The sequence below is a fragment of the Callithrix jacchus genome, chromosome 16 (genome assembly GCF_049354715.1).
Source record: "Callithrix jacchus isolate 240 chromosome 16, calJac240_pri, whole genome shotgun sequence".
Classification (NCBI taxonomy): domain Eukaryota; kingdom Metazoa; phylum Chordata; class Mammalia; order Primates; family Cebidae; genus Callithrix; species Callithrix jacchus.
In genome coordinates, this window is record NC_133517.1 from 54,826,341 (window position 1) to 54,964,726 (window position 138,386).

A 138,386-nucleotide genomic window follows, 5' to 3' on the forward strand; every position below is an offset into this window, starting at 1 on the left:
CGCCAGGCCCCGTGTACCCAGGACGCTCTGGCCTAGCCCTGCCTTGCCCCTTGCAGCAGTGCAGGAGGCACTTGTGGGTCCCTCTGCTCCAGGCACCATCCTTCCCTACGTAGGCCCATGAATGGCTGCACTGTGGGGCAGGGCGGGGCTCCCTTTTGCCCATCCATCCTCACCTTGAGGTCAGAGCTGGGTCAGACTGCTAATGCCACTCCCTCCCTCTGCCTAGCCTGGAGCCCAGCAGAGGGGTGTCAATAACTGGGGGGCCCTGCAGGTGAAGGGGGGTGGGTCAGGCTGGTCAAGAGGCCCCTCCAGCTGGAAGAGGGCAGCCCAGCCTGCCATCTCTGCACAGCCCCCAGACCCAGGATGATGGCTGGGGCAGGCAGGGTGTGAAGGTGGCAATCACTGGTCTTTGGTGACATCACTGAGCCCACTCTCCATTCGGAGCAGCTGGCTGCTGGCCTCGTTGTAGGAGATCCAGTGCTGCAGGTCCGCCGGCAGCTCAGGGGGCTCCACCTGCAAGGGACAGAAAGGGAGACCCAGCCAAGCTGCTGCCTTTCCACCTCTGGGCTGTTGGCCACATTGCTCCCCAGCCCGTGACCTTCCAGGAGTCCCCGCCCCACCACCTGCCAGGCTGTGCCCATGCCTCCCCAGGCCCTGCATGCTTGTGCTACCCTCGAATACCCACCTTGACACAGCCCCGCCTGTGCCAGGCCCATCTCCCCTAGGGGCCATCCCCAGAACCCAGACAGAAGCCCAAGAAGTTGGCACATTGGGAAGGACAGACAGGAAATCCAGAGGCCTCACGGTGACAGCAGACAGAGGAACGGAGAGCCAGCATGGAGCCCTCCTCTGGGAAGGCACCAGACAGGGCACCCAGAGGACAGCACTTCATCTCCAAGGGCAACCTGGGCCTGAGCCCTCCACTCTCAACCCTCTCTGTACACAGGGCCACCATGTGGCAATGGGAGCTGGGCTCCAGGCCTCTCCTGAGGGGTCCACAGCCTTGCAGATGGGCGTTGGGAGCTCCCAGGATGAGGGGAGAGGCCAAGCACACGCCCACCCCTGCTTCAGGGTGAGTAGCACACAGAGACAGAGCCCAGACCTTCCCTGCAGATGACCTGGGCCCCCTGCAAGTCCCAGCAGAGCTGGGCCTGGACTCTCCCCTGGACCACTCCCCTCCCTGCCTAGTTTCAACCGCTCGACCAAGACTCACTCCTGCCCTTCCTCTCTGGTCACATCACCCCCGCCAGCCTCTCAGCATGCAGGTCCCCAACCTGGCTCAGCCTGCTCCAAGCTACACCCATGGCTCTTCCACCTCATCACAGGGTCTCTGCTGTTCTGGGTCCCAGCCTTCACCTCACACATGGACCTCACCAACCAGCCATGCCTGATTTCATCACGCCCTCCCTCTCAGAAAAGCAACCCTGCTCCCCATCTCCTCGGCCTCCGCACCCGGCTCTCAGCCTTGGCAGCCTCCTCCCTGCCCCCACACTCTAGATGCATGAGAGACACACAGAGCCCAGCACCTGGGGGCAGAGAGACATCCAGGCCCTCTAGGGGATTCCTGACGATAACCCAAAAATAACATCGGAAGGTACCCGCAACCATCTGAATGAACTTCCTCCAACAGGCCAGGGCCCTCCAAACTTAACCTGCAACACTAGCTCAGGCCACGATGGAAGAGGGTGTGCGCCAGACCTCTAATGCCTCCGACATCAACAACACAGACCTTAAGTCTGACAGGAAACGTTCACCATCTGTTCCCTCGGAAGCCTGCTGCCTGGAGGCTTCGCCTGCATAATGAAACCTGGGTCTCCACGACCCCATCTTAACCCAGACTCACCTTCCTACTGACGACAGCTCTCAACCAACTGCCAACCAGAAAACTTCAAATCTACCTGTGACCTGGAAGTCCTCTTCCAGATGGGGTCAATGTGACTCTAACATGTATTGATTGTATTGCGCCTCCTTGAAATGTATAAAAGCAAGCTGTACCCCGAGCACCTTGGGCATGTCACCAGGACTGGTGCGTCCTTCTCCCTGGCAAAATAAACTTTCTAAACCGACTGAGACCTATCTCGGATGCTTTTTGGTTCACATGACTCAACAGAAACAGAAGCCGAGGGAGCTGTGCCCTGCCGCCTGCTGTGCAGCTTTGGACAGAGCCACTGCTCCTCCGAGCCCGTCTCCCCAGCCCTGACATGACCTCTCAATGTCAGAGGCGTTTCAATCAGAGACTCCATTTTGAGTGAGGGGTAGGAAAATCAGGCTGGGCCTTACTGGGCTGCATTCTCAGAAAACCAGGCTTCCTGGCCTCGAAATGTTTATGGTTAAGGAGACAAATTGATAATATTTACTGAACAGACCAGACTTGGGAGGGTCCAGATATACCACTATCTGGAGAACAAAGGCGCTCCTAATTTCGCTTTAAAAGATAGTAATATCGACTCTTGCAAAATAGAGTAATTAAGAAAATTGATCCTTTATCACACACCCTTGTAGCAGAGCACACGTCCCCACATATGCAAGCAGTGCACCTGGGGTGGAACGTCCTGCTGTGTCTCTAGAGCACAATGCTTTCACCACTGTACTTTCTTAACAAACCTGCTTTCACTTTGCACTGCGGACTTGCCCTGAATGCTCTCTAATGCGAGATCCAAGAACCCTCTGTTGAGGTCTGGATCGGGGCCCCTTTCCTATAACACCAGGACTGAGGTGACACTTTGACCCTCCTCTGCTCGGGAGGCACCTGTGGGAGACCGGGGAGGGCAGTGCTCCGCCTAAAGGCACACGAGGGGTGGGCAGGCCCTGGCTTCCTGCCTGGATGCTCCTGGCAGCTTTTCAGGCATCTGCTCTGGCGACGTCGGTCCGGTGGCCGTCCCCAGGGCCCCAGTTCCGTGCTGCAGGGGCGGTTCTGCCCTGCCGAAAGGAGCGAGCCCTGGTGAGGCGCCAGGCCCACCCCTCTCCAACTGCAGAAAGGTCAAAAGGCTTGCAGCTCCCCGGCTCAGCCCTTCAACCCCAACGCAGGTGTCCAGGACCCAGCCCTAAGCTGTGTGAAAGGGGACCTCAGGTCCTCGGGAACTCCCAAAAACCTAACCTAACTGGTAACCCCTCCAGCGTATGTTCAGGATCAAGGACCAGAGAGGAAGGTCAGCACTCCAGACACAGCACAGCATCCGGACTTAGGGTCTCAGGAGCGAGCGGAGGGGTCGACAGTAAACCATGAGGGGCCAGGGTGAGAAAGGACAGGAGGGAAGCACGGTAAGCCCGAAGGAAGAGCTGATTCAGGGACCCCAGGAACCCCCAGGAAGAAAGGCATCAGCGAGGAACGCACCCGGTAGAGAGGGAGGGGCGGGAGCGGCGAGGGGCAGGATGGTAGCAGGACCCGAAAGAGGTGCAAGAGCGGGCCGGGGACCAGGAGCTCCCAGGGGTCCCGCAAAGGCCGTGCGCCGGGGCCGGGGGTCGCTCACCCTGCGCTGGCACAGCTGCTGCACGACGCGCTCGGGCGAGGTCCCCAGCAGGTGCTGCCGGAAGCGCAGCAGCGCGCACACGAAGCCGTCGCGCAGGCTGACGAAGCGCGCCTCCAGGTAGAACGCGCGGTCGTCCCAGCCCAGCAGGCGCGTGCGCACCTCGAAGGGCTCCAGCAGGCGCAGCGAGCGGCGGTAGCGCGCGCACGAGGCCGCCAGCACGGTGTGCGCCCGCAGCCCCCGCAGCGCCCCGAGCACCCCGCAGCGGGTCAAGTGCGCGACGCGCGCGAAGTCGGCCTCGCGCAGGTAGCGCGCGTTGTTCATGTGCAGCAGCAGGTCCAGGTCCGAGGGCAGCACGCGGCCCGCGAAGCACTGCTCCGCCAGCAGGTCACGGACGCGCGGCTGCAGGAGGCGCGCGCACAGCACGGCGCCTGGGAAGCGCACCAGGTACCAGCCGTCCAGCAGCGCGAAGACCGCGAGCCCCAGGGCCAGCAGCGCCACCAGCAGCCCCAGCATCGCAGCGGCGGCGGCGGGCGCTGGGTGCGGCTGCGGGGCCCGCCAGGCCTCCTAGGAACTCGCGAGCGCGGCGCGGCCGGAACCACTGCGCGCGGCCGACCAAGGGGGAGGTGCCCGAGCTCTGCCCACGCCTGCCGCCCCCGCCCCGCGCCCTGCGTGGTCCGACCCGCAGCCCCGGCCAGCGCCTCTGACGCGTTTGGGGCGGGGCGCGCGCTGGGCGTCACAGCGGCACCTGGCGGCCGTGCGCGGCGCTGCAGGCACGAGGGTGCCCGGGCGCCCCGGCGTCTCCACCTCCCCAGCAGCGCGCGCCCCTCGCCAGCCCCGCACCAAAGACGGGCCCGGCCCTGGCATCCGGCCCCTCATCTGAGCGCAAAGCCTCCAGCACCTCCGCAGCCGAAGCCGCGGGACTTTCCTTGGAAAATGGGCCCCAGCCCGGTCGCCAGCGGCGCTGCAGCGGACTCTACGGGAGCCCAGCTCCTGCTGCAGGACCGCAGCCACCCCAGCCCGCAGGGCGCCCGCAGCGCTCAGGGGGCGTCACGCTCTGGTCCCCACGCCCATTTTCAGCCCAGCCAGTACCTCCTTTCTCGCCCTAAACTTTCGTTCTACACCTCAAACGTCCCGCCGGCCCCAGGCTCCTCCCGAGCGTTCCCGCCCTTCGTCCCTTTTGAAACCCGAGCAACTCAGGGCTGGGCGGGAGGGGAGGAGCCCGGGTGAGCGTAAATGACTCAGCAGCGGACTCCGAGTGTCGCCAGGCACTGGGGCGCGGGCCCAGCGGGCTGTTGGGCAGCTTGGCCACCCTGTGCTCTACGAGGCTGGGGAGGAAACGCGGCCCATAGAAGGGGTGGGGGGCAGCTCCCTGCCAGCCGCAGGTTCTAAATGACAGCGGATGCCAGTGACGGGGGATGGGGTCCCGGAGTTGCTGGGTTAAACAAGCTCCTGAGTCAGGCCTGGGCCTGGGCTCGGGTTCCTGGGTTCTGTACCTCCCTCGAAGGAGGAGCTCCTGGGGGAGCACCTGGCTCTCTGCTCGGTAGCCCCAGGAACAGGAAGCTCACTGCTTATCAGGGTGGCTCCCCCAGCATGGTTCCCCCAGCGTGGCTCACACTGTCCCTGTCGTGTCACCTTGTCGTGGCTCGACTCTGAGCCGTCTGGCCCAGGGAGGGGCGGCCCCTTGGGAATCAAGGGACTGAGATCACAGCCGTTGAGACTGTTGGCCATTGCTCAAAGAATGCAGCCTCCCGGTCACCTACGTTGTCCCCGGCCAAGAAAAAGGCTGAAACACTGTGCAATGTTTGAAGAGATGTTTTCTGAGCCAAACAGAAGTGACTGTGGCCTCAGACTGCCTCAGAAGGTGGGGTCTCAGAAGACCCCAAGAACATGTATCAAGTGGTCTGGCTATGACTCGGTTCTACACATTTTAGGGAGAGAATGCTTGTAGGCTGCACATTGGTTTGGTCCCAACTGGTGTTTCAGGTGAACTCTGGAATGTCCTTGGTCAAGAGGAGGGGCCCATTCCGATGGTTGGGGGCTGGGAGTTTCATTTGGGTTAACCACGATGTCCTTCCAGCTCTGCAGCATCAGTGAAGGTTGCTGAATGAGAGACCAGTGGAGCTTCCAAGGCCTCCCCCACCCTTCAGGCCTCCTTGGCCCCTGTCCCTGCCCCCACCCTGCACATTCATTCCCAGCTTCTGCCCTCCCAGCTCCCCTCCCACACACATGCTGTTCCCTCCTCTTCCATCTTCCCCTTCCTGGGCCTGGAGACTGGGCGAGATCCCCAGGGCTCTCCTTGCGCAGGGAACCTCTCCCAGGGCGCAGTGACCTTGCCAAAGTCTCACACAGGGAATACATGAGCAGGGAATACTTTTGTCCATGTGGGACCCTGAAGCCAGGGGGCCAGGGCCTGGTTGGCCTCCTAACTGCCAAGTCTCAGGGCCAGAGCAGTGCCAGGCACCCAGTGGTCTTAGTACCCACAAAAGCCGGAGGGACCCACAACTTCCCTATCACTCTAACGCAATGGGTTTGGGCAGCTTGGGATGGGTCACTGGCAGTTTATTGGGGGACTTGAAGTTGCCAGACCTGGCCCTTCCTTGCCTGGGCTTGGGGTGTCCAAGGCTGCAGTGCCGTGCAGGGGGAAGGAGCGAGGCAAGCAGGTGGTGGTGCTCCTGGCTCCCATGGCTCCTCAGGGATCCCGTGTATTACTTCCAGAGACAGGCCTGCAGCCTCAGTTCTTGTGGCCACCACCTGGGTTCCAGGCTCCAGGTGAGGAGGAGCAAAGGCTCAGGGCACTGCCCGGGGGAACACTGCAAGAGACAGCGAGTGTGGGACCCGCCCCACCCCTTGGCCTCACCTCCCTCCCTGCAGGGTGAGTTCTGCAGGTCCTCCTGGCAGCAGCTTCCCTGAAATGCTCACAGATATTACACTACAGTTTGGGGATATGAGCACTGCACTTTCTTTTTCTGTTTTGTTTCTGTCATTTCTAAAGATGGGCCACTGGGTTGCATTGCTTTGAAAAGTAACCACTGGCCATTGTAGGACTCCAGCTTCTGAATTAGGACATCCAGGCTTTGCCCAAGCCTGTCATATACAGATAGAAAGAGAGGCTCCTGCAAATCTGGGAGTCCTAGGGCAGGGGCCCCCATTACTCAGATTTTAGGGTTTCATATGCTTGCTGACAGGTTTCTGCCCAGTGCGTTGGTTGTTTTTCTCCACACTTAAGTGAGTTTAACTATGAGGCCAAAGCTTAGGATCTAAACCCGGCAGAAGCCAGCCATCCGCAGATATCCGCACAGCTGTCTTCTCCCACCAGGGACTGAGTGAAGCAACGGCCTGCTTTCAGTCTGGGGCAAGCATCCTGGCTTCTCGCGTAAGCCTGTACCCTGGGTATTGAAGCTGTGTCTGGGAGATCTGGGGCTTTAAGGGGAAGACCTTATATCCCCATTCAGCCAAGAAATTTAAGGTTTTAATAGTATTTTCTTGAAAACTATGGAAGCCCTCACTAGCAATAAGCAAGTCATCCACATACTGCAGTATGTTTCCACTCGCAAGTTTAAGATGTCTGAAGTATTTTTCCAGGGCCTGCCCAGAGAGGTAGGAGCTATCCTGAAACCCCTGGGGTAGTCCTGTACATTGGGAAGTTTCCTGGGTCTCTGGGTCTTTCCATTCAAAGGCAAAAATATAGGAGAATTTGGGATGCAATGGGATACAAAAGAAGGTGTCCTCTGGATCCGGCACTGCATGGAACTGAGTGCACAGGATCTGAGAGAGGAGTGTGGGTAGACTGGAAACTACCCACCCTACCCAGTAGGATGACTGGGAACGACTGAGTCATTCCCTGCCCTAAGGTCCTGAGCAAATCGGCATTCCCCACTGGGTTTCTCCACGGGCAGGACTGGGGTATTACGAAGTGATTGACAGGGCTGAATAAGCCTGTGCTGTGGGAGTTTTTCCAGGAGGAGCTGTATCCCCTGTAGGGCTTCTGGCCTCACAGGGTATTTGGGGCTTGCATGGGTGGGGTATGCTTGGCTTGAATTTTATCTTAATAGGCTCTGAATTGATGGCTTGTTCCAGAGTACCGGCATCCCATATAAACTTTGCCACTTGAGCCAATATCTCTTCCAGGACAGGAGGCAGCTTCTGATGTTTGGGAGCCAAAAAGGCCAAAAACCGGATTCCCTTCTACAGAGGTACTGAGACTTAATTGCATTCCCCTGGAGGGAAACTGAGGCTCCCAGGTTGGATAATAAATCATGACCTATTAACGGAAGGGGACAGTCACAGACATATAGGAAATAATGAGTAATAGCCTTGCATCCAATTTCACAAGTCAAAGGAAAGGCAAATCATTTTACCTTCTCCTGGCTGTCTGTTCCCATCACCATACAGTGGGCATTGCAGACGTCCCACAGGTTGGGTCATGGCCGTCTGTTCCTATCACCATACAGTGGGCATTGCAGAAGTCCCACAGGTTGGGTTGGACAGAGTAGGTGGTCCCAGTGTCGAATAGTTAATTCAGGTTTCCTGCTTGCCATGTTGAAAGTGACCTGAGGCTTTGGAGCAGTGATGCCAATAGAAATCTTCAGGACTGCAGGCAGCCAAGCACGTGGAGCTGGAGCACTCCATCCAGCAGAGAGGGTGGCCTTTTCATCCAAGAGTCTAGCATCGAGAGGACCGGGTTGGGGAGATTCATTCTGTCATGACTTCCCAGGATAGAACGAACATTGCCTTTCCCAGTGCCCCTCCTTCTTATGATAAGAACACTGGTTGTGCCTCAGTCCTATTGCTGCTGGTTGAGGCCCTGTCACCCCTTGTCTGGAGTGTTTCTGTTGCCTAGGGTCGCCTTGAGACAGACCTGTAATTGTGGCAGCCAAAATGTGTGCCTTCTTCATTCTCTCACCCCTTTCTTCCTCCTCTGCCTGGTCCTTGCTGTTAAACCCTAAAGGCCCCCACTCTCCATGTCAGCTGAGGTGTCCTGGGTGCGCTTCCAGTTTCTGAAGCGTTCTCCAGATGTCTGGTGGAGCGTGAGTTATGAAACTCATGGTAGTGGTTGTTCATTTTTATAAGAAACTGTCAAACTGTCTTCCATAGTGGCTGTTTTACGTTCTCACCCGCTGTGTGTTGGGGATGCAGCTACTCTGCCTCCTTTTCAGCATTCTCACTGTTTTTTATTCCGGCCATTCTCATAGGTAAGTAGCGGTATCTCACTGTGGCTTAGATCTGCATTTTATGAAGGATAAGGATGTTGAATATTTTTAATGTGCTTATTTGCCACCCATATCTGCTTGCTGATGAAACGTCTGTTTATATGCCTGGCCCATGTTCTCACTGATGTAATTTTTTCCTGTTGAGTTTTAAGAGTTCTTTGTGTGTTTTGGATAAAACTTCTTTGTCAGATCTGTAAATACTTTCTCCTAGTATGTAGCTTGTCTTTTCATCCTATTAACAGAGTCGATAGCAAAGCTGAGGTTTTAATGTTGCTGAAGTCCAGTCAATCAGTTGCTCCTCCTGTGGATCACTCCACCTGGCCCTTGATGTACCTCTTTATGTTTTTAATCTGGAGGCTTCATCTTTTTTATTCCTGATATTGATCATTTGTGCCTCTGTCTTAGTCATGATCAGTCTTTCTAGGGATTTATAAGTTTTATTCGATTTTTCAGATAAACAACCTTTTATTTTGATTTTTGGTGAATTTTCTTTTAGTGTGAATTCTGTCTTTCTGTGGATATATTTGCTCTCCTCTTTCTAATTTCTTGACGTAGATACTCAGATGTCTGTCCCTCAGACTCTTCCCCATTAGTATATGATTTTTAGATCACAAATTTCTCTTAAGCATGTCTTTATCACTATACCACAAGTAGTAATAGGTCTTATAAATAGTATAATTTTTTTGGAGAAAGGGTCTCACTATGGCACCCAGGCTGGAGTGCAGTGGCATGACCATGGCTCAGCAGCCTTGACCCCCCAGGCTCATATGATCCTCCCACCTCCACAGCAGCTGGGACTACAGGTATGTGCCACCACAGCTGGCCAGTTTTAACATTTTTTGTAGAGATGGGCTCTCACTATGTTGCCCAGCCTGCTAATTCATGGGCTCAAGCAGTCCTCTTACCTCACCCTCCCAAAGTACTGAAATTACTGGCATGAGTCACTGTACCCTGCCTCAGCATAATTTAATACAAATATTTCCCAACTTCCTTTGTGACTGTCTTCTGAGACTTAGGATATTCGTGAATTTATTTCTTACCTTACAAACCTGTGGGGATATTTTCATTTTTGGTGTAAGTTTTTTATTTAATTGCACTATGGTCAAAAACATGCCACATGATTTCAAGTCATTGGCATTGCTGAGATTTGCTTTATTCCCAGCATGTGGACAAAAATCGATAGACGTTCCATGTACATCTAAAAACGTTGTGACTTTTCAGCTGTTTGGTGCAGTGCTCTGTATATGTTAGTGGGCCAAGGTTGTTAACAGTGTTCAAATATCTTTTTTTTTTTTTTTTTTGAGACAGAGTTTCGCTCTTGTTACCCAGGCTGGAGTGCAATGGCACAATCTCAGCTCACCACAACCTCCGCCCCCTGGGTTCAGGCAATTCTCCTGCCTCAGCCTCCTGAGTAGCTGGGATTACAGGCACGTGCCACCGTGCCCAGCTAATTTTTTTATATTTTAAGTAGAGACGGGGTTTCACCATGTTGACCAGGATGGTCTCGATCTCCCGACCTTGTGATCCCCCCGCCTTGGCCTCCCAAAGTGCTGGGATTACAGGCGTGAGCCACCGCGCCCGGCCCCCAAATATCTTTATTACTTTGCTGAATCGTTCCGTCACACGCTGAAAGAAGTCTGTGGGAAGTTACCGTTTCGTCTTTTGTATCCGTTAATGTTTATTTATCTATTTTGGGGCTATGCTAATATATACATACACACTTAGAATTACTGTAGCTGCCTGTTGGAGTCATGCTGTTGCAATTGTGAAAAGCCCTCCCTTATAGTAACGTTTCTTGTGCCCACATCACTTTTGTCTGGCAGCAGAAACTCTGCCAGAGTCTTTTGCTTGGCGTTTGCGTGGTGTTGAATCAGTTTGTCAGCGTTGACCCGGCTCCACACCAGCCATCCCCACTCCACCTCTGTGGCTGGCCCTAGGCGGCAAACCCATTTCTGCTGGGCCAGCTGGTGTCGAGCTAAATTCTCCCACTAGGGGCACCAGAGAAAGCTCAGGAGGCCTGGAAGGATGGGGGATGTGCTCCTTCCAGTTGGCTTCCGGTTTCTTTCCCAGGCTTCTGGTCTACCTGCCACTGGGGTCATGTGTCCTCTGGATGCTGCTGGTTCACCCAGCAGGGGCACTTCCCTCTCTTGCTGCTAAAACTGGGTTGCAGGTTCCCCCGTTCACAGAACCAGCTCCGTCTCCCCACTAGGGACCTCAGACCACTGCCAGGGACGCCCCACCTTGGCGCCTGGCTGGCCACAGGCCCTTCCGGCTCAGACCCCGGCAGCAGCTGTCATCCATCTTCAGAGGCCACGTCCCAGTGTGGAAGCCACTCTGGGGCACCTGGGGAGTGCCTCAGTTTCATGAATTCCAGCTTATTAGTTTTGTGAACTCTCCCCTTTGTACCCAGAACAGGTGGTGGTAGCTGCCTTGGATGGTTGCTATTTCCCTGATACGTAGGCTGGCAGAGCAAACCTGAGACCGCAGCCAGCTGCAGTCCCGTGGTTGTACAGCCTGTGAGCTGAGACTGTGCTTTATTTAATAAGGAGACTAATAAGTACGTAATAAGCAATAACTACTATAGTATCTAAGTATGAATTTTTTTTCCCTTAAAGCGTCTTCCATGGGTATGTGTGAAATTCAAATACGTTTTAATGGGACACAACTATTTTAATTCATTTTCATGCTTATTGCCTCAGCACAATGATGGAGGCTTGGAATGCGTTAACTGCTTTGGTCCCTCTGCCACCTTCTGTTGACTGTGGTGGCATGCAATTCTTCACACCATTTCTGTTCATTGTATTAAATTGCTGTACAACCCTTTACTTCTATGTATTACATCCCTAAAGACCTTGTTATTATTGTCCTATCCAACAGATTTTCATTCATATTAACTAATATTCTTTCCATTGCTCGTGGTTGAGATTGTTTCATCCACCGCCTTTCACTGCTCTGACTGTGAGAAATTCCGTTAGAGGGTGTGGCTTTCACTTTGTCTTTGCTTTGACTTTTGAAGGGTATTTTGTTCTGTAGAACGCTCTAGATTAGCAGTGATTTTCTTCCGGCAGTTTCACAGTGTCCTTCCGTTGTCTTCTCTCATTGCTTGCTTTCTCTTTTTGGAACTCTGGTATTAGTCTTATTCTTGCTCCACCTCCTGTCAGATGAGCAGTGGCATCAGATTCTCATAGGAGCACAAACCCTGTCGTGACCTGGGCACGTGAGGGATCTGGGTTGCATGCTCCTTAGGAGAATCTGATGATCTGAGGTGGAGCTGTTTCATCCTGACACCATCCTCCTATCTCATCCATGGAAACATTGTCTTCCATGAAACAGGTCCCTGGTACTGAAAATGCTGGGACTGCTGTCGTATAGGGCAGGGTGAAGAAATGGAGTCAATGATTACATACGCTTATATACAACTACGCCAGAATTTGTCTGCACGTCCCAGATACCAAGGCTTTTTCTGTATTTTCCATTCTCTTTTTAAAGGTGATCTTCAGTCTGACGGTGCCTACCTGCCACCCTTCTGTTTACTCTTCCTTTCTCTGATTGTCCAATATGCTGTTGAATTCACCTCTTGGCCTTTCCGTCATACCCTTGGTTTCTATTTCATTGACTCCTGCCACTTTGTTATGTTCTTAATACCTACTTTCTAACTTTTGAAACTTGATTTTATGTTGTTTGTTTTTGAAGTAGGGTCTTGCTCTGTCGCCCTGCTGGGGTGCAGTGGGGTGATTAGGGTCTCGCTCTGTTGCCCTGCTGGGGTGCAGCGGGGTGATTAGAGTCTCTCTCTGTCCCCCTGCTGGGGTACAGTGGGGTGATTAGGGTCTCGCTCTGTCCCCCTGCTGGGGTACAGTGGGGTGATTAGAGTCTCTCTCTGTCACCCTGCTGGGGTGCAGCGGGGTGATTAGGTTCTCGCTCTGTCGCCCTGCTGGGGTGCAGTGGGGAGGGTCTCGCTCTGTCGCCCTGCTGGGGTGCAGTGGGGTGATTTGGGTCTCGCTCTGTCCCCCTGCTGGGGTGCAGTGGGGTGATTAGGGTCTCGCTCTGTCGCCCTGCTGGGGTGCAGCGGGGTGACTAGGGTCTCGCTCTGTCGCCCTGCTGGGGTGCAGCGGGGTGACTAGGGTCTCGCTCTGTCGCCCTGCTGGGGTGCAGCGGGGTGACTAGGGTCTCGCTCTGTCGCCCTGCTGGGGTGCAGTGGGGTGACTAGGGTCTCGCTCTGTTGCCCTGCTGGGGTGCAGTGGGGTGATTAGGGTCTCGCTCTGTTGCCCTGCTGGGGTGCAGTGGGGTGATTAGGGTCTTGCTCTGTTGCCCTGCTGGGGTGCAGTGGATGGTCATGGCTCACTGCAGCTTTGACCTGAGCTCAAGGCATCCTCCCATTTCAGCCTCCTGAATAGCTGGGACTACAGGTGTACACCATCATGCCCATCTAATTTTTGTATTTTTTTGTAAAGATGGGGGTCTCCCTTTGTTTCCCAGACTGGTCTCAAACTCCTGGGCTCAAGCAATTTGCCCGACTTGGCCTTCCAGAGTGCTGGGATTACAGGCGTGAGCTCACACACTTGGCCCAATTGAATGCTGAGTGTATTAATTTTCCAATTTTCTTCTCTCCTATTATAAACATTTAAACTTCTAACTGCTTATACAGTTCTCCTTGGGTACTATTTTAGCATTGTCCTGAAGTTTTTTCTTTTTTTTTCTTTTCTGTGTAGACTTTTAACTGTTCAAATTAAATTATTTTAAAATTTTCAGTTTGATTCTCCCCTCCATTACTTTAGAGACAGACTCTTGCCTTGTTGCCCAGGCTGGAGTGCAGTGGCACAGTCACACGTCACTGTAACTGGAACGTCTGGGCTCAGTCAACCCTCCTGCCTCAGCATCCCAGAGAGCTAGTACCATATGCAGGCAATGCCACACTCAGCTTTTTAAAATTTTTTGTAGCGATGACGTCTCATCATCTTGCCCTTGCTGGTCTTGAACTCCTTGGCTCAAGCAATCCTCCGACCTCAGCCTCCCAAAGCTCTGGGTGGTTTTCCATCTTTGAGAAGAATGCCTGTTGTCATTGTGGAGTGCCGGGTCCCATATACGTGGATTAAGTCAGTCTTGTCAGTTACCTTGTTTCAGTGATTTCACAACACTTTGCATTCCAGATCTATCAATTATGGGATGATGTGTGTTAAAATGTTTCACTGGATTGCTGGCTTGTCAATTTTCCCTGTGTTTGCATCTTTTACTTCCTTATATTGAAGCACCTCTGGAAGACATATAATTTTAAATTGTTCACATATTTTTATAGTGAATTGAATATTTTGTCATTTATGCCTATTAATGCTTTTTTCCTTGAAGTCTATTTATCTCATGTTAATAGTATAAGTCCACTATATCTTCTGTCATCTTTTGTATGATTAACTTTTCTGTGGTCTTATGTTTTGGGTGGTGTTTTTTAATGGATTAAAACAAAAATTCAATATAATAATTAGCTTTGAACTGGTGATTTTTTGTTTTCTTTTTTTGAGGTGAGCTCTGACTGTTGCCCAGGCTTGAACACAGTGGCATGATTGTGGCTCCCTGCAGCCTACGACTCCCAGGCTCAACCCGTCCTCCCACCTCAGCCTCCCAAGTAGCTGGGACTACAGGTGCACACCACAATGCCTGGTTAACTTTTGTATTTTTTTGTAGGGACAAGGCGCTGCCATGTTGCCCAGGCAAGGACTGCTAATTTCATTTGTTGTTGCTAAGGCATAAGGATATATTTCTACCATCTTTTTAATTTCTTTTACGCTTTTTGCCATTCAATATTGATCTCTTATTTTTCTATACATACATAGTTTAAAACTCAAATTCTATCATTTTGGAATTTACTCTTTATATCTAATTTTTTCATTGTAGCTGAACCTCCTTGTGAACGCTGCAAAAACTACAGAACAACTGTCACCTCCCTCTTTGCTTTCATGCCATGTGTGTCCAGTATTATCACTCTTATGTATTTAAGCCCCCATAAATTAGAAATTCTTACTGTGCATCTAGTCAGTGACAGCTTTGATTTCTCTATATGTCTTAGTCTCCTCTAGCTGCCATAATACATTTTCACAGACTGGGAGGCTTGAACCACAGACATTTATTTGTCACAGTTCTGGGGGCTGGGAAGTCCAGGACCCAGGTGCAGGCAGATTCAGCATCTTGTGAGGGCTCACTCTCAGGTTCATAGATGGCGACTTACCATGATGTCCTCACATGGTGGAGAGAGGAGGTCTCTGGTGGCTCTTCATCCAGGAGACTAATCTGACCAGATTAGAGGCTGACACCTATGACCTCGCTTACCCTTAATCACTTACTCCAAATGCAGCCATTTTGGAGGTTAGGGCTTCAATATGTGGAATTGCAGGGTGGGTAGGAAAAGCAACACAATTCAGTCCATAGCACCACACATTAATATATCTTTTTCTATGATTCCTTCTTTCATTCCATCTGCTGTCTGTGATTATTTTCACTCTCTTTAAAGAATATTAGTAACGACTGAGCAGTGGTAAACAATTTTAGTTTTGTATTTATTAGAAAATGCCTTCATTCAGATGTTCAATTCTACCTTTATTTCTTGTCATTTTCTTTCAACACTTTGGAGACACTAGTGCGGCAAGTTCTAACTTCCGCGTTCAAGTTGAGAAGTCAGTACAAGTGGAATTGTTGTTACTTTTTAGATGTGTGTCTTTCTCTCTGGAAGGTTTTAGATTTCCTCTGGATGTGCCTCAATGTGATTACCTTATGAGTGCGCGTGTCTTTAATCACTTTTGGAAAAGCCTCTCATTTCTTTGGATATCGTCTGTGCTCTCTTCTGAAATCTGCTTATTTCTGTATCAGACTGTCGGATTCTCTTCTCGCTGTCTTTTAGTTTCTTCTTAGTATTTTCCAACTCTTACTATATCTGGGTTGCATTTGAGTAGTTTCTTCAGCTCACATTCCAGTTCCTCATTTTCTCGCCGTCTGTGTCTCATCTGTCATTTAACTTATCCACTGAGTTTAACATGTGATGGGTTTTGTTGTTGTTGTTTTGCTGCTAGATGTTCTCTTTAGATTTTTGTTATTTTGCAGGGGCTCAAGTCTGCCCTATGTTTTTCTGATGGCATTGTATTCTTTCCTGATGCTTTCTATGATCTTTTCTTTCTTTAAAGTCATTTTAATTTTATAAAAAGAGGTGGGCTCTTCCTGTGTTGCCCAGGATGGTCTCGAACTCCTGGGCTCATGCAATCTTCCCACCTCAGCCTCGCAAAATGCTGAAATCACAAGTACGAGCCACCACGCCCAGCAGGTCTTTTCATGCTTTAAGGCGACTCACTTTGTATTTGATGTCTGTTATTTCCAATGTTTAAAACCTCTTGTGCTCTACTTCTACTCACTTGTTGCTTCTCGTTTTTATTTTTCTTTTGTAAATTTTGATTTATAGCAGATTTATGCAGATAGTATCTATGAGAATTCTATGATTTCTGGACTCAGAGTCTATCCTAGCCTTTCAGAGGGAATTTTCATTTGATTTCCAGGCATCTGTAGAGTGAAACCAGTCCATTATTACCTTACATTCATTTCTTGATTTAGAGTTTAGTGTATTTAGCTAGTAGCAGAGATACAAACCCTGTACTCTGGAAGTTTCTGGATTCTCAGGTGAAACTTTTCTCCCCATTTTTACCTTCATGCAGAGCCAGTAGTGAGGCAGGTAGGGTTGTTCAGAGTGTGTCTTTCTTCCTAGTTTAGTGTTTAATTTAAGGTATATCCCTTCCTAAGCTCCTAATTTGTATGGTTCTTTTATTTTAACTTCCTATCTTATGGAGATCTGGCGCCTTGTCTCCCATCCCCTACAGGTGGCACAAAATAATTAGAGAAAAGCAAACATCCTCAAGGCAGTTTTCAGCAAACAGACTCAATGACGATGTCGAATTATGATCCAGTTTGTTCCATTTTATTTTTGACCTCTGAAATGTTCGTGTTAACTTGACATAGAGTTGAAAAGGATTTAAGATCTTTTTTCATTCAGGATTTAAAGGTGATTTTTAAATCTTTTTTAATCTGAGCAGCTACAGAATCAGATGAGGTATTTTGTAATGGAAGAGTTTTATGTTATTGCTATAGCATGTCCCCCAGAACACTGAAGCCTGATCTCCATTGTGTCGGTGTTAAGAGGCGGGGCCCTTTGGGAAGTAATTAGATCATGAAAGTTCCATCCTCATAAATGGGATGAAGCCTGTTATAAAAGAGATGGAAAGGAGCATTCTAGCTCCTTCTGTCACATGAGGACACACAGAAGGTGTCGTCTATGAGGAACAGGCTCTAATCAAACACTGGTGATTCTGTGATGGCTCAGAAGAGGAGGAGAGCTGTAGAGGAAGCCTCAGTGTTCTTGGAGATTGCCCAAGTACTTGGTTATGATCAAAACCTGGGTAGAAACGTGGGCAGTAAAGGCCATTCTTAGGAAGTCCCAGATGGAAATGAGGGACATATTATCAGAAACTGAAGGAGAGGCAATCCTTGGTGCTCAGTGGCACATAACTTGGCTGAATTGTGTTTATGTTCTAGCCCTTTGGGAAGGAAGAACTTAGAAGCAATGAGATAGAGTGTTTGGCAGAATAAATCTCTAAGCAAAGTGTTGAGGGTGTGACATGGCTTCTCTTGACTGCTTACAGTGCAATGCAAGAAGAGTCATGAATTAAAGACGGAATTTATAACCAAGAGGGAAGCAGAACTTGAATGTTGGGAAAATTCGCAGCCCAACCGTACTGTGAAGAATGTGAAAGTGTGTCCAGGAGAGACGCCGAAGGTACGGCCAAGCAAATGTTTGATAAGGAGGTTAGTGTGGACAGAGGGAGACTGGGAGACCGTATGCTCCTCATCAAGACAGCGGAGGAATGATCGGGAGGGCATTGCTGAGACTTTCATGGATGTCTCATCCACCACAAGTCCAGAATGCCAGGGTCTTGGGAGCAGAATGATTTCAAGGCTTTGCTCCCTGCATTTCTTTTTTTTTTTTTTTAATTTTTTATTGGATTTTAGGTTTTGGGGTACATGAGCAGAGCATGCAAGACAGTTGCATAGGTACACACATGGCAGTGTGCTTTGCTTTTCTTCTCCCCTTCACCCACATTTGGCATTTCTCCCTGCATTTCTGCTGTGACAGCTGTGGCTCGTGCGGGCCCGGGACCAGCTCAGAGTGCCTCCTGGAGGGCATATGTGGTAAACCTGGGCAGCATCTGTACGGGAACATTGCCACACGAGCTTTGGAGGCATGGTTGCCTCCACCTGGATTTCAAAAGATGCCTCAGACAGACTTAGGGCACAGGCAGAGAACAGCCACAGGGGTGGCAGGAGTCACTGGAGAGAGCAATACCCAGTGACATCATAAAAGCAGGGCTGCCCCGAAGACCCCAGGCCGGTAAAGCCACCAGCATGCAAACTCAGCCTGTGAGAGGGTCACCTCGCAAAGCCAGGAGGGCAGGGCTGCAGGGCTGCCAGAAACCTTGGGGGTTCAAGCCCCACCCCAGTGTGTCCAGAAGGTGGAGCATGGATTAAAAAATATTTTGGAGACTTCAAATATGTTTGCCCTGTTTGGTTTTGGACTTGATCAGGGCCTGTGATTCTGTCCTTCCTCTTCCTCCATGCTGAAATAAGCATGCTTATCCTATACTTGTCCCTCCAGTGTATTTTGGAAGCATGTAACTTGTTTCATTTGCACGTTCATGGCTGGAGAGAAATTTGCCTCATAATAAATCTTACTTGAGTCTTATCCATATCTGTTTCAAGTGATATTTGGGTAAGACTTTGGATTTTAGACTTTCGAGTTGATGCTGGAACTATGTTAAGACTTAACTGTGGTGGCTCACTCCTGTAGTCCCAGCACTTTGGGAGGCTGAGGCGGGCAGATCACCTGGGGTCAGGAGTTCGAGACCAGCCTGGCTAACATGGCAAATTCTGTCTCTACCAAAAGTACAAAAATGAGCAGGGTGTGGTGGCGGGCGGCTGTAATCCCAGCTGCTCAGGAGGCTGATGCAAGAGAATAGCTTGAACCCAGGAGGCAGAGGTTGCAGTGAGCAGAGATCTTGCCACTGCACTCTAGCCTGGGTGACAAGAGCAAAACTCCACCTCAAAAAAAAAAAAAGAAAAGAAAAAGAAGAGGTGCCACCTTTTGGGCGGCAGCCCTCATGAATGTGATTCACGCCTTTGTGTAAGATACTGCAGGGAGTGTCTTTGCCACTTTAGGTATCTACAGTGACACACAGAGATGCCGTCTATGAGGAGCAGGCCTTCACCAGACACCAAGTCTGTTGGCATCTCGGAGTTCCCTGCCTCCAGAACTGTGAGCAATTCTGTTCTTTACAAATTAATCAGTCTAAGGTCTTCTGTTAGAGGTGGCTGTCTAATGGGGCAGATTATTGCGGGCAAGTTTCCATACTTTTCTCATACTGCGTGGCTAAACTCTCCACTTCAATGTTTTGTTGCAGTGGTAACTGTGTAGGCTTATCACGTTTCTGCATTTAGATAGAACACTTCCAATGCTTCACCACTGAGTATGGCATTGGCTTTAGGTTTCTGGTAAGTCACTTTTTTTCAAACTATTGAAACTGCCTTCTATTATTAGGTATCTGGGATTTTTTAAATGTCGTAACTGAATGTTGATTATCGTCTGGTTATTATTCCCTATTCTCTTGCCATGGTGAGTGATATCTTCTCCTAGGAGTGAACTATTTTCGCATTTCTGTGATAAACTGTACTTACCATAATGCATTAGTGTGTTCATACGCTTCGATCTGATCGGCCAGTGTTTATTTGTTTTTGTTCACAGTGACGATGGCTTCTAATTTCCTTTCTTGTGCTGTTTGTTTTGTAGTATCAGTTTTGTGTTTGCCCGTAGAAGAATTGAGTCAGTAATAGATTTTTAGTGCTTGAGATAGAAAGGCATGTCAGAGACATGGACGTGTTTGTTTGATGAAGCAGAGGCTTCAGCAAGTCTGGGAGTTCCGGAATTTATCAATTATTCCACGTGTGTTAGAGGAGGGTCATTTTCTGTTTTCAGAGCCCAAGACATGAAATCCATGTTCAAAATCCTTCCCAGTGTCTCTTCACGTGACCCTCCAAGTCTGGCCCTCAGGCCACCAGCAGCTCTTGGAAATCCTGACATACTCGTTCTTAGAAGACTGCTTTCTAGACTCCATGTGGAACCTCAGATTTTCCATTTTCTTTGTTTTACACATAGGTGATGAGATATATCCATGCATATCTATTTTGGAGAATTTATAATTCTGAAAACAGTGCTGGTCTCTTGGAACCCATACATTCCGCTTTCCCCGTGTGTGCTCCGAGCTGTGGTGGCAGGTGACAAGGGGTCCTTCCAGTGGTGGCACACAGCCCTGGGCTGCTTACCTGCTCACCCTGTTTACAAGAGCAAGAAATGCACATTCTTGTGTTTTGAAGCCATTATTTGGGGATTTCCATCACTCACACACCTGATCACAGTAGCCTATTTTCGCAATGGCTTGTGCTCAGTAATCCACCCTCTCCCGGTTGGTTTGGAGCCTTCATTTACTTATTGTATACTAAGTTCTGTTATCTTCAGTGGTCGTGATCCCCGTCTTTCCTACTCTCTTAATCCTGGGATTGCCGACATCCGCTGTGTTTCTGTACCGCATGCAGCCTCTGGCCTTGGTACTGTTCTTCCAAATGATATTTCTAACCTTACTGTGACTTCTCCACTCAGTCAAGCTCGCACAGTTCATCACTCAACTGCTCTCTTTCCATTGTGACCTTCTGAACTAGCTCACACCCAGATATGCTTTTGTCATCTGCCTTCCCCCTCATAAACATGGGCTGCTGCTGGGGAAACTCCGCCACCAAACTTGTGCAGGTCTCTGCAAATGCGTAATGGCCCGTCTTAGCCGTGACCTCCACCATGCTGGGCTATCCTGTGGCACGTCCCCAAGGTCTCTGCAAATGCGTAATGGCCCGTCTTAGCTGTGACCTCCACGATGCTGGTCTATCCTGTGTCACGTCCCCAAGGTCTCTGCAAATGCGTAATGGCCTGTCTTAGCCGTGACCTCCACGATGCTGGGCTATCCTGTGTGACGTCCCCAAGGTCTCTGCAAATGCTTAATGGCCTGTCTTAGCTGTGACCTCCACGATGCTGGGCTATCCTGTGTGACATCCCCAAGGTCTCTGCAAATGCGTAATGGCCCGTCTTAGCCGTGACCTCCACCATGCTGGGCTATCCTGTGGCACGTCCCCAAGGTCTCTGCAAATGCGTAATGGCCCGTCTTAGCCGTGACCTCCACAATGCTGGGCTATCCTGTGTCACGTCCCCAAGGTCTCTGCAAATGCATAATGGCCCGTCTTAGCCGTGACCTCCACCATGCTGGGCTATCCTGTGTCACGTCCCCAAGGTCTCTGCAAATGCGTAATGGCCTGTCTTAGCCGTGACCTCCACAATGCTGGGCTATCCTGTGTCACGTCCCCAAGGTCTCTGCAAATGCTTAATGGCCTGTCTTAGCTGTGACCTCCACAATGCTGGGCTATCCTGTGTCACATCCCCAAGACATCCCTTCTCTCTTGTCTTTGGGGATAGTCCTAAGCTTCTGCCCTGGCACTCAAAGTCCAGCCTTATTTGTACCCTCATCCTCTGAGCAGACACCACTGTCTTCTGTCTCACAGAGAAAATATGACTGCTGGGATGAATTCTTTTGACCTCCTGGCCCCTTCCCATACCTGATCTTTCTCCGTATTCTTGCCTGTTGCTCTTTCAGGTTGATAGAAGTGTCTGTTCTCCTTGTCAGCGTCCCGGCCTTGGATCTGTCCCCTGTTCTGTTCTGCCTGTGCCGGGACCTTCCCTAACCAACCGAGCCACCATCTCCTGCTGCTCCAATCCCTCACTCTGGATGGACTCCTAACCTTTGGTCAACAAAGTCAAGCTTTTACATTCATAATGGAGCATGTATGTTGAACCCTGTTCTTTTCTAGACACTACCCTCTGTTCTGCCTTCCATCCATGGTGATTCTTCCAGAGAGAGCATCTATCACTGGAGACAGCAAAGTCCTTGATCCATTCTAACTCCTAATCCTGTAATCATTTTGTATCTCCCCTACTCAAGTGATTGAGGGTGCTCCTAGTGTTACCAGAGACCAGACCATTCCCGATTTAGGACTTTTCCGTATTCAAATTTCTTGGCTTCCTGTTATTTTACATTGCAGATTGCATCCTTCATTTGAAGACGTTAACGGAAGGAGGTTAGGGAAACTCTCTCACAGGGCTGACCTCCTACCACACTTGCTCTTTCTGAATGAAGTTCCCAATTATGCCTGCCTTAACAAAAGTATTGCTCCCCAAACTCCAGCCCAGGGCTGTGAATTGGAAGCAGCTGGGGCTGTTGTTTCTGGGTGCTGGGATGAAGGGAGGATGTGAACACAAAGCCTGTGAGGGGCAGAAAGATGTGCACACACGCAGAGCCTGACAGCTGCCGGTGGTCCTACCCAGTCCTGAGTCGCTGGGGCCCTCCCTGCCCACTGCCCCCAGAATGGACTTTGGCCTCAGGTTTGAAGTGTTCAGATGTGACTGAGATGGGCCTGTCCCCCATGCCTCAGGAATAGTGAAGAAACTCTATCTGGAAGGTTCCCTACCCAGCAGCCTCTGGTATTAGACCAGGTAGTGGCTGGCCAGGATGATGGGGACAGAAGGGAGACAAAGGTGGGCAGTGGGTGGGGTCACATCCTCCCTGACACTGAATAGACAACTTTGGGAGAAAGGATGAGCGATCTTTAGAATGTTCACAGAAAATGCATATCGGGAAAAAGAATGCATGGATTTCACATTTTTTTGCAACAAAATAAACTTGTACTAACTTGTGAAACATGTCTGAACAGAATCTAGTTTGACGCCCTAAGAAGTATAAGACAATAGTTTGAAAAGAGCTCCTATCAGGCAACATGAATCCTGTGAAAATTGAAGCCAGAACAAACATGCAGTTGATGGTGAAGCTTGGCTGCAAAAATGGTGAAATCATTGATGCTTTATTGAAAGTTTATAGGGACAATGCCCCAAAGAAATCAGCAGTTTAAATAAGTGGGCAACTCACTGGAAGACGGGATGAGATGATGTTGGAGAGGAAGCCACATCAGTCTGTGAGGAGCCATTGGTCTTGCTTGTGCCGATTGAAGCGGCCTGATTAATAGCAGTAGAAACAGTAGGTGTCCGTACTATTAGAAGGTGTAGCATCCCCGGGTGTTCAGATTACACAGTCCTGACCAGAGTTAAAGTTGAGTGAACTTTCCACTCCATGGGTGATGAAACTGTTTATCCCAGCTTAGCTGCACAGAAGAGAAAAGCTTTCTACAGCGATTTTAACAAGTGGAATCAAGATCCCGAAGCATTTCTTCAAAGAATTATAGCAGGAGATGAAACGTGGCTTAAGCAGTACAACCCTGAAGACAAAGCAGAAGCAGAGGCGTGACACCGAGAGGCGGACGCGGCCCCGTTGGAGCAAAAGCAAACATGTCAAGAGCGAAGGTCATGGCAGCAGTTTTGTGGATGCTCAAGGCATCTTGCTTACTGACTTTCTGGAGGGCCACAGAATAGTAACATCTCGTTATGAGAGTGCATTGAGAAAGTTAACCAATGATTTGGCAGGAAAATACCCCGGAGAGCTTCACCCCAGAGAGCTTCACCAGAGAGCCCTCGTTCACTGTGACAGGGCTCCTGCTCCTGCCTCCACCACGGCAGGGCTCCTCATTCTGCTCATCAAACAAGGGGAGTTTTGTGAGCGTTTTAGTGGGAAGTTATTAGGCATCCACCTCGCAGGCCTGATGTGGTTATTTCTGTTTTCTAATTTTGAAGAGTCTTTAAAGGGCATCCACTTTTTTTCAGTTAATAACAGAACAAAGACTGAATTGACATGGTTAAATTCCCAGGATGCTCAGTTCATTAGGGCTGAACTAAATGGCTGAACCGTTACTCACAAAGGTGTCTTGACCTGGATGGAGCTCATGCTGAGAAATAAACATATTTTTAAATGTTTATCTTTTAATTCAATTTTTCCATGAACTTTTGAGTTCCGTGAGCTCCCCTTGTATTTGTTTTGGGTGGAACTTTGAGTCTGGTTTCTCAGCTCTCTGGGGATGGCTGCATCTTGGAATGAAAGCCACGTCGCTCTCTACCTGGCCCAAGTTTCAGATGTTGAACACACACGTGGGCGAAGTTATGAATCTGTGCACCTGTGCCAGCTGGTGGGCGAAGTCTAAGTTTCTTCAACAGAATTAGTAATCTTCTGCCTCCTGGAATGTGGTAGGAAAGGCTGAGGAAAGGCAGCCATCTGTAGTGCCTCCGCCACTGGAATGGGGGCACCCCTGTGTGTATCCCACCGCCCCCTGTGCTAAGGAGTCCTTCACTCCAGGGATGTCTTCACCCCGGTCATTCAGATTCCTGCATCACCTGAAAGGTCAGAAGCATCTGAACACACGCTCTCCGTGAGTGGTTAGGCTTCCCTCCCTATCAGTACTGAAGCCCTCAGGGGCAGAGGGGAGTCAAGGAAAACAGTGGCCATCAGCCATCAATGAGTTACAAGGTTTGATTTCAAAGAGAAAAACTTGTCGCCAGAATCACTACCAGGAGATCTTGCTCTGAATGTGAGCTGAAGAGCCCTTGAGGGTTAAGAGCGAGCTGTACCTGATCCCACCCTCCCATCCCAAGACCCTGGCAAGTCAAACCAAGAGGTAATCAACAGAAAACAAGTTTAATGCAACAGGTTACAATGGTGTGGAGTGAGCCCATGCTCCAGAAGGCTCAGTTCATGCAGTCCTGGGTCAAGGCAGGCTGAGGCCAGCTGCGGTGGCGGCCGGCAGCAGGAGGGCGGCCAGCCCGAGCCCGCCACAGCTCCTGGTACTGGAGCCCTCGGCATAGTCTTTGAACACTGATTCGTTCACAGATGGCCCGTTTAAATTACAATAGCGAAGTTTACAACACTTGAGGTAAAAGAAGGGCATGGGCGCTTCCAGGAGAAACGGCTTCTGCTCCGGCTTGGGTCTCTCAATTACTGCACAGTGAGCAGAGCACTGCTTCGAAATCATGAAAAAACGCGGAAATATTTCTGACAGGAAATAAAAAACGAGAGAAGGAAATCACACAGTTCCAGTGCTGACACCAAGGCCTTTCTGTCTTCATCAGACCCTCTCCCCCGCAGCCCTGCTTAGAGGTACAGGGGTGTCAAGGGGAGGTCAGGAGCATGAGAGCCAGGCCCATGTGTTGAATGCTGCTTCGGGCAGGGGCTGGCTTCTGCGTGGTGTGGCCTGTCCACATGCACTGGGAATGTGGGTCTAGGGGTCGCTGCTTGGGACACACAGGTCTCAACTTCTCAAACATAGGGTTGGCTCAGGCCTTAGTGACCACAGACAGACACATGACTCGCAGCCATCCTGGCCATCACCCAAGGCATGGAGCTGGCCTCTCAGTGGCCTGGCTCAGCTCTGAGCTGGGGGTCTTGTGTCATGACCACACTTCATCTTACACATCATTGTACTAATCATTTTACCATATTAAGTTAGAAAGTCAATGTTGGCTACACTGAGTCTGAAGCATCGCCTCAGTGCCCCACCCGCTCCATGGATGCCGAAGGGCTGGAGAGCAAATGCTGGGTGGAATCCGAATTCAGGAGCCCTGAAGATGGCCCTGTGGGCAGAATGTGCTGGGAGTCCAGATGCCCCTTGGGGGGGCTTCACGTACCCATAGGTTTTCAGGGGACTCACAGATGACAGAGCAGCAGTCTCCACAGTTGTTAAGGCACGCTGCCTCCTCTAGAACACACCTGAAGGCTGTACACCTGAGTTCTGTGCATCTCTTGGGAAAGTGACACAGGCACTGCTCTCAGTGGGGCATTTAACATTATTAAAGCTTTTTTCATTTAAAAATGGATGACATGAAATCCAGATCTTCTTCCTGCCTCCCAGTGTTTTGTCCGGACCCACATGGTGGGCGCTGCTGTACACTGGCACAGTTCTTAGGGACTGAGCCCCACCCTGCTCTCCCTCGCCTCTTCCCAGCCTCTCAGGACTTTGTGCTTCACATTTTATTGGGGGAAAAAGGCTACTTTCTATTAGTTATTCCCTATTGAGGGGAACTAGCCCTGATTCCTGAAAGCCCCCTATTCATGTGCCTCTGGGCCCCCAGCGAGAGCGAGGATACTCACTCACGGCCGCTACAACGCAGTATGACTCTTCCGATTTGCACATCCTTGGATTCTCACAATCGAAAGTGTTTTCTCTCTCACAAACGTGACACCAGATTCTATCGTCACCTGTGTCTGAAAGGAGACATAGAAAAGCAGAATGTAGGCCGGGTGCGGTGGCTAAAGCCTGTAATCCCAGCACTTTGGAAGGCCGAGGCGGGTGGATCACGAGGTCAAGAGATAGAGACCATCCTGGTCAACATGGTGAAACCCCATCTCTACTAAACAAAAAATGAGCTGGGCATGGTGGCGCGTGCCTGTAATCCCAGCTACTCAGGAGGCTGAGGCAGGAGAATTGCCTGAGCCCAGGAGGCGGAGGTTGCGGTGAGCTGAGATGGCGCCATTGCACTCCAGCCTGGGTAACAAGAGCGAAACTGTCTCAAAAAAAGAAAAAGAAAAGCAGAATGTTCTAGTTCTCCATGCCTATCTCATGAACACAGCTGGCATCCAAGGCAGCACAAACTCGGGGGTCCCCATCTTTCCCCCGCTGAGCAGTGGCTGGGGCTGCATCCTCCCTGACTGGGAGTGAACCGCAAAGGGAGAAAGCAGGAGGGGTCTCAGGCCACGGAAGAGATGCCTGCTTCGCCTTCGCCTTCCTCCATGACTAGAAGCATCCCAAGGCCCCCCTAAAAGCCAGCACCACGCTTCGTGGACAGCCTGTGGAACTCTGAAGCGATTAGATCCTCTTTTCTTTATAAATCGCCCAGCCTCTGGCCTTCTCTACAGCCTGAGTGATTTCTTTCCTGGGGGCTCCCCACCCTCCCACAAAGTGTCTCCCTCAGGCTGCACATCCAAGCACAGCATGAGCACACGGTGCACCCCCACTCGGCCGTGGCACCCTGATTTTAGGCCCCCGGCATCTCCCGGCCAACAGCTGCGGAAGAGACCCGGGGGCTTGGTCTGATCCCACGTGCGTCGCGCCGCGCCCCGCCCCACCCCGCCCCACCTTCCGGGTCCACCGACCTCCCAGGCCCCACAACCTGGCTTCTTCAAACAAGTCTTCCCTTGGGTCTGGGTTGGGCCTGGCCTAGTTCTGCCGGGGGAGTCGGTCCTCCTCCCGCGGCTTGAAGGGTTCTCAGCCCGTGAAGCCCCAGAAGGCCAGGCTGGGGGTCGGGGGCGAGGGGGGGCGCCTCCAACCCAAGTGCTCCCAGGGAGGCTCGGCCAGGAGCAGGGCAAGGGCTGGGGAAGGGCCGGGCTCAGGCTGTACCGCTGCCTTGGGGGGGAAGCTGCAGGAGGCGAGGCTCCCCGGAGACTTCCAGGCGCCATTGGCCCTCTGCGCTCCCTGTTCTCGCGGCCTAGCGGGGGCAGCGGCCACGGGGTGCTGGGCAGATGCCGCCTGGCCCGTCTCCCCTCGGTCCGTGTCCCCTCGGCTCATCCCCTCGGCCCGTGTCCCCTCAGCCTGTCCCCTCAACCCGTGTCCCCTCGGCCCGTGTCCCCTCGGCCCGTCCCCTCGGCCCGTGTCCCCTCGGCTCGTGTCCCCTCGGCCCGTCCCCTCGGCCCGTGTCCCCTCGGCCCGTCCCCTCCGCCCGTGTCCCCTCGGCCCGTCCTCCCTCGGCCCGTGTCCCCTCGGCCCATCCCCTCGGCCTGTCCCCTCGGCCTGTCCTCTCAGCCCGCGGCTGCTCGGGGCCTGACCGGGCTCACCCTTCTGCGGCGTGTCCTCCGGATCTCGTTGTCTCGCAGTCAGGTTGGCGTCTGTCCACACCCGCGGCAGGGCCATGGCCAGGAGGAGCAAAGCGAGCAGCGTCATTGTCCCCAGCGGCGCCCTGTGAGGGTCAGCGCGCGACGCCACCTCCCGGCCCTTCTGGAACCTCGGCAGCCTCCGCGTCGTGCCCGGGTCTGGCCGGTAGGGGGAGCTCCGCCTTCCCAGGGCGCCCCTCCCTCCCGCCCGCGGGGCCTGTCCTCGGAGCCCCCTGCGCCCCGCCCTGCCTGTCCTCCGAGCCCCCCCGCGCCCCGCCCTGCCTGTCCTCGGAGCCCCCCCCGCGCCCCGCCCTGCCTGTCCTCGGAGCCCCCCCGTGCCCCGCCCTGCCTGTCCTCGGAGCCCCCCCGGCGCCCCCGCCCTGCCTGTCCTTGGAGCCCCCACCCCCCCGTGCCCAGGCCCTGCCTGTCCTCGGAGCCCCCCCACCCCCCCACCAGTGCCCAGGCCCTGCCCCTGTCCGCCGGTTCTGAGCCCCCGTGTGCTGGTGTTGGAGCCGCGGCAGCCAGGCCAGAGGGGCACGGGAGCCCTGGGAAAGTGTGTTCAGAAACGCAGTCCCTGAGCCCAAGGGCATCTCTTTGGGGACCCCACAGCCCATGGAAAGTGCGCAGTGGCCAGGGCAGGGATTTTCCCTGCCGGAGAGCACGTGTGCGGTTCCAACTCGCCCCTTAATAGCTTTTAGCTCATTATAATGCCAAAAACACACACCCAGGGGGGAGATTTTAGATGCCATTGAAACACCCGTGCACACTCGCGTGTGAGGTCACGGTGCACGCGTGCCCAGAGGACTTCCCAAATGGGCTCACCAGTCAGGCCCCTGCATGGCCCTTCATGAATAATCCTGTCAGACGCTCATCTAGAGGGTCTCCCAGCGTGGGTGGGGGATATACTGTTTCCTTAACCAAAAGCTCCAGGGAAAGAAAGCTCTAGTCTCTGTCTCCTGGGTGGCAGATTCTGTCTTGTCTCTCTGAGCTCCTATCTCTTTAAATAAAGGTTTCTCAGCCCTTTACCTCTTGCTGTACATCTCCTATCTGAAATATTTCCTCCAAGAAGACTGAGAACTGGAGGCTCTCCATGCCTCTCACAGTAACGGTGCTACCCAAACATCAGGGGTTGTTCTCTAGGTCCGCTGCCCTGCACAGAAGGCCAGTCACCAAGAGCAATGCCAGGGACGAAGGCCTCGTTCCAGTGCTACAGCTCAGAGGTGGGTACCCACTCACAAATCCCTCTCCTCAACCCACTAAAATTAGGAGTTTCTAGACCAGGGAAGAAATGTCACCCTGTGTGGGAAAACGGGAATTAGAGAGAGTGAGGAGGCAGCTAGGCGGTCATGAGTAGTCTGGCCTGGAGGGCCTGGCAAGTTTCAGTGCCTTGATACTGTCTGGGGGGCCTGATGGTTGGCTTCCTGAGAAAGGAACTCAGATAAGACAAATGTAACTTTCCCAGGTTTTAAGATAGGGTGAGTTAATTTCTGTTTATTCAAAAGAAACCCTAAATACTAGTTTTACAGCAGATTGGGCCAGTCTGAGTAAGCCCCCAAAGACAATCCATAGATGCTCCACCCCGCTTTCTCCCCTCAACCCTCTGTGTAGAGGTGCTCTGTTAATGCAGGCAGGAGCAGGACCTTCACACTCTTTTACTCTTTTCCTTTCTTTCTTCTTCTTCTTCTTTTTTTTTTTTTTACAGTTGTGATATGGTTTGGATCTGTGTCCCCACCCAAATCTCATGTTGAATTGAAATCTACAGTGTTGGGGTGGGGCCTGGTGGGGTGACTGGCTCATGGGGGTTACCCATTCAGGAAGGATCACAAAAACACCCTTTGGTCCTGTTATTGTGATAGAGTTCTTACAAGATCTGGTTTTTTAAAAGTGTGTGGGCAACTCCCTCTCTTCCTCCTGCTCTCAGACCGTGTAAGTGGTTCCTGCTTCCCCTTTACTTTCTGCCATATTGTAAGCTTCCTGAGGCCTCCCCAAAAGCCATCCTATGCTTCCTGTACAGCCTGTGGAACTGTGAGACACTTACACCTCTTTTCTTTATAAATTGCCCAGCCTCAGGTATTTCTCTATAGCAGTGGGAGAAAGGACTAATGCAAGTTGCAACATATTTCATGGCCTGGATGTACCAGAGTTTATTTAAATGGCCTCCTTGAATAGATATTTGTGTTTTTCAATCTCACATGTCAAAGTCAAAAATACATTGTGGGGTTGAAATCTAAACGTTTTATTCAGGAATCACAGAATTATAATTCAGGCACACACAGACCACAAATGTCTCTGGTGTGTCTGAAGGTGGAAAAAAGAGAAGGTGGAAATTTTTATTTAAGAAATGTTACCTATTATTTAGCTTTTTTTTTTTAATGGTCTCGATCTCTAGACCTCGTGATCCACCCGCCTTACCTATTATTTAGGAAGAAAAGTTGTGAGCACTGGTAGAGGTTTGGAGAGCTGGCAGGCTCTGATGGGTGAGTGACACAGTAGGTAGACTTTGCCTTTGAGTCACAGAAGGTTGTTCCAGCAGCTGTTAGATACACCTGGTTGTAAAGTTGCAGCAGGCTGTTTCAGGATCTGGGCTTGCAGATGGTTCTTGGAGCAGGTAACGTCGGCCGGAGCCATTTTCCTCCAGCTCTTGGCTTTGATTGAATTGGGTATGCCAAGCATAACTCAATTTATGAAATCAACTTTCATATACACAACATTGCAGTTGTCCCTAATGTCATTCCTTACCTATACCATCATACCACAACTTCCCAGAAATGACATCAAAGGACGAGTGTTAAATGTATTTGCACGAGTATTACCCAGTTGTGCTCTGTGGTCTCTGGACAGTTTTGTCATTGAGGAGTGAGTGCTTGCTTTTATGGCGGTGTCAGAAAGGGTGTCCCCTTTTTCACTCCGGATTTTCACAGTCTCACAGATGAAAATAGAAATAGCATCTGGGTGTATTTTTAATTTGCATTTTTAAATTATGAGTGAGGTTGGGCACAGTTGGCTGTGGCTAGCGGATATGTGCATTTTCCTGCGCTCTCTCTGTTTCTGTCTGTTGTCCATTTTCCTGTTTAACAGACATTGCTTAACAGAAGGCATTATTCGAGTTGCTGACCAATCTCTAAATAGTTGTGAGGTAGGATATCAGCACGACTTGTTTCCCAAGGCTTGATCATGACCCTGTGATCACAGCAGGATATAACAAAGAAACTGGCCCAAGCCAGCTAGGACCACGATGGTGACAAAGGTGACTTGAGTTGCTCTCATTGCTCAACATATGTTTATTGCAATACATTCTCATAAGACACTCTCACCAACACCCTGACAATTGACAAATGCCATGACAATGACCCGGAAGTTATATGGTCCTGGGAACTCCCTGCCCCTTTTCCAGAAAGTTTGTGAATAACCTGCCCTTTAATTTGCATATAATTAAGAATGAGTGTAAATAGAGCCAGTCAGCAACCATGAGTGCTGCTCTGGGCCCCTGTGCCTGTGGGGCAGCCCTGGTCTGACTACACAGCAGCCATTTTGCTGTGCACTGTTCCTCTAACAAACTTTCCTTCACTGTCAGCTTACTCTTGAGAACACCCTCCCAAGCTAAGCCCCAGTGTAGGGGTTCACTGGCATCAGCTGCCAGCTGTTTGGAGTGATCCTTCAAGGCGACATGATGACTGCTTGTTGCATGGGGCCCACGGCTGGCCCTGCACCACATCCTGGTAACCACTGAGTGGAACAACCCCCAGAAGCACTGGCCCCCACCCAACTGTGGGAGTCCACGGTCAGGTTTACGATGACCAAGTCAGTGCCCTTGGTCCAGATGGTGGCAGATATGCATGGCTGGAGGCTCCCGGTCAGTCACCACTGGCAGTCAGACAGCCACCAACTGTGTGCATGGGACCAGATGATGGGAGAAAGCTTCCCACCTCCAGATGAAGGTGGAGCTACAGGGGAATAAGGAGACAGGAGAGGGCAACTCATCTAACTGGGTGAGGAGGCCGTTGACAGGGCTCCTGAAGGAGATGGAAATGGGAGATGTGCCACGGGGCCCAGCACCCCCCTCTGCAGGGTAGGGGGCCTCTTCAGCCTCAATGCAGGCTTCAAAGTGTCAGATCTGTCAGGCTTCCATGTGCAAGCCTGGACCCACAGAATCTGAAGTCCTGCCTGCCTTGGCTGATCACCTGCCACCTCCTGCCTGCATTCACCATTCTCCCTGATAGCCCAGCAGAGCTTCCTCCAATTAAGATGGCTTACCCCACCCTACCATCTTAATTGTTACAATGATAATGTGAATTCTCCTCACCCCACCCTGCCATCCTAACTACTCTCACCCCACCCGCCATTGTAACTGATCTTATGGTAATGTGTACTTCCTGCCCCACCCCCACCACTGTAACTGATCTTCCTCTAACTTTCCACTGCCCACCCCAAACCTATGAAAACAACTCATTCCACCCTTTGCTAACGCCCATTTTGGGCTTAGCCCACCTGCACCCAGGTGAATAAACAGCCATGTTGCTCACACAAATCGTGTTTGTCGGGGGGGGGGGTCTCTTCATTCAAAGCATGCATTTTAGCAAGATCTTTACTATATGTGGCAGCCTGGAGGAACTAAGCTGCATGTATGGATTGTAATTTCCAATGGGGAATGCTCCAAGTGCGGCTGCAGTGGGGTGCTGAATGGGTCTTGGTTAAAGGTATTGAACCTGAAGGAAATTCCTGCAGGACCAGGATCTGTTCCTCAACTCCTGGTACAGGACTCTAAGGCTTTTGCCACCGTGAGGGTGAGTGAAATAGGCTGACAGTAGAATGTAGAACTTTTTAGGATTGCAGGGCATAGATGATCCTGGGTAAGTAACTGAATGGGGTCTGTCTGGGTAGAGGTCAAATTAACACGGAGCCCGTCTAACTGAATTGGGTCTGTCTGGGTAGAGGGGAAGTTAACACGGAGCCTGTCTAACTGAATGGGATCTGTCTGGGTAGAGGGAAAGTTAACACACAGCCGGTCTAACTGAATGGGGTCTGTCTGGGTAGAGGGAAAGTTAACACACAGCCGGTCTAACTGAATGGGGTCTGTCTGGGTAGAGGTCAAGTTAACACGCAGCCCGTCTAACTGAATGGGGTCTGTCTGGGTAGAGGGGAAGTTAACACGGAGCCCGTCTAACTGAATGGGGTCTGTCTGGGTAGAGGGGAAGTTAACACGCAGCCCGTCTAACTGAATGGGGTCTGTCTGGGTAGAGGGAAAGTTAACACGGAGCCGGTCTAACTGAATGGGGTCTGTCTGGGTAGAGGGGAAGTTAACACGCAGCCCGTCTAACTGAATGGGGTCTGTCTGGGTAGAGGGGAAGTTAACACGCAGCCCGTCTAACTGAATGGGGTCTGTCTGGGTAGAGGGGAAGTTAACACGCAGCCCGTCTAACTGAATGGGGTCTGTCTCGGTAGAGGGAAAGTTAACATGAAGCCCGTCCTAGCTTCTCCTTACCATTACAGCACTCAGTGAGCATGAAACTTGTGGCATTCTTTTTTTTGCTTAACTTTTTTTTTGGTGTTTCTGTTTTTCTTCTTTCAGTCTTTGGCCCACTGGGTTTCATTCACTCTATCAACTTCATCAGATACTAAGGAAAGTTCCAAATTATGGGGAACAGGACCTCTGAAGTGACTAAATCTTGCCCCCGCCCGCCACAAAAGGTGGTATCGTTGGGGAAGAAAAATAGCCAGCAAAAGGACTAAAAAAGGAAAGATTTTTAATTTTGATTACTGAAGGTGTTTTGTTTACAGAACAAGGCCACCTCTTCCTAGCCAGGCCAAACTGAAATCAATGGCTGCTGCCTCACGCTGCAGTTCCATGGCTGAGGCTCTGCCTTCTTTCTCACCATGAGAGCCTGGGTTTGGTGAGTTTGGTCCGTAAATCAAGCCCTTTCTGGTTTGATACTGGGTACTTCTGAAATAGCAGCAATTTGTTCTAGCCAAAATGTGGTGATTAGATTTAAAAGGGCTTTTTTTTTTGAAGGAGCTCAATGCTTAAAAGTCAGCTTAATTAAAAGGCTAACATCCAAGACGTCTGCATGTGTGCACGTGTGTACGTGTGTGCATACGTGTGTGCGTGTACGTGTGTACGTGTACGTGTGTGCATGTGTGTGCATACGTGTGCGTGCGTGTGTGCATACATGTGTGTGCGTGTGGGTGCATACGTGTGTGCGTGCGTGTGCCTGTGTGCATACGTGTGTGCATGTACGTGCGTGTGGGTACGTGTGTGCATACGTGTGTGCACGCACACACGTGCGTGTTTGTATTTGAAAGGCCTTCATGTGTTTGTTTTTATGTTTGTTTCTCTAGCCTAGGACCTTGACTTTTCTTTTTTGAGCAACAGTTTTTTTCTGTTCAGTTGACTGAGTTCTGTTATTACCTGATTGACTACAATAGCGATTGCAGCAGAGCCTCCTCTAGGGTTTTTAAGGAAGAGTGTAGTTTAGGCACTTAGAAATATCTTTGTTTACAACTGTTTTTTAAGTGCACTGTAAAAGCATCATGTTGTCTAGCCTAGAAACAATTCCCCTTTTTTGGAGACCCAGGATTCAGTGTGGGCTCTACCCAGAACTCAGAGATCTGGTTAAAAGAAGAAAAACAGGGAGTCTCTAAATAAAACTGTCCTTCTTACATAATCCAGTAGTAAATTTCCATAATTTTACAGTTGAGTTGGCGTCCGTCTTCACTCTCCCTTCAGCACCATCAGACATTTTCTCTCTGTCCCTTGTGATGTAAATTTTGCTGTTTGACTTTCACCTGACTTGTTTCCTTTAATATGCAAATTTAAGGCTATTTAGCTGACAACTGCCTAGGGTTGTGAAACAGGTTATCAAGAATCTGAAAGTCTAAGACAGGAAAAAAGAAGGTTTTATGAATCTGTAAGATGTACTTCTATCAACATGCCTAATATGTCTGTGTATTTATGTGTTGTGTACACAATGTTTCACTACCAAAAATATAAAAGAGCTCTATCTAATTAACTCAAAGACAAATAAAAGCACTTAAGTCAAATACTTTATTGGAAAAAAGGAAAGACTAGTGAAATACTCTTTCAAATTGACATAAGTAAAATCTTTAATAAATTATCTACCTTTACAATTCTTGGTAAAGTAATATTAGAAATTTCTTAAGAATTGCCAGCATGTATTTTTGATTTGCAATTATTAATCAAGCAATTTCATACTTACCCCTGCCAAATACTGTAAGTTGTCAAAATTTGGCAGAGGGTTTATAAGACTATAAACCCAGCCCAAAACAGAATGATCTTTGCTTGTGTAATCTTTAATAAATAAGACATTGGTATTGGTTTAATGAATATGGCTGCACCTTGATTTAGAAATATTATCATAACTTCTAATCTTATGGCTTTAGGCAGTCTAGTGCACAAGAATAAGGATGTTTGTTTTAGGAAAGACTATTTATTGTCTTTGTTTCAAAGATAAACTATAAACTAAGTTTCTCCCAAAGTTCAGGAATGAACAAGGACAGCCTGGAGGTTAGAAGCAGGATGGAGTTAGTTAGATCCATTCTTTTTCACTGTCTCAGCTATAATTTTGCAATGATGGTTTTATAACTTTAAATCATGACTATTGCAGTATTCATAAATAATCTAGGTAAACAAGATAATTAGGTAAATGTAATGGATAAATACTTCTAGAAAATTTTGTCAAAATTCAGAATAAAAAGTTATATTAAATAATAGATACTTCAATATTAGAGATTTTTCAATTAAAGTATATTGTAGAAAAATATTCTTGCAAAAAAAAAAGTGTATCCTTTTTTAAAAAAAAATGGTGAACAAGTTTTACCTAATTTAAAGTTTATTTAAAGGTTATATTAAAAACAAAGCAAAGGAACCAGGAAATAAGAGAGATGTAAAGAAAGTTATAAAAATAAAGAGGTATTTTTGTGGTAAGAAAGCTTAAAGAGAAATAATTTCATGTGATAAAGAATCTTGTAAGATAATTTTAGTCCTAAAATACAATGACTGGTTGTTTAGGACAAAAGAGAAAGTCCAGGCATGTCATGAATGGTCTGTGTAAGTCACAACAAGGGGATTTATTTAAAAGAAAAAACAAAAATTTTTATATGATCAAGTTGTTTATAAGCAATGGGTAATTATAATGGTCTTTCTAGAGATTAAGCTTCATGTAAAGAAACCACTTATACACTAAATTATTGGTAAGAACAATTAAATTTTCTTAAGGGGTTGATTTACTCTTAACAAACTACAACAGATTTCAATTTTTTTAACCAAAACTTCAACTTTTATTGCATCTCACCAGTTTTTGGCTTTTAAAGGGCACATTTTCTCAAAGGTCTAACGAAATATTTTCTTCCAACAACAATGCAGAAGGTCTTTCTCTTGCCTTTCAGTAAATGACCTAACAGATTTAACGTTTTATTGAAATAATTCCTATGCCATTATTATTAAGTTTGGTTTGCTTAGGAAAAGGATGATGTTTACGTTTTTTACTTGAAGTTATTACATTTGTGTGTCTTCCTGATGTGCTTTTAAAGTTCTGTGACGTTGAGTTACAGGGCTTTGACTCCTGGTCTAAAAAGACGCTGAGTCCTGCCAAATTTTCAAACACTGACAGCAATTAAAGCCCCATCTTTGGGCCCAGTAGAAGATGCCAGTAAAAACCATCTGCACTCCTGAGACTGAGTGATGGAAATTAAAGTTATTCAACTCCTCAAGGCCCAGGGACTATCTCAGTAGAGATGGGTGCATGGATTGCAAGGGCTGATTTTAAAGATAAAATAAGTGCGGTTTCTCTGTAAATTCATCATTAATATTGAAGACATACTGAAGCAAGGCCAGCATATGGGCCCCTGAGTCAAATTAATAAGGTTTTCTTGAAGCATTAACTCCTAAATTAAGATTGCAAAGGTTGTGAAAGGCTTATGGAAGGTACATCTTATGTCCTCACAGGCCCTCAGCTCAGAGGTGCTGTGACCTGAGGGACAGCTCAGGGGGTCAAAGGGACCACAGTTTTCAGGCTGGTCCTGGCATGGAGAGCCCAGTGAGGCCTCCCTCATCCTTGCCCTTCCTCCCTTCACCTGGCCAAAGGCATTCCAACATGAGGAAGTCTGGGGAACAGGGTGTGAGGGCCCTGTGCTCTGTCCTGGACACCTCCAACCTGCCCGAGGCCAATGGGCCCCCGCCCTGGGGGACGCTGCCTTGTGACTCTGAACCTAAGTCCCAGGGAGAAGGACCCCTTCCGACCAGGGGGTAGGGGCTGCTGTGCGGGCACCAGGGTGGGCTGAGTCCTGAGGATGCTGCTCTAATCACTGAGGCGTCTCCTGCACTGCAGACCTCCAGAGGCCCTCCCTGGCCATTCCGGCCTTCTGGATCCTCTTTCCTGGCTTTATTTTTTCTCCTAGTTTTTTGTCACCAGGGTGACCAGGAGGACCTGGAACGGCTCGTGGAACACAGCAGGGGCTCAATAGCTGTGTGCTGAGTGGATGGAGCCCGGCAGGGCACCGCCTCCCTCACCCAGCTCCTGGACACTCCCAGAGCAGGTCAGCAAGCCCAGGCCACAACGTCAGGAGATGCAGTGCGGCCAGCGGCACATGCCCGAGCCCCAGCTCCTGCAGCTGAGCCTGAGGGGTGCAGAGTGCTGTGTGGGGATCCCTGGTCTGCAGGGCCCTCCCAGAATACAAAGGCCTAGCCCTGGACTCTGGACTGAGGCAGGTCTGAGTGTGTCTTGAGCCCTGGACAGTGGGTGGGTGTCAGGCAGGCTGAAGCTGGGGAGGGAGCATCCAGTGCTCAGGGTCACTCAGATGCTGGCCTAGGGACCTGCACCCTCCTGATACTGCCAGGAGGGAGGTCTCCCAGTGAAGCCACACATCAGACAGGAGGCCTGGCTCTTTCTCAACACAGCCCTGCCCACCACCTGCTCCATGACCTACCCCCAGAGCTCCAGGCCGGGGTTCCAGTTCTGGTTCAGGATGGGATGTGGGCCGCAGACCTCTTCTCTTCCCTGAGCCTGCACCCCCACTCTGAGCCCCAACCTAACAGCCTTGGAAGCCTCACCCTGAGCAGGTCCCTCCAGCCCTAGGGCAGGAGGCAGGCTCTGTGCCAAAGGCTTCCCTGCCAAGGGCAGGAGGCAAGTGTGGGTGGAGTCCTCCCTTGGGCCCAGGAACCCAGGTGCCTGTAGATGCTGGTGGGGCACAGTTTGTCCCAGAAAGAAGCCCCAGGAGGTGTGATGGACACCCCAGAGGGGGAAGGGGCTGAGGTTCAGGGTTGGGGGAGGCCACCTTTCCCCAGGCACCCTGCTGTGGTGTTTGAATGCTGTACAGTGGGTGTGCAGCTCTAAAACAAATGTTGAAACATGCGGGTGCTCAAATCAGGCCAAAAGGAGGGGTGGGAACTTGGATGGTAGCAGCCCCTAGCCCTGGAACCCGCTCCTTCCTGTGAGCTTTCTGGGTCCGCAGCAGGGAGGGGTCATGGATGACCCCTCTAAGCAAGACGGCTCAGAGAAGTCTGGCCACAGCTCCAGACCTCACAGTAAGTGCCTGTTCTGGGAACCGCCCTCCCACCCTCTGCAGGGATGCCCTCCTTCCAGGTGCCAGGTGTTTGCTCCAGTCACGGAGGGGGCTGCAGCCCCCATGACCAGGGCCCATTCACAGTCACAGACCTGGTTCAGACACAGCTCGGATCCCATCCCACCTGGGCTGCGCAAGGACAGAGGTTCTCTCTGGCTTATCAGCAGGTGTTTATTAAGGGCCTATGCTGTGCTGGGGATGCCATTGAGGGAGCCCCACGAAATGTGAGGGCTGGCCCCTCCCTCCAGGCCACCAGGCCCCATCTCTGGAGACTCCCAGGACCTCACACCAACCCCTGTCCTCCAGCTCCGTCTGCTCCATCTACTTCATCTCAGCTTTTGCCGGCCCCCCCTGCTGGAGGGCCCGGGTTATGACCAGACCTGGCTCTGGTCATAGACGGGGTGGGCAGGGAAGGCTTCCTGGAGGAAGAGGTGCCTGAGCACAGGGTTAAGGGTGGGGAACACTGGGGCATGGAGACAGCAGCAGTGGAAATTGGAGGGGCTGTCTGCAGGCTGAACTGTGTCGCTAGAGCCAGCCTGCCAGGTGGTAGTCCTGGAAAGGGCCATGGGAGGGTCAGGGTGGGGGGTGGGGGTGGGAGGCAGAGCAACATGGCCAGACCTGTGTTAGGACACGCCCTCAGGTACCAGGACAAGCTCCCATTGGGCAGAGTGTGTGAGGAGTGGCACAGGGGCCTGGGGCACCACACCCAGTGGGGGCTGCAGCGGGGCCTCCAGGAGCCTACAGCTGGCTGAGACCCCAGAGCAGCAGGCTGAGTATGGTGAGTGGCGCCAGGGTGGCGGCAGCCGGCTTCAGGGCCCAGGCCCCGCTGGCGTTGCACAAGTTGGTGTCACAGCACGTGATGTTCTTTTTGCCCACGTAGTAGTCCTGAGAGTCATCCTCGCAGTGTGAGCTGCAGCCTTTGCTGATGACGGTCAGGAGGCCTATGGCACCTGGGAAGCGGCAGACCAGGGGCTGGCACTGTCCTGCGTGCTCACCACGCCTCCTCCTGTCCCCACCCTGCCTGAAGCTCTGGAGTCTCCCTGGGCTGGCCTCAGGATCACAAGCAGTGCCAGGGCCTGGTCTCGGACCCATCCCCATCCAGGGCAGGTGGACCACCCGCTGAGCACCAGAAATGGTGTGAGTGAGCCAGCCAGGCACAGGGATGGGGGAGGGACAGACGGTGGAGGAGTGGCAGATGGAGGAGGGTGGATGGCGGAGGGGGCTGGAGGGACAGATGCTGGGTGATAGGTGGGGGACAGGTGCGGGACGGGTGGGGGATGACTGGAAGGAAAACAGCACGTAGGTGTGGGGAGATGGCCAGAAGGATGAATAGTTCGGTGGCAGAGACCTAAGCTCGGGGCTCTCGTCCCTCACTCACGGATGCGCTTGGTCCAGCACTGCGTCTCCGACTCGGTGCAGTTTTGCACCTTCAGGCAGTTCTCGTTGCTCACTTGGTCCCTGCAGGTGTAGCACTGCAGGGCAGAGCCTGTGGGGTGGGTGGGAGAGGCCTCAGAAGCTGCCTGGAGGGGGACTCCCAGCAGGGGCCTGCCAGCCTCATCTTCTCTGCAGGGCGGAGGGCGAGGCTGACAGCAGGGTCTGGGCCCTTCTGGAGAGCGCACACTGTGTGCTCCGACAGGCCTTTGCAGGGCACGAACTTCACACCCCTCCCAGGGTGCCCGGCAGCTGCCATCTATGCCCCAGGCCCCTGCCTGCCAGGGTAAAGCTTTGTAAAAACACCTGTGCTCCTGAGAGAGAAGGGCTCACCCCATTTGCCAGTGGCCTGGCTGGACACTTGCAGACAGGGGATGCATGAAGCTTTTCTGTGACTTCCTCAGGCCTCTGCCATGGAGGCCCACCTGGCCTTGTCACCAGCAGCCTGTCTAGGCTAAGCCCGACCTCTCAGCCTCTCTCAGGCCTCCCGGGTCAGGTCTTGCTCTGCCCCTGGGGTGGCCCTGCTGTGAGGTGGTCACGGCCACGGTCTCCGCCTATGCAAGCAGGTGCCCCCACAGTCCTTGGCGACCCCTCCTCACCCTCAATTCCCCCTCACCATCTTCAGGGCCCTCCTCAGCACCTCTGAAATATTGCCCTGTTTAGCCCCTCGGTGGCTGTGTTGGTGACCCTGCTTTCCAGAAGAGGAAGCTGCGGCCATGGGGGTGACTGACCCCGGGACCCTGGGCTGGGAGGGACCCACACTGAGCAAAGCAGTGCAGGCCAGTAGCCCCCTGGGACCCTTGGAGGCTGCAGTGCTGGGACTGGGCTGGGCGTGGGTCCTCTCACGACACCCCCAGCACCTCCTCATCATGCCCTCAAAGGGACTTCATAGCCTGAGGCTTCCTGCCCCTGTGCCTCCCGGCTTTTTATTAGCATCTCTGCCCATCCATCTGTCAGTCTCTCTGTGCCCCCAGGAGCCAGGCCCTGCCCCACTGCATTGAAGGATGCGACTCCATGCTGTCCCTGTAAGCCCCGGTCACTGGGGATGGCGGGGAGCACAGGTCACTGCCTGGTTGTACCAAGAGCTGCCCTGGAGGAGCAGAGGCTGGAGTGGGAGCCTCACCCTCTCCTCTCCCTTCCTCTTTCCTCTCTCTCCTCTCTGAGTGCCTCCCTGACTCACCCCTGCTCCCTTCCCTGCTGGGGACCAGTCAAGGCCTCACCTGGCTTCAGGGCCAAGCCGGTGACCAACAGGGCAAGCAGCGCAGCCTTCATGGTCACAGGTGGGCAGCAGTGGAGCAGGCCTCGGGCAGCTTTATATGCCTCAGCTGGGGAGAGGCTGGACTGCTCAGGGTCAACACCCGTGGGCTCCCTGGAGCCAGTGAGGGCCCTGGGGCTGGGCATATCCTGTCTCCTCCCTGAACCTGCGCCTCCCTCTCCCTTTGTCCTTCTTTCCACCTCCGGAGGGCAGAGCCTGCCCAGGGCCATGGCTCAGCAGGCCCAGGCCATGGGCTGAAACCTCCTCAGATCCCAGACTACACCCCTCCCGCCTCCCCGACCTCAGAGCAGGGCCAGATCAGGGAGACCCTTTCTCCAGGCTCCTGCAGGCCTCAGCCTTCCAGCTAAGGACGAGGCACCTCCCTGGGCCCTGTGTCCCGCAGACGCTGTGCTGCCCTCCTGGGGCCCATGGCCCATGGGGTGATGAGCCTTGGTCACAGCGTCACAGACAGATCAGCAGCAGGTGCTACAAGGGAGAGGGAAAGGGGCTGTTGCAGGTGTGAACCAAAGGCAACCTTCGAAGGGCTGCCATCTGATTGGACCCCTCCTCACGGCCAGGGCTTTCCAAAGTGAACCTGAAAAGCTGGTTCAGGACATGACAGCAAAGTGCTGGACGGCTGCATTACCCCCTCCCTTCATAACTCTGGAAGAGCCAGCGTTAACAGCGGGGACCTGCAGTCCCATGAGAGCCACTGTCCATCTATTTTCTCGGAGGCCTGCTACCTGGAGGCTTCATCTGATGCCAAAACCTTGGTCTCCGCAACCCCTTATAACCCAGACACTCCTTTCTGTTGATAACTCTTGCAACCAGTTGCCAACCAGAAAGTGTTAAATTCACCTGGAACCTGGAAGCCCCCGTTCGAGCAGTCCTGCCTATCTGAGCCGAACCAGTGTAGATCTTAAGTGTACGTGATTCCTGTCTCATGTTTTCCTAAAATGTATCAAATCCAGCTGTCAAGCTGTGCCCTGACCACCTCAGGCACCTGTTCTCAGGTCTCCTGGGGGCTGTGTCATATTTGGCTCAGAATAAATGTCTTCAAATATTCTACAGAGTTTGGCTCTTTGTTGACACAGGGGACACTGTTGGACAGGCTCTCATTTATGGGGCATTGGATGTGGGACCTGGGCTAGGTGCTCTACACTCAGGACCTTGAGTGATCCTCAGCTTGGAACGTTAGCTGCAAGGGAGTCGGGGAAGTGCAGCTTTCAGCAGCCTCTGCAATAGCGGTAGCAGGGGCTGGGCCCCAGGCTGGATGGCCTCTGTCTGCGCCAGATCCCCTTTCCCTCCTGCTCCATGTCCCGGGAGGCTGGTCTGGCTGCCACAGGCAGGAGATGAGAGGGTGGAAGAGACAGGGTCAGGCTGGCTCTCCTGCCAGCTGGCTGGGGAGTGGTGGCAGTGCCTACAGCCCTCTAGAGTAAGCCCAGGTCCTGTCAGCCAGGCTTCTCCGTCCCCTGGGCTCTGGCCAGCCTCTGGTCACTGTGCTCGCCCCCTCATTCCTCCAAGCCTGGAGTGCCAGTGCCTTCCTGCTGCTGCTGGCTTTGAGGGGCATTCATGGCCCCTGTTGTCTCCTTCAACCTGACCCCTGGCTTTGTACATGGGCCCTGAGTTAGACGACTCTGCCTGGCAACCCTCTTCAGATGCTGGCGGGTCCACCATGGCCATGGTCCTGCCTGCTGAGTGTCTGTCTGGAGGGAGGCAGGCCCCTCCTCCCTTGACACCCCCCCATCCCCACGATGGGGTGTCTTGGGGGAGAGAGGCCCCTCCTCCCTTGACACCCCCCCATCCCCACTGATGGGGTGTCTGGGGGGAGACAGGTCCCTCCTCCCCTGACCCTCCCCCATCCCCACTGATGGGGTGTCTGGGGGAGATAGGCCCCTCCTTCCCTGATACCCCCCATCCCCACTGATGGGGTGTCTGGCGGGAGACAGGCTCCTATTCCCCTGACCCCCCTGTCCCCGCTAATGGGGTGTCTGGGGGGAGACATGCCCCTCCTCCCCTGACGCCCCACTGTCCCCACTGATGGGGTGTCTGGAGGGAGGCAGGCCCCTTCTCCCCTGATGCTCTCCTGTCCCCTCTGATGGGTTGTCTGGCCTTCATTCCTACCTCCTCTCTCGATTTTGCCCCCAAAAAGGGCTCTGGCACATTTTAGGAGGTGGTGAGGATGTCGTAGGAAGGAAAAGTCTTAGGGAATTGGCCCCTCTCCCAGCAGGTCTGGACTGTCCCAGAAGGCTGGCAGATGTTTATGGGTGTTTGTGGGACATCAGCTCCCACTGTCTCACCTTGAGTCTGGGATCCAGGTAACACTTCTGATGGGGGCAGGGACGATGTGAGACCCGACCTCCCTGGGACTCAGTGGCACCAGGAATCTCCCTTTGGGCTTCCCCTGGGACCCAGGTCAGCCCCTGTCCCTCTGGGGTCGCTCCTGCCCAGCTCCCTGGCACCTGTGGGATTGGGCTCTTTTCCGTGGAAACTGTCTCTTCTCTGGCAAGTGAAGAGTCCAGGCCTAAGAGGGACAGGCCTTACTGGAGGCCATGCAGGGTGACTGAGGCCTCTGCAAGGCCCCTTCCTTGCTCAGTCTGCCCACCCAGAGCTTTCCCTCTGGACATGCCCTCCAGCCCATGTCCTGTGAGCTCAGGATAAGGGCCTCACCTGGTAATTAACTGCTTCCATGTGTGGCTGACTGCCTCTGTCCCATGCTTCCTCTGCCCCCAGCCCCCAGCTCACCGGGACCCTGTCCACTCCTGCACAAGAGGTTTTCTTATCTGTCTCTGTATTCAAGGTGCCAGCCTGGAACTTTCCGTCCTCAAATATTTACAGGTGTGTAGGTGTTTGCTGATCTGATTTGATATATGGTGATTTCTGTAAGGCAGTGGTTCTCACGTGGGTGACTCTGCACCCCCAGGGAATGTTTGGTGATGTCAGCAGGCATCTCTGCTTGTTCCAGCTCAGGGGTGCTGCTGGCCTGTAGTGGGTGCAGGCCAAGGAGGGGGCAGCACACAGGACCCCCACCACAGAATCCGCCAGCCCAGACATCAGCCACGCTGAGGGTGAGGCTGGTCTCAGGATGGCCTCATGGCCATGGTTCACATACGGAAGACCACGGCTGACATTCCTAGAGCCCCACCCCTGACCACAGGTTGGGATCTGAACTCAGCCCCAAACTGAGCCCTCACTGTGGTCAGTCTGAACTCTAACCCTGGTTACCTAACAAGGCCTGGTTATGGTCCCACCCTGTGTCCTAAGACTAGTCACACCCTGAGCCCTGGCCTGGGCCACTGACTGAGCCCTGATCCTGATCACACTCAATCCCTGGCTCTGGCCACTGACTGAGCCCCGATCCTGATCACACTCAATCCCTGGTTCTGGCCACTGACTGAGCCCCGATCCTGATCACACTCAATCCCTGGCTCTGGCCACTGACTGAGCCCTGATCCTGATCACATTCAATCCCTGGTTCTGGCCACTGACTGAGCCCTGATCCTGGTCACAGAATGAACCCTGACTGTGGTCACACATTGAGCCCTGATCTTGATCACACTCAATCCCTGGATCTGGCCACTGACTGAGCCCTGATCCTGATCACACTCAATCCCTGAATCTGGCCACTGACTGAGCCCTGATCCTGATCACACTCAATCCCTGGTTCTGGCCACTGACTGAGCCCTGATCCCGGTCACAGAATGAACCCTGACTGTGGTCACCCTCTGATTTTTGACCCTGGTCACAGGCTAATCCCTGTCTCCTGTTGTTCACACTTTGGCTGTACACTGAATGCAGCCCTGGAGCCTAAACCGAGCCTGGATCTTCCGGCATTTGTCCTGTCTGGGAAGTTCTGCCACAAGGGGCATGGCTCCCCACAGACCCCCATGCAGTGGACACGTTGATGTGAGTCATAACTCCGGTCTCCAGTTCAGATGGCTCTGTGTGAGTTAAACTCTTTCTCTATTGCAATTCCCCTGACTTGATAAATCGGCTCCGTTTGGACAGGGGTTGAAATGAACCCAGTGGGCAATGACACACTAGCATATTTTATTCCTTCTCTTCTGCTCTTTCTGACTCTCCCAAGGGCCACAATGGACTTGGTCCTTGAGAAGAGGCACAAGGCTCCCTGAGTAATGGTAGATGCAGCTGGGGGAGCCCCATGCATCTTGGGAATCAGGCCCCAAGATGCATGGAGTTCCCTCCAGACAGGCCAATCCCCACTGCCCACGAGCACTGTCCAAGTCCTGGGAGACCATGTGACCCCAGGTCCCTGAGGTGGTAGCAGGGTCACACACCAGGGATGGAACCAGCCTTCCTGGGGGGACTTTGCTGTCCCAGGTGACCCTGCCACGGGAGCTCCACTCCCATCCAGTGGCCCTGGGTTCTAGTCCTGCTATGCGCATGGCATGCTCAGTGACTCGGTCTCCTCCTCTGTGAAACATCTGACTTTGGCAGGCCCGAATTCCCGCCCCACAGAATCATGTGCAATAAAAACGGTTAGTGCGGCTTCTGTGTGACTCACCCTTGGCCTCCTTCCTCTGCTCTGCAGGTTGCCTCTCGGGACTCCAGATTTTCCTGTTCACTCTTGACCTTCCACCCACCCATCCCATCACCACGGGCCCAAAGCAGCTGGGTTCCCCAGAGATCTTGCCTCCCACCCAGTGCAGGGGTGAGGCCGGGGCTAGGGCAGCCGAACCCGGCTCTGGGGCTTCTGGGAGCCAACTCACCTGCGGGGAGTCCCACCACCACCTCCTGGGGCCCCACACAGTCCCATGCAGTAACACACATCCCTGTGTGTGAATGTTTTTATTTCATGCAGCGTTAATTAAACAAAATAAAGTTAGCATTATCACTGGCAAAGCCATGCTGGGGTCAGCTTCCAGCATCTTTCCTTTGGAAAAACGCCCTTGCAGATCAGGAGGAAAACCCACTAGAGCTCAGATCACGGGGTGGCGGGGGGCACTGAGTGCCAGGCTCAGATCACAGGGTGGTGGGGGGCATTGAATGCCAGGGTCAGATCACGGGGTGGCGGAGGGCACTGAGTGCCAGGCTCAGATCATGGGGTGGTGGGGGGCACTGAGTGCCAGGCTCAGATCATGGGGTGGCGGGGGGCACTGAGTGTGAGGCTCAGATCACGGGGTGGTGGGGGCACAGAGTGCCAGGGTCAGATCACGGGGTGGTGGGGGGCACTGAATGCCAGGGTCAGATCATGGGGTGGCAGAGGGCACTGAGTACCAGGCTCTGATCATGGGGTGGCAGGGGGCACTGAATGCCAGGGTCAGATCATGGGGTGGCAGAGGGCACTGAGTGCCAGGCTCAGATCACAGGGTGGTGGAGGGCACTGAGTGCCAGGCTCAGATCACAGGGTGGTGGGGGGCACTGAGTGCCAGGGTCAGATCATGGGGTGACGGAGGGCACTGAATGCCAGGGTCAGATCACAGGGTGGCAGAGGGCACTGAGTGCCAGGCTCAAATCACGGGGTGGCGGAGGGCACTGAATGCCAGGGTCAGATCACAGGGTGGTGGAGGGCACTGAGTGCCAGGCTCAGATCTTGGGGTGGCAGGGGGCACTGAATGCCAGGGTCAGATCACGGGGTGGCAGAGGGCACTGAATGCCAGGGTCAGATCATGGGGTGGTGGAGGGCACTGAGTGCCAGGCTCAGATCACAGGGTGGCAGGGGGCACTGAGTGCCAGGGTCAGATCACAGGGTGGAGGAAGGCACTGAGTGCCAGGCTCAGATCATGGGGTGGTGGGGGGCACTGAGTGCCAGGGTCAGATCATGGGGTGGCAGAGGGCACTAAGTGCCAGGCTCAGATCATGGGGTGGTGGGGGGCACTGAGTGCCAGGCTCAGATCACAAGGTGGTGGGGGCACAGAGTGCCAAGCCCCCATTTGGGTTCTGGAAACTAAGGCCATGACTTCCAGGCTGTGTCTGACATGTGACTATGAGGGTTTGTATGTGCAAACTATGTGAGCGTGGGTGTGTGCCCTGTGAGAGACGATGCATGTCTGTTGCATGCGTGTAAATGTGAGTGTGGGTGTGTGCACAGGTTGTGTGTTGTGTGAGCAAAAGCATGTGTGTAAATGTGAGTGTGTTTTGAGGCCACCAAGTCCCGAGGCTGGGCAGCTTGGAACCCCTCAGAGCGGTTTCCCCCAAGCCCACCCAGGTGGGGTCCACAGGCCCTCCCCATTTCTAACTCCCCCAGGGCCCTGGGTTCCCAGAGGAGGTGCCTCTTCCTGGCTGTCACAAAGGTGCTATTAGGGCCTGGCCCCAAACCACCTCCCCTCCTGCCTGGGCACCCAGGTGGAGATAGGCACTGCCCCAGCCCCTGCCCCACCAGCCATGCCCCGTGTCCTCCAGTGCCTCTCAGAACTGCCCCCCTCTCTGCAACCTCTGTTTGTGCCACTCCCTCCTCCTGGAGTGAACTCAGAGAGCAGAGGAGACCCCAGGCACACCCTTCCCTGCCAGCTGGGCACAGCTTCCCCAGCACCCTCAGTCACCCTTGCTGTGAGAGAGCTGGCATCCAGAGACCCCCAGAGAGAGGGCTGGCTGGGACTGTACCCACCTGAGGACCCTGGAACCTGAGCAAAGGGCACTGTGGGTGCAGGCCCACCTCCAGACAGAGGGAACAGCAGGTGCAGGGGATGGCCAATGGGCTTGGGAGAGGACAGTGAAGGGTTAGATCTGGTGTGGCCTTGTGGCCCAGTGAGGACCTGAGCAGTATTCAGAGTGCATGGACTTATTTGGGCAGGGGGAGTGGCTGACCCTCTCAAAGGCCACTCGGACTGTGGGTGGAGATGGGGAGGCCAGTCGGGAAGGAGGCTGGTGCAGTGGCCCAGGCATGGTCTGGGGCTCTGCTCTGTGAACCTGGGGCATCACTCGGGGAAGGGAGTCCTCCGTGCCAGCCCCCAGAATTATGACAGTGAAGGAGATCTGATCCAGCTGACCCCCACTTGCCTTTCATCTCCAAACTGCCCTTAGCCATGTCTGGGTATAATCGCCCTTCCCCAAAACGCAGCTGCCTTTGTAAAGCTAATGAAAGAAAGGCCACCACTGCATTAGGAAGATGAGAGGAGTCTGAGTTCTTCTAGCGTAGCCTTAAACAATTCCCAGCGGTAACTCCCTGCCGTTGTTCCAGGGGTCACAAGATTCCCACCCCCCCCAGTTACTCCAAATAACATCACTACTGTGATCCTCAGACTGGCCTTTCGAGATGGGCTTTTCAGGTTTTTGCGTGTCCAATGACTGATGGATGGCTCTAGCAAGGCCCACCAACCCGGCAGCTGGCCCTGCGGCCCCTCGGATGACATTCAGTGCACAGGTGGATCATCGTCACACCTTTACTACTGCAGCACCAGCCAAGCAGTGGCACCCATTCCCTGGCCCACCAAACTTTCCTTGAAAGACCCTAGCATCCAAATTCTTTGATAGGCTGATTTGAGGAATAATAAAACTTGGTATCCCCTCCAGGTGGCTCTGCATGAATTAAACTCTTTCTCTATTGCAATTCCCGTGTTGATAAATTGGTTCTATATGGGCAGGGGTTGAAATTAACTGACGGGGTGATACATACTAGTATATTTTCTTCCTTCTTTTCCTCTCTTCCTGACTCCTTCCGAGGGCCAGAATAGACTCGGTCTTTGAGAAGAGGCCCAAGGTTCCCTGAGTAATGGTAGGAGCACCTGAGGGAGCCTCATGCATCTTGGGGATCAGGCCCCAGTTCCAGGCTAATCTTCACTGCCCACCAGCACTGTCCAAATTCTGGGAGGCCACGTGATCCCGTGTCCCTGAGGTGGCGGTGACATGGGAGTTAAGAAGAAATTACTTAGGCAGAAGTGAGGGTAAGGAAGTTCTTGGTAAGGTTTTCCTTTTAATGAAAAGCAGCCCCCAAATCATTTTCTTTTCTAACCAAGAGCAGCCTGTAAAATAGAGCTGCAAACATAGACAGGCAAGCTGGAGGCTTGCACAGGTGAATGCCAGCAGTCACGCCAACAGGAGAAAGCAAGCACTAGTCCAGTCCAGTGGCCCTGGGTTCTAGCCCCACCATGTGCCTGGCATGATCAAAGGGCAGCTCCATCTTCCCTTCTCACGTGTATAGTAGGAGCAGACAAGATGGCACTGGCCAAGTGGGAAGCCCATTTGCAAATAAGATTAGGGTGGGGCGACCAGCCTTCCCCACGCCATATGTAAACATCACATTTGGTCATGCCAGTCTGTGGGCCCTTGGTAGATCAGACACTGCCTCCTCAAGCCTGCCTATAAAATGTGCCATGGTCTGCTGCCAGCTTTTCCCTTTTGGATGTCTTTGTCTCCAAACAGAGCGCTGCTCCCTTCTCTCCTTTCTTCTGCCTATTGAACTTTCTGCTCCTTAACCCGTCTACGAGAATCTGTGTCCTTAATCTTCTTGGCATGAGACAAGTAGCCCCAGATATTTACCCCAGACAGTGATGCCACTTCAGCAGCAGTCACAGCAGGGATGGAGCCAGCCTTCCCCAGGTGGGGGTGGGGGTGGGCGGGGACTTTGCTGTCCCAGGAGACCCTGCCATGGGAACCCGAGTCCAGTAGCCCTGGGTTCTAGCCCCACCATGTTCCTGGTATGCTCCTGACTCCATTTCCTCTTCTGTGAAACACATCTGACTCTAGCAGCCCCAAATTGCTGCCTCATGGAATTGTGTGCAATAAAAATGGTTGGTTTCAAGCTACTAAGTTTTGGGGTGGTTAGTGATGCAGCAGTTAATAGCTGATAGGAGAGTAAGGGCAGAAATGAAGACTTGAAAGGAAGCAAGACCACAGTGGTGTGGATGGGAGGGCAGGTGGAGGGAGTGAGAAGAGGACAAATACTGGCTGGATTTTGAGGGTAGAGGATGTGGATATGCGGGGTGGAGACTGTTGAGGGTGAGTCTGAGTGAATGGCAAGGTGAGTCATCATTTGTGAAGGTGGGGGAGATGCAATGAAGCAAGGCTGGGCTGGAAGACCAAAGCTAAGCAGAGACATTGGGCAGCACATAGGAGTCTGGATTTCTGGGGAGGGGCCCTGGCAGGAGACATGAATTCAGGCGTTGTCAGTGTTGGATGGTTTTTAAAGGCATGACACTGGAGGAGATCATCTCGGGGGTAGAGACTGGTTGAACAAAAGGAGCCAAAGAATGGCCTGGTCAGTAGGTAATCAGCAAGGGAGGGGAAGGAAGAGAAGAACCAGAGGGTAGGAGGGTCCTGGGAGCTCAGGGAACAACTGAACTGAGGAGTGAGTTGGCTGGGCACATTGGCCTGGAATCCCAGGATCTGGAGATCCCTTGAGCCCAGAGTTCGAGACCAGCCTAGGCAACATGGCTAGACCTCATTTCCACAAAAAATTAAAAAGATAGATGAGGTGGTGTATGCCTGTAGTCCCAGCTACTCTGGAGGCTGAGGGAGGAGGATCCCTTGAGTCCAGGAGGTTGAAGCTGCAGTGAGGAGATTGCACCATCATACTCCAGTCTGGGCAACAGAGTGAGACTCTGTCTCAAAAAAAAAAAAAAAAAAAAAAAGGAGGAGTGAGTTACCCAAATCTGTATGTTTCCTATTGCTGCGCTAACAAATTACCAAAAATGTGGTGGTCCAAAACAATACAAATTTATCTCACAGTTCTGGGAGTCAGAGTCTAAAGGGACAATGAGTGTCATGGTCTAAGATCAAGGGGTCAACAGACTGCATTCCTTCTGGAGGTTCCAGGAGAGACCCTGTTTCCTTGCCTCTCCAGCCTCTAGAAGCCGCCCACATTCCCTGGCTTGTGGCCCCTTCCTCCATCTTCAAAGCACATTAGTCCAACCCCTGTGTCCATTGTCACATTTCTTTTTCTCTCTGCTTTCATCTCATTGTCTTCTCACTAGGCTTCCTATCTCCCACAAGAAACCCTGTGAGGACACCTGCCCTCCTGCCTGTACCCATGGGCTCTGCATCCAGATGGAACCAACCAGGGAAAAAATTCGGAAAAAACCTGTCCGTACGGAAACAACCTGTCCGTACGGAAACTGTACAAACTTTTCTCTTGTTGCTATTCCCTAAACAAACTGTATAACAACTATTTACATAGCACTTACATTGTATTACAAGTATTCTAGTGGTGATTTAAAGTATACAGGAAGATGTGAGTAGGTTATTTGCAAATACTGAGCAAAATACTGAGGTTATTTGCAAATCCCTTTATGTAAGGGATTCGAGCATCGAGGATTCTGGCATCCTTGAGAGGTGATGGAGCCAATCCTCTATGGATACCCAGGGATGACTGCACATTGGACTCACCCTGATAAAGCTAAGAATCTCCCCATCTTAAGAACCTTAGCTTCACTGCATTTGCGAAGTCCCTTCTGCCATGTCAGTAACGTATTCACAGGAGCTGGAGCTTAGGATGTGGACATCCTTGGCGGCCATTATTCTGTGCACCACAGTCCACCCTCCAGTTTTCAAAGATTGACACAGGCCTCACGGGCCACATTCATGGACCCATCTCAAGGTCCTCCGCAGCCTCCACTCATTACCGCATCAACTCAGGTCCATACTCACTTAAGTCTCACCAGTTCGAAAGTTTCAAGTCCCATCACCTGAATCATCTAAATTGGGTCTGGATGGGGCCCCAGCTAAGGAAGGAGTCAACCAGGCGGCTGAGCGCCGGCCCTGGTGACCCGCTTCCGCGACGCGAACGCAGCACCGCCCTCCCTGCAGCGAAAACCGCAGCGGGAAGGCTGTCCTGGGCTGGGCGGCACGAACCCCTGAGTGCCTGAGGCTGCCCCAGGACTGCGGGAGCCCCAAGTCTCAGCGCAGGGTTCACTCGTCATGAAAGGAACGTGAGCCTGCGGGCGCCCTGCGCCCATTCTACAGATGGAGAGAGCAGCGCGGAACCCTCTCCCTTCCCCTCCCACGCTTCCCTTCACCCTGGAACCCCCATTCCTCCCCTCCCCCTCGCCTCCTCCCTTCCCACGCCCTCCGTCTCCATCCAGTTCTGGGAAAGCGCGGGTCCGGCTCCCATACACCGACGTGCCGAGTCCTCCAGGCTGCCTAGAGCGTCCCGGAAGTAGCTGGGGGAAGGTGGCAAGGTGCGGACCGGAGAACAAAGTGGCCGGCACTTCCGGCCAGCGGAGGCGGCTCGGGGTGAGCAGGGTGAGTGGGGTCCTGGCCTGAAGCGCCGGGCCGCCAGGCTGCCGGGCCTGGCCGGGGCGGTCCGGGTGGGCGCGGGCGCGGGCCCAGGCAGGCGCTCTTCAGTCCTCGCTGGGCGCGGGTGGCGAGGGCGGGGAGCCGCAGTCTGGGCTGGCGGGCGCGATGGGAGGGGCGGGTGGGGCGGGGCTGGTCGCGAGGCCGCGGGGCCGGGCCGAGCCGCGGGCGGCAGCGCCCCCTCCCGGGAGCCGCGCTCGGAACCCGAAGCCCTGCGCTTCCCGCGCGACCCCCGCGGCCTGAGCGTGCGGCCCCAGAGCCGAACCCAGCCCTGGCCGCCGGGCTTGGCTTTGGCACCCCAGCCCGGAGCCTTCCTGTGCTTCCCCTTCCAGGGAGGCTTGCTAACGAGGCCCGCCTGCCTCCTAAAACACCAGACCGAGACTTTTTCCCCTTTTTTACTCCATTTTTTGTTTTTGTTCTTGTCCGAAACTGCGTCTCTGCCTGCTAACGGGAACCCTGGGGTAGAGACGCTTTCCAAGCGACCCTCGCCAGCAGCCCAGCGCTCTCTGTGCGCCACGGTTGCCCCGCGAGAGGGCTCCCGGCGGGACCCGCCGCCGGCTCCGGGTGCTCTCTGTGGGGCGCACGGCCCCAGGGTCTCTGTCCCATCCAAGGCCCCAGGCTTTCTGCCCATCCTTCTCCCCTGCACTACCCCAAGCTCCCCTCTTCCCCCGGCCCCAACGCATACACAGACACACGCACACACACACACACACACAAAATATGCCCTTGCAGAGGTCGTTTCCCGTTCCCCCCAACGCCCCCCCCCCCGCCCCTCCGTGTTCCTCGGGGCCTCTTCTCCTCACACAGGATGAGACTTAGGCCTCCCATTTCTTGTCTGTCCCTTGGACACAGAATTCCATGTTTCATCCCGTGTTCACGTGGTCTTGGGGGTCAATGCTTCCTCTGCAGTCGCAAGGGAAGAAAGCACCCCAATTTCTTTCGGCATGCCGTGTTGGCCTTTTGCTGAAGACGCTTCATAAGGAATATCTGAATTTCATTTTTAAAGGACGTGTTTAGTCTTGCAAGCGGGACGACACTGTGTTCAGCCACTCCGTGTCACCGTGCCACACCTGCACGCCAGGCATGGAGACCGGTCCACAACGAGCCCGTTTCTGGTGCTGAGTCTCCTCCAGGAAGCTTTTTCCGGCATCCCAGTCCTGATCAGTCCCTCATAGGCTACTGTGGGTGTCCATATCTTCCCTAGTTTTTCTACAGCGGCTTCATATTAAAAATCTTGAGAGTGGATGGTGGCCTTGCCTCCCTCCTGTTCCCCTCGGTGAGGTGTGCATAGCTCGCTGTGCCATGCCAGGCCACACACACATCACATCGTCACCCTCAGGAAACAGTGCGGAATCCTTAAGGGCCCAGGCCACATTTTACAGACCAGGAAGCTGACTCCGAAAGAGGACAGGACTCACCCAGAGCTGGTGGCTGACAAGCCTAGGGTTAGTCTTTGGAGCTTTTGCTGCATTCGAATGCACTCCTCATTCCTCTTGAGCTCTGGCCTCAAAGGAATGTGTTTTTGTGTGCCACGTGCAAGTAGGCCTCTGGCCACACACTCTGCATGGAATTGGCAGAAGCAGTTATGGGAAGGATGCGGGATGGAGGCTGGAACTGCATGAGTCCATCGTCAACTACTGCAGCCCTGCAGAGGAGTGAGGGAAGGGAGGCCCTGGGCCTGCACATAGGTCGCATGCCACACTGAGTCGGCCAGTTGTGTTGGGGCAAACAGGTTTCAGCCCTCACCTCCCTCAGTAGTGTCTTACTGGGTGAAGCGCGTTGCACGCCCTGACTCCTCAGGCTGCCCTGGCCTCACAGGGGTGTACCCTCTGTGCCCTGCCAGTCTGCTCGGGTCTAGGGAGAGGTGTGGGATGTGGTGCAGAGGTGTTAGGAGAGGATGGAATCGTCCAGCTGGAAGGAATGAGAATGACCAGATCCTGTTTATATAGGAGATGGGTGAGAAGATAGTTCAGAACTCCAACAGGAAGAAGTGATTGATTAGAGCCGCGATGTTTCTATGCCGTTCTTCTTTATACAGGTCAAAGATGGGTATGAAACCTAAAAGCACAGCATTTCATAGGGTGCTCGGCTGGCCCAGAAAGAACCCTTGCTCCCAGGGGGCCGTCGGGTGTCCAGGCATTTGCTTCTGGCCTGAATTCGTCATTTGTTCATAGACCCTCTCAAATGAGCAGATACTGAAGAAGCCCCTGCTCCAGGCTGGCTCGCTCCCGTGTCCTCTGAGCCTGCATGTGTGAGGGTGGGTGGCTGTCTGTGTGTGTGTGTGTGTGTGTGTGTCCAGCAGGCTCTGCGGCCCTGGCGTGGTTATGGGGCCAGGTGGATGGGCAGCGCCAGAGCCTGGGGTTTCTGAGACCAGTGGCTCAGTGTGGCTGCCTGGGGCAGGGTGCCCTGAGCTGAGTGTGAGGAGTTCCTCCTGGAAGAGGCCTGGAATGGTCACAGCTGTTTGCTGTGGCTCCTCATAGACACATCTGAGTGTGTGGTGACGGAGATCAGGGGGTGATTGAGAAACTGGCCGCACCTCCTAGCCCTTGGAGGAGCTTGAGTCCTCCTGTTCTGGAGAAACTTCCAATGCCTCATTTTTCTAGAGGCAGTCTGGGGCTCTGTGTTGGCGAGAGGAGTTTGGAGACCTGTTCCAGATGGGGTCTGAGGGCATGGTTTCAGAAGGGGTTTCTAAGATCTTCAGCTGGGAGGGTTGTGAAGATTCCTCCTCCCTGCCTCCCTCCACCCCTGCCTCTGCTCTTCCGGGAGGAATAAGGGATTTGAGGAGGTGGCTAGGCCAGGCAGCTCAGCAAGCAGTCACAGCAAGAAACTGAGTCTGGGCGGGTGGGAGGTTTGTTCTTGGGTCAGCCTAGCATCTGACTTCCTGGCTTCTCTGATGGCTTCTGCCTTAGCGCTTCCCCAGGAGAGGCCAGGCTGCTCCTAGGAGAGCCACTTCTCGTTTCCAGCTCTAGCGAGTGGCTTCAGGTTGCTTGGTGGGAGTTGGGTAGACTCCAGCTGAGCAGCACACCTGGGGGCTAGGCAGGGCTGGGCTGCTCCCAAGGCTGCCCTCTCCCCATGGTGCATGCTAATGTCTGCGTGGGTCCTCTCAACGGCACTTAAGTTTCAGCTGGAGTATCCCAGTGAGGCTAGAGGCATGAGGATGCCAGGAGCGTCCCGGTGAGGCTAGAGGCGTGAGGATGCCAGGAGTGTCCCGGTGAGGCTAGAGGCATGAGGATGCCAGGAGCGTCCGGTGATGCTAGACGTATGAGGATGCCAGGAGCGTCCCGGTGAGGCTAGAGGCGTGAGGATACCAGCAGGGTCCTGTGTGCACCCGTTGCATTCCTCTCTCTTCCCCTTCTGCTTTCCAGCCCCTGAAGTGCTGTGCCTGGAGAGACCATTGTGGACCCTGGAGAGGCCCCTGCTGCGTATGTGGTAAAACCTTGACCACCCCAAACCTGGTCAGCATTTGAGGGGAGCCACTGCCACAGTACCCACAGAGAAGGCAGGGGTTGCAGCTGTGCGGAGCAGCAGAGGGACAACTGACAGGGTCACCTCCCCTGCAGAGAGAACTGGCAGCTGACCGTGCTGCTGGGAGCCAAGGCCTGGGCGTGTGGAGCCTGGAAGGCAAGGGACCCCTGAGGCAGCGGGTGCAGTGCGTGCAGTGGGGAACCTGGGAGGGACTGGGGCTGTGCTCAGGACAGCAGAGCAGGCGGGCAGAGTGGAGAGGGAGAGACTGAGGCCTGGGAGGGGAGCAGGAGGAGGGGGAAGGAGCAGCAGCAGTCCAGGCCTGGCGTGTGGCCTGTGAGCACTAGGACCAGCCACCCCTCCCCATGGCCTCCAAGCCGGCTGCCGGGAAGAGCAGAGGGGAGAAGCGAAAGAGAGTGGTGCTGACCCTGAAGGAGAAGATTGACATCTGCACGCGCCTGGAGAAGGGCGAGAGCCGGAAGGCGCTGATGCAGGAGTACAACGTGGGTATGTCCACCCTCTACGACATCAGGGCCCACAAGGCGCAGCTGCTCCGCTTCTTTGCCAGCTCGGACTCCAACAGGGCGCTGGAGCAGCGGCGCACGCTGCACACGCCCAAGCTGGAGCACCTGGACCGCGTCCTGTACGAGTGGTTCCTGGGGAAGCGGTCCGAGGGCGTTCCCGTGTCAGGCCCCATGCTCATTGAGAAGGCCAAGGACTTCTACGAGCAGATGCAGCTCACTGAGCCCTGTGTCTTCTCTGGAGGGTGGCTTTGGCGCTTTAAGGCCAGACACGGCATTAAAAAGCTAGATGCGTCCAGTGAAAAGCAGGCAGCTGACCACCAGGCAGCGGAGCAGTTCTGTGGGTTTTTCAGGAGCTTGGCTGCAGAGCACGGGCTGTCCCCCGAGCAGGTTTACAATGCTGACGAGACCGGCCTTTTCTGGCGGTGCCTGCCGAATCCCACTCCAGAAGGCGGGGCCGAGCCTGGCCTCAAGCAGAGCAAGGACCGGCTGACCGTCCTGATGTGTGCCAACGCCACAGGCTCCCACCGGCTCAAGCCCTTGGCCATCGGGAAATGCAGCGGCCCCAGGGCCTTCAAAGGCATCCAGCACCTGCCTGCCGCCTATAAGGCCCAGGGGAACGCTTGGGTGGACAAGGAGATTTTTTCTGATTGGTTCCATCATATCTTCGTGCCATCCGTGAGGGAGCACTTCAGAAGCATAGGTTTGCCAGAAGACAGCAAGGCCATTCTCTTGCTGGACAGCTCCCGGGCTCACCCGCAGGAGGCTGAGCTGGCATCCAGTAACATTTTCACCATCTTCCTGCCTGCCAGTGTGGCCTCGCTAGTGCAGCCCATGGAGCAGGGCATCCGGAGGGACTTCATGAGGAACTTCATTAACCCTCCGGCCTCCCTGCAGGGCCCCCATGCCCGCTACAGCGTGAACGACGCCATCTTCAGTGTAGCCTGTGCCTGGAACACGGTGCCCAGCCACGTCTTCAGGCGGGCCTGGAGGAAGCTGTGGCCATCGGTTGTGTTTGCCGAAGGCTCCTCGTCTGAGGAGGAGGTGGAGGCAGATCGCTTCCAGGCGAAGCCCCACAACAAGTCCTTTGCGCACATCCTGGAGCTGGTGAAGGAGGGCTCCTCCTGCCCCGGACAGCTTCGCCAGCGGCAGGCCACCGGCTGGGGTGTAGTGGGAAGGGAGGCGGAAGGGGGACAGCTGCCTGCACCCATTTCGCCAGCAGAGGCGGTGTGGAGTTCAGAAAAGACTCCGAAAACCAGCCAGGATGGTGGAGGAGACACTGGTGAGGGTGAGGAGGCCGCCTGGGAGCAGGCGGCCGTGGCCTTTGACACAGTCCTGCACTTTGCGGAGCGGCAGTCGTGCTTCAGTGCACAGGAAGTGGGGCAGCTGCGGGCGCTGCGTGCTGTGTTCCAGAGCCAGCAGCAGGTGAGAAGGCGGCATGTCGCCCTCGGGGCTGTGGTCAAGGTTGAAGCCCTCCAGGAGGGCCCTGGCGGCTGTGGGGCCATGGCTTGCTCTCCCTTGCCCTGCTCATCCACAGCAGGTGACAACTGATGGCTTGTCTGCCCTGCCCTGGCCACCAGCCTTGTTTTGCCATGCACGCTGGAGTGGCACGGTCCTGTGCCCCGGCTCTACCTGAGGCAGGAGGGCGTGTGCAGACACTTAAGAGCCCTTCCAGGAGTGGGTGGCCCATGGGTGTGGCTCAGGTGCTCAGGACGGTCCAGGCCCGAGGTTCCTGTGGATACAGGTTTTATTTTATCACTTGCTGTGGTGGAATTGAGGAAATGTTTTGGATGGGTCCACCCTAGCCTAGAACAGGCCAGAGCCTCACCCTGGAGGAATGGGGCCAGGCTGGGCCAATCTGGCTTCCTGTTTGCTGGCTGATATTGCAGTATCGGAGGGTGGAGATGTCTATCTGTCCACTTGGCGGGAAGTTGCCCTCCAGGCCAACAGGAGGCCATGGCCACTGCCCGCCACCCTTGGACAGGTTGTGTATGTCCCAAGGCCCACCTCCTGCATCTCAGAAGGCTCTATCCACTGGGCTGCTGGCCATCCCTTTGCTGGGTGGACCCCGAGCGCTGTGTCTGAGGGCAGATGGCCGAGAGCTGGGACTCAATTCTTGGCCTGCTGGTGGCTGAACAGGCCGTATGTCTCACTTCGGTCACGGCCTCAGGCAGCAGAATGACTCTGGAAGAATCCTCTGTTACGCGCAGATCCCATCATTCTGGCCCCAAGATGTGGGGGCCCCACGGAGAGTTGACTTGGTGGAGTTCCCTCCCGGGAAGAAAGTAGGAGCAGCTGACCAGGCCCTGCTTATCACCCAGATAGAGGACGTGGACCCTGCGTGCTATTTTGGCATTTTGGCTCAGAGTCCAATGTACCATATTGCCCAGAATTTCACACTTACGGCCTTTTCATGAATCCGTCTTCATCAGGCATCCAGAGATTAGTCTTCGGGTTGCACATAAGTCATTGAAAACCATACAGCTGGCTGCTTAGATTTCCAGCAGTGTTTGTGCTCTCATCCCCAGCTGTTACCACGTTAGTAGTACTTTCGGGGAGTATTATAACATATAGAACAGTATGTCTGTCCTGGTAGTTTCACAGAGGCGGTTGTGAGAGGATGTGGTTATTTTCTCCATGTCTGTAGGTGCTCTGCAGAATCTCCGTTTCAGGGGCAACACTCACTGCCTGCAGCAGAGATTCCAGAACACCCTGTGTCCACAGGGATAAGCCTCGTCTTTGAGAGACTGTGAAATAGGTGTATTCTTTTCCTTTCTTTTTTTTTGAGGCAGGGTCTCACTGTGTCAGCCAGGCTGGAGTGAAGTGGTGTGATCACAGCTGATGGCAGCCTTGACCTCCCTGGCTTGAGTGATCCTCCTGCCCCAGCCTCCTGAGTAGCTGGGACTAGGGGCGTGCACCACCACACCTGCCTTTTTATGTTTTTTGTGGAGATGGTCTCACTATGTTGCCCATTCTGGTCTTGAACTCTTGGCCTCAAGTAATCCTCCTGCCTCGGTCTCCCAAAATACTAAGATTAAAGATGTGAGCCATAGCATTTGGCCTCAATAGGTTTTTCTTGCTACGTTATTTTCAGTGCTTTGCCCTTGAATTCGCTTCCCTTCTTGAATTCGTATCATTTGGCCAAGTCAGCATGTAGTTTGCGTTCCAGCGTCTGCTGTTGATTCCACTGACACCTTTGTTCTCATGAGGAAGAGGACTGGGCTCGCTGTGGTTTCTCGTATTTTCACATCTGCAGACATGGGCAAAAGTCCTTGCTGACAGAGCCCTACCTGTGTCCTGGAAGTGTATGTTTCTTGCTTTGAATGCCTGCGTGAAGATATAAAAGCAAGTAGTTTTTAAAGATCTCTGCACCGAGTGACAGGCTGGTGGTTCCCATTCGGGTCCCGTTGCCTGGGTAGTGTCACTGCCACTGTTTGCTTCATGTGTCTGGGAACTTCTGCACAACCGTGTACTTTGTGCTGCTTCTGGGCTCATGTGTCACCTGTGGCAGAGCCTCGGAACCCAGTTTGCTGGATTGCAGCTGCTTGAAGCAACACAGGAGATGTCCGAAGGGCTCTGAAGCAGCCGAACACCCGGGGTAGGTGGAGCTGGGGAGGACATGGGGCGGTCAGGCCGAGCTCTGGGCTGGCTTTCCAGAGTCCTCTGGAGATGGCTTGTCCCTGTCCGACTATAGCTCCCTAGGACCAGAGCTCTTCCCACTCACGACCTGCTCCTGTGCTGGCTGGGCGGTAAGCAGTTGTCCCCGCTGAGTAACTCGTGGATGCTTGTCCCTGCTGAGTGGCTGTGGTGGACACCTGTCCTCGCCGAGTGGCTGTGGTGGACGCCTGTCCCCGCCGAGTGGCCGTGTCTTCAGGGTGCTCCTCTTCCAGACCAATTGCAGCAAGGCCTGGAGCCTGAATCTCAGCGCAGCCCCTGTGGCTGGAATCCCTTGTGCCATGCTGGGGAGTTGGGCCATGCTGCATCTCCCTCTCACCCGGGCTCACTGCTGGAGGTTGTCCTGGAGTGAGATGTTTCAGGAGCCCAGAGCTTGCTCATCTCTGAGCTGCTGGGCCCAGCTGCCTGGCACATACCTCCTGCCTCTGTCCTGTCCCCAGAAGGCTTTGTGGAGACCATCATGTCCTCTGTACACACTGTGTTCTTCACTTCCTGACCAGTCTCAGAAGCTTAAGTGGTTGAACATTGGAGCCTCAGAATCTGCCTGCTCAGGTGGAGCCCTGCTGTACCAGACACCACAGCACAGTATTGCAGGGCTGCGTCTCTTCACTTGTTTCTGGGGCTGCTGAGGCCCCTGGGAAGCCCTGGAGCTCACCAGAGCAGAAAGCGAAAGTCTCCAGTCCCATTTAAGTGCCTCTGCCTTTTGTCTGTGAGCACTGGGCTGGAGCCATCCCCGTCTTCTCACAGTGACCCTACAAGTCGCAGCCTCCGTTCTCCGGTGGCCAGCGGGGGCAACGAATGTTGCGACATCTGGTTTGGCACCTCTGTGGCTGCTTTCAGCCTGCTCGTAGAACCTCTTTCCACCACTGTGTTCATCTTTGCGGTGGCATCCCTGAGTGCTCAGGCCCAGGGGTCCTTTGTCCTCACTTGGGACAGGCAGCCTCTGCTCTGGGAGCTCTCATCCCTTGGGGTGTCCAGGGGAGGCCATACTTTGAGGGTGGCCTGGTGAATTCAGGGGTCGGGATGGGTAGGTGGTCTTTCAGCCCCTTCTACCTTGGGGTTGGTTTCCAGAACACCTGTACTACCTGTGCCAGCCTGGCCCTCTGTGGGTACCCTAGGCACACTGTCCTGAAAGCTGTCTCCTGTGTAGGAGGGTCTAGAGTGGACCCTGCCCCTCACTACTAACTCGTATTGTGGTGGGTAGACACACCCTGCCCTGGGCCTGTCTGTGCATTACTTCCATACGCTTCCTTCACAGCCCCGGCCATGGCTGAGCATGCAAGTGGAGACCGCTCGGGCCACCCCTGATGCCGCAGGCCAGGGCTCTTACCCAGTGGGCCAAGATTGATTGCAAGTGGCAGGTTGATTGGTGAAAAATAGGAAGGCAGAAGGGAAGTTGCAGCCTCTGCCCACTGCTTCCCCAGCTCCCCGGGGTTGGAGGACTGTCATCAGTTGTCCACAGGTAGAGTCCATTTGGAGGAGCTTCAGGATCACAGTGGCGAGATGTGCTTCTGGAGGGACAGGGTGCGAGGCAGGGATTTGCACGAGGTGTAGGCTGCATCCATTCCTGGGAGGCTGTGGCACAAATCAAGACCCTTATACACCACTTCAGGACCTCACCTCGCGCCCCACTATGGCGAGCTGGGTGTGGTGGCTCCCGCCTGAAATCCCAGCACCCTGGAAGGCCAAGGCAGGAGGATCACTTTAGTCCAGGAGTTTGAAACCAGCCTGGTCAACATAGGGAGACCCCATCTCTACAGAAAATAAAAGAAAATGAGCCAGGTGTGGTGGTGTGTGCCTGTAACCCCAGCTGATAAGGAGGCTGAGGCGGGAGGATCCCCAAGCCCAGGAGTTTGAGGCTGCAGTGAGTTATGGCCACTGCACTGCAGTCTGGGTGACAGAGTGAGAGACCTCATCTCAGAAAAATAATAAAATGTGATTACGAGGTCAGACGTGGAGATCAGGGTGGGGGAGACCATGAGGTAGCGGGTAGGATGTGGACGGTCATGGATGGGTGAGTGTGGCAGCTGTGAGGGGTGGGTGGTGGGCTGGGATGCAGGTCCTCGGCAGGGCTTCTGCACTTCTGCTGCTTACCCAGCCCCGTCTGGGTCCGAGGACTCTCCTTGACGGGCTGAGCTCTCAGGCACTGCCTTGGGCTCAGTTGCTTGCTGGGAGGCTGGGGAGAATGAACCTGTGAGGCCTTGTTTGAGTTTTTCCCTGCCCAGCTCCGGTAGACCCCAGGCCTGGCTGTCTGCAAGGCCAGCAGTTGCAGTCATAGCAGCCACCAGCCTCCCAGCTGAGCCCCAGCCCCCCCCAACATGCTTGCTCCTTTGGCCACGTGTGGACTCAGCTCCGGCCTCCACTTCCACATGTGGACCCTCAGACCTTGCACATTTGTTTCCCTTTCAGGGCAGTGATGATGACATGAAATGAGGTGGGGTCCTTCCTGTTTAGAGATGAGACGGGGCAGGGAGGGCAGGTGTGAAGTTGCCGAGGGCAGAGCCAGACCCAGGGCTGCCTGTTGAGTCCAGCAGGGACCTGCTCCTGGTGACCAGCCTTATGTTCTCCACTGCTCGTTCCCTGCCAGTCACCAGCTGCGTGACCTTGAGCAGTGCCCTCCGGTGTGAACAGAGGTGAAAACGCTCCTTTGCCAGCCTTTTTAGGGCCCACTCTTGTGTGAGGCCTTGAACCTCATTTCAGTTCCATGGTGGCTGTGAGCCTCTGAATCGGCATGGCCCCTGCTGGGTCTTGGTCTCAAAGGCAGCATGATGGCCTCCCTGCGGCAGCCCTGCACCCAGTGGGTAGATCCTGGGAGGCCCACTGGCCATGGCTCCGCCCTCTCTTGGAGAGCCTGATAGCACAGCCTTCTCCACACCCAGGCTGGCTGGGAAGCGACAGACGAGGTGCTCGAAGGCCCTCTGTATGCGGGTGGTCCCATCCCGCACAGGCCAGGATCGTTGGGCCTCCTTATCAGCCAAAGGAACTGAGGTCCAGACCATGGAGTGTGTTGCCCAGTGTCAGAGCCTGGTCTGCTCTTGGGTCAGGCGTCCTGCACTGATTCCAAGCCACCCCAAGCCAAGGTATGTCCCTGGACCCATTTCCTCTTGAGATCTTGGGTTTCCTATTTCACATGTGTGTGCAAGAAAGGCCTGTCCTCTAAGGTGGCCATGAGGCTCGGTGGGAGGACTTGGCACCTGGCCAGCCTCTGTTTGATTGCATCTTGATGGGCTGTCAGTTCTGTAGAGAAAGAAATATACTAGGAATCCCGTTCTTCCTCCCAAATTCTCTCTGGCAGAGGGAGGTGGCCACACCCCCATGGTGTGGACATTCTGACACTCCTCCACAGAGCAGCAAAGTTCTGTTGTTTCAGGAAACGGCTCCTTGAGGATGTGGTAGCGACCTCACCAGAGGAGTTGGCAAGTCCTAAGTCCTGCCTGCAGGCTTCTACAGAGACGTAATGTTGGAGAACTTCTGCCACAGGGCAGTGTGGGTGAGACCCCTCTGTCCCCACCAATGTGGCAGCCCTCTCCATGACCATGGTGTTCAGGACTGCATGTTTGTGTCCCCCCAAAGTTTGTATGTTGAAACCCTGACCCCCAACAGGGTGGTATTAGGAAGTGGGGCCTTTGGAAGGTGATTACACTTAGCTGAGGTCATGAGGGGGAACCCCCCAATGAGATTAAGTCCTTATAAGGAAGGAACTAGAGTGAGCTCACTTTCTGCTGTGTGAGCACACCAGGAAACTGCCATCTTCTGGGCTTGGTAGCTCATGCCTGTAATCCCAGCACTTTGGGAGGCCTAGGCATTAGGACTGCTTGAGCCAAGAGTTTGAGACCAGCCTAAGCAAGCACACCAGGAAACTGCCATCTTCTGGGCTTGGTAGCTCATGCCTGTAATCCCAGCACTTTGGGAGGCCTAGGCATTAGGACTGCTTGAGCCAAGAGTTTGAGACCAGCCTAAGCAACATGATAAGGCCTTATTACTTAAAAAAAAAAAAAAAAAAAAAAGAAAAGAAAACCACTGTCTGCAAATCAGAGAGAGCCTTTAGCAGACACCAGACTGCCAGTGCCTTTGATACTGGACTTCCAGTCCCCAGACCTGTAAGAAATTAGTTTCTGTTGTTTAAGCCACCTAGCCTGTGGTATTTCGTTATAGCAACCCACATTGACTGAGACATGCAGTAAGGGGAGAGCACAGGTTCCAGCCTGCTTCCGGTTCAGGCAGGTCTGCCATTGCCCTTCACTCCCCAGTGCCAGTCATGGGCCAGGCCCCTGGGGGACTTGGGATGAGTAAAGCATGCCTCTGTCATTAAGGTTCACCTGGTCTAAAAGGGGAGGCAAACCCACACCGCCCACCTTGACCCAGACAGAGGCGATAAATACAGAGCACTTCATGGCCAGGGCCTGGACCCTGGGGGAGTCCCACCCTACCCTAACCAGTGCCAGTAGCAGAGGGACCCTGGAGTTGTATACACAAGATAGCAGGCTAGTTCTTGCCCACATACTAGCCAAGGAGGGCAATCAGGGCTGGTGAATCAGCTTGACTGTCTGGCAGAGCCAGGCTCCTCCTGCCATGATCTAGTTTGAACATTTGTCCTTTCTAATCTTACATGGAAATTTGATCCCCAGTGTTGAAGGTGGGGCCTGGTGGGAGATGTTTCTGTTACTGGGGTGGATCCTTCCTTTATGACTAGCTTGGTGACATCTTTGTGGTAACAAGTGAGTTCTCACTTGCTTAGTTTCTATGTGAACTGTTTGTTAAAAAGAGTCTGGTACCTCCCTCCTTTCTTCCTCCTCCTCTTGCCATGTGATGCTGCTCCCTTTGCCTTCCATCATGAGTGGAAGCTCCCTGAAGCCCTCACCAGAAGCAAATGCCAGCACCATGCTTCTACAGCCTGCAGAACTGTGAGCCAAATAAACCTCTTTATAGATTACCCAGCCTCAGGTATTCTTTTATACCAAGACATGCCATATGTATCTCATGATGGGAGCCACAGGGTAGAATATGTTGTAAGACAGCTGCTCTGATCCCCACCACTGCTTCTGCCTCCCAAAAGCACACCACTTCCTCCGTGTGCACACATCACTTCTGCTCCTGTCCATTCAGCCAGGTCCCAGTCATGTGAGTACCACTAGCTGCAAGGGGGTCTGGGTAGCATGGATGTAGAGGATGAATGAGCGAGTATAGGACTCCTCTAACAGTGGAAGTCGGCCCAGGCCTTGTGCCTCCATGCCCTTGCCAGCAATTATGTCTGAGCCCCTGCTCATCCCTGTAAGGAGAGAGCAGGGCTTCCAGCCTGCTTCAGGTCCAGGCAGTTCTGTAGGCTTCGAGGATGTGGCAGTGACCTCACCAGAGGAGTTGGCAATTCCTAATCCCTGCCCAGAGGCTTCTACAGAGACTGTTGGAGAGCTGCCTCATGGCAGTGCTGGACACAGGGCAGACTTAGGAGGCGAGCTCAGGGTGTGAGGGATGGAAGCAGGCAACAAGTGGGCCTTATGTACAGAGTGGGGATTCTACGCTGCGAGGCAAGCCCGGGAAACCTGGGGTTACTGATCCCCCACCACCAAACACTCAGTTCCCAGAGTTAGGGAGAGATACAACATTGTCCCCACCCCAAACACCAGAGCGCTCTCGATTCCTCCCACAGGAACTGACTTCATTTGTAACGGTGTGAAGTTCAGGCTTAAGGGTTCTCTCAACAACACTGGAAGTGGTGGAGAAAGGCAGTGTGGTAGATCAATCGATTTATTGGAGATCTATGGCAAAAATATAGTCTGGCTAGGGGCCATGCAAGTATCTCAAATACTAACTTCGGGAACTATCCCTTCAAAGGAGTCCAAATTTGACTGGATTAACCTGTGAGGCAATTTATGTCCAGAGCACTATTCAAAGCAGTAGAACAATCAGCTGACAGGGAGGACAACAAAGAGCTTTGCAACCCTTTGAGACCACTGTTGTCCAGGGCGACGGAGGGAAAAATCTGAGGTGCAATCAGAGGCGCTGGGGTGTGGGGTGGGGAATAGGAGCCATTAAAATAGTCTAGCCGGTCACTGAGCAAAGAAACCGGGAAAACAGTCTGAGATCGGGTTGGCTAGTACCCAGAATTGCTACAGTATGTTACCTAAGAATGTCCACTCTTCAGCATAGTTATGAGGCATGCAAAGAACCAGGGAAGTACTGCATATACACCAGGGAAGAAGGCAGGTGATAGAAACTGCCTATCTAGAGGAAGATGTTGGATGTAAAGGAAAGACTTCAAGGTGGCTGTTATAAATACATCATAAGAATTAAAGGACATCATGACTAAATAAAGAGGGTAAAGCTATAAAGGAAGGAATGAGCCAATAATTGTCTCAAAATGAGATTAAGAAGGTAGCAATTATATATAAGAATGGCTGGGCGCAGTGACTCACACCTGTAATAATCCCAGCACTTTGGGAGGCTGAGTCAGGGAGATCATCTGAGCCCAGGAGTTTGGTACCAGCCTGGGAAACATAGTGAGAACTTGTCTTCATAATTTTTTTTTCAACCAGGTGTGGTGGCACACACCTATGGTCCTGGCTACTCAGGAGGCTGAGGTGGGAGGATTGCCTGAGCCTGGGAGGTCAAAGCCTGCAGTGAGCTGTGATTGTGCCACTGCATTTCAGCCTGGCAGTGAGCTGTGATTGTGTCACTGCATTTCAGCCTGGCAGTGAGCTGTGATTGTGCCACTGCATTTCAGCCTGCAGTGAGCTGTGATTGTGCCACTGCATTTCAGCCTGGGTGACAGAGCAAGACCCTCTCTCAAAGAATCAGATGAAAATTGGAGTTGAAAAGTACAGTGACTGAAATGAAAAATTCACTAGGCAAGCTCAATAGTAGATTTGAACTGGCAGAAGAAAGAATTAGTGAACCTGAGGAGACAGTGATGGAAACTATGCAATCCAAAGAACAGAGAGTAAAAGGAGTAAAGAAAAATGAAGAGAGTCTTAGAGAAATGGATGATACCACATGAACTGCACCAACATACACCTGGAGAGCCAGAAGAGAGGAGGGATGGAAAGGAGCAGAAAAAAATGTTTAAAGAAAGAATGTCTGAAAAATCCCCAAATTTATTGAAAAATATCAACCTACAATCCAAGAGGCTCAGTGAACTCTAAGTAGGGTAACCAAAGAGATCCACAAATAGACCCATCATAGTAAAATGGCAAGAAGCCAAAGAGAAAAATCAAGAAAACAGAGAAAAATGATTTATCACTTGCAAAGGAACCCCAGTAAGATCAACAGCTGACTTCTCATCAGGAACAGTGGAGGCCAGAAGGAAGAGGGATAATATATTCAGAGTGCTCAAAGAACAGCAACAACCACCACCAAAAAACTACTAAGAACCCTATATCAACCAAACTAGCTTTCAGAAATGTAAGCAGCTGGGCATGGTGGCCAAGGTGAGTGGGTCACCTCAGGTCAGGTCAACATGGCGAAACCCTGTCTACTAAAAATACAGAAACTAGCCTGGTGTGGTGGTGTGTGCCTGTAATCCCAGCCACTTGAGAAGCTGACGCAGGAGAATTGCTTGCACCCAGTTGTAGAGGTTGCAGTGAGCCGAGATTAGGGCCAGTGAACTCCAGCCTGGGCAACAGAGGGATACTGTGTCTCATAAATAAATAAATAAATAAATAAATAAATAAATAAGCAATTTAAAGATCATCCCAGATACTACGTATAAAAGCCAAGAGAACTTGTTGCTGGCTGGCCCACCTCATGAGAAATATGGAAGGAAGTCTTTCAGGCTGAAAGCAAATGACCCCAGATGGTATTTTTTAAATCCACATTAAAAACAACACTAGCAGAGATACGTGTAGCATTGTTTAAAATGGTATAAGTGCATATTTCTTCTTTCTTAATTGATTTAAAAAGCAGTTGTATAAAACACTATGCGTATAACGTATTATTGGGTCTATCACATATAGGCATATAATGCATTTGTCGGTAATACCCCAAAGGAGATGGGTGGAAGCAAAATTAACTTGCTAGGAAGTGAGTCCAGGTAGTAACTCAAATTCACAGAACCGATAAAGAGAACCAGAAACAATAAAAAGAGCGTTACTGCAGCAGAAGCTGTACATGTGTACTTGTCCTCCTTCATCTCCCCATTTCTTTAAAGAGCATCACATTGCATCAGAATGACAATGTGCCACTGGGTTTGTAACATTTAGAGAAGTGGCATGTGTAACGGTAATACCACAGAAGGGGAAAGGGGCCGGAGCTGCGCAGGAGCTGCATTTCTGTCTCTCCCTGGAATCGGTGCCGATCCAAAGTGGGTTCTGATAAAATGTAAATGGTGATCCCCGGAACAACCACTGAAGAGATAATTCAAAAAATAGAGTGAAAAAATCATTAAAGAAATAAAAATGCTACGTTGGGAAATAGCCAGTGTAAAAGAAAGCAGCAAAGGACGCAGCACTCACTCAGTGTGGCCCGTGCCGTCCACATGGCGGCAGTTACTCGTCCAGTCTTCCTGAGGCCTGGCTGAGTCGCTGGTGCCATCCCATTGTGCAGAGGAGTGGTTAAGGGTCAGGAGCGGCAGGGATGGTCAGGGACACAGCGTTTCGAGTCTGGAGCCATCTTACTCCACAGCCCAGGATCTCACTGCAGTGCTTCCACTGCCTGTTGCCTATGATTCCCTACACTTTTCTTGGCTTCCAGCGGCCTCTGCCTTAGCTGTGTCTGCCAGCCTCCTGCTGTGCTGAGCTGGATGTGCTGGGGGTACCTCTGTGTCCTGCTTTCCCTGGGTAGACCTGGTGGCACCTGCTGTCCTGGAACAATTGCTAACGACACCCCTTTCACTCTCAAGAGTGTCTGAATTGTGTGGGGCCACACCGTGGGGCCCAACCTTCATGCAGTGCCTCACACATGGTGTCTGTGGGGTGTCAGCTCTTCAGGGGCCCCAGGCCAGCAATCATAGCAGAGGTCGCCATCAGAGGACGTTGAATGGTGCAAGCAACCTCTGAAGTCAGTGCTGGCCCCCAGAGTCTCTGTGTGGACGGTAACGTGAAGCAGCCTTTGCTGGGGAAGGACCCATCTCGGGGGCAGACTGAGTCAGTGTTCATCTTACCTGTGTTGACTGATGTCTCATATTTCCCTAAAATGAAGAAAACCAAACTGTGCTCTGACCACCAACTGGGCACATGTCATCAGGACCTCCTGCGACGTGTCATGGGCGTGTGTCCTCAACTATGGCAAAACAAACCTTCTAACTTAACTGAGACCTGTCTCAGGTCACGTTTCAGTAATCCAGAAGGGATTCTGAGTGGAGGTGCCACTAACCTTTGAAAAAATCTCCTATTGGCACTTGGTACCAGCTAGAGCTATCTTTATGACTTGACCCAATAGGACAATTCAGTGAGGCTTGGAAGCACCCCCTCCAGAGAATCCCTGAGCTGCCAAAATATGGTTGAGATTTAATATTTATTGTGGTGTTCAATTCCCTTTTCTTTTCTTTTTTTTTTTTTTTTTTTTGGCAGTGGTGTGGGGGAGTTGTACTTGGGAGTTGTACTTGCTTCCAGCACAAAGCGGGCAAGGTTTTTATGCTTCTGTGACGATGGAAGGCAGGTAACTCTTTTACAGAGTTTGAGCTCACTTTCAACAGGGAAGATGAGGGTTTTTTTCCTGCTTCTAGGATGGTGGAGAGCAGTCATCAGCCTGAGACCCATCCCTACGTAAGTAACTGAATTGGGGTTTGTCTTGACTAAAGTTAACAGTAACATCCAACTGGTCTTAGTATCTCCTTACCGTTGGAGCGCTCGGTTGTGACGTTAAGTCGTGCAGTCCTTTGTTTTGCTTTGCTGGTTTTTTTTTGTTGTTGTTTGTTTCTGCTTTTGTTGTTTTTTCGGTCTTTTCCCCATTGGGTTTGACCAACTCTATCTGACTTGATTAAATTCGAAGGAAAGTTTCAAATTATGGGGAACAAGGCCTCTGAAGTGGCTAAATTCCCACCAAAAAAAAAAAAAAAAAAGATTTTTGATCTTCACTACTTAAGGGACTTTATTTACATAACAAGGCCACCCTTTTGCCAGCCAGGCCAAACTGAAAGCAGTGGCTGTGACCCCAAGCTACAGGTCAGTGCCCAAGGCTCTGCCTTCTATTTATTCCAGCACGAAAGCTGCGTTTGGGTCCTCAGTCAAGTCCTTTGAGGTCTGATACTTCTGAAATAGCAGAAACTCGTCCTAGCTGAAATATGGTAATGAGATTTTAAAACATTGTTTTAAAAGGAGTTCAGTTCCTCCAAGGTATTTGAGTTGTGAAAGAAAAAAAAAAAGGAGCTCAATAGTTGAAAGTCAGCTAAATTAAAGCTAACATTCCAAGATGTGTGTGTGTATGTGTGTGTATGTGTGTGAATGTGTGTGAACGTGTATGTGTGTGTGAACGTGTGTGTATGTGTGTGAACGTGTGTGTATGTGTGTGTGAACGTGTGTGTATGTGTGTGAACGTGTGTGTGTGAACGTGTGTGTATGTGTGTGTGTATGTGTATGTGTGTGAACGTGTGTGTATGTGTGTGTGTATGTGTATGTGTGTGTGTGTGTGTGTGTGTGTGTAAAAGGCCTTAGTGTTGTTTCTGTTTTTTTCCTCTCCTGGGACCCTGTCTTTTTTTTTTTTTTAAGCAAAGGTTTTTTTCTTTTCAGTTGATTGAATTCTATTTTCTTCATTTGCTTCTGCTGTCTCTTCTTTCTCTTGCACCCTCTGCTCCATGGGGGATCTAAAATAGTTTATAACAGCCGCGGTTCCTTAAAGAAATGGAGAAGGTACTAGACTCCCTTTGGGGGAGAAACCTCTGTTTCTCTTTATGGAACCCCAAGAATGTAAACAGACGTGTTTGTCTCAGCTCTTAAACTACTGGATTTTGTATTGTGTACCTAATGTTTCATTAAAGTAGTTATTGCAACAGAGACTACCTTTGGTTTTTAAGGAAAAGTGTAGTTTAGACACTGAGAAATGTCTTTGTATTAGACCATTTTCACGCTGCTGGTAAAGACAGACCCAAGACTGGGCAATTTATGAATGAAAGAGGTTTAATGGACTTTCGGCTCCCCATGGCTGGGGAGGCCTCACAATCATGGTGGGAGGCCAGGAGAGGCAAGTCACGTGTTACATGGATGGCATCATGTGTTACATGGATGTTATGTGTTACATGGATGGCATCGTGTGTTACATGGATGTTATGTGTTACATGGATGGCATTGTGTGTTACATGGATGGCATTGTGTGTTACATGGATGGCATCGTGTGTTACATGGGTGTTATGTGTTACATGGATTGCATCGTGTGTTACATGGTTGTTATGTGTTACATGGATGTTATGTGTTACATGGATGGCATTGTGTGTTACATGGATGCTATGTGTTACATGGATGGCATCAAAGAGGGAGAGCTTGTGCAGGGAAACTCTCATTTTTAAAACCCTCAAATCTCATGAGATTTATTCACCATCATAAGAGCAGCATGGGAAAGACCCACCCCAAGGTTTAATTACCTCCCACCAGCTTCCTCCCACAACATGTAGGAATTGTGGGGGTAGCAATTCAAGATGAGATTTGGGTGAGGACACAGCCAAACCATATCAGTCTTCATTAAAAAAATTTTTTAAAGTGCCCTGTAAAAGCATCATGTAGTTTAGTCTCATAATCATTCTCCCACGTGGAGACACAGGATTCAGTGTGGGCTCTGTCCAAAGTTCAGAGATCCAGTTAAGAATATAGTCTTTAAACAACAGTTGTCTCCTTTTTCAATCCTATGATAGATTTCTATAAATTTTATGTTTGGTTTGGCATGCATCTTCAGTCTACCCCTAGCACTACCAGACTTTTTCTCTCTCTACCTTGAGATGTAAACTTTGCTATCTGATTTTTCATCTAAGAGTCATTTGCTTCAATATGCAGATTTAGGGCTATTTAGTTGACAGTAGCCAGGGCAATAAAACAGGTTATCAAGAGTTTACAAGTCTAAGCTGGGGAGAAAAAGGAGGTCTTAGGAACCTACAAGATGTACTTCTATTGGTATTCCTAATATGACTACTCATTTGTTGTATACACAACATTTCACTACTGAAAATATATGAAAGAGCTCTGCTTAATTGGCTTAAGAAAATAAAAGCCCTTGAATCAAATACTGTATCAGGAAAAAAGAAAATACTAATCAAATGCTTTTTGAAGTTTATGTAACTTAAGTAAAATTGTTAACAAATAAGCTAGCTCTAAAATTATTGGTAAAGTAATATTAGCAATGTCTTGAGAACTGCCAGCATACATTTTTGTTTGCATTTATTAAGCAATTTCATACCTCTCCCTGTCAAATACTATAAGGTGTCAAAATTTGGCATAGAGGTTACAAAACTATAAGCCAAGCCTAAAACAGTGATTTTTGCTTGTGTAATTTTTAATAAGGCATTGATATTGATTTAATAAAAATAGCTGGATCTTGAATTTAGTAATATTACCATAACTTCTAATGTTTTGATGGTTTTAGGTGGTTTAGTCCATAGCCAGTAGGGTTTGTTAACATCTTTGTTTCAAAGCTAAATGATAAACTAAGTTCCTCCTAAGTTAGTTTGACCTACACCCAGGAATGAAAAAGGACAGCTTGGAGGTTCAAGGCAAGATGGAGTCATGTCAAATCTTTTTCACTGTGTTAGTAATAATTTTGCAGTGGCAGTTCTATAATTTTAAATGATGACTGTTGTAGTTTTCATAGATAATTGAGGTGAACAATTAAAATAATTAGGTAAACATAATGGGATAAATACCTGTAGGCAAACTCATCTAAAGTGAAATTAAATAGTAGATATTTCATTATTTGTGTATTTTCAAATAAAAATATATTTATAGGAAAACATTCTTTCTAAAAAAAAGTGTGTCCTTTTAGGAAAAAGGTGAGCAATTTTTGTCTCATTCAAAGCTTATTTAAAGGTCATGTATAAAACAAGGTAAAAGAAACCAAAAAACAAGAGATGTAAAGAAAGCTATAAAAAATAAAGAGGTTTTTATTTGGTAAGAAGGCTTAAAGAGAAATAAATTTATATGAGAAAGAATCCTGAATGGTCAATTTAGTCCTATAGTAAAATGACTACTGGCTAAAAAAGTGTTATTCAGATCAAACCTGAAGGTCCAAGCATGTCATGAATGGTCTGTGTAAATCATAATAAGGATGTATTTAAAAAAATTTTTTAAATTGCATTTTAGGTTTTGGGGTACATGTGAAGAACATGCTAGATTGTTGCATAGGTACACACATGGCAGTGTGATTTGCTGCCTTCCTCCCCATCACCTATATCTAGCATTTCTCCCCATGCTATCTCTCCCCAACTCCCCACCCCCTGCTTTCCCTCCCCTATTTCCCCCCAACAGACCCCAGTGTGTGATGCTCCCCTCCCTGTGTCCATGTGTTCTCATTGTTCAACACCCACCTATGAGTGAGAGCATGTGGTGTTTGATTTCCTGTTCTTGTGTCAGTTTGCTGAGAATGATGGTTTCCAGGTTCATCCATGTCCCTACAAAGGACACAAACCCATCGTTTTTGATGGCTACATAATATTCCATGGTGTATATGTGCCACATTTTCCCTGTCCAGTCTATCATCGATGGGCATTTGGGTTGGTTCCATGTCTTTGCTATTGTAAACTGTGCTGCGATGAACATTCGTGTGCATGTGTCCTTATAGTAGAACGATTTATAATCCTTTGGATATATACCCAGTAATGGGATTGATGGGTCAAATGGAATTTCTCTTTCTAGGTCCTTGAGGAATTACCACACTGTCTTCTACAATGGTTGAACTAATTTACACTCCCACCAACAGTGTAAAAGTGTTCCTGTTTCTCCACATCCTCTCCAGCATCTGTCTCCAGATTTTTTGATGATTGCCATTCTAATTGGTGTGAGATGGTATCTCAATGTAGTTTTGATTTGCATTTCTCTAATGACCAGTGATGATGAGCATTTTTTTTTATGTTTGTTGGCCTCATGTATGTCTTCTTTTGTAAAGTGTCTGTTCATATCCCTCGCCTGCTTTTGAATGGGCTTGTTTGTTTTTTTCTTGTAAATCTGTTTTAGTTCTTTGTAAATTCTGGATATCAGCCCTTTGTCAGATGGGTAGACTGCAAAAATTTTTTCCCATTCTGTTGGTTGCCAGTTCACTCTAATGACTGTTTCTTTTGCTATGCAGAAGCTCTGGAGTTTGATTAGGTCCATTTGTCTATTTTGGCTTTTGTTGCCAATGCTTTTGGTGTTTTGGTCATGAAGTCCTTGCCTACTCCTATGTCCTGAATGGTTTTGCCTAGATTTTCCTCTAGGGTTTTTATAGTGTTAGGTCTTATGTTTAAGTCTTTAATCCATCTGGAGTTAATTTTATTGTAATTTCTGCTTTCTTCACATGGCTAGCCAGTTTTCCCAACATCATTTATTAAATAGGGAGTCCTTTCCCCATTGCTTGTTTTTGTCAGGTTTATCAAAGATTGTATGGTTGTAGATATGTTGTGTTGCCTCCAATGCCTCTGTTCTGTTCCATTGGTCTATATCTCTGTTTTGGTACCAGTACCATGTTGTTTTGATTACTGTAGCCTTGTAGTATAGTTTGAAGTCTGGTAGTGTGATGCCTCCCACTTTGTTTTTTTTGCTTAGAATTGACTTGTCTATGTGGGCTCTCTTTTGGTTCCATATGAGGTTTAAGGTGGTTTTTTTCAGTTCTGTGAAGAAGGTCATTGGTAGCTTGATGGGGATAGCATTGAATCTGTAAATTACTTTGGGCAGTATAGCCATTTTCATGATATTAATGCTTCCTAACCATGAACATGGAATGTTTCTCCATCTGTTTGTGTCCTCTCTTATTTTGTCGAGCAGTGGTTTGTAGTTCTCCTTGAAGAGATCCTTTACATCCTTTGCTAGTTGTATTCCTAGGTATTTTATTCTCTTTGTAGCAATTGTGAATGGCAGTTAGTTCTTGATTTGGCTCTCTTTAAGTCTGTTATTGGTGTATAGGAATGCTTATGATTTTTGCACATTGATTTTGTATCCTGAGACTTTGCTGAAGTTGCTTATCAGTTTCAGGAGATTTGGGGCTAAGATGATGGGGTCTTCTAGATATATAGTCATGTCATCTGCAAATAGAGACAATTTGACTTCCTCCTTTCCTATTTGAATACCTTTATTTCTTTTTCTTGCCTGATTGTTCTGGCTAAGGATGTATTTTTATAAAAACCAAAAACTTTATGTGATCAAGTTGTCATATTATTAAGTTTTGCTTGGCCTAGGAAAAAAAACCGAGATTAAATTTTTTAAAAATTGAAGTTATTACATCCATGTAGCTCTGAATGCACAATTAAAATACTTGTGACATTGAGTTACAGGGCTTTGACTCCTGGGTCTAAAAGCGACACAAAGTTCTTCTAAGTTTTAAACACCGACAGCAATTAAGGCCCCCCTGTTTAGTCCCAGTAAAAGATTCAAAATAAACTGCATTTCTGAGACACAGGGCCAGAAATTAAAGCTATTCAACTCCTCAAGGCCCAGGGACTATCACGAAGAGGTACAAATCCATGGCTGTACTCAGAGGAAAACTCTGTCTCAAAACAAAAAGGCTATGTAAAAAAGAATTATTCTTGCTGCACTAAATACAAATAATTAGGCCAAGTATAATAAAGCAAAACAGTCCTACCATGATTTGTGCTTAGTACAAATGGGAAACTGGAGAAGGAAAAATGACATTTCAGAACCTCTAGTACACCTGTTATTAGATTCTAGTCTTGCCTAATATTTTAAAATTTTTATTATTCTTTAAAGTTATGACTGAATTCTAATTTTTCTTGGCTACAAGTTTTCAAGATAATGTTTTCAATTTTTTTCCTTCTTTTCCCCTCATTTTTCTTGATTTGGAGTCACTGAAAACTAAGCTGTGCTTCCATAAAGTCCTACAAACTAAAGCCAGGCAGCTTCAACTTCAGAAGGAAATAACAGCAACCTATTCACATAGAGAAGCCACTTTCACACCTGCCTCCTGATGTATGGACTGCAAAGTAATGTGGCCTATATCCATTTTCCCAGATTGTTCTTTAGTTTGCTGTTTTTCTCCCTTCCTCACCCTATTTTATTTTCATAGGACATGAGACTTCACAACCCTCTAAAAATGAGCTTTTCTAATAATTCCGGACCTGACCGTACAGGAACTAACTATTTTAGCCGTGAGAGACTGGACAAAACCTGAGACCAGAGACCCATTTTCTTCTAAAATGCTTTCTCCAAAAGAGTTTTTAAAAGAAAAGGGGAAAATGTGAAAGGAAAACATCTTGGGGCCCCAAAATCATTAAGCTAAAGGGAGAAGTCAAGCTAGGAACTGTTTAGGGCAAACCTGCCTCTCATTCTATTCTAAGTCATCCCTCTGCTCACTGAGATAGATGCATATTTGATTGCCTCCTTTGGAAAGGCTAATCAGAAACTCAAAAGAATGTAACCATTTGTGTCTTATCTACTTGTGACTTGGAAGTCCCCTCCCTGCTTTGAGCTGTCCTGCCTTTCCAGACGGAACCACTGTTCACCTTGCATATGTTGATTGATGTCTTATGTCTCCCTAAAATGTATAAAACCAAACTGTGCTCTGACCACCTTGGACACATGTCTTCAGGACCTCCTGAAGCTGTGTCACCAGCGTGTGTCCTCAACCTTTGCAAAATGAACTTTCTAAATTAAATGAGACCTGTCTCTGGTTTTTGAGGTTCACAATTAATAGTCAATGACATGAGGGATAAGCCCTCCTCCTCTCCTGGTTGTGGACCAATAGTCAGTGGCGTGAGAGATAGGCCTACCTCCTTTCCCAGTTGTGGACCAGTAGTCAATGGCATGAGAGATAAGCCATCCTCCTCTCTTGGTTGTGGACCAGTAGTCAATGGCATGGGAGATAAGCCCGCCTCCTCTTCCAATTGTGGACCAATAGTCAATGATATGAAAGATAAGCCCGCCTCCTCTCCTGACTGTGGACCAATGGTCAATGATGTGAGAGATATGCCTGCCCCCTGTCTCAATTGTGGACCAATAGTCAATGACATAAGAGATAAGCCTTCTTCCTCTTTCAATTGTGGACCAATAGTCAATGATGTGAGAGATAAGCCCGCCTCCTCCCCCAACTGTGGACCAATAGCTAATGATGTGAGAGATAAGACCGCCTTCTCTCCCGACTGTGGACCAATAGTCAATGATGTGAGAGATAAGCCCGACTCTCGATTGTGAACCAGTAGCCAGGGCGTGAGAGAGAAGCCCTCCTCCTCTCCATTTGTGGACCAATAGTCACCAACATGAGGGATAACCCCTCCTCCTGTCCCAGTTGTGGACCTTTCCCTCTTTATTATCTTGCACCTGACTCAGACCAGAAGGTGCAGAAGACCCCCTGACCCTTCCATCCTCCGTGTTCAATACACCTCTCCTGGAAAGAACACGGCCTCCCCTAGCTGGATGTGCTGGCTTTGTGTGGACAGTGTTGAAGCCGTTAAGCTTCCCAGACTTTATACCAAAACCTCTCCACTTTGGAGCATCAACTTCCATTCTTTGGAATCTGTGTACTCAGGTGGCTTTCTCAGCATTGTGTGCAAATAAACTACACTTAACCATATTCCATGCTTCCTGATATTTTTAAGGTTGACAGGGGCCACTGGCAGACTCATGTAGCCTCATCGTCACCCTAGACAAGGTGACTGCGGGCCTGGCTCAGAAGTCAGCTCTGGTGGACACAGGGAGGGGCCCAGGACAAGCAGAGGCTGAGTCTGATGTGCAGCTGCAGGGCAGTGGAAAGAGGCTGCCCCACCAGGAGCTGTTTTCTCCCCACTTCCCTTCTGAAGTCCTAGGCTGGGCCTTGAGCCTGTGACCCCATTCCACCAGCCTCCCTCTTGCCCTCCCCTTCTTCCCACACCCAATTCTCTTCTGCCTGCCCAGGTCCCAGATGCCAGAGGCTCTGCTGTCTGCAGAGGGCAGGGGAGGTGTCACGGGCTTTGGGAACTGTAAACATAGCCAAGATGCTGGCCCTTCCCTGGGTAGGAGAGCCACCCACCCACCTTTCCCCAGGGCTACTGCCCAGGCTCTCCCCTGGCTGGCAGCCTCCTCCCAGATACGAGTGGGCTGGGTCATCCTCTCTCCTAAGAGGGTGGCTGAAGCTGGGGACTTGCAGATGTGGTGCTGCGGTTCCCCTGGGGTCCCTGAGGGAAGCCAGGGGCTCTGTGGGCTCTGTGGCAGGGAGCCCTGGGCTTGGACTCCATGCCATCCTGCACAGCCGTCTGAGGGGCAGGAAGGCCTGGCCAGGCTGGGGATAGGGAGAAACCTGGACTTGTGGTGGCAGCTACTGTCACCTCTTCATTTCAGATGGGGGCTGAGCTCGGCGGGCAAAGGCTAGGGAGAGGGCACAGTAGAACTGAGCCCAACTCTGTGGGACCGGGAGCTGGGTTCATCCTCCTGTGACCCTGGCTCTTGGTGAGGAGACACCCTGAACTGGGCGGGGTGGCAGCCATGACAGGCATGGGGAGGTGGCAGGTCTCCAGGCTCACCTGCTCCTTTGCCCAGAGGGGCCTCTGACCTGTGGACCAGGCGCCCTCCTATGGCTCAGCTCCACCGCCTGCAACCCCCTTTCCTCAGGATGAGGAAGCCACACTGCCCCTTTTTCAGGGTGATAATTTTCATAAAGAGTCCAATTTTCCCCTGCAAGACCCAGATGGAGGCTGCATCTTCAGCAACAGGGCTCGCCGAAGCTCACTTCTATCATGAGGACTTTCATAAACCTCTCTCCCTAGTGCTCAAGATTAGGGGAGCAGGACAGAATTGGGGGCAGCTTCTTGCAGGGAGGAGCTCTGGCTTGGAGGCCTTGGAGGATTCTTGTGTGCTGGGGTGGGGAGGGGCATACTGGGGTCTCTAAGGCCCCTCGTAGATGCTGAATGCTCTGAGCTCCCCAGGCTCAGCCCTGCCCTGCTCTGCAGGACTGTGGGGCCAGGGTCTCCCTCTGGCAAGTGGTCCCAGGCCTTCTGCCCACCACACTGGCTGGAGGCCTCATCACAGTTTATTCCTAAAACCAGAGTCTGCTCCTCACTGGCCCTAAAGCCTCTACCTCCAGTGCCCCTCCCATGTCCCATTACCCCTTCAGCCTATGCAAAGGCTTTCTGTATGTGGTGGGGCCCCTGCCCCTCACAGAGGGTCACCGACGAAGGCCGCTGATGTAAGAGGAGGGCTGCATCCACCGCTTTCAAAGGACAGAAGTTGAAACGAAACGGCTTTATTGCAGCTCGACAATTAAGTAAATAAACAGCCTGTTTACGGAACTCAATCGACGTATTCCATTGAGTCGTCCTCTCCATCACGTCTGCAGGGGTCCTCGGTGTGCTGCTGGCTCCTCTTTCATTCGTATTCATGTTCTACGCCTGGAGTGATTCCTGGAGTCAGAACTAAGAGATGGGGGCAGCCCAGAGGAGGCTGGGCTGGGGTCTCTGCACTGCTGTTTTGGGACAGGCAGGTGTCCCCTTACTCTCAAGGCTTCCTTGGAAGCTGACTGCACACAGAGAGGCTGTGGGTTTCCCCAGCTGTGCTTGGGGACCCTCCATGGGGCACTCAGGCCAGCCCTGCAGGTGCCTGGGAGCTGGCGGGTGCTCAGAAAGGGGAGGGAGGCAGTGTGGGACGGGAGAGGACTGACGGAGGGGATGCTCCTGGCATGAGCCTCGCATTGCCATCAGTGCAGAGCAAGAAACCAGGAAAGGCCTGGGTGCCCCTGTGCTCACAGGGTGATGGGCAGATACCCCCTTATTTGTGACTGGAGAGGGAGCCCCTGGCTTTCTGAGCATGTGGGTGCATGTCCATTTCCACAAGGGGCTCCTTTTGCAGTCCCTGTGTGTGTGCTGCTCATGGGCTCGCGTGAGGGTGTGTACATGTGTCCATGCACTGTGTCAATGCATGTGTGCACACGTGTGTCCCAGGAGCTGGAGGGACAGAACCTCCTCTGCCCAGCCCGCCCTCCTGGCCAGGAGCCTGCAGCCACCTGCCTCAATCTTCCCCAGGAACCACCCAGGGCCATTTTCCTCCAGAGCCTAGAGGTGACATAGGCTCCTGCTCTGTGGAAAGGAAGCTTGAACCCTGGCGGCTCCTTTCTGTGTCCTGGTTGAGTAGTAAGAGCAAATCTCAGAAGCCCAGAGATTCTCCCTAGATGAGGCCCAGCCTGGGAAACACTTGTCCTTGATTTCTGCTTGGCCCAGGCCCTTCCACAGTGGGTGCTCTGTAGATACTCCCAGATGTGATGCCAACAGACCTGCCCTGGCTGCTTGCCACCTGCCTTGACCCGGCCCTGGGCCTGGCCCCCTGCTGTTATGCGGCTGCCATGCCATCCAGCCCCGGTCCACAGCCCTTGGTGCCTCCTTCCACAAGCGGCAACACCGAGCCCCTTCGGCCTTGTGCTGTGATCAAGGGCTTCCGGCGCTTTCTTACTGACTGACTTTTATTTGCTGACATTAAATGGTGCAGAGGGCTGGCAGGCCTGGCTTCCCGGTTCATAAATGGGATCAAAATGTCACTGTGATTTCTTTATTTCCTTATTTATTTTTTTATAATAGATTATTCAGGTTCTCTCTCTTTTTTTTTTTTTGGACGGGAGAATCACAAGGAATCAGGTGTTCAGAGGAATGTATTGAGTGGAGGTGAGGAACTAGGATGTTGAAAAGTAAAAAAAGGAGAGAAGGAGAGGAAGAAAGAGGAAGGAAAAGAGGGAGAGAGAACAGGAATATTGCGTCATTCTAAAAATGGGTATTAATAATGGCCGATCAATATTTTGTGTATTTAAAATGGAGAACTCTATAAATATTTATTGAGTTTACTTGTTCCGGATCTGAGTTGAAGTCCTGGATATCCTTATTAATTTTCTGTCTCGTTGAGTCTAAATCTCATTATGGGTCTTATGTATCTGGGTACCAAGATCTCTTATTGTTGCATTGATCCTTTTACCACTGTATCTTTAAAACCTTTAAGAAGGATGGCTGTGTCACCCAGATCTAGTTTGTAAACCTGCTCCAGCTGCTGTTGGTCTCTTGGGGCCCAGTGGCCCGTGCTGTCCTCCCCTTTCTCCTCGAGTGCTGGCCCTCCTTCCCCAGGGCCACCATGAGCACTGGGCTGAGCCAGGGTTGGAGCTGTAGACATAAATTTATAGGCCATTTCAGTATGGAAAACCAAGCAGTACTAAGTGGAAGGAGTGGACGGACATGTCCACTCACCCATCCCATCCAGCTCTCCATCCATCCAGCCAACCCCTGTCTGTCCATTTACCCATCCGCTTGTCTGTCCATCCACCGATCCACCTGTCCATCTGTCCACCCATCTGCCTGTCCATCTAGCATTCATTCCCCTGTCTGTCCATCCACCCATCTGCCTGTGCCTGTCCACCCACCCATCCACTTGCCCATCCATTCACCTATCTGCCTGTCCTCCATCCATCATCTGCCTGTCCATCCGTCCACCCATCTGCCTGTCCATCCATCTATCCATCTGCCTGTTTGTCTAGCACCCATCATCCTGTCCATCCATCCACCCATACCCCTGTCCACCCACCCACCCATTCGCCTTTTCATCTGGCACCCTGGCCCTCACTGATGGGCCTGCTGTGACTGCTCCCTCCTGGCTCTACTGGACAAGGTGTCTCCACTCCCCAGGAAGTGGGAGCCAGTCCCCTCCCTGGTGACCTTAGCACCACAGTTCACAATGTGCTCCTTGGCGGTCTCCCGCTGACCTCAGATTTGCCTTAGAGGCAGAGGACAGGAGCCCCGAGAGGGGGAGCAGGTTGGTGGGGCTGCAGGTCTGAATGACCCTTGGAGGAGGCCAGCTGAGATACCAGCTCCTCCCCGACTGTGCAGAGCTCTCTCCTGCTATCTGGATGTGGACTCTGCTCCTGGGGCCCAAGCTGTGCAGGGCTCCTGCACCCTTCTTCAGGGCGGCCTGTGACGGAGGGTCTTCTCTCCTCATTCCACGAGGCTGAGGCCTGGAGGAGCGGGTCCCACGTTCGCTCTCCTGGGCACCCACTGCGGAGGTGGGCAGTTCAGCCTCCTAACTCACACTCGGGGTCCACTCAGTGCCTCCCAAACAGCATGAGGGCCACAGCAAGACTGAGCCCCAGAAAGTCTCCGGGTGGAGAAAAGGCTGTGGGGCCTCGGGGTGGGTTCAGAGTCTTTCAGTCACAGAGCTGCTGCCCAGGGCCTCAGCCACATGGCCACTGAGGTCATGGCCACTGCGGGCCCTTCCTGTGAGGCATCTCACCTCCCCAGACAGAGCCTGGATGTTTCTGGAGTCAGCGTTCTCTCCCGGCACCCCTTGGTCCTCCCGACTCAGCAGGCCCACATGTTTCCAGGGCTGTCAGCCAAGGTGGGCTTTCTGGGCTCAACCTAACTCGGCTCCAGGAATTAGGCATCCTTGGCCCCCCGATCCCAGTGGGAAATGAGAGCCATGGGATGGCTGTGGCAGCATGGGCAGACACAGCTGGCTTCAGGGACACAGGGGTAGACGCTGGTGGTGGAGGCCTGGAGCGAATGGCTTCTCCAGGTTGGGGCTTGGCCAGCTGGGACACACAGTCTGTGGCTGTGCACTGAAAGCGGGGAAATGAGGGAGGAAAGTGGGGGAATGAGGGAGGATAGTGGGGGAATGAGGGAGGACAGTGGGGGAATGAGGGGGGACGTCGGGGGAATGAGGGGGGGAATGAGGGAGGACAGTGGGGGAATGAGGGAGGGGGAATGAGGGAGGACAGTGGGAGAATGAGGGAGGACAGCAGGGGAATGAGGGAGGACAGCGGGGGAATGAGGAAGCACAGTGAGTGAATGAGGGAGGGGAATGAGGAAGCACAGTGGGGGAATGAGGGGGAAGAGCGGGGGAATGAGGGAGGACAGCAGGGGAATGAGGGAGGACAGCAGGGGAATTAGGGAAGGGGAATGAGGGAGAACAGTGGGGGAATGAGGGAGGATAGTGGGGAAATGAGGGAGGACAGCGGGGGAGTGAGGGAGGACAGCGGGGGATGAGGAAGCACAGCAGGGGAATGAGGGAGGACAGCGGGGGAAAGAGGGAGGACAGCGGGGGATGAGGAAGCACAGCAGGGGAATGAGGGAGGACAGCAGGGGAATGAGGGAGGACAGCGGGGGATGAGGAAGCACAGCAGGGGAATGAGGGAGGCCAGTGGGAAAATGAGGGAGGACAGTGGGGGAATGAGGGAGGCCAGTGGGAAAATGAGGGAGGACAGTGGGGGAATGAGGGAGGCCAGTGGGAAAATGAGGGAGGACAGTGGGGGAATGAGGGAGGACAGTGGGAAAATGAGGGAGGACAGTGGGGAAATGAGGGAGGACAGTGGGAATCAACCCCAGGCGATGCGGAAACAAACCCCTGGAAAAGGGCGCGTCTGAGTCCGGTGGGAGCAACCGGGGTGGTCAGCCTTGCAGCCTGGCAGGGAGCTGCGCCAGCTTGACTGGGTGGAAGTGGTGCTTGCTCGTGTCTGCCAAAGGCTTTACTTCAGTTTGTTGGGATTCGTAACAGCTTTGCCAGGGGATGATGAGAGGGGTGGGTTCACTCTCAAAGCTGCAGGGGAGACAGGTGGGTGGAGCAGAAAACGGGGAGCGTCAATCACACTCTGGGGCAGAGGGGTCCTCTCCCAGGCCCTCTTCTTTGTTTCCTTAGTTTCCCACAGAAAAATACCTTCCACCAAGGCTTTGGAGGGGCTGCATGAGCCAGGCAGGAAGGCTCATGCCCATAGCCCCAGCCCTTTGGGAAGCTGGGGTGGGCAGATCACTTGAGCCCAGGAGGTCAAGACCAGCCTGGGCAACACAATGAGATTCCCTCTCTACAAAATAAATTTAAAAATTAGCCAAGCATGGCCACTCACACCTGTAGTCCCAGCTACGCCATAGGGAGGCTGAGGTGGGAGGATCACTTGGGCCCAGGAGGTCAAGGCTGTGAGCCTTGATGGCACCAGTGCACTGAAGTCTGGGCATCAGAGGGGGACTCTGTCTCAAAAACTGCCCCCCAAAATAAACAGCATCCAGGGCTCCTCACTGTCTCCCTCCAGCTCACAGCGACCACCCACCAGGGCGCATGGAGAAAGGGTGACATGGGGAGGCTCTCCCCCTCCTGTTGCCTCCTACACCTGGAAAGGGGCCCCCAAAGGTGCCCAGCCCAGGGCGTCCTCCCACCATTGCAGGCACATCAAGGGCTCCTTGCTGACGCACAGCCCCAAGCACAAAACTCTCCTTCCACTGACGAGGGCCCAGGTACCTGGGAGGTGAGTCAGCCCCGGGTGCCTGCGTCACGCCTTGCTAGCTGCTGCCACCTGCAGAGGAGCCTCCGTGGGAGGACAGGGAGGGAACAAGCCCAGCCCCTCCCTGGCTGGGGGAGTTGGGCTTGGCCTGGGCCTTGGTGAGCGGAGAATCTGGTGTGTGTGTGTGTGAGGGTACCCCACAGGCCTCAGACAGGAGCTGGGGCCCAGAGCCAGGAGAGTGATGACGAGGCTTTGAGGCTTTGCTCTGGGCTGGGTACTGGGCTGCGGGTCCCCAGTCCTCCTGCAGCTTCCTTCCCCTCCACACTGCCCCTCCCTAACTGGCTGGGTCTAGCCTCTGGAGCACAGGTAGCCCCAGCACCTCCTCCCCATCAGTGCTCCCCACCACCCTGCAGGGGGCAGGTAGTTACCCCAGGAACAGAGAGGGATAGGGCCTTGCCCAAGGTCACACAGCACCCACTTCTAGGATGCAGAGTCTCTGCTGGGGACAATCAGACTCCTGGTAAGGCATGGTGGCTTAACCTGTAATCCCAGCACTTTGGGAGGCCAAGGCAGGTGGATCACTTGAGGTCAGGAGTTCTAGACCAGCCTGGTCAACATGGTGAAACTCCGTCTCTACTAAAAATACAAAAATTAGCCGGGTGTGGTAGTGGGCACCTGTAATCCCAGCTACTTGGAGGCTGAGGCAGAAGAATCTCTTGAACCTGGGAGCTGGAGGTTGCAGTGAGCTGAGATCACGCCACTGCACTCTATCCTGGGTGACAGAGTGAGACTCCATTTCAAAAAAAAAAAAAAAGTCCGACTCTCCTGCCCGAGGTGGAGGATCAGAGTCCTGTCCTGTCCCAGCTGCCTGGTGAGGAGACTGAGGATGATGCCTTCGGTTGGTCCTGGCCTCCAGACACATGGTTCCCATGCCCACTGGAGCCTAGGGCAGAGCTGTCTCCCTGCCCACTCTCCTCTGGCCTGCGAGGTGAGAGGGGCATTGGGAGGGTGTCTTGGTTCTTTTGTGCCTTAATGACAAATTCTTCAGGCTGGGTAATTTCTAAAGAGCAGAGATTTACTTCTCAAAGCTCTGGAGGCAGGAGGTCCAAGGTCTAGGCACCAGGTCTGGTCTGGGGAGGGGCTTCCTGCTGCATCTTCCCATGGCAGAAGGCGGAGGGCAAGGCGGGAGTGCTGTGTGCAGCCTCGTAAGGGCCTTGGTCCCTTAGGAGAGCAGCATCAGGGCCTTGTCGCCTCTCAGTCCTTCATGGTGGTAGCACCTGGGTTTTGGAGGGGGCACATTTGCCCCACAGCAGAGGTGGACAGGGCAAGGCCCGGTGTTGAGCCATGGGTGTTTGCAGGAGACTCGGGACGCTCCTGGGACCCCTGGCTTCACTCTGTTGATGCTGTGGCGGTGTGTCCCCTTCTCTGGCCCTTTGGCGGAGGGGTTTCTGGGCAGTACCCTGGCCTTCAAATCTGGCTGGTGCCTACCCTGCCTGAGAAATTTCATGCTCCTGAAGTCGCCACCTGGCACAGTAGAATGGAGCACAGAGTCCAGCCACAGGACTCCAACTCTGGACACCCTCACGGAGTGGCCTCAGCCTGGCCTGCCCTCCCTGGCCAAAGAGCAGGCTGAAGCCCCAGTGCCTGGGAGGAGCCTGCCTGGTGCTGCTCAGCTCTCTGACAGAATCAGTGGGTGCAAATGCCCATCACGTCAGTCTCTCCTGGGACTGCCGGGGGCTGCCAGGAACTGGGCCCAGGGATGCCAGCCTCTGCACACACTCCCTCCCTGGCAGCCTGGCTGTCCCCTTCTGGGCCCTCTGCCCTGGTCACACTGCTCAGCACCCCGAGCCCCTGTGTCCACGGCAGAGCTGGGGTCCCCCCTGGGGGAGTAGCTGTGGCCCGGACTGCACAGACTGGGAGAAAGCAGGGTAGGGGATGTGTCTGTGGGCAGTAGCTGACCTTCTAGCTGTGGGCCAGCTCTGGGCAGCCAGTGGGCTGGGGGGAGGCAGAGGCCAGAGGGTGGGGGGCCTTGGTGGCTTTCGGTGTCCGAGTTCACTGGCTGCCCCCCAAGTTTACTGGAGGCAGAGGCCAGAAAGCCAAGTGGGGCTGTTGCCTCCCCGGTGACAACCCCTCCCAGGACATCCCCCGAGCTGGAGGCAGGGGCTGTGCTGCAGGGTGTGGACCCTGCAATTGGTGGGTGGCGCAGACCCCCTTCCGCACAGACCCAGGCTTGCTATGTTCTCTCAGGGAGCAAACAGTGCCCTCTGCCGGACTCTTCAGGGATTGCAGGTGCCCTTGGCCCATGGAGCAGGTTCCTCCCGGATCAGCCCAGACACAGGGCAGCCAGGGGGCCCGGCCAGCGTGGGTCTGGGCAGTGAAGGTGTGTGGGAGCCACAGGCTCTGTATGGGCTGTGGGATGGCAGTGGAGCCAGGGCCAGAGGATCCTCGAGGATCTCCATAGGCTGGGTGCATTGGCCCTGCAGGAAGGCGAGACGCGAATGTCAGCGGAAAGTGGGGCATGGAGGAAGCAAGGAAGCCCCTGGCAGGGGCAGGGGTGGGGCCTGGTACCCCTGAAGCAAGGGGCCAGCAGGGCTGAAGGAGCCGCATTTCCTTGGAGCTGCATTTCCAAAGGCCCCATTCTCACTGGGGGCAGGGGCCTGGGTCCAGCTCCTGGGGAGGTGGGTTGTTGGGAAGAGCCGAGGGAATGCAGGGAAGGGCAGGCGTTAGAGGTTGAGCCACAGGACAGACTGGGTGGACAGGAGCCCAGGGCCAGGCAGGGGCTCCCTGAGGCCTCCTGGGGGACGGGGAGAAGGGCCTTGCAGCCGGCTTTCTTCCTCTTCGCCTTCTGTCCTTGTTCCCAGGGTCAGCTCAGAAAAGCTCACCTCTCCTCCCATACCTGCAATGACCCCCTTCTGCTGTCCCTCCCATGGCCAGCCCAGGTCCCTGTCATTGCTCAGAACATGCCCTGCCCACTCTGCTCTGGCCTGCGCAGTGCCAGGGGCATTGGGAGGATGTCTTGGTCTGTTTGTGCCTAATGACAAATCCTGGGGCTGGGTAATTGTTTTTTTCTTATAACAAAGGTATTTATTTATTTATTTTTTTTTTTGAGACAGAGTTTCGCCCTTGTTACCCAGGCTGGAGTGCAATGGCGCAATCTTGGCTCACTGCAACCTCCGCCTCCTGGGTTCAGGCAATTCTCCTGCCTCAGCCTCCTGAGTAGCTGGGATTACAGGCGCGCACCACCATGCCTAGCTAATTTTTTGTATTTTTAGTAGAGACGGGGTTTCACCATGTTGACCAGGATGGTCTCGATCTCTTGACCTCGTGATCCACCCGCCTCGGCCTCCCAAAGTGCTGGGATTATAGGCGTGAGCCACCACACCTGGCCCATAACAAAGGTATTTCTAAGTTACTGGTCTGAGCACATCAGGGAAGGTATCTTAGCTCACTAGAAATCAGATTAAGAACAGAGGTATGAAAGCAAGAAGAGAGGAATCTTCCCAGCTCCCTCTGGCTCCCCCCTCCCAGGGAGACCTCAGTGCCCGAGCGCTGACCCGGCTGTGTCTACGGGAAGGTGTTGTTGCTTCCTGGGCTTCTGCCAGGCTGATTCCTCTGGGTGGCTGGAGTGCCTGGCACAGGGTAGGCACTGTGCTTCTTACATGCTGGTCCAAGTGAGTGAAGGTCATGGCCACAGGGACGGACGCCGGGAGGGCGCACCCGAGGGCCTGCAGCAAGTGTGGAATGTGGACATGTATGAGCCAACAGAGGCCCAAAGGCGGAGCTCCAGCCTAATATGGATGCTTCTTTCTGGCAGCCAGGACAGGAGGACCACACCTGGCCCTGGCCCCGACTCTACTCCAACCCCAGGCACACACTGAGCCCTGGCCCCTGTGGACCATGTGGAGGGTGAGACCAGGGGATGGGTGTCCGCAGGTGTGTGCTTTGTTCCTAACCCAGAGAAGTCAAGAGCCGTCTTCCTGCCTCCTCCCCCACGGTGACTCACTGCCGTCCCTGGCCACACTCCCCTCCTCTCGCCCCCACCACAGCTCCACACTGACAGAGAGTGTAGGTCCTCTGGGTGGCAAGCAGCAGTCCTGGGGGTGGACAGGGGAGCTGACTCATTGTAGTGGAGGAGAGGTGTCACAGCTGAAGTCCCCCAAGTTTGGAACCCCAGCCCGTCCAGGTGGCTGCTGGGAGAGCACCCAGGGCTACACCTTTCCAGCAGTGGGGAGGGCCCCTGGTTGCCAGAACAATGGGGTTATATTCCTGGAGGCCAGGCCCCCACCCTTTATTCCAGGCTCCATCCTCAGAGGCCATGGGCTCCTGGGCTTTGTTCTCTCTCAGTCGCCAGCTGGGGCCTCTTTACTGCAAGGATCAGGAGGCTGTCCTAAGACATGGCAAAAGGGACTGGCAGGGTGTTGGGAGGTCCCAGGGTGGGGTGGCCCCAGAATGCCCTGTTAGCGGTGGCCCTCAGGGGAAGCAAACTTCTGCCTGGCCCTGTACCCATTCAGACAGCCCCTGCCTCAAGGGGCCCTGTGGAGACACTGAATGAGCCCAGGGACTGAAACCTTGTAGAGAAGAGGCATAGATTTTCCTTCCCCCAGGGGTTACTGGAGCTAGGCCAAGGTCATGGTGTTGGAGGGGGCGGGGCCATGATGCTGGAGGGGGCGGAGCTATGGTGCTGGCGCCCACCCCCAACCACAGCAGCAGTAGCCTCCTCCTTCCAGCGCCCTCTAGGATGCTGTCACCCCACTCCAGCACCATGGTACTACCTCCTCGAGCATCATGATTCTGCTGCACCAGCACCACGGCCTCGCCTCCAGGACCATGGCCCCTGACAGTGGCCACTGCCTCACTGGCTGTGAGTGTGGGCGGGGCCTCCGTTGTCACCCTGGGAGAAGAAGGACTCTGGGTTTCACGGGATGGCAAGGGGTGGGGGTGGCCAGACCGGCAGAGTGTGGAGGAGCGCCCTGTGCCCCCACGGTACCACATCCCTGCGTGCCCCCGACGAGCCTCTGAGGAGAGACCCCATCCTCCCCATTTTCTGTGAGGAGCCTTAGTGAGCAAGGGGCAGAGGCTGCCCTGACCCCAGTATAAGATGGCTGCCATCTCCCCGGCCTCCCTGCGCTCCCCTTTCGCTAGCGGTTCCCCGGGGCATTTGTCCCAGGGCCACCGGGGGGCAGGGATCCGGCCCTCAGACTGACCAGAAACACCTGGCGGGGCGGGCCCCAGCCACCTGCCCCTTGCTCACACAGGGCGGGGCGCAGGCTCCAGCGCCCCCGAGGCCCTGGGCGAGCCCTGTCCGAGGTGCTGAAGGAGAGGCACAGACCTCTTGGCTGCTTTGCTGCTCACTAATGCTCCAGCAAGGGCCAGGGTCAGAAACTACTTGGGTCTGAGAGCTGTTCCTGGGCCCCGCTGGGGAGCTGGCGTGTGTGTGCGTGCGTGTGTGTCTGTGTGTGTGTGTGTGTCCCAGCCGACAACCAGTGAGGAACTGAGGCCTCTGCCAGACGCTGTGTGAATAAGATTAGAAGCAGACGCCTCCTCAGTGGAACCCTCAGATGACCCAGCCCAGCTGGCACCTCCACTGTAGCTCAGAGCCATCCTGAGCTGAGCCCCTCCCGAGTTCCTGACCTCATCACACTCGGAGAAGAGGGACAGAAACCAAGAGAGAGTACAAACGGTTCCTGCTGTCTGGCGCTCCTTGATTCTGGAAAATTTGTTGCACTGACTGGCACAGGGTCCGAAAGCCACCCTCCACCTCCAGGGGAACTGGCTCAGTGGTTTCATGACCCAGGGCCCCCAGTGAGCCCAGCTGAAGCTGGCTTCTGATGGAGAACAAAGCCTTGCTCAGCTCTTCCCTTCCTAGTCCTGCTTCTCCTGAGAGACCCCCTCAATAAAGCTCTTGGACAAAAGGCCTTATGGTAGGCTCCCCTTCCAGGGAGTCTGAGAGACCGTGGCTGTTCTCGGCAGGGTTGACCATCGCTCCACAGGATCCTGAGTCATGAGAGTGGTCCCCCTCCAGGGTCTGCCTCTGAAATGGTGCTAGACGTGATTCCTCATGAGTCTCTCATGTTTCTGCACGTGCCAAGTTTGTTCTGCTCAGGGATGGACCCAGCACTCCCCTCGCAGGAATGGAAGTGGGGTTGCAGGGTGGGGCACGTGGCATCCAGCCAGGTCCTGAGCAGAATAAACCTGGCCAACAGGATTGAGACCGAGGCCCTGCACCTTGTTCTGCCAGAGCCAGAGGTTGGCTTTCCTTGGGAGGAGGCTGAGAGAGTGAGTGTGGGGAAAGGTGGAGGAGGGGACTTGCCTCCCAAGTTGGGATTGAAGCTGAAATCAAGGCCCCGGGTCCCTGCTCTCACCAAGCTGGGAGCACCGATGCCAGCAGAGAGTGGGAATCCTGGGTACTACAGCCACTGGAAGGAGGCTAGAGTTGATGGGGCTCCTTTGGGGCACCCACCTGGACCCCAGTCTTCTTCTCTGTGAGGTGGCTTCAGGTCCCTGCCCAACTCCCCCCTCCCTGGTGTCCCGGTTCTCAGGGTGTTTGCTCTTCCCTGGGGCTGAGCCATTCCTGGACCCCTGCAGTTCTCAGCACTTCCTACCTCCGGCAAAGGCCTCCTGCGAACAAACCAGGAACTCCTCAATGTCAGGGTGTGATGAGTCACCTGTGTCACCAAAGGAAGTCTTCAATAAAGTATTGTTGAACAAAAAAAGGTGAATCAACATGAGGGCTCCTCACTAAGTAAGCTAGGAGTGAGCAAGGAATCTGACCCACTAGCTGAGGGTGTGGCAGGGGAACCTTACTCCCTGGGACCTCACACCTTAGAGTCGTCTCTTCTCTGATCCCAGGGTTGTATCCTTCTGGAGCCTCCTAACCCTTTCCTGACAGAGAGGAAAGGGACAGAGTCTACTAGGCTCATGCATCTGCCCACTGCCCCATCACCTCCTCATCCACTCCTCAGGAGCCACTCAGGTTTTGTCCTGAGACCCTAGCAGCACCAATGAGCTCTCCTTCTGGGCTCTGGAGTCCCTGGTGCACACTTCTAGAGTCCACGGAGGGCTGTGCCCCAGAGGTCTGAACATGTCAGATTCTAGGACTACAGTTTGGGCTCATCCATCCTTGGGCCTTAGGAGGGTGGATGAGTGGGTGAAGCAGAGGCTGGGTGGGGGGGATGGATTGCTAGATGGAGAGTGGAAGGTTAGGGATAGATAAGACTGGTAGATGGGAGAATGATAACACTGGTCATAGCATTAAGTTATCCAGATGATGAGTATGGCCACAGTGGGAGGTTGGGCATGGAGAGTATTGGTGATGAAAGTGATGAGGCTCATCATTGCATCATAATGGGTTGATGGTGGTGACAAAGATAAAAGTGATGGCAATGAGGATTATGTTAATGAAGGTGATGATGGGAAAGATGACCCTGCCAGCAAGGACGATGACAATCATGAGGATCGTGTTGAGGTGCAGTGGTATTAATGGTAGTGATGACAGTGACAGTGGTGTTTTAATGAAGGTCATGAGAGTGACAGTGGTAGGAATGGTGATAATCACGATAGTGTTGTTGAACTGATGACGACGATGGTGATGATAATTGTGAAGGTGCTGCTGCTGCTGCTGCTAATAATGGCGTTGATGTCACTATCGATGATAGTGACAGTGGCGATGGTGATGACGATGGTGATAGTGATGATGATGGTGGTGATGAGGCGATGATGGTGGTGGTGCTGATGACGGTGATGGTGACTACAGTAATGCTGAGGTTTGTGATGGTGAAGACAAAGATTACATTATTATCCATCATAGTGTTGATGACGATGGTGGTGATGATGATGGTGATGGTGATGATGATAGTGATGATGATGATGGTGATAGGGATGATGGTGAAGATAATGATGGTGATGATGGTGAAGATGATGATGATGGTGATGGTGGTGAGGGTGTTAGGGATGATGGTGATGATAGTGATGGTGATGGTGATGATGGTAATAATGATGGTGATGTGGTGATGGTGATAGGGATGATGGTGAAGATGATGATGGTGATGATGATAGTGATAATGGTAAAGATAATGATGGTAATGGTGATGGTGGTGATGATGATAGTGATGGTGATGATGGTAATAATGATGGTGATGGTGGTGAGGGTGATAGTGATGATGGTGATGATGGTGATGGTAATGGTGATGATGATGAAGGTGATGATAATGATGGTGATGATGGTGATATCACCGCCAGTGGTAATGATAGTAATAATGATGATGGTGATGATAATGCTGATATGATGGTGATGATTATGATGGCAAAAACAATGATACTATCCATCATAGTGATGATGATCATGGTGAGATGACAGTGATAATGGTGAAGATAATGATAGTAATGGTGATGATGATAATGATGGTGATGGTGGTGATGGTGATAGGGTGATGGTGAAGATGATGATGGTAATGGTCATGATGGTGATGATAATGATGGTAATGGTGATGATGATAGTGATGGTGATGGTGGTGAGGGTGATAGGGATGATGGTGAAGATAATGGTGATGATGATGGTGATGGTGATAGTGATAATGGTGAAGATGATGATGGTAATGGTGATGATGATGATGATGATAGTGATGGTGATGGTGGTGAGGGTGATAGTGATAGTGAAGATGATGGTGATGATGGTGATGGTGATGATAACAATAATGATGGTGATGGTGATAGTGATGATGGTGATGATGATAATGGTAATGGTGATGATGAAGGTGATGATAATGATGGTGATGATGGTGATACCACTGTCAGTGGTAATGATAGTAATAATGATGATGGTGATAATGCTGATATGATGGTGATGATTATGATGGTGAAAACAACGATACTATCCATCATATTGATGATGAAGATGGTGATGGTGATATCACTATCAGTAATGATAGCAATGATTATGATAATGGTAACGCTGATGCTCATGTGACGATAATAGTTAGGATGGTGAAGAAAATGGTGATATCATTATCTGGGATAGTGATGATGATGGTGAGAGTAATGACAGTAATAACCATCATGGTGATGTCAAAATTGATAGGTTGGGGGTGGTGATGAGGGTATTTGCGTCAGTGTTGGAACTGGTGGTGGTGACAGTTAGTTTTGGTGGAGGCAATGAGGGTGTTGGCCAGGTGGGTATCATGGGTAGTAATGATGGTGATGACAGTTGACTGTCAGGCTCTGAGGCCACAAGTGGACTGAGAACTCTTCCAAAAACTGGCTTAGCTGACTGTCCACAGATGTAGACCATGCCTTCTTCAAGCCCCTATCCCTGCTGTAGCTTGGCAGTGGACATTCCCTTCACTTTCTGAAAGGCTGCCCTCCATGGAGACTGTGGAACGGCCTCAGGCCCCTCCCTGTGAACCCAGAAAGAGAAACCAGGGCTGAGGGCGAGTATGACTCCTTGTCGAGGCAGTTTTCATCTCTTCAGTCACTTGCAGACATTTGTGGGAGAGAGAGTGTTGTCCTCTCCAGAGCCAGGATGGAGTGGAGGTGACAACCCCATTCCTGGATGTTCCACTTGTCCTCAGATTTTACGCTGGGCAGGTGACATGGCTTAGTATTCCCAGTGTCCATTGAAGAGACCTGAGGCCAGAGAGGGAGAGTGATGAGGCTGAGCTCAAAGCTGAATTCCTGCTCCTCAGACTTCCCTTCCCCAGGGACCTCCCTGGGGCAAGCCCACCTTGTGTGGCAGGCTCTTCCCTGATTGAGGAGTCACACTCCTGGATTCTGTGCTCATTTCCGCCCCCTCCTCTGGGGGCCCCTCTCTGCCTCAGCAGGCTCACCTGTAAAGGGGAGGGGGTCTGATACCTGTACAGTGCTTCTGCACCATGCCTTTTCTTGACTGGTCCAGCCAAACATGAAGAAAGGAGGGTTGAGAGGAGGAGAAGGAGAAGGAGCCAGAAAAAAAGTCTAATGAGTCATGGTTCAGCTGGGAAGCAGCTTGGGCTTCCAAGCAGTCACAGAGAACAAGATTCTGTGGCAGTCTCCGGCAGGATGGGATCTGCCCCTCCCATTGATGAATAAAGCCCTGCGGTAATGTCACTTGGCACCGTCCATAAGCATGCCACTCTGCTGACTAATTCTTTTTAATTAGAAGCAAGAAGGGCAAAAAAGCATTGTCCTTGGGAGGCTTCACAAGTGTGGGTTTCACTAGGCTGCCCTCCCCTGCTGCTGGACTCCTGGGTTCCCTCACCATCCTGGAAGTAGAGCTCAGCCAGGGCTAAGTCTCAGATTCAGGCTGGATGGTTCTGGGCCCCCTACTTGGCAAGAGGCTCAGCAAAGCAGCTGCTGTTCTCGCCCCTGGTGAGGTAGATGGGTAGGCCACCTACACCTGCCCCCCAGCATGCTCCCTGAGTATCTCCCGTGGGGGCTGGGCCAGGCACTGGTCATCCAGGCATGAGCAGGGTGTGTTCTCTGCCCTTAAGGTGCTCCCGGGCTGGTGGCACCATGAGCATTCAGGGATGTTCCAGGTCTGTGGGAACCCAGGGTAGGAAACGTGTCTCGGAGTCAGAGGGCATCCCCTATGCAGGAACTTAGAGTTGGCCCTTGATGGACAGAGGAGGTGCCTCAGGAACAGGCATAGTCTTCAGCTGCCTTGAAGTGTTCCTCCTCGCCCCCATAACCTCCTGCCAGTCTGCCTGTGCCCAGAGGCTGTCTTGGGCTGGCGGAGGCTTGATGGCTGTGGAGTTTTCTCAATAGGAGACCCAGCCCAGGGCCACTGCAAACCCACACCCAGTGATAATTGTGGTAATAACAGCTGAACAGTGACGTGGAGCAAGCACTTTGTGTGCCAGGCTCTGCCCAACCTAAGCCTTGCCACCCGCCTGCCAGGTGGGCACTGTCGCCACTGTGATGATTACTACAACACAGGCAGGTTCTCGATTGTTGCTCAGCAATTACAGTCGGATGTCAGAACACAAAATGGGTATTTCAGCAAATGCTTTGGAATTCACCAGACCCCTCAGCTCTGGTAGCCACAGAAAGCGAAACTTCTCTTAAGTGACAGCTTGTTTGAAGAAACAGGGGCTGGAAGCAAGGCTCCTCTAAGGCCAAGCTTGAAAAGCCTTCAATGTGGCCGTGTCCTCCACATCCAGCTCTGGGTGCAGGAGCTGCTCATCAGCTGGGGTTTCATCTGATCTTTGAAACAAGGTGGAATCTTCCAGAGATTTGGCGACAGAACATCGTCATTCTGATCACTGGCTCAGCCACACTGTCCCATGAGTCACGTACTCCTGGGAGACCTGACACATGGCTGGGTGAAGAGATGGGGTGCAGGGACTCACAGCCTAACCCGCTGCCTCTGGGGGGCCAGGCAGTCCATCTGTGATTTTCAGGGATGCCTTATTACATGGAACAAGGTCTGAATTGGGATAGCCTGTTCTTCCTGTGCCTTAGGAAAAGTGGATTGAAAAACATGCCCACAGACCCATAGCCAGTAACAACTAGGACTGAAATCTGAACCTGAGACGGTCTCCCTTACCCTTCATCAGCAAAATCCATTGTCACAAGAAAGCAGCCTGGAAATGGGGTGCTCATGTAATAAAGGTGGTGGCAGTAGGAAGTGGCAAGCACTGTGGTGTGGTGACTGAGATGATGATGGAAACAACAATGGGTAGTGCTGACAGTGGGGGATCATGGTTATGGGGTGCTGACAGTGGGAGGTCATGGTTATGGGGTGGTAGTGGGAGGTCATGGTTATGGGGTGCTGACAGTGGGAGGTCATGGTTATGGGGTGGTAGTGGGAGGTCATGGTTATGGGGTGGTAGTGGGAGGTCATGGTTATGGGGTGCTGACAGTGGGAGGTCATGGTTATGGGGTGCTGACAGTGGTAGGTCATGGTTATGGGGTGCTGACAGTGGGAGGTCATGGTTATGGGGTGCTGACAGTGGGAGGTCATGGTTATGGGGTGGCAGTGGGGGATCATGGTTATGGGGTGCTGACAGTGGGAGGTCATGGCTATGGGGTGGTAGTGGGAGGTCATGGTTATGGGGTGGTAGTTGTGGGTCACGGTTATGGGGTGGTAGTGGGAGGTCATGGTTATGGGGTTGTAGTGGGGGGTCATGGTTATTGGTGGTAGTGGGGGGTCATGGTTATGGGGTTGTAGTTGGGGGGTCATGGTTATGGGGTGCTGACAGTGGGAGATCATGGTTATGGGGTGCTTACAGTGGGAGATCATGGTTATGGGGTGGTAGTGGGGGGTCATGGTTATGGGGTGCTGACAGTGGGAGGTCATGGTTATGGGGTGCTGACAGTGGGAGGTCATGGTTATGGGGTGCTGACAGTGGGAGGTCATGGTTATGGGGTGGTAGTGGGAGGTCATGGTTATGGGGTGCTGACAGTGGGAGGTCATGGTTATGGGGTGGTAGTGGGGGGTCATGGTTATGGGGTGGTAGTGGGGGGTCATGGTTATGGGGTGCTGACAGTGGGAGGTCATGGTTATGGGGTGCTGACAGTGGGAGCTCATGGTTATGGGGTGCTGACAGTGGGAGGTCATGGTTATGGGGTGCTGACAGTGGGAGGTCATGGTTATGGGGTGCTGACAGTGGGGGATCATGGTTATGGGGTGCTGAGAGTGGGAGGTCATGGTTATGGGGTGGTAGTGGGGGTCATGGTTATGGGCTGCTGACAGTGGGAGGTCATGGTTATGGGGTGGCAGTGGGGGATCATGGTTATGGGGTGCTGACAGTGGGAGGTCATGGTTATGGGGTGGTAATGGGAGGTCATGGTTATGGGGTTGTAGTGGGGGGTCATGGTTATGGGGTGGTAGTTGGGGGTCATGGTTATGGGGTGGTAGTGGGAGGTCATGGTTATGGGGTTGTAGTGGGGGGTCATGGTTATCGGTGGTAGTGGGGGGTCATGGTTATGGGGTTGTAGTTGGGAGATCATGGTTATGGGGTGCTGACAGTGGGAGATCATGGTTATGGGGTGCTGACAGTGGGAGGTCATGGTTATGGGGTGCTGACAGTTGGAGGTCATGTTTATGGGGTGGTAGTGGGGGGTCATGGTTATGAGGTGCTGACAGTGGGAGGTCATGGTTATGGGGTGGTAGTGAGAAGTCATGGTTATGGGGTTGTAGTGGGGGGTCACGGTTATGGGTGCTGACAGTGGGAGGTCATGGTTATGGGGTAGTAGTGGGGGGTCATGGTTATGGGGTGCTGACAGTGGGCGGTCATGGTTATGGGGTGCTGACAGTGAGAGGTCATGGTTATGGGGTGGTAGTGGGAGGTCATGGTTATGGGGTTGTAGTGGGGGGTCATGGTTATGGGGTGGTAGTTGGGGGTCATGGTTATGGGGTGGTAGTGGGAGGTCATGGTTATGGGGTTGTAGTGGGGGGTCATGGTTATCGGTGGTAGTGGGGGGTCATGGTTATGGGTTGTAGTTGGGGGTTCATGGTTATGGGGTGCTGACAGTGGGAGGTCATGGTTATGGGGTGCTGACAGTGGGAGATCATGGTTATGGGGTGGTAGTGGGGGGTCATGGTTATGGGGTGCTGACAGTGGGAGGTCATGGTTATGGGGTGGTAGTGGGAGGTCATGGTTATGGGGTTTTAGTGGGGGGTCATGGTTATGGGTGCTGACAGTGGGAGGTCATGGTTATGGGGTGGTAGTGGGGGGTCACGGTTATGGGGTGCTGACAGTGCGAGGTCATGGTTATGGGGTGGTAGTGGGGGGTCATGGTTATGGGGTGCTGACAGTGGGAGGTCATGGTTATGGGGTGGTAGTGGGAGGTCATGGTTATGGGGTGCTGACAGTGGGAGGTCATAGTTATGGGGTGGTAGTGGGAGGTCATGGTTATGGGGTGCTGACAGTGGGAGGTCATGGTTATGGGGTGGTAGTGGGAGGTCATGGTTATGGGGTGGTAGTGGGGGGTCATGGTTATGGGTGCTGACAGTGGGAGGTCATGGTTATGGGGTGGTAGTGGGGGGTCATCGTTATGGGGTGCTGACAGTGGGGGGTCACAGTTATGGGTTGATGGCAATGGAGACAATGGTGATGGCCATCGGTGGTGCTGGTAATGACAGTTGCATTGATGGATAGTTGAAGTGGTGGTTTTGATGGCAGTGGTAGGACTGCTTGGGGTAACGGTAGAGAAAATGAGGTTGGCAGAGGTGGGGATGACAGCAGTAAGCCAACAGGTGAGATGGTGGGCATGGTGGGATGTAAATTCCTGGTTGGACGTGTTGGTGATGAATATGAAGGTAGAGTGGTGGTCACAGTTTGGTGTCGTGTGGAGAGTGTAGTTATGATGGCTGTTGGGGAAGGGGCTGTGGTGGGGTGATGGTGATGGGAGGCCATGGTGATGATGGCAGTTGGATTGGTGGGGATGGTGCTGATGATAATGGTGGTGGCAATCATGATGGTAGTGGTGGTGCCAGGAGGTCATATTGGTGGTGGCAATCATGGTGGTAGTGGCAGTGCCAGGAGGCCATGTTGGTGGTGGCGATCATGGTCGTAGTGGCAGTGCCAGGAGGCCATGTTGGTGGTGGCAGTAGAGATGATGATGGTGGTGGAAGAGATGGTGGTTTTGAGGTGGTCATGCAGATGATGACTGGCAGTGGGGTGGGAGGAAGTGGTTGTGATAATAATTATGGCAACTCACCAATGGGATATTCAGCATTCAGGTCAGACCTTGAGCCACTCGTGGGAGTGGGCACCCCTCTGGGTGAGAATGGCATCTGGGGTCTGGCCCACCCTTCCACAGCTCCCGGAGCAGCTCCTGCTTACGAAAATTGGGCAACTGTGCATGCCTCAGTGGCTGTGGGCACACCTTAGCTTTCCACATTTGGCTAGGGTGGGCTTCCAGGGTCCTGAGGCTGGGCTGGGGGCCCTGGGGCCTCTGTGTCCCCATCCTGTGTTTTAGAGGATAGGCACTGCCTGGGCACTGAGAACCCCCTTGTCTGCCCCCCAGTTGCCCATCTCACCTCCTTCTCTCTGTTGGTCTCTGTCCTGCATATGGAAAACCGGACTTCCCAGGGCCCAGCTCAGTGTCTGAGGGAGCCTGACCTCCAACCTGAGGATGCCCAGATCTCCTAGGCCTGTGCAGACCCTGGAATGGGGCATCTCAGATCTGAGAGAGACCATGGGCTGCAAGCAGGCCCCAGGAAAGCCTGAGGGCTCTGGGAAGGAGGAGCTCCCTGGGATGAGGATGAGGGTGGGCCTGTCAGGGCAGGGAGGCCTGACAGGTGCCTTTCTCAGCTCCCCAAGACAGGGAGGGCAGGAGGAGGGCAGAGGCTTTAGTCCTGGAGGTTTTGCAAAGGAAAGGGGACTTTCGGCGGGGGATTCAGTCTCCAGGAGTGGGTGTGGGGCCTGTAGAGGCTGCTGGGGGTGTGGAGAGGCCCACATTTCTGGAGTTCAGTGAGTCATGCTTGTGGGGTGGGGTGTGGATACGAGGGTGAAGCTGGAGGGGTGGGCACCCCCCGGTCTATGCCTTCTCCCTGACCACCAGCTCTGGTAACAGGTTGTCTGTGGTGGTGAGACAACTGCCCCATATTGGCCCTCACCTGCTCCCCCTCTCTTCTTGAGATCCACAGTCTGTGACCCCAGCCTCCACCTGGATGCCCTGGAAAGGCCTGGCGTCCCCTCTCCACTCCCCCTGTTTCTGGAGTGAGGAGTGCTACCACTGTCCTTAGGGAGGGCCGAGGGCTGGAGCCAGAGAGGGAAAGAAAGGGTTAGAGACCCGCAGAGTGGGGACAGAGAGGGACAGCGGGACCGAGAGGCAGGACAGAGATGGAGTGGGGACAGGGAGAGACAGGTAGGGACAGAGATAGAGAGATGGAGAGACAGAGACCATGGAAAGAGGGAGATGGACAGCTGGAGACGTGCGGCGGGGTGCGGTCAGCAGGCGGCATGTGGGCCTCAAAGACGTCCACTCAGCCCCGGACCCTGGGACAGAGGGAGGCACGGCAGGACCTGGGCCATGAGAACGGCCCAAGCTGCCAGAGGCTGGGGAGCCTGAGGGCGGCCCGGGGTCCTAGAGAGACACCTGCAGTGGGTCCAGACTTGCCAGCATGAGCAGAGCGGCCCCTACCTGGTTCTGTGCCTTGACCCAGTCTGAGCCCACAGCCCACCTTCCTCTGCCGCCCCTGAGGCACTTGCTCTTCTCTTGGGCAGGGCCCCACTGTCAGGTGCTGCTCCTCCACTGGGCCTCTGGTCCCCGGTCTGACTTGGCCCAGGAAGGAGCAAATGCATTTTAGAGAATCCGGTGACATTCGAGTTACATAGCCCCTGGAGTGTGGAGCGGAGGGCAGCCTTCCCAGCAGGGCCTCCCTGGCAATGCACCCCCTCCGCTGTCATCTCAGCAATTCCTACCCCTCGGGGACTCAGAGTTCACTGGCCTGGGAGAGGGAGGAAGGGAGAGGAGAAGGTCCTGCCCAGTCCCCTTTCCAGGGATGGTGAGAGAAGCCCAGTGGCCAGGGTGGGTGCTGACCACCTCCCACCCTTCCCTGACCCACCCATTACCCAGTCAACACCAGCTCAGCACCAGCCTGCAGTCAACATCACAGAGGTGGATGTACTTCCCCAGCAGCTTCTCCACCCAGGGCTCCCCCGGCCCGCCCAGCGTTCTGCAGCCCCCTCAGCTGGCCGCACCCTCCCTGGCCCCAGGTCTGCCGCCAGATGTACTTGGGACTAAGGCACAGCAGAGGGACATGGGCTCATGGGGGACCAAGATGCGCTATCCCTGGCCCTGCCCATGCAGACCGCCCAGGCTTCTCACCAGCTGAGCCTCCCAGCCAGCTGCCCTGAGGTCAGTGCAGAGGGTTTCCTGAGGACTCCGGCCCCAATCCTGGAAGCAGCAGCCCAAAGCAGACTGAGGACTGGCTGCCTCAGGGCCGGGAGAGCCTGGGTACAAGTCACAGCTCGGTCATTCACTGTGTCCCAGGTTCCCCAGCACACCCTGGCCATCTCTGCGCCTCAGTTTCCTCATGTGAAAGTGGGGTGACACTGATCGCCCTCCCGGCTGTTCTGAGACTCAGGGAGATCCCCAGCATGCAGCAGGCCCTCCCTTTCTCCCACAGGACCTCTGCTGCCACCTGCTTTTCCAGAAACACACAGGACAGTGGGCTCCCCACCCCCACTCCAGAGGCAGGAAGGAGACCCTGGTAGGAGGGACCAGTGGCCTGATCGCTGGGTCTAGCACAAATGAAAGCAGAGGCCCTTCATCCAAAAGCGAATCCAAATTGCACTGCGCTGAACCCAGCACGGCCCTTCTGAGCTCAGGGACCAGCGTGACCCCTCAGGCTGCCAGCCCTGTGTCCCCTCACCCCCCACTGCTGAGCCTCACGAGTGAGCTGGGGGTGCCTAGGGAGATGTGGGCATCCGGCTGGCTGGGGACGTGGTGCTGAGACCTGGGGAAGAGAAGGCTCTGACCTCTGGGTCGCATCCTCATCGCCCAGGGCTGGCGAGGCCACGGGAGAGAAGCTGCCCGACTCCCAGCACCTGCCGCTGTTCAACCTGTGAGGCCCATGCCACATCCCTCAGAGCCAGCTCCCTCTGCCAGGGAAGGGTCCCTTGGAGTTTTTGGGAACCTGAAGGGCCACTGGGCAGGGCCGGGACCTCTCGGGAGAGGGCTGTCTCCTGCTGCCTTCTGCTGCCTGTCCCTCCTGTGGTGCCGCGCCCCTCCTGGGGCCCAGTGCCAGGGATGGGGGACAGGGATGGCGAATCCGGGGAGCACAGCAGCCCACGGTGTTATACAGGGGCCTCGTGACCCCTGACCTCCCAGCCGGGATCCGGGGTCATCCAGTCCTGGCAGGGCTGGGGCTGGGCAGGGGTCCCTTCAGGCCAGCACCTCAGAGAGCAGGCGGCAGGCGGGTGGCGCAGAGCCTGCATGCGTGAGGAGCTCCTGGCCGCGTCACAGCTGCGCTATTCTCAGCCTCTCTCCTTTTATGGCTCCGGAAGTGAGCTAGGGTTGCTGGCAGTGTGGCTGGCATTGGGGAGAGATTTAAACGGAGATGCAGAGAACAGCAGGAAAGCACAGCCACCAGGGTGGGGGCGGCATGCCATCCTGGATGCCACCCCCTCCCTGGCACTGGCATCCTGAACCCCCAGCTCTGGGGGTGTCTGTCCTGGCCAGCTGGCAATGAATCCTTTGTCCTGATTTTGGGGCAGCCACCCTCGGGGTTCCTGCGGCACGATCTGGGCCAGGTGGGTGTCCAGGGAGGTGTGGGGTGGGCACACAGCCTGGCTGGGGACCCAGTGTGGGGGAACACCAGGCTCCAACCCCCCAGGCCAGGCCCCAGTGGCTCCTGGCAAGTCCTCCTCACACTTCTCCCCAGTTCCATGCTGGCAGCCAGGCACTGGGGACCCCCAGCACCCCTTCAGCCCTGGCCCCTAAACAGTCCTCAAACCCAGCAAAGCCACTTCCCTCTAGCCCCCACTGTCCTCCTTTCTCCCTCCTTCCCACCAGCTCCAGGCTGGCATCCTGGCCAAGGTGAGGCAGGCTTAGGACCTATCCCTCCCCCATCTCCCCTGCCTCCAGCCTCTGCCCTCTTTGGAAAAAGCTGAGACAGACCCCCAGCTCCTCCTTGGCCCCCCATGCTACCCCTTCACAAAGGTTCTTCCTCACCTGCCCATTGCTGGCCGCACACGCCTTGGAGGTCAGAGTATCTCCAATGGAGCCAGAACCAGGTTCTGTGTGCCCAGGGCAAGCTTGGGGCACACACCAGTAGGTGTGCAAGAGACAGGTACCCCAGCCCCCCCACTCATACACACAAACACACCCACACACATACACTCACACACACACACTCATGCACACTCATACACACACTCACAGACACACATACACACACTCTGCAGAGACACACAGGAAGACTCCCTTAGTGCTCAGGGACTCCTATGGTAGCACACACAGGGGAGGCCAAGGCACACAGAAGACTCCATCGACATGGCACAAGGAGCCCAGGAAGGCTTCCTGGAGGCAGCAATGTTGGGATCAGGTTCAGACAGCACTTCAGCAAAGCCAACTCTTTATACTTAGGTGTTAACACTGGGACATTTGTCAAGTGAACAGGGGTGGCAGGCAGTGGAGTTCATGGGGTATTTTGGGTGGAGGGAGTTGGTGATCCAGGGCCCACGGGCTCCTCCTCACCCTCCGCACACCACCCAAGCTGAGAAGGACCTCAGCCTCCATTCAGTCCAGTCTGTCTGCTGTGGACAAGGACCTGGGGCCAGAGAGGTCGAGTGACTTGCATGAGGTCACACAGCACCTCAGGCAGATGTAGGATGAGCAGTGCCTGGTTCTTCATCCCATGCTCAGACCAGGCTGGAGGCACCCTCTGTGAAGTGCCTCCTGGCCTCAGCCCTCCTGCCGTTCCTGCCAGCACACCTGTCTCCCTGTGTGAACCTGGGATCTACTCCGGCAGTGCCCAGATGGCCCTCCTCCTGTGTCCCAGTGTGGCCAGTGCCAGTCAGAGGGGACCAGCCTGATCCCCCAGCAAGAGCCGCCAGAGGCAAAGAGCTGTGGGTGTTCTTTGGAGAGCTCTGAGGCTGAGCGGGACGACTTGCTGGTGCTGCGGGGGGCATGGGAATGCCCACCTGCTTATTTTATGGGGTGCTCTGAACCTCCTTGCACTCTACCCTCTCCCAGGGTCATGCCTCTGCCCTAGTGCCTGCCAAGCCTGTCTCAGGAACTGTTTGTTGACTGAATGACTGATCACCCCACCTCACTTCCTCGCTGCACTTCCTCAGTGAGGAAACGGAGGCCAGAGAGGGCGTGGGGGCAGAGGAGACTCACCCATGGTCACACGGGAAATGGAACTGTCTATGGGACGCCTCTGGGAGTTTGGAGGTCTCCCTCAGACCCCAGACGCACTTCCCTCCCTGGTTCTAGCCTTCCTTGCTGTGTGGCTCGGGTTAATCCCTGGCCCTCTCTGGGCCTCGATTTCCCCTTCTGTACATGGCTAGAGTGGCGGTGGTGAGATGTGCACGGTCCTTGTCTGCCCGTAGTTGACGGAAGCATAGGCTCTTGTGAGCCTGCTGGCCCCGAGGGGATGCCTGTAGAGCTGGGCCAGGCTCGCTGGAAAAATACAGAACTTTCCTTGGAGGCTGGACCGGGAGGTGCTGAGGCAGGAGGCAGGAAGGAGGAAGGAGGAAGGAGGAGGGTCTGGTGTGTGGGGGCCCGGAATGAACAGGCTGCCTGTTCCAGGGACAGGGACGCAGCAGCACAGAGCCTGCCAAAGGGAGAAGAGGAAGACAGGAGGGAGGGAGCAGGGCGGGGGGCCCAGAAAGAAAATGTTCCTGCAGCCCCAGGAGCCGGGGAGGCTGCGGAGGGAGGGGCTTGGAGGCCCCTCGGCCCATCCACCTTCCACACATTGCCCACTGGTCCCTGGCCATCAGCTTCATCTTCTGTACCAGTGCCGGAGCCAGCCCACACCTTGGGGCCCCTCTCATCCCTCAGGGCCTTTCCCGGCCCTTGGTGCCACCAAGCACTGTGCCCAGCACTGATCGGGTCTCCCGAGACCCCTGCCCCATTCCACCTGGCCCCTTCCAGAGGCCTCACAGAGGCTGTCTGAGGCTGTCTGAAGCCTCCCGCAGGAGGCTTGATGGACGAGGACCACCACCTCTGTCACTTGCCCACTCTGCAGGCTGGGGCAGGAGTAAGGACCCCTGTGGAAGCCAAGGTGAGGGCGTCTCCCTGAGCGGCCAAACAGGAGCAGCTGCATCCAGATCTCCTCTGCCCCCTACTTTCCCACCTCATCCTTTCTGCCTCCTGGGTCTCTCCCCAGACTCAGCCCTAACCTGCTGTGTGACGCCCATGCTCTGGAGGCAGACTGGGACCCTCACCCACAGCTCTGCTCTCTGCCTCCCCTGGCCTGTCCCCACTGCTGGTGGCCCTCAGGACAGGGATGGCAGGGCTCAGGTGTCCTCGAAGCTGCCTGGACCCAGATCCACCCTCTGCCAGCTGCCCCCGAAACACGCCACCAGGTCTGTGCCACCACCACAGGGCAACACCAGGGTGGGCGCTGGACACGCTTCCGGAGACAGAGGAGGTAGACAGGGCGAGGAAGCCTCCAGAACTCCTCTTGAGGAGGCGAGGGTGGGACCCCCTGGCCACTTCTCAGGCTCCAGAGTGGCACTGATGAGAGGCTCTGGCAGGAGCGGCTGGGAGAACCCTCACCAGACCAGGTGGCCCGAGGCCAAGGACGAGGCTCCCATAGCTCCTGGCTGGCCCTCGAGGCCCTGGCATTGCCACCTACTTCACAGATGGAAAGCTGAGGCTCAGGTGAGCAGCTGCCCGTTTCCTGACTAGACAGGAACGGAACAGGGACCATTCCACCCCCAGACCCTCTCCAATGCCTGCTCTAGGCCAGACCCTGCTCATGCTCAGGTATTCACCTGTGGGTACCACCAGTAGGGTGGTGCAGGGACTCACCCAGGCCAGGCCTCTGGGACAGCCTTGCCCTGTGCCTACAAGGAAGAGGCCACAGAAAAAGAGGACAGCTGGGTGGGTGTCCAGCCTGGGAGCCCAGTGAGGTTGGAGGTCTGCCGCTCCTGCAGATGTGGAGCCCTGCGCTGGACAGTGAGGTGGGCGCAGGTGCCGAGAGGCTGGCCGTCATGTCTGCCCATGCAGCCTGGCCCAGCAGTGGGCACCCTGAGGGCATGGGAAAGCCTAGTTCTTCTCTTCCAGCCCCACTGGGCAGTGGGTGGTGACAGATAAGGTCACAAGGCAGGGGAGTGATCACATGCTGGCGGCAGGTGCCCAAACCAACCCTTGAGACCATTGCGCCCCTTCCCTGCTGCCTGGCTCCTCACTCTACCCGGACTGTAGCCATGAGGCCCACACAGAAGGGCAGCAGCAGGAGCCTCGGAATGTGTGCAAAGGTGGGGTGGGCGGGGGTGCCTGTGCATGTGCACATGTGTGTGTGCATGTGTGTGAGTGGGGTGGGTGGGCATGAGCTCTGCCCTGAGGGACCTGTGTTTGCCTCTCCCTATTGAGCAGTGCTAACTGCTGGCACCTGGGATCAGCAGAGCCAGCCTGAGGAGCAGCAGAATGCCCCAGGTCAGCAGCCACCCTGCAAACTCTCCTGGCATCCCAGAAAGGCCCCGATGGTGTGTCAGCCAGGGCTGCAGGGAGAGCCAACTTCCTTCACTCTGATCAGGGTGGGGCAGGGGTGGCTGGGCACCCCAGAAGGAGAAGGGAGGCCCAGGGCACAAGGTGGCCCCTGCCTCTCAGAGCAGATACCCCACACACCTCTGGGGACCTAGATGTTGGGGGCTCGGGAGCCAGCACTAAGAGGTCCCTTGAGGCTGGTGTGAGCCTGGTGGAGACCATCACAGCAATCTTAAGGATGAAGGGAGGGAGGGAGCCCCCCGCCCCAAGGACTGGACCGGAGGTTAGTGAGGTCCGAGTCTGGGAGCCTCCCTGAGATGGTGCATTTGGGAGGTGATCCATCTAGAAACAGGCATCTCGGTGTCAGAACCCACCAGGATCTCAGCTGTGAACAGAACCTGGGGGTCATGGGCCACCCCTCCCTCCCTGCCAGACCCCTCTTCTCAGGCAGGAGGGGCTCAGACGTGCACAGCAGCAGACCAGCTTGGCCTTGAGAGTGGGGGTCCCCCAGGTGCTCCTGACCTTTTTGCCCAGGTTCCCCCCCCATCCCTTCCCCAACCTGCACCCCCAGGTCATGCTGCTCTGGTGGCTGTCAGGGACAGACAGGGGTGGAGGCAGGCCCCTGTCATGAGAGGCCCCGCCCCAGGCGGATGGGAGCCAGCCTGGCCTCCTTTCCTGAGGCTGCAGTGCGGGGGTTTGGTGAAGCTTCTGGGGTGGTAATTGGGCAGCGATTAAGTGTTCCCAGCAGCAGTGGCTGTGGCCTGTCACCTGTCAGCTCAGGCCTGCATTCACAGCCTCTGCAGCCCCTGCTGGAGAGAACTGGGGAGGGGAAGATGGGGCTCCGTGTGACACCCCAATGCTCCCTGCCCTGGTGCTGTCCAGGACACCAGGATTCCTACCAAGGGCCTGGCTCCTGCCCAGCCCTGCCCTGCTCACCGGGCTACCTTGGGCACTCGCCCTTCTCCAGGACTGGTTCCCTCCACACAGGTGAGGAAACTGAGGCAGCTGCACCATCTGTGACCTTGGCTCAAGTGTCCCCTGTCCTGTCTCCTTGTCAGCTTGCTGATGCCTCGGGTGAGGGTGGCAGCTGGAGGACATTGCTGGCCAGAGGCTGAAGAGCTGTGCCCTGGCATGGATGTCAGGGGCCACACAGGCTTGTAAACCCTAATGGGGCTGGCCCCTGGTCACCGAAGTGCTGGCTCTCACAATGGACACACATGCACGGTCAGCACCCAGTGCCCAGACAATACCTACAGGCTCAGGTGGGCCTCAACCCAGACACGTGGCCCTCCATGACCGCCGGCTGCACTCACCCAAGGGTGCTGGCCTCTGCCCACCCCGCAGGTGCCCACCTAGCTCCTCTCCTTGGGATTCCAAAGTAGAGCAGTGGGACGCTCCCTGTGCTGGAGGCTTCTCTGCTTGGCTCCCCTCCCAGCTCCACGGTGCCCCTCCACCCTCCCTTCTCTGTCCGCCCACTTACCTTTAATTAGAAATGCCAGGAGAGCCATTTTGGGGGAGCTTTTCCAGAAAGACATTCCCCCCAGGGGCGGAAGGAAGGAGGAGACAGACTGGTTCTGAGGCGACGAGAGGGCTCCCTGGGAGATGGGGGGGCTCAGAGGGTGGGCAGGGAACAGGGATTCCAGCAAGGGGGCACCTGTGTGCCCTTGAGTGCCTTGAACAAGAGGGGGTGTGGGGGGAGTGGAGGGCTGAGTGGGGGGCATGACTGTGTGTGTGTGGGCTGAGTGAGGGCATGAGTGTGTGGGGCAGGCTTGAGTGGGGGGTATGAGTGTGTGTGTGGGGTGGGGTTAGAGTGGGGGGTATGAGTGTGTGTGTGGGGGTGTGAGTGGAGGTATGAGTGTGCAGCCTATGTGTGTCTAAGAGGAAAGGGGCAGCTGGCGGCAGGGACAAGGTGTCTTGATTATCAGCAGTGATGTGCTCTCACCCCTCTGGCGGTGGGGAATGGTGTGTGTCATCCGTGTTGTCCCTGGGGAACATCAGAGGACCGGAGACCCTTCCCTATCCAGCCAGCATTGGAGTAACTCAGGAAGGGCGTCCCTCCCCCCGCCCGGTTGCCAGGGAGGCAGAAGGGGCCTCCCTCCCGAGGGAGTCTCAGCTTCCGGAGCCCCGCTCCTTATATGGTGCTTGGCTTCCCTCTGCCTCTCCTGATGCACCGTGCTGCCAGCACCGCCCCTCTTCCCTCCTCCCCTCTCCATTCTCCTCCCTCCCCCTCTCCATTCTCCTCCCTCCCCCTCTCCTCTTCCTCCTTTCTCCTCCCTCCCTGTCTCCCTGTCTCCCTCCTTCCTCCCCTCTTCCATCTTCTTGGAAGTCTTGGAGCCTCTGGCCAGGTCTCTGATGTAGCTGGGGCCTTTAGGGCCTAGTTCCCTTCACTGGAGGCTAAATGTCCCCTCCATGTCCTCCAACCCCGACTCCCAGGTAGCAGCTACCAGATTTCCCCAGAAACAGAGAAAAGTATTGGGCCTCACCAGAGACCTGGGTGTGGAGGCCTGGGGCAGCCCCGTCCAGTCACTGCCACGCAGGCACATGTCACTCATGCACATCAACGTCAGGGTCTGGCAGAGCTGGCCTGGCTGTTTGTCCCTCACACAGAGCCCAAGACCTGGACTCAGGATCTGGGCAGGGGTGGGTGGGATCTCAAAGCCACTTCTGGGAGCTCACATTTTTTATGCGTGTAGAGTTGCTGAGCCTCGGGGCACAGGGTTAGGGGGCTGATGGGGAGGGTCCTTGCGGGGCTGAGCTGCACACTCCGCAGAGCTGGGCAGGCAGGGGCGAGGACAGTGAGGACCCAGGAGAGCAGTGGCCAGCGCAACCCCCTCCAGACCCCCAAGAGAGAGGCGAGTGGAGAGGAGGAAACCCACCTTGGGACCCCGGAAGGGAGGCAGCAGCTGACAGCCTGCCAGGCGCTGGGAGGGGTGTGGAAGGGGGCTCCCAGTGCCCTGCTCAGTCCCTCCGGTCCCCGCAGGATAAATGAGCCCCGCCACCTGGGGTGGGAGGTGCGGAGCCCATGGATTAGTCATCCCGGCCCTGCGGAGTTTGCAGGGGGTGGGCCCTCCAGTCCCTCCGCAGCCCTGAGCCGAGTGGGCGCGGGGCGGGGCCTGCAGGGGCGCGGGCGGGGCGCTGGCGGGGAGCCTGCGGCGGAGCCAATGAGAAACGGGGCTCGGCGAGCCGGCCGCCCACGGGCCGCGCTGGCTGCATAAAGAGCCTGCGGCTGGGGCTCAGCGCAGAGCTTGGGCGCCGCGTCCTCCCTCAGCCGCAGCCGAGCGGGACCTGCCTCTCCGGGCGCGCCTAGCCAGCCCCGTCGCCGGCCCAGAGCGACAGTCAGGCGCTCCCCGCAGCTCCGCACGGGACCCAGGCCACTACCGGGCACCGCCGCCGGACCCCAGCGCCCCCCACCCCGTCCACCCCGACGAGTTTGCCGCCCGTGCGAGCGCCGGCCTCTGCGCGCAGATGGAGTTGGACCACCGGACCAGCGGCGGGCTCCACGCCTACCCCGGGCCGCGGGGCGGGCCGGCGGCCAAGCCCAACGTGATCCTGCAGATCGGGAAGTGCCGGGCCGAGATGCTGGAGCACGTGCGGCGGACACACCGGCACCTGCTGACAGAGGTGTCCAAGCAAGTGGAGCGCGAGCTGAAGGGGCTGCACCGCTCGGTGGGGAAGCTGGAGAGCAACCTGGACGGCTACGTGCCCACGGGCGACTCACAGCGCTGGAAGAAGTCCATCAAGGCCTGCCTGTGCCGCTGCCAGGAGACCATCGCCAACCTGGAGCGCTGGGTCAAGCGCGAGATGCACGTGTGGCGCGAGGTGTTCTACCGCCTGGAGCGCTGGGCCGACCGCCTGGAGTCCATGGGGGGCAAGTACCCGGTGGGCAGTGAGCCGGCCCGCCACACTGTCTCCGTGGGCGTGGGGGGTCCCGAGAGCTACTGCCAGGAGGCAGACGGCTACGACTACACCGTGAGCCCCTACGCCATCACCCCACCCCCGGCCACGGGTGAGCTGCCTGGCCAGGAGCCCGCCGAGGCCCAGCAGTACCAGGCGTGGATCCCCGGCGAGGACGGGCAGCCCAGCCCCGGCGTGGACACGCAGATCTTCGAGGACCCCCGGGAGTTCCTGAGCCACCTGGAGGAGTACCTGCGGCAGGTGGGCGGCTCTGAGGAGTACTGGCTGTCCCAGATCCAGAACCACATGAACGGGCCGGCCAAGAAGTGGTGGGAGTTCAAGCAGGGCTCGGTGAAGAACTGGGTGGAGTTCAAGAAGGAGTTCCTGCAGTACAGCGAGGGCACGCTGTCCCGGGAGGCCATCCAGCGCGAGCTTGACCTGCCCCAGAAGCAGGGCGAGCCACTGGACCAGTTCCTGTGGCGCAAGCGCGACCTGTACCAGACGCTGTATGTGGACGCGGACGAGGAGGAGATCATCCAGTACGTGGTGGGCACCCTGCAGCCCAAGCTCAAGAGGTTCCTGCGCCACCCGCTGCCCAAGACCCTGGAGCAGCTCATCCAGCGGGGCATGGAGGTGCAAGACGACCTGGAGCAGGCGGCCGAGCCTGCCGGCCCTGGCCCCCATGTCCCTGCTGAGGACGAGACCGAGACCCTCACGCCCGCCCCCAACAGTGAGTCTGTGGCCAGTGACCGGACCCAGCCTGAGTAGATGGCAGCCTGGAGCCCCCAGCCTGCCCACCACATCCAGCCTGTGGCTTTGCCCACCAGGACTTTTGAGCTGGGGCTGACTCCTGCAGGGGAAGCCATGGTCCAGCTGGGTGCCCCCCCAGGCTCCTGCCCGACTTGCACCCACTCGTGTCATCCAGATGTGGGCACCGCACCCAGCAGCAAAGAGCCCTTCCCCCTGCAGAGCTCCGCCCGGCACCTTCCCTCCGTCTGTCTTCCCGGCCTGGACCCCACCCTCCACACACTCGGGCCATCACACAACACCCCAGCTTCCTCATGCTGCTACAACGCCTGGCCCTCTGAACATCCAGAAAACCAAGTGTTGGGATGACAGGGGCCAGCAACCACCAAGCTCATGGGACACCCCATAGCAGAAGCTAGGGCAGAACTAGTGCTGAGGGAGCCTCGACTTCGGTGCCGCCACCCTCTCCCGGCATCCCCAGAGCCAGCAGACGTCCTCCCTGCCTCCCAGGGCAGCTGGCCAGCCTCGGGCAGTGCGGCCCCCTCCTCCCAGGGGAGAGCAGAAGTCACAAACGCAGCAGCAGCAGACCTGATGTCCCGGTGCCTCCTGGCCCCCCAGGTGAGCTCCTGCCTCAAGGCACCACCCACCATGGGGCATCTGAGAGCTGGCAGGACCCAGAGGCTGTTTTCTAGGAGAGCTCACCCAGCTGGGGCTCCCAGCAAGTTAGCCGAAGGGATGGGGTGGGAGTGGTGTCATGGAGGGGGCATCGGGGAGAGGGGCCGGGTGGGAGGCAGGGGCAGTTTGCTGAGCCAGCTCTCACATGGACCCGCGCTTTCTCTCCCCCAGCTCCAGTGATTCACACCCGCCTGAAGGAGAGCTCAGCTCATGACTCAGCCGTGGCAGGCGGAGGGTCCCAGAGGGGCTGAGTCCCAAATCCGGCTGAGGCAGCAGCCGGCACCCTTGGAGCCAGGAGAGTGACAGCAGGTAACCGAGCACCACCCTCCCACCCAGACCCCACCATCAGCTGTCCCTGCCAAATGAGCTCCTCCCCAGACCGCAGACACCCGGGCCCCAGGTCACTCCCCAGTGCCCGGGCAAGCTGGGAGGCTCTGACAGGGTCAGGGGCTTCTGCCCTGGGAGAGCAGCGCCGTCCATCATCCCCAGCCCCTCCCTGTGAAGCCTGCTGTCCCGCACGGTCCCTTACCACCCACTCTCCTCTTCTTTCAGGTCTCAAGTTTCTCACAAAGTCTTTGCTGCTGTGCTGGGCACCACCCACCCCTCACCTTGCAGGCTGCCTGCGTGGGAGGCAAAGCTCCAGGACAGCCCAGAGTGGGGCTACAGAGAGGAGTCGCTGCGGCAGAGGGCAAGAGCCCAGCTTAGCCCTGAGTGCCAGCGTGAGGGCCAGGGCCTGCCGCTAAGCCCGCCCTGCTGGCCGCCAGCTGCCGGCCCCCAGAGCCACTGCAGCAGGAGTCGGGGTCCTGCCTCCCTCCTAGCAGGGAAACCCCGCCCGCTGCCAGGCCATCCTCTCTGCCAGAGGCTTTCATGAGCCCCAAGGCTGGGCCCACTGCCCCTACTCCTGCCCAGGAACCCTGAGCCCAGAGCCCAGCTGCAGGAAGGTGATCCTGGAAGCCTTTGCTCCTGGGGCTCTTCCAGACCTTCTGCCCTGCCCTGACACCAGCACCCTGGTGCTAGCGGGCCACTAGCATCTGCAGCCTGAGCAGGCGCTGGTCAGGGCTCATCTTCTGCCTTGTCCACTGGGGAACTAGCCCTCAGACCACTCTGACAAGTCTTCGGCCCACACCTTGCCAGCCACACAGATTTTATTTTTGCACATAAGCCATAACCAGTCCTCACAGGCCGGCACAGGCTTTGGGGAAGCCCTGGAGCCTGTGGAGACCCTGGGAACCTCACGAGGGTGTGGCTAGCCCTGCCCCTTGCCCCACACAGACCAGGCCTTACATGTCCGTCCAGGCCCTGTGCACCTTCCCCCAAAGACAGACTCGTTTTGTAAGATTTTGTTAATAAAACACTGAAACTTCTTGGAGTGTTCATGTTGCTTTCTTCTACGCCTGGGCTGGGCAGGAGTGGAGCTACAGATGCAGGTCCCCCGGCCCAGAGAGTGACCCTGGAGACCCTAGGGGTGTAGTGAGAGGTCTCTGGGGGCTCGGGGGTTGGGGGAGGACCAACAGGGCAGCCTCCATCAGGGTTCTGGGTCCTCAGGTGGAAAGCACCCTAGGGACTCCATGCAGCAGCCCCCACAGCCCACTAGGCCTGGCTCAGTGCCACCTCTGGGCCTGAGGTGGCCATCAGTGGGGGTGACTGCTGACTGGGGGAGCCCCTGTCCATGCTGAGCTGAGGTCTGTCCTTCTGTAAGTCCTACTGGCACGTGGGGTGTACAGCTGGGTGCAGGGGGACTACAGCTAGGGCTTGCCCCACACAGCCCCACTCAGGCTCTGGAGCCCTGCAGACCCAGTTAGTGCAGACCCCGGCGGGGAGGGGACCCTGGCCGTTCCTGGCTACCGGATCATGAACTTGTCTCTCTGAGCCTCAGTTTCCTCGTCTGCAAAACAGGGCATGCTATCCTGAGGAAATCTATGCTGAAGAACTTGGAAACAAGGGTAACTTGATGCCCTGCGGGAGATCAGCCCCCCCTGCCTTTGTGGGGGACACTGAGTTCCAAGGGGAGGGAAGAGATGGCCCAGAGCAGGGATCAGCCCTGACCCATCAGTGTTCAGTGAGAAGCAGGAGACGGAATTAATTGCAAGGAACTGTCTTACTCAATGGAGGGGCTGCTGAGCCAGTCTGCAATGTACAGGGCAGGCCAGAACCGTGGGGAGTGGGCTGAAATGGGCACCTGTGGCAAAATTCCTTCTCCATCAGGGAAGCCTCAGCTTTTAAGGCCTTTCAAGGGACTGAACCAGACCCACCCAGGTCCCAAGGACGCTCTTCCTGAAAGCTCCTGTGTAACCTTCCAGGCAATGCCTCTGTTAGGGTTTGATTGAGCGACAGAGAAGGTACCCTGGCCAGGTCGACCCTCACAGCTGCCCTGGTCATTTGCTGCTGGAAGGGCCCTCCCCTTCGGTGGGGTTGCTCTGGGGATCCTGGGCCAAGACATGAGGGCAGCTGGTGGGTGGTGCCAGCTCAGCCCCTCCCACCTGGGGCAAATTGCACCTGCCGGGTCCTGGCGCTGGGCTCACTGCACCTGCAGCAGCGGGGGGCCGGGAGAGCAGGAAACAGGAGACCAAGCAGAGAGAGCCACCTGCTGCCAGGAAATGTTGTCACCCAGGCGCAGGGCTGGAGCAGGGCCTCCACGGTGAAGGGGCCGCCTCCACCTTATTCTTCTCTTGCATTTCTTTTAAATAATGAAGCTGCTGGAAGAACGGGGAGAGGAAATTGGCAGGAACAGGAAGCTGGGCACCACGGTGCTGCCTGAAAACAGTCATTGTCTTGGAAGTGCTGCTTCGCACATGAAAAGCTGGAGGCTGTTGACGCTCTTCCCTTTTAGTAACAAGTGACTCCCTGTCATTGTGGAACAGGCTATCAGAACCCTTCAGGTAATTGGAGGTGCAGCTGTGTCACTCTGTTCCCAAGTAAAGAGGCTGGAGGCTGGAGTGGGCAGGTGGGTGGTTGGGGACCGAGGGGCCCAAACCCTGTGCAGGTGTCCTGTAGTCTGAAGACCAGGTCCTGGGACAGGGTGTTCCCCGCCATAGGCCCCTCCCCACCCCTCACTGCTCCTGCCCATCCAGGTATCACAGACCACTCAGTCTCACACTCTCACCGTAGCATGGGGAAACTGAGGCACAGAAAGGGGTCGTGCTTGACTCAGGTTGGGGAGAAGCACCCAGGAAGCCCCTAGAGGTTCATCCCGCAGACCCAGCTTGGTGGGAGGCCTCGGAGCCAGGAAACACAGGTCAGATCCCAGGGCCGCCAGGAGGCTGGTGCCTTTCCATAACCCGGACTTACGGAGCCAGTGTGCGGGGCAGAGGGCAGGTGCCAGGTCCCCTTCGTTGCCTTCAAGTTTCGACAGAGATTAACGGCTCCCAGTCTCAGCAGGGTCACTGTTGAGGGCTGGCAGGTGCCTCTGGGGGTTGTGGGGAAGGCGATGGGCTTGGGAGAGTGTGTGAGTCTGCGCCAGGTGAGGTGGCTGGAACAGAGGCCCTGCAAATTCAGAGGGCGGTCTCCCCTCTGGGAAGCATGTGGCTGGGCAGCTTGTGTTCCTTCCAGAACTTCCAGGTTCCTGGACACTCCAGGCTGCTACCCAGAGGGGCAAGAGACAGCGAGGGACACGCCATGAGTGTAAGACTGAGCCCAGAAACTGCCACGGCCACCCATGGCACCTCTGCCCATGCCCAGTGACAAAATCCTGGATGCATATGGGAAGGAGGAAGGCTCTAGGTGGACAGCCAGTGGACAGAAGGCACACTGAATATCGTTTAGGGTGGTATGTGTGAAAAGCATGACATCGGCCAAGATTGCCTGGCCTCTGCCCAGGGCTCCTGGGACATCACTACATCCTGAACGCTGGGGCCTCAGGCCACACCGATGGTCTCATGTGACTTCAGGGGAGGCTTCGAGCCTAGACGGCTCAGCTGTGTGGGCACCAGCCAGGTCCACATGACAGACCCCAAGGCAGGAGTTACCATGGCTGTCAATGCTCCGTACGCCTTGACCCACGTCGCTAAGGGAGGGGTGGGTCTCATGCTATCCAGGACCCCTGGGAGGACCACCAGGAGCTCTGTGTCTAACCCCTCCTGGGCTCTGTCCACGTGCCTCTTTCCATTCTGGTTTTATTTTTTATATTTTTGAGACAGGTCTCTCTGTCACTCAGACTGGAGTACAGGGCCTCAGTCACAGTTCACTGCAGTCTCGGCCTCACAGAGTCCTGCCATCCACCCACACCAGCCTTGCAAGTAGCTGGGACCACAGGTGCGTGCCACCACACTCAGCTAATTTATTTATTTCTCTCTCTCTTTCTTTCCCTTTTTTTCTTTTCCTTCCTTCCTCCTTTCCTTGCTTCCTTCCTCTCTTTCCTTCCTTTCTTCCTTTTTCTCTTTCTTTCCTTCTTTCTTTTCTTTCTCTTTTCCCTCCCTCCCTCCCTCCCACCCTTCCTTCCTTCCATATTTCCTTCCTTCCTCTCTCCCTCCCTTCTTTCCTTCCTTCCTTCCTCCCTCCCTCCCTCCTTTCCTTACCTCTCTCTCTCTTTCTTTCTTTCTTTTTTTCTTTCTGTAGGGTTTTGCCATGTTTTCCAGGCTGGTCTTGGACTTCTGGGCTCAAGTAATCCTCCTGCCGGGCTGATTTTAATCTACATTTTTTCCCGTAGAAATCCATAGCCACGGGCATAATGGCTTCCAGGGGTGCTGGGGACCATCTAGAGAGTCATCACCTGTGAGGCAGCTGTCAGGATCCCGGGCATCTATAGTTGGTGTCGGAAGTGAGGGTGGTGCAGTCGTGTGGACTGTTCCCAACCTCACAGGTGGCAGGACTCGTTTCTAGTTGGCGAGGGTCTTTTAACTCCAGGGAGAGTTCAAGTTAGTATAGAAACTTACAAGAGAATTGTCAACAAATTATCTATGTTTTATATTTTACAGCATTTTAACACCGAAGAGAATTTGGCTGATTAGAAGCCATGGAGCACCCCCTCGATGCCAGCAGCACGAGTCCCACTGGCCTCCACCCTCTGGCCCTCTGTCTCCATCTCTCTCGGCGGAGCTGGGGAGGAACTGGTGGGGGCAGGTGAGACAGGTCAGAGCTGTGTGACTCCTGTGGCTGCTGGGTGAGGAGGGAGTGAAGAGGGTGGAACAGGGGCCAAGGGTGCTTCATAAGGAGAAGAGGAAGTTCCATGGAGAGAGGCGCTGGGCATGCGGAGCCCTTCCCTTTCTGCCTGGTTCTGGTGGGGCTGAGGTCCCAGAGTCGAGGGGGGATCAGGAGTCCCATCCCAGGTGATGCTTGAGGGCACAGAGGGGCTCAGTGCAGCCTGGCATGGGGTCCCCGCCCAGCCTCCTTCTGTGGAGTCTGCAAGGTCAAGAGGACAGTGATCTCCTCCAGGTATGGTGGCGTGCACCTGCAGTGCACACTGGCCCCACCCTGACTGCACATCCTCCCCACCCTGCCTCTTCCACGGTCACCATGGGGTTAATAGTGCTCACTTATTGCCACTGGCTGGGCACAGTGGCTCGTGCCTGCAATCCCAGCACTTAGGGAGGCTGAGGTGGGAGGATGGCTTGAAGCCAGGGGTTTGAGACCAGCCAGGGCAAGATAGTGAGATCCTGTCTCTACAAAAAATAAAAATTAAAAAAAGGCCAGGTGTGGTGGCTCATGCCTGCAATCTCAGAACTGTTTGAAGGTGAGGCAGATGCCAGTGGACTGCGTGAGCTCAGGAGTTTGAGACCAGCCCGGGCAACATGGCGAGATCCCATCTCTACAAAAATATAAAATAAAGTAGCCAGGTATGGTGGTGAGCACCTGTAGTCCCAACTATACTGCTTGGGAGGCTGAGGGAGGAGAATCACCTGAGCCTGGAAGTTGAGGCTGCAGTAAGCCCTGTTCTCACCTGAGCAATGGGAATGAGACCCTGTCTCAGATAAAAAACAGCAACATTACACTGGGGTGAGACACTTTCCGTGGCAGGCACTCCGATCGTGCTCCGTTCTGACGGAGCCTCAGTGCTCCTGGAGCTTCAGGCCGCCTCTCTCCCTCGTCCTCTAGGCAGCGCTGCGTCCTATGAAACATCCGCGGGGCACCTTCGTGTCTGTCTGCTGCTTGCCTGCTTCCTGGAGATGTCCTTTCTGGAATAAAAACATCTTTCAAGGCTAAAATTGACGACTGAGGAGCTCCTGGGCCCACGCCTCTCTGTGGCCGGCCACCACCTCTGGGTAAAGCCCAAATTTCCAGCTGTCAGGCCACTCAGCTCTGCCCTCCCCTGCCCACCCACCCCTGCTGGGGCAAGGAGCTCCCTCCTGGGCTGATAGACCAGCAGCCCATTCCCATCTCCCCTTGCCCCGAAACCCTGTTTCACCCTCTGCTCCTTCCCTCTCTCTCCAGCCCTGCTCTGGTTCCTCCAGAATCGCTTAAAAGCAAAGCTCCCAGGGAGAATCAGGTGGGTCCCCCACCCTCATCCCCAGCCTGGCCTGCCTAACACCCATGACCTGGCCTTGGATACTGCCTCCCACTACCACCCCTGTCCTCCCTCTGATCCAGCTTCTTCCTTGAGCCCTGGGCCTCAGGCAGAGGCCCTGCCTCAGTGACCTCTGAGCTCAGCCTCCTCCTCAGCTCAGCCCTGGACAGAGCTGGGGCCGGTGGGTATCCCCTACCCAGTACCTGGTCCCTTCCCATGTCCATAGCTGGGTCCTACTGACACCTGAGTCTGACCTGAGGGCAAGGGTTGGGCCAGGAGGGGCCACAGAGGCTGCTGGTGCTCAGGCAGGAAAAGCAGGGTCCATCACCTTCTGTCTTTTCTCTGAGCTGCCACCCCTCACAGCCTCAGCCTGGGGCCAGTTACCGGGCGCTTCGCGATGCTCCACAGGCCATCTTGCTCCAAGGCTGTCTCCAGAGGCAGCAGCTGCTCAGCTCAGCGAGTCCACCAGGGGCGGGGGCGCCCTGTGGACGGTTCCCAGCTATTCCTCCAGCTTGGAGGGAGGGTCAGGCCAGGAGGCTCTCAAGGCCGTCACTGGCACCACCTTTGCCTGCCTCTGGGTGACTCCCTGGAAGCCACAAAGCTGCTCCTTCTTCCAGGAATGGCCACTGCTGTGAGCTCCTATTCATCCTCTGAAGGCTTTCCCTTCTCTCTCCTCCCTGTGCCCACCCCAGGGGTCAGTGCTGTGAGCTCCTGTTCATCCTCCGAAGCCTTGCCCTTCTCTCTCCGCCCTGCGCCCACCCCGGGGATCACTGCGGTGCCTCGGCCATCCCCGACTCTCCCTGTCTGTCTTGGCGCTGCCTGATGCTCCCTGAGGACAGCAGCCCCGAGTCAGCCCCACCCCACCCCTCCCTGGCAGTGACCCCCTTGTGCACAGCTGGTGAGGGGTGCCGCTTCAGGCTGCCCATCCCCAAAGGCCCTGGTCCTGGGCTCCTGCTGACTTGTCTGGCATCTTCCGTGCCAGGAGTCTGGGCTGTGAAGGAGGTATTTTCAGCTGCTCTTCTCCCCGTAATTATCTTACCTCTGTTTTGCTGGGGTGCTCAGTGCAGCCCCGCTGAAAGATGTCAGCATCTCTCCACACTCAGGGCACCTGGGGACGATGGGACCTCTGCCCTGGGAGTTGGAGTGGCGGATGAGGGACAAGGGTGGTGGCCGCCCGGGAGCCTCCTTGGCTCACCTGCTCTCCCTGGAAATGGGGGCTGGCCTCCTCACTCCTGGATGAAGCAAGAGGCTTGTGGTCCACTCAGAATCCCCACCTCCTGGAGCCTGTCCATGGTAAGAAGGAAGCCTGAAGCCTGCATGGAGCCCCTACCTGGGGTTTGCTCTTTCCAGCACCTGCTGAGCAGGGCTTCCCTATTAAGAACAGCCGGGGTGTGGGTGGGGATTCTAATTCCTTTCCTGTGTGCATGGAGGCACCTGTGGGAAGCGGGCCTGGGGTGAAGCCGGCTTCTCAGTCAGAGGAGGGAAGGGCCTGCCTGAGGCAGATGGCAGAGCAATGGCCGGGACCTGCCCAGGACTCTGGAGTTGCCAGACCATATGCCCCCTCAAGTCTGCCTGGGGGGCTGTCTGGTGGTGCCCAGTGACTCCCCTGCCTTTTTTGGCTCCCCTTCGCTCGGCCTTCAACACAACACACCCACAACAGCCCCTTTCGCCACCATGGAGTGGAGAGTCACTCCATGGCAGCCTGGAGTCACTCTTCCTCCAGCACCGGAGGCCCTAAGAAGGGACCCTGACACGCCCCGGCAGCTTTTCTCAGCACAGCTTCCTCTGACCAACACCTCCCCTGCAGCCCAATCCTCTACCTTCTCCAGGTAGAGCCTGAGCTGCCTCCTCCAGGAAGCCCCCATGATGCTTGCTCCCAGGTGGTTCTTAAGGAAGTCAGCAGTCCTGGACACATGACTAGATTCACAGCTGGGCGTGGATCCTCAGTCTCTTGAGACTGCAGGCACAGGAGGAGGCTGAGGCCCCACCTGACACACCCACACCCACCCCAGCCACCCCAGGACGGACCTAGTCTCCTGCTGTGCCTGTCCTCTGTGGTAGAGCCTCTGCCCTCATCCACCTGCTGATGCCCCCTCACCCCCTGTGGTGGGCAGAATGGCCCTCCAAAATGTCCTCATGTTAGATTCCCGGGCACGGGCAGCTCAGCTGCTCCTCAGCGGACCTCGACGTAAGTTGGTTATCATCTATGTGGCCCAGCATGACCGCAGGATCCAAGGAGAGGGTGTGGCCATGGCGCAGGCCAGGTGCTGCCAGGCGACCACAGCTGGACCTGCCAGGGCTCCAAGAGGACGCTCCCCTCGAACCTCCCAGGGGAACATAGGCTGCAGACACGTTGATTTTAGACCATTGAGCCCCAGGGCTGGCCTCCTGACTCAGAGAGCCGTGAGACAGGAAAGGCGTGCTGTCTGAGCCACTGCATCTGTGGCTGCAGCAGGGACCCAGCACAGCCTCCATGATGCCTGCTCTGTGCTGGACTTGCCAGTCCAGCGTCCCAGCATGGGGCAGATTCCCTCCTGGCTTCAGCCCTTCCCCTTCACCTGATTGTGTGGCCCCTCTGGGCCTCAGTATCCTCATGGTAAATCAGAGTGATGAGGGTGTCTCCTGGGGCTGCTGTGGGGCTGACATGTGGGTCAGATAAGATCCCAAAAGGTCAGCCCCGCCAGTAGGACAGCTGTGGAGAGGGGCAGGTGAGCACTGTGTGGTCAGGGCTGCCTGTCTGCTTCCCCCTTTAGAGCTGAGACCAGAGGGTCAGCTGGGGACCCAGTGTTGAGTCTGGCAGCCCTGCCCAGGCCCCTTGCATGCTGGCCTTGGGAGCTACCCCTTGGCCTCTGTGTCTCAGGCCCTGTGTGGCAGCTGGCACTGGCCAGTGCTGTTTACGTGAGTGGTGATGGCGGCTGCACCTGCTGGGGCCTCCTCAGTGGGGCTGGGGCCATCCCTCCACTGCCCTTTCCCGGACTGCTCATTTTGTGAGGTTGTTGTTCTTTATTTGGTGTTTCTGCATTTCTACTCTCCTCCCCTCCCCCACCATCCAGGCGTTGCTATGGGAACTGGGCTGAGGTCCCCGCAGCATCCTTGATAGATGGGTTTCAGGCCTGGGCGGGTGAGTCGGGGGCTTGGGGCCTTGGGTCTTGAGGTTGGAATCACGAGGTCCAGAGGAGGCAGAGCTGTCAGACACCCATTCCTGCCCTGCATACAGTGCTCCCACTCAGGGGACAGCCCTGTCGCTGCCACCCCTTGCTATTACTGCTGTGGGCCCAGCTCCTGTTATCTTTGGCCAGATCTCCTCTGTCACAATAGCTTGGGCTCTGTCCTCGCTGCCTGCTCTCTGACCTCCCCTTTGACCTCTGCAGGAGGGAGCCAGCCACACGGCCTCCCTGTGCTGGGCATCTGCCTCCCCACAGATGATCAGATTCGCATGGTGACACTGGGGACTGGCTCCTGCAGATGCTGGACACAGGTCCCAGCAGAGTCCTTGGCTTCCCTTGCTCTTACCTCGGTTTCCCCATCCTGCAATGGCAGCACTTGGGCCATTGCCAAGTCACCAAAGCCACCTGCAGGTAAGCAAAGGGGAGGGAGGATGGTACAGAGGCTGAGTGGAGTTGGCACCAAGCCACAGCGCATCCTGGCTCTGGCAGCAGCCCCTGCCTGCCACGGGCCTCCCGCCCACCCGGGAGCTCCGTGCCTGGAGTCCCAATGAGCCACGTGGTTGGAAGGAGAGCCTCTGGCTGGGCTTCTGAGGCTGCTGCACTCCTCCCTCCTCAGCCCCCACACGGCCCACTGCCTGGCCAGGGATGCAGAGCTTAGGGAGGGGGCCAAGGGGCTGGGAGGGCAGGCTGGGGGTGGGAAAGCTCTGAAGGGCCAGAGGCCAGGTCTGCAGAGAGGGGCTCTAAAGAGGGGCCTCACCCCCCAGGTGGGCTCCAGGCCATGCCTCGCCCTCAGACCACGCTCCAGCCCTGACAGCATCCTGATGGCGCCTGGCCAGAGGCTGGAATATGTCCTGCATGGGGAAGATTTTTGGATATATTGGGTTAAATAAAATAAATGATTCAATTAATTTCACCTCTTTCTCTTCATTTCACCTCCTCCCGCAGGAGCGAGGGCGGGGACACCAGCTAACCGGGATGAGCTTTCTTCCTTGGTGCAGGGCTGGGTTCAGGTCCAGGTGAACCCCAGAGGAGGGTGGGGCTGCATTTGCTGATCATGATCTTGCTGAGGAGGGCCAAGTAAAGGGTGTCCCTGGTGTGCTGGGAGCCCAGGCATCCCCAGCCAGCTTCCTCCCCTCTTGAGCTGGTGGCCTGGTGGCCCGGTGGCCCAGAGGCCCTGGACTCTGGAGCAGACCCTGGGAGGCCACGCAGGGTCAGCTGGGAGGCCTGTGAGGCCCAAGGCAGCCTGCAACAGAAGGGCAGGGGCAGTGCTCTTTCATCTAGGTCAATGGGGGGAACTGGTGGCAGCCTTGGCCAGCCCCTCTTCAAGCAGCTGGGATTCTGGAGCCCAGGGCCAACTCCACCCTTATCCCATCAAAAATCGTAACTGAGCCTCGGGGCTGGCAGGGAGTGAAGGAGCTGCTTCTGTGGCTTCCCTGTGTCTCCATTCTCCCATGATGGGCACGCAGCTCCCAGTTCCTGCTGCAGGCCTGGCCGAAGACAGCCTGTACTTCCCTCCCCAGGTCCTCCTCCCTGGGCCTGAACCAGCTCCTGGGGTTGGCTCCTCTTGCCCTGACTGTGGCTCTCTCTTGGGTCCGTCTCCCCAGCAGCCCTGGCAGGCGGCTGCCCTGTCCCCTGGAGCTTGGGTTAAAGAGTCCTTCCCGGAGGAGGGCGGAATCTGCATTCCCATCCAGCCACCAGATGACACCTGGATCGGCTCAGTGAGGAGCACTTTCATCAGACCCTGGGCTGCCCCGTGCCTTGGGTGTCCCCTCTGCACACGGGAGGCCAGGAAGCCCGTGCTTTGGGCCTCTGTTGTCCTGAGCACCCTGACGGGCAGTCCAGAGCTGGCCCTCAGGGAAAATGGTCCCAGCGTCCTCTCCCCACAGGGGCTGGGGCCCTTTTTGTTCCACTGAACCCCGATCTTTTTCAGGATTAGGCCAAAGAACCAGGAGGGTCTCAGCCACAGATGCTTGCAGCCCCCTGCTCCAGAGGGTGATTTTTCAGCTCAGAGAGCGCCCCCCCTGCGCCTAAGCAGGAGAGGGCAACATGGTGCTTGAGCCCTCAGGGGCTCTCTGGGCTGGGCCTCATTAGAGGACCCTCGTTCCTGGTGTCCAGTGGTGCCTAGGTCCTGGACACTGGCTCTGTTGGATGCTGGTGCCCAGGGGTCCTTAGGGAACTTCCTGTCCCAGATGCCTCGAGGCCTGCTGAGTGATGGTGCACAGTCCTCAAGGTGCCAGCCTGCTTCTGTCCCCAGATGCACTGTCCAAAGCAGCCTGCCAGGGGTTGCCATGTCCTCCATCTCCAGGGCGTCCCAGTGGCCAAGGCCCGTCTCCATGCTGGGCAGAGTTGAAGGGCCAAAGAGCTTGGCAGATCAGAGAGGGCATCTTCTTCCTGGCCACCCACTGTCAAGGGACCCCATCTTCCACTGACTCAGAGGTCTGTCCTCGTCCATCATGGTAGCAGACCCACTGTCCTGTGATGGCTCCGTCTGTGGACTGCACATGGAGGATCCCAGGGTGGGCACTTGGTTACGGGCTGGTGGCAGCTCTCTTCTGCATCCGCTTCTGAATTCCTTTCAGCTTTCTTCTTCCCTACGTATGTGGGGTGCTCAAGCTTTCTGGTCATAACATTTTACTGGTTCTCTCCTCAATGAGGTAATGTTTTGAACACGTGTGTGTTTTATATGTGTATGTGTGAAATGTGCATGTTTGGGCCAGAGACCCCAGAGTACCTGCTCACCTTCACCCCAGCACCCATCTAGGCTTGTGGCCCTCCTGCTGCCTCGGGATCGCCTGGGGCCTGCCCCATCCTCCCCTCTCACGGACTTGCAGCGCCTGCCTTGGCCCCATTAGCACTGCCCTCATAGCTCCCTGGGGTGGCTCCCCCAGGCACGGAGGGGTCTTGGGTACCAGAGTTGACCCTGCTCTTTGCCCCACCTCGGCTCCCCTTCAGTTCTGGGGTCGGGGTCATCGCCCAGCACCTTGCACTCTCCCACCCTGGTCTTGGGGCAGTGCCAAGACAGCCCCTCCTAGAGCCTCTCCCGTGGGATTTCTCCCCCAGCCCAGTACTCCAATTTGCAATTCACTCGCTCCCCTCCCAGGACAGCCTTTGGCCCATTCCTGCACCCACCTCCCACCTTCGCAATCCCTGGGAGGGCTCAGGAGGGGTCCCTGCCCTTGGGAGCCTGTGGGTCAGCCAGAAGCACAGGGACCATAATGACCACAGAAAGAACCCGCATGTTCAGGACGAGCTGAGAGGTCCTGGGTGATCACCCACTGAATGCCCCCACCCTCGAGGCCACCATCACCCTCATGGCCCAGCCGTTGAGTGCAACCTGGTCCTGGTGCCAACAGCCCCCATGGAAGCCCCACACCTGGCCAAGGGCACTGGGGGTGGGTGTGCAGGAGGCCAGGGGAAGAGGAGCAGGCCACAGCCTCGACCAAGGAGCTGGGGACCAGAGGGAGTGGGATGCAGGGGATGGGGCCCGGACCTTCAGGACCCACCTGCACCAGGGCTGGTACCAGGGCCGGCAGGCGTGGCCAGGCAGGGTCACCTGGGTCCTTCTCTTGGGAGAGAGTCTTTCCTGCCCTGCCCTGCTCCACCCTCTTGACCCCTGCCTGTGTGGGAAGGGCAGGAGAGCAGAGGGGAATCTGAGGCCAGAAAGGGGCAGAGGACCAGGCTCCCTGTTGGTTTCCCGCCCAGGCTCTGTCCAGCCACCCTTGCCCCGGAGCTTGTGCTCTGACCTTTGGGCTGTGACTCTGCCGTGGATACACCTGGTGTCCCCTCCACTGGACTGGCACTGGGGCTTCACTGCCCCGCCCTCACAGAGCAACAGGCTCTGGGCCAAACCTGGTGGACAGACCCACAGAGGAGGGTATCGATCCCAGGGCTAGCATTGAGGAAAAGGTCAGGAAGGCCCCCGGGAGCCTCTGGGTGAACTCCTGTTAATCCCCACTGTCTTCTCCAAGCACCTGCCCAGGAAGGGATTGACAGAAACAGACAGGGAGGTGCCTTTAAGTCAGGGGGCCACCTTCCAGGACAGGCACCTGTGCGGGAGCCTTGAATCTGGACAGTCGTGGCTAGGGCCTCTCTTGTTTACACATGGAGAAATGGTCACTTTCTGGATGCCAGATCCAGATGCACAAAGACTGACTCAGGGAGAAATGCACCGTCATGTCTATCCTCTGGTGGGTGCCCGGTGGAAGCCACCTCCTCCTGGCAGCAGGGCGGCAAGGCAGCGAGATGGGGAGGGTGCTCCCCTTGGCTGTGGGCCACTGCAGGATGGGGAGGCCAGCCTCAGAGAGGGCCTTCCAGGTGGTGGCCGATCCCACAACCTCAGCCCCCTCCGCACACCTACAAAGCCCTAGGAACCCCGTGGGGGAAAGACCCACACTTCCACCTTTGCCCTGCACAGACTCTCGGTGACCCTGGGCGGACAACCGACCTTTTCAGAACTCTGCTCCCTGTCTGTGGAGACAGGATGGTATGGTGATGCTGTGGCCTGGGCCTGCCCTGGCGATGTCTGTGGCCGAGAGGAAGGGTGAATTTACCTGGGCAAAGGAGTAGGGGTAGCTAGGAGCAGAAGAGAGCTGGCAGATGGTCCTGGCTGAGGAGCTCCCCCAGCCAGGGGAGGGGCAGCAGCCTCTGGTTGAAGCTGAAGCAAAGCCCCGTGGAACTCCTGCTCCAGCCCCTCCCAGCCCACTTGCCTCCTCAGAGCCAGGCCAGGCACCCCTGCCCTCCTGCCCACCCTTCAGGATGAGAAGTCAGCTTGCCTCTTGCCCCACTGCCCAGGGAAGAGCTATGAGAGAAAAAACTTTTTTAAAAAGTAAAATCATGATCCATTCAAACATGAAGTGGACACGTGTCAAAGACTTTTTCAACCCATGAATTCATGAGATAGCCAGCAGAGAATTAAAACCAGCTCATAATTTAAAAACCCACCAAAAAAAAAAAAAAAGAAAGAAAGAAAGAAAGAAAGAAAGAAAGAAAGAAAGAACTGTAGGCCCATATGGTTTCACTGGAGAATTCTACCAAATGTTTAAAGAATTAATGCCAATTCTGCATGATCTGTTCCAGAAAAAAGCAGAGGAAGGAACACATCCCATTTCACTTTATGATGCTAATGTCACCCCAATGCCAAAAACAAAGAAGGTACAAAAAAAAGAGAAGGAAAGAAAGCTGTAGACTGGCAGCCCCGTGAGGAGAGCTGCAAAATCCGTAACAAAATACTAGCAGGTAGAGGTAAAAGTGATCAGACACTGTCACCAAGCGGGGCTCGCTAAGGACACGAGGCTGGCTCGGTTTGAAAGTCAGGCAATGAAGCCCACCATATCACCGGGCTATATCACGATGTTATAGCAATTGAGGCCCCAACGTTTTTGATAAAAATCCTTAGAAAAATAGGAATAGAGGAAAAACTCTCAACTTGACAAAGGACATATACGAAAAGAAGAAAAAACCTTAAAAAAGTTAGAGCAAACATGAAGCTGCTGGTGAAGGCCAGGATGTTTTCCTCCTAAGAGCAGAAAGTCTTACTATTATAGTAATGGAAGTTCTAGCCACTAAAATAAGGCAAGAACAATAAATCATAGACATACAGACTGGGAAGGAAGAATTAAAACTGTGTCTGCAAATGGCACAATTATCTGTGCAGAAAATCTTAAGAATCTACAAAAACTCCTAGAGCTAATAGGTGGCCTCAGCAAGGTTGCGGGACACAAGATCGACACATGCAAATAACATACAAATGCTGGAAGAGGAAACAAACGAAAATACAATGCCCACTATGGCTGCTGAAATAAAGAGGAAATGCGGCCGGGCGTGGCGGCTCACGCCTGTAATCGCAGCACTCTGGGAGGCCAAGGCGGGTGGGTCACCTGAGGTTGGATCAAGAATAGCCTGGCCAACATGCTGAAACTCCGTCTCTACTAAAAATACCAAAAATTAGCCAGGCGTGGTGGCAGGCACCTGTAATCCCAGCTGCTCAGGAGGCTGAAACAGAAGAATGGCTTGAACCTGGGAGGCAGAGGTTGCGGTGAGCCAAGATCACACCATTGCACTCCAGCCTGGGCCATAAGAGCGAAAGTCTGTCTCAAAAGAAAAAAAAAAAAAAGAAATGCTTAGGTGCAAACCTAGCAAAGCATGTACATGACAAAAGCCTGGTGAAAGAAATCCCAGAAGACGAGAAGAATGGAGGGACACACCATCTTCAAGGCCTGGAGGACTTAACACCGTGTGGACGTCAGTTAAACCAAGGTGATACTCAGGGTTAAAGAAATTCCTATCAAAGTCCCAGCAAGGCTCTTCTTTCTTCTCTTTCTTTCTTTCTTTCTTTCTTTCTTTCTTTCTTTCTTTCTTTCTTCTTCTCCTTCTTCTTCCTTCTCTTCTTCTTCTTCTTTTCTCCTTCTCCTTCTCCTCCTCCTCCTTCTTCTTCTTCCTCCTTCTTCCTTTCTTCTTCTTCTTCTTTCTTCTTCCTTCCTTCCTTTCTTCTTCTTTCTTCTTCCTTCCTTCCTTTCTTCTTCTTTCTTCTTCCTTCCTTCCTTTCTTCTTCTTCTTCTTCCTTCCTTCCTTCCCTCCCTCCCTCCCTCCCTCCCTCCCTCCCTCCCCCCTCCTCCTCCTCCTCCTCCTCCTCCTCCTCCTCCTCCTCCTCCTCCTCCTCCTCCTCCTCCTCCTCCTCCTTCTTCTTCTTTTGGAGATGCAGACAAGGTGATTCTAAAATTTGTATGGAAAGGCAAAGGAACTACAGTAGCTAGAACAATTTTGGAAAAAAGGAATGAAGTGGAAGGAACGTGTCTACCAATTTCAAGACTTGGTAAATAGCTGCCGCCATCATGACTGCGCGGTTCTGGTGGAAGGAAGGACACATGGCAGAATAGCGTAGACACCCAGAAACGCCTCGTGCTGCCCAGCCCAGCCCCGTCCTGCCTGCCCAGGAAGGGGCGAAACTGAGTGCCAAGCACAGCTGCAGCGCAGACCTCTCCTGCTCCCCCACGGCTCCCACGTGCAGGCAGCCCCTCCTCGGGGTCCCCAGACCTGGCTGAATTCTCTGGGAGAACAGGGTGGGCCAGGGGCCCAGGGAGCTTCCCCAGCACAGGCTCGACGGTCCTGTAGTTGCTGACTTGGGCAGGACTGTACGTGCACAGACCTGCATTCCTCCACTGCTGAACCTGGGCGATGGCTGCCTCTCTCTGAGACACACTTTCTGCTGTCTCCTTTCTACTATATCTTCTGTGCAAAAGGGTCACTTTAGCCCTGGGGACTCCAGGGGCTGCCTGTGCCTATCCCATCTCCACTCAACGAAGGGCTTGGAAAGGCATCTCCTCAAAACCTCTGTGGCTTTGGGGAGATGTTTTTCATGATCACTACCACTGAGGGGGAATCTGGGGTTTTATGTTACCCCTACCCTGCATCCCTTCCCTGCCTCATACACATGTTATCAAGGTAGTGAGCTCCCCAGCCTTGGTGACAACCAACAAGGGGCCAGATGGCCCTGGGCCGCAGATGCTCTGAAAGAGACTCTCATCCTGAGAACAGGGGCCTGAGGTTTGGCTGAGACCAGGCAGCTTCTCTGTAAGTGAGCTGGTCCTTTCACAGGTGCCTGGCTGATAGGTGGGTACAACCCCAGTCACAGAGAGGCAGTTAAGGGAAGAGATGAAGGAATCATCATGTGACTGTCAACTTCTGGGGAGGCTGAGGGCATGCAGAGGCCACTATGAGAGGAAATACCTCCTTTCTCCCCTCCACGGCTCCCGCCATCCTCCCTCCTGCGGCTGGCACCTTGCAGCTTGTGCCAAGGCAGTCCTTGGCTCTGTGTGTCAAAAAAAAAAAAAAGGAAAATCATTAGAAATAATAGCATCCGCCTCTGAAAGAGCTGCCAGCTGCCTTCCCAACACCCACACCCCATCTTCCTCACTGCAGAGACCAAGTTCTGTCTGAGGTGACTGCGTCCTCTCCCAGAGCACCTCCCAGGTTCTTGCCATGTGGCGCTTTTCTTGCTGGTGAGAAATGGGAAGCTGCAGGGCGGAGCTTACAGGAGAGCAGCTGACATAGACCCTTCACCCTGTCTGCTTCGTGGGGTGGAGATGTGATGGTTGGAGGTGACGCAGCCATCTTGGAGACAAGAAGAAGAAAAATGTTAAGACTGAAGAGGCAGGGTCTTTGCGGGGGAGCGTGGAGCTTCCAAACCAGTCCTAAACCGCCCATTCTTTCTGGTTACATGAGAAAACGGCCACTTATTTAAGCCAGTACAGTCAGGTTGAGGTCAGTGTCAGCTGATTAGAATTCTAACGGGAGCAGAAGCCATTGGAGCCCCTTGCTACACGCTCTGGGCTTCCCTCCGACTCCTCTGCAGCGGCTGCCAGCCCCTGCACCTGCTCACGGCTCCCCACGGCCCCTGCGCCTGCTCACGGCTCCCCACAGCCCCTGCGCCTGCTCACGGCTCCCCACCGCCCCTGTGCCTGCTCAAGGCTCCCCACGGCCCCTGCGCCTGCTCACGGCTCCCCACGGCCCCTGTGCCTGCTCACGGCTCCCCACGGCCCCTGCGCCTGCTCACGGCTCCCCACTGCTCCTGCATCTGCTCACAGCTTTCCACTCACACTCACTCTTCTTTCTTCTTTGCTTTAGGACCACCTCCAAAGAGTGGGGCCAGACCAGCAGGTGCAGGTGGGAGGGTGGTGCAGAGGAATGAACATCCCTGGAGGTTCTCAGACCTTGGGGGAGCAGAAGTGAGTATGTAAACAGGCCAGTGTCCCAGTCTCCAGGGCAGCACACCCCTCTGAGGGCCCCAGCGGCCCCCCAGCAGTGACCAGCTCAACAAAGAATGGTGTGTGGCTCTTTGTCCTTAACTGATGGGGAAGCAGCTGAAGGATTCCACGTCTTTTGCCAAGCAGACAGCTTGGAAGGGTGGTGGCGCCTGTGGCCCGGTTCACAGTCACACCCTGAGGCTCGGCCGCTTCGGGCTCAGGAATGTGCTGCTGAGCAGGAGGGGCAGGAGGGGCCCCTGGTCCTGAGAGCTCTGCTTCCCTGATGCTCACCACCTGCCCCCCGCCTCCCCCAGTGAGGCTCCAGTCATCTGGGGACCCAGAACCAGAAAGAAAGGGGGTGGGAGGGAGATAGCAGGTGGTGTGTGGGGTGGGGTAAGGGGAGAACTGCCGGAAAGTCAGAAGAGACAGACGCAGGAGCAGGTGAAGTGGGTTTTGAGGACATGCCGCTGAGTGGCCCTTGCAGAGCCTGAGGAAGGCCCTGGAGCTTGATAGGGCCGCCTCGACCCCTCGTGCTGTCTCCCAGTCTGGGCCACACGGATGCCACTGTGACTGCTGAGTGGAAGGGAGGCTCCCGCCCGCCCAGCCCCTCGCCCCTTCAGCCTCCCCACCTGGCTGTGCTGCTGTGAAGCCTCCCTTCAGTCCTAACATGAAACCTCAGCTCCCGAGCTCTGCCTTTCTAAAGGGCTCTGCAAACAGGCACCACTCGCTGCTGCACTGCGGAGGCCACGTGCGTCTCTTGGGCCTGGCCACCGAGCCTAGCACTCCTGCCACCAGAATGGCTGCACCTGTCCCACTCTGGCCTTCAAATACTGTCCCCTCTGCTATGAGACCTTTTCCTTCCTCACCACTTAGCAGACTCCTGTCTGTGCTTCAAGCTCCAATCCAAAGCCCCTTCCTCTGGGAGGCCTGCCCTGATTCTCTCCTTTGGCTTTTTTGGATGGCTCTCCCTTTACAAGCCTGTCTCCCCTCCTGGGCTTCAAGCCCTCAAGGGTGGAGACGGTCTTGGTCACATGTTTTTTCCCCTTTCCCAACGTAGGACAGAGCATTCTGGGCACTCAACTATTCTCTGCAGAATGCGTGAGTTGGCGGGTGACAGCCCTGCTTGGGGAGCCGTGGGTTCAGCTAAGATTCGGGGGGAGCCTGTGCTCACCCACCCTGTGTTCTGCCGAGATGACCCCTCCCCACACAGGAGCTCCATGCTGCCTGTGCCACCCTGTGCCCCAGGTCCACAGCCCCCATCCCTTCTGTGATGTAGCAGTGGGTTTAGCCACGCCCTACCTGTCCCTACTGGGGGCATGTCATCCCGGGAAAGCCCTCTGAAGATGCATGGGCCGTCAGTGATGCGCCCGAGGGCAGCTGCATCTCTGGCCTCTGGGCTGGCTCCCTTCTGCACATCAGTCCTGGACTGTAATCTCAGGCAGCGGGGCTGGCTCGGGGGCTGGATCCCAAATGACAGTGAGCCCAGACCCACGGCCCAAATGACAGTGAGCCCAGACCCGTGGCAGGAGCCAAGGAGGCCGCCCCATCCGTGATGTTCTTTGTGCCCTCCAGCCTCTTCCCTGGGGTGGTCAGGGGCGGTGAGAGTTTCTAGGAAGGGAAGCCCCTCCACAGAGCCCTGGCCAGTGGCCCTTCCTGGGACCCTTCCTCAGACAAACTGGGGGCTCCGTCTCAGGGCCCCTATCTGGGTTGGAGTGCAGTGGCTTCCTCAGTTCCCAGAGCTGCCTCTATCTCAGACTCGGGGCCACATGGGCTCAGGAATTCCCTCAACTTCCTGCAGAGTCTGTTGAGGCCGAAATCCTTGGGGTGAAGCCCCTCAGCCTCCAGACTGTTGGAGCTGGCCCCTCACAGGCCCTTGGCTGCTGGACAGGCTTTCCTGGGATGCAGTCCCCACTGACCCTGCAGACAGCAGCTCAATGGGTCCGGATGCCTGCGGGAAGGTATCACCCCCAACCCCGCATGGTTGCAGTGGCTGGGCCCACCTATGGGGGGGTGCTGGGCAACCTGGTCCACTTCTAAGACCCCTCAGGGCACCTTGAAACCTGTCTCCTGCAGCTGAGAACCCAACCACAGCTCGGGAGCCCCTTCCCACAGCCTCCCAAGCAGCCGCTGTGCAGAAGACGCTTTCGGGGCCAGTGGCACACAGGCCCCTGAGCATGACCCCCTTCCCGCTGCTGTCAAGGGAGAGTGACACGGTCGAGGCTCACCCTGCCTGCCGCCTGGTCTCTTCTCCTCAGTCTGATGACTTCTAGGAGCCAACAAGCAAGCAACTGCTGTTTGGGGTGGACGGGCAGACAGGGCAGCCACTCATGGCCAGGGCTGGTCAGTCTCCCCAGACAAGCTTCTGGGACAAGCTGGGGGGCTCCAGGCTGAGTGTGAGCTCAGGGGTCAGCCTGTAGGTGCTCCAGGTCCATCCCGCAGCTGGGTGCAGCCTGGTTTAAATTCCCCTTGGTCGGCACAGCCACGCTCTGGAGCTTCCTGCCAGAAAACTCAGCAAGTTTGCCCCAGGCTGAGAAGGGAGAGGGCCTGGTGTCCTGCCCCCAGCAGCTGCCTCTCCCCACACTCATGAAGGCCCCTCCCTGGCTGCGCGGTACACCCACCCTCTCCCAGCCTCTCCTGGAAGACCTGATCCCTCCCATCTTCTCCTCTGGCTCCGGGGCCACCAGGCTATGGGACCGTGGACCCCAGGCAGGGCAGAGCCTGTGCTGGCTGCCCCTCGGCTTCCCGTGGGCTGGCCTGCCCCAACCCAAAGGGAGTGTTTGTTGGTTTGTCCTTTACTTGCCTTTAAAAAACACTCAATCAGTTTTGGCTTTAAATAAGCATTTTCTTCTCTGATAAGGGTAAATCCATGCTTACTGCAGACTCATTGGACAATTTTGAAAAGGATTCAGAAAAAAAAAAAAAAAAAACCCACCCGGAATTCCAGCCCTAGAGGTAAGTCAATTTTAAATGAGAAGCATGAGGCTTTTTCATTCCATGTGGCTCCTGAGCAGTCCCAGCCATTAAACAGTCTTCAGAAACGTGCCCATTCTTGCTCTATTTTTGCACATGTGTGGCTATTTTAAACCTGCAAAGAAGCCTTCAGTAGTGAATGTTTTAGGCTTTTCCAGTTTTTTCTGTAGATTCACTCCCTGGAAGTGGGATTCACAGCCAAACCTGACGTGCCTTTGCCGGAGGGCCTGAGGGCGCCTGGCTGCCCTTTGGAGTCCTCCCTGGCAGGGGCAAGGTTCTGAGCTTGCACCTGGGAGCCGGCTACAATCCTTCAGAACCTTGAAACTTACATGGAGCTAACATGTCTTTCTTCGCAGGTGCCTCTTTGGTAGCCTGCATGTCAGGAGGGCAGGACAGAGGCGAGCAGGTTAACCACGAGGAGTGAGGGGCTTGCGTGATTCCAGGCAAGAGGACAGGAAATCTGTGCAGAGGTTCTGTGGCATGGGGGCATGGGGGCATGGAGGCAGGTGTCCAAGTGCCTTCTTTTAAAGAACTGCAAAGACGGCCTGTGGCCTGGCAGGGGTGGGAGGGGCTGTGCTGGCCACGGGGAAGAGGAGTGGGCAGTGGACGAGGCTGCAGGGTCTGGGGGAGTTTTTCCTCCCCTGCAGTGGGGCGGGGCAGGTGCTAGGGCTGAGTCTCTGGGCCACCGAGCAACTGGGCAGCAAGGAGCAGGGTCTTGGAGGTCTCAGGTAGAGGGCCCTCTGGGGTGGAGCCCCTTGGCTCATTAGCCCGGGACTAGGGGGTCAGGGTGGGTACCAGGCCTCCTCCATCTGGGCTCAGGGGCCACAGGAGGCTTGTTGAAACGCAGGTTCTGGCCCAGCTAAGAGATGCAGAACCCCAAGGTGCATTTAACACGGTCCCCAGATGACCCCCTCATGTTTCCAAGCTGGGTCTCTAAGGGTGGCAGTCAGGGAGGGGCTCAGGGCTGAGGGGGGAAGGCGCCCAGCCCTGCAGACCCCCGAAGGTGAGGGCAGACTGGGGGTGGCAGTGAGGCCCTCAGAGGCAGGGGCAGCCTGGCTGGCTTTTCAGACGTGTGGCTGTCCACCCCACCCAGAGGCTCTGGCCTGTCTGTGCTGCCCCGAGGCTACTGGAGAGGAGGCAGGACCACACACAAATGCACCATTGCCCCTGCTGCATGGGACTGAGACCCTGCCCTGGGTGGGAGGCTGCGGGACAGGCCTCCAAGGATTCCCAGCAACTGGGGCTCAAACGGTAGGTCCAGTGTGGCAGCTTCCTCCTCCCTCCTTCCCAGGTCCCACAGAGAGGCCAGTGGTGCTGAGGGCCCTCGTACGAACAGAGGTGGCCTACTGTGGTAAGGAGACCTGGTCCGGACTGGGGCAACTGGGGTCCCTCAGAGTCGAGCTCCAGCTGGGGTGGGCGAGTGACACACCCCTCTGGTCCCTGCACAGGACCTGTCTCCCCAGGACTCTGGACTCCTTATGGTGGCAGCAACTGGCAATGACCTTCCCCGGCCCCTCGGGCCACCCAGGCAGCCAGGGCTGGAGCTTGGTAAGCAGGGCTGAGAGGGTGGGCAGGGCCTGGCCTGGGGCTCGGGTCTCTAGACATGGGTGCAATGTGAGGTGGCGGCCAGCGCGGAGGGTCCGAGCTCTCTCTGAGGTCATCCCTTTTTCCAGCAGGACCCTGGTGGGCAGCTGTACAATTTCTTTCCTGATTAAGAAACATCGGTCATCTTTGCAAAAGCGTTTGTCGATTTCACAATTCACACTTGCCTTCACAGCCAAGCTTCTGGCCTGGTTCTGTTCACAGAACAGGAATCCTCTCCTATCATCTGTGCAGCGCTGAACACGTTCTTCAGTTCCACACTGAGACCTGTTTGTCACTAACTGATTTCTCAAAGAGGAGGAGCCGCCGGCCCTGGTGTGAGCATGGCTTCCTCACGCTCCTCGTCTGTCCTGCTGTCAGAGGAGAAATCACAACTCCTTGTTGGCTTAGCCCGCATTCTTGCACTCCTGGTGGGCTGGAGCATCTGTTTTTCGATTTAATTCCTGGCCAGCAGGCCTTCTTCTTCTGGAAGCCACTGTCCATGGCCACGGCCAGGAACGGGTTGTGGTGCGAGGCTCTGAGCACCTGCCTGGGAAGAGCCTGTCTGCGCTGCCACTCACCCTCGTTCCGGGCGTGGCGATGGCTTCCTCGGGGTGTCTCTGTGAGGTGGGCTTTTGGGTGAATTGTGGTCTGCGTTGCTGACTATGAAGGTACGTCCCTTAGGGCTGCCTCTGTTTCATATTTAGAACCCCTGTCTACCCTGAGACTGGGGCTGGTGAACCTACATCTCCTCTCTGCGTTCAGCTGTCATTCGGAATGTGGTTTGGTGGGAATAGGACAGGATGCAGGTACAGTTTCAGGCGCTGTCTGCCGGCCAGCATTGGTTTCAGGCTCTGGCTGTGGGTGTGCACCTTGTCCCGGCCCTGATCCGCCTCTGGGCCTCTGTGCCGTGTCCCGGCCCTGCAGGGGTGATCAGCCTTCCACATTCCGTGCTTCCAGCTCCTCAGCTCCTTTCATGCCCTTTTCCCCCACTTGCATTTCTTTTCTTTTTGAAATGGAGTCTCACTCTTGTTGCCCAGGCTGGAGTGCAATGGCACAATCTCAGCTCACTGCGACCTCCGTCTCTGGGTTTCAAGCAATTCTCTTGCCTCAGCCACCCGAGTAGCTGGGATTACAGACGTGTGCCCCAATACCTGGCTAATTTTTATATTTTTAGTAGAGATGGGGTTTCTCCATGTTGGCCAGACTGGTCTCGAACTCCCAACCTCAGGTGATCCACCCACCTTGGCCTCCCAAAGTGCTGGGATTACAGGCGTGAGCCACCGTGCCTAGCCTGTCCACATGCATTTTAAAGACAGTAGTTATGAGCTATCTGGAGCCTCTAGGGCAGCCCAGACTTTCCCGTGAGCTCCCATCACCCACAAGGGCCCAGGGCTGGCAGGGGTCAGGGGGCCAGGGCTGGCAGGGGTCAGGGGGCCACAGGCTGGCAGGGGTCAGTGGGCCAGGGCTGCAGGGGTCAGGGGGCCAGGGATGCAGGGGTCAGGGGGCCACAGGCTGGCAGGGGTCAGTGGGCCAGGGCTGGCAGGGGTCAGGGGGCCACAGGCTGGCAGGGGTCAGTGGGCCAGGGCTGGTAGGGGTCAGTGGGCCAGGGCTGGCAGGGGTCAGGGGGCCAGGGCTGCAGGGGTCAGGGGGCCACAGGCTGGCAGGGGTCAGGGGGCCAGGGCTGGCAGGGGTCAGGGGGCCAGGGCTGCAGGGGTCAGGGGGCCAGGGCTGGCAGGGGTCAGGGGGCCACAGGCTGGCAGGGGTCAGGGGGCCAGGGCTGGCAGGGGTTAGGGGGCCAGGGCTGGCAGGGGTCAGGGGGCCACAGGCTGGCAGGCAGGGCAAGCGCTGCCTCTCTGCCTCTTGGTCCTCACAGACTGCCCAGACCCAGGCTCATGAGAGTGTCCGTGGGTGAGTGCCTCCCCAGGGAAAAAGAGCTTGCCAGCAGGACCAGGGCCATGGAGGTCCTGGAGCAGAGCCAGGTACTGGAGGCCATCCAATACCAGCTGGTGGGGACCCCCCCAGCCACACTCCACACCCTCTGTGGCCCTCACATGTGGGGCCCCAGGGGGCCTCTGCAAGGCTCACTGGGCAGCTGGTGGCCTCGTCAAGCCCAGAGCCCATGTTATCCAAGCCTGGCTGTCATCATTTCACCGTCACTCTAGCTCCCGCAGGCCCTGGCCATCCCTAGAGCCCCTGACTTTCCTGTTGGAAGGTGCAGAAGCTGTGAGGAAGTCAGGACCGACACTGCTCCTCCTGAGGGAAGGGCAGGGGCAGCCCAGGCTGCAAACACCTGTGGGCTCAGCCCTGGTCTGTGGGCTCCTGACCTGCGGGATGGGGAGGACACTGAGGCATCCCCAGGGCGCCCAGCTCAGCCTCCTGGCCTTGTTCTCACTCCAGGCCTGGGAGTGGGGGCAGCAGGGTCCCCTTGTTCTGTGTGCCCCAACCCTCTTTGGGGGGCATTCTCTAGACCTTTTGAGGGCCTGGGCCAATGTCGGACACTGTTGAGGGCCCCGGGCCGGCAGGGGCTGTTCTGGCCCCTCACCTCTGCATTTCTGCTGTGGCCCGATTCACATGCAGCCCCCTCGTGGCTGTCACCCCTCAGGTTGCTGTCGGCCTCTCTGAGAGACAGATTCTTTGGAGGCCAAGGCCTGGTAGGCAGGTGGGTAGAGGCACCACAGCAGGCCTGAGTGCTTACAAAGGGGGACATACAGTGGGGACTAGTGCCAACAGGTGACCAAGGCATTGGAGGTGAGAGAGAAAGCTGCCCAGGCAGCAGGGACAGGCTGTGCAAAGACCCTGGGGAATCACAGAGCATCACAAAAGGGTGGGGGCACTCTCAGGAGAGGGGGCCAGGGCCAGGGCATCCAGGCTTGCCAGCTGCCCTGTTAAGGGTTCAGCTTGTCCTGAGGGTAAGGTCTTTGGAGTGGTGGAGTCTTAGGCAGAGGAGGGTGTGGCAAGAATCACACTTGAGCCTGAGCCCCTGCTTCGGGTGGGGCCTCACCCCGACCCTTTCCTTCCACCCTTTGAGAGTAGGCTGTGTTCTCCACCTGCCTAGGGGTCTGTCTGTGTTCTGGGACTGCCTTTGTTCTGTCCACTCTGGGACCTGTCCTGTCCCTGGCGGGAGGGCTGGGGGCAGAGGGTCCATGCCCTGGGCACCTTGTTCTGCCACAGCTGGTCAGGAAGGAGCAGGTGTCAGACACCAAGGACACCGGCATCCAGGAGCTTCTGCCCCTGTTGAGCCTGGACCCCCAGCAGGCTTTGGAGAAGGTTGGTGCCCAGGCATGGGGGCTGTCAGCCCCTCCCCTCCCAATGTGACTGCGGTGACCCCAAGCCCTGTGTACCTGGAGGGTGGCGGATGGACCTGCCACTTTGTGACTCCCGCACCCACGCGCAGGCTCCAGGGGTGCAGAGGGGAGGGGAGCAGCCAGCGTCCAGCAGCAAGAGCTCTGCCCAGGGCACCTGAGGTCCCCAAGCTGGGAGTCCCGAGTGGCCAGGGCTCTGCACAGCATGCTCCAGTGGCAGGCAGGGTGGACAGCAGCACTCAGAGTGGGCTTGGGTGTGTGTGTGGGACCCACAAGGACAAGGCCGGTCCAGTTCTGGGGTCCAAGTACTAAGGCAGCTCCCCAGGCTTCAGACCCAGGAACCAGTCTAGACACCACCACAGCAGTCACCGGGCTTGAGGTTCCCTTCTGGGAGCAGCCAGGGAGTAGCAGGCAGCCATGGGGCAGGGGCAGAGGCCCAGCTTCTGCATCCCTCCAGTCTGGCATGGCCCTGCAGATAGAACTGTGAGTGCCGCTCAGAGAGGTGGGCCTGGGTCCCTAGCAGAGTCCCCAGGCCCCGGCAGCAGCGTCCCCAGGCCCCGGCAGCAGAGTCCCCAGGCCCCTGGCAGCAGCGTCCCCAGGCCCCCGGCAGCAGAGTCCCCAGGCCCCTGGCAGCAGAGTCCCCAGGCCCCCGGCAGCAGTATCCCCAGGCCCTGGCAGCAGTGTCCCCAGGCCCCCAGGAGCAGCGCCCCCTTTCCCTTGCGTCCACCCAGACCTTCCTCTTCCACCTGTACGGGCTGGTCCTTCGAGAGTGCGCTGACGTGGAGCTGGTGTGGAAGCATGTGGTCTG

The 138,386-nt window shown here is 54.7% G+C and overlaps 5 protein-coding genes and 2 long non-coding RNA genes across 17 annotated transcripts in view; 3 read left to right on the top strand and 4 right to left on the bottom strand.

Moving 5' to 3' along the window:
* THEM6 (thioesterase superfamily member 6) overlaps positions 1 to 4,070 on the bottom strand; it is a 5,170-nt gene extending 1,100 nt beyond the window's left edge. Inside the window, exons 1-3 of one of the 3 annotated variants that reach the window (XR_008477139.2) lie at positions 3,471 to 4,070; positions 2,750 to 2,919; positions 1 to 513 (exon numbers count right to left, since the gene is read on the bottom strand). The exon at positions 1 to 513 is cut by the window's left edge and continues 1,100 nt beyond it. Coding sequence is in view for 2 of the 3 variants with exons in the window: in XM_035276650.3 (XP_035132541.2) it covers positions 500 to 513; positions 3,335 to 3,983 (663 nt within the window). In the remaining variant the exon portion in view is untranslated. Of the gene's footprint in view, positions 514 to 2,749; positions 2,920 to 3,334 lie in introns of all 3 variants that reach the window. The other 2 variants (XM_002759195.8, XM_035276650.3) reach the window with 2 other exon arrangements.
* Positions 4,071 to 24,410: 20,340 nt separating this feature from the next.
* LY6K (lymphocyte antigen 6 family member K) lies at positions 24,411 to 27,758 on the bottom strand. The gene is made up of 3 exons (XM_008983137.5): positions 27,562 to 27,758; positions 25,882 to 25,995; positions 24,411 to 24,786 (listed from the first exon to the last, which is right to left on the bottom strand). The coding sequence occupies exons 1-3, from the start codon at positions 27,665 to 27,667 to the stop codon at positions 24,503 to 24,505; spliced, it is 504 nt and encodes a 167-aa protein (XP_008981385.3). The 5' UTR covers positions 27,668 to 27,758; the 3' UTR covers positions 24,411 to 24,502.
* A 10,574-nt stretch (positions 27,759 to 38,332) lies between these two features.
* PSCA (prostate stem cell antigen) lies at positions 38,333 to 41,021 on the bottom strand. Its single transcript, XM_002759197.5, has 3 exons — positions 40,827 to 41,021; positions 39,554 to 39,661; positions 38,333 to 39,125 (listed from the first exon to the last, which is right to left on the bottom strand). Exons 1-3 carry the CDS (start codon positions 41,005 to 41,007, stop codon positions 38,914 to 38,916), a joined length of 501 nt encoding a protein of 166 aa, XP_002759243.2. The 5' UTR covers positions 41,008 to 41,021; the 3' UTR covers positions 38,333 to 38,913.
* Positions 41,022 to 51,961: 10,940 nt separating this feature from the next.
* JRK (Jrk helix-turn-helix protein) lies at positions 51,962 to 77,337 on the top strand. 9 transcript variants are annotated; one of them, XR_013528062.1, is made up of 6 exons: positions 51,962 to 52,000; positions 55,417 to 57,459; positions 69,368 to 69,407; positions 73,476 to 73,625; positions 75,614 to 75,751; positions 75,835 to 77,337. XR_013528062.1 is itself a non-coding variant. In XM_035276447.3 (4 exons), exons 2-3 carry the CDS (start codon positions 55,879 to 55,881, stop codon positions 69,392 to 69,394), a joined length of 1,608 nt encoding a protein of 535 aa, XP_035132338.1. In that variant the 5' UTR covers positions 51,962 to 52,000; positions 55,417 to 55,878; the 3' UTR covers positions 69,395 to 69,407; positions 73,476 to 77,337. The 9 variants fall into 9 exon arrangements, 4 of the variants coding, with proteins under 4 accessions (XP_035132338.1, XP_035132330.1, XP_035132329.1 ...); XR_013528064.1 differs by having other exon boundaries at positions 75,614 to 75,737; XR_013528065.1 differs by having other exon boundaries at positions 51,962 to 51,991.
* A 31,962-nt stretch (positions 77,338 to 109,299) lies between these two features.
* ARC (activity regulated cytoskeleton associated protein) lies at positions 109,300 to 112,739 on the top strand. Its single transcript, XM_035276718.3, has 3 exons — positions 109,300 to 111,318; positions 111,547 to 111,684; positions 111,928 to 112,739. The coding sequence occupies exon 1, from the start codon at positions 109,525 to 109,527 to the stop codon at positions 110,719 to 110,721; it is 1,197 nt and encodes a 398-aa protein (XP_035132609.1). The 5' UTR covers positions 109,300 to 109,524; the 3' UTR covers positions 110,722 to 111,318; positions 111,547 to 111,684; positions 111,928 to 112,739.
* Positions 112,740 to 113,322: 583 nt separating this feature from the next.
* LOC128929894 (uncharacterized) lies at positions 113,323 to 118,860 on the top strand. Its single transcript, XR_008477146.2, has 4 exons — positions 113,323 to 115,626; positions 116,289 to 117,146; positions 117,406 to 117,572; positions 117,742 to 118,860. It is a non-coding gene; the product is annotated as an uncharacterized LOC128929894 (long non-coding RNA).
* Positions 115,909 to 119,165, bottom strand: LOC144579748 (uncharacterized). Its single transcript, XR_013528066.1, has 2 exons — positions 118,854 to 119,165; positions 115,909 to 117,485 (listed from the first exon to the last, which is right to left on the bottom strand). It is a non-coding gene; the product is annotated as an uncharacterized LOC144579748 (long non-coding RNA).
* Between the last annotated feature and the right edge of the window lie 19,221 nt (positions 119,166 to 138,386).

Coding starts and splice junctions, on each gene's coding strand:
- PSCA (XM_002759197.5), bottom strand. CDS start 41,007: ATGCCCAGCCCCAGGGCCCTCACTGGCTCCAGGGAGCCCACGGGTGTT. Junction 39,662..40,826: donor CGGCTTGGCCCTGAAGCCAG/GTGAGGCCTTGA, acceptor CCCACCCCACAG/GCTCTGCCCTGCAGTGCTAC. Junction 39,126..39,553: donor GTGCTGGACCAAGCGCATCC/GTGAGTGAGGGA, acceptor GCCGCTTCCCAG/GTGCCATAGGCCTCCTGACC.
- LY6K (XM_008983137.5), bottom strand. CDS start 27,667: ATGACGCTGCTCGCTTTGCTCCTCCTGGCCATGGCCCTGCCGCGGGTG. Junction 25,996..27,561: donor GGAGGACACGCCGCAGAAGG/GTGAGCCCGGTC, acceptor GTCTCCTTTCAG/ACACAGGTGACGATAGAATC. Junction 24,787..25,881: donor CTGCGTTGTAGCGGCCGTGA/GTGAGTATCCTC, acceptor ATTTCCTGTCAG/AAATATTTCCGCGTTTTTTC.
- ARC (XM_035276718.3), top strand. CDS start 109,525: ATGGAGTTGGACCACCGGACCAGCGGCGGGCTCCACGCCTACCCCGGG.
- JRK (XM_035276439.3), top strand. CDS start 55,879: ATGGCCTCCAAGCCGGCTGCCGGGAAGAGCAGAGGGGAGAAGCGAAAG.